Below are 144,179 nucleotides of genomic sequence, written 5' to 3'. Positions count from 1 at the left end.
TTTCTGCTCGTTTGTGTTCATCTCACCCTAAGGAATACTTTTTTATTCTGGAACGTTCACACGCAGTGACCAGAAACGGCTGAAAATACGGAGCCGTTTTCAGGCGAAAAGAGCGCCTGATTTTCAGACGTTTTTGTAGCAACTCGCGTTTTTTGCTGCATATTTTACGACAGTTTTTGGAGCTGTTTTTCAATAGTCAATGAAAAACGCCTCCAAAAACGTCCCAAGAAGTGGCATGCACTTCTTTTTCACGGGCGTCTTTTTACGCGCCGTATTTTGACAGCGATGCGTAAAATGACACCTCGTGGGAACAGAACACCGTAAAATCCATTGCAAGCAATGGGCAGATGTTTGTAGGCGTAATGGAGCCGTTTTTTCAGGCGTAATTCGAGGCGTAAAACGCCCGAATTACGTCTGAAAACAGTGCGTGTGAACATACCCTTATTGCTCAATGTTCCCTCTTGACACCGCAATCACAAAGGCTGGAAAAGAAGGCAACGTTTATTATTCGCTTTAACCTCTTGGACCCATTTTTCGGATTTTAATTTTTTCCTCCCCACCTTTCAAAAGCCATAACTTGAGGGTTGAAGGCTTGATTTTTTTTTACAGGAGTTGTTGTTTTTCATGCCATTATTTAATGTGCCACATAATACTGGGAAATGGGAAAAAAATATATTTGTGGGGTGAAATGGGAAAGAAAAGCGATTCCCTCTTTTTGTTTTTTGGGTTTACGATGTTCATCGTGCGCTAAAAACGACATGTTAACTTTATTCTACTGGTCGAAATGGTTACGGAGATATCAAATTTATATTACCACATTTATAAAAGATAAAACTTTTTTTATTTTTCTGTTAATTGAGTGGTGTGACGTGACTTTTTTTGCAGGGTAGGGTATGGTTTCTATTGGAACCATTTTGGGGTACATGCAACTTTTTGATCACTTTCTATTCAATTTATTTGGGAGCTAAGGTGACCCAAAAACAGCAATTTGGACATTTTAATTTCAATTTTTTTTTTTACGGCTTTCGCCAGCTGGTTAACCCCTTCAGGACACAGCCTGTTTTGGCCTTGTAGCCACAGGTGATTTTTTTTCAAATCTGACATATGTTAGTTGATGTAGTAATAGCTTTGGAATGCTTTTACCTTTCCAAGCGATTCTGATATTTTCTCGTGACATATTGTACTTTACGTCTGTGAAAAAATTTGGTCAATAAATGCAGTATTTATTTGTGAAAAACACCAAAATTTAGAGAAAATTTGCACAACATTGCATTTTTCTAAATTTGAATGTGTCTGCTTGTAAAACAGATAGTAATACCACACACAATAGTGACTAGTTACCATTCCCCATATGTCTACTTTATGTTTTCATAGTTTTTTGAACATCCTTTTATTTTTCTAGGACGTTACAAGGCTTTGAACTTTAGCAGCAATTTCTCACATTTTCAAGAAATTTCCAAAACCTATTTTTTCATGGACCAGTTCAGTTCTGAAGTGGCTTTGAGGACCTTTATATATTAGAAACTCCCCATAAATCACCCCATTTTAAAAACTTCACCCCTCAAAGTATTCAAAACCGCATTCAGAAAGTTTCTTAACCCTTTAGACGTTTCACAGGAATTAAAGCAATGTAGAGGTGTAATTTACAAATGTAATTGTTTTTGCAGAAATTCATTTGTAATAGAAAAATTTCTGTAACACAGAAGGTTTTACATGAGAAACGCAACTCAATATTTATTGCCCAGATTCTGCAGTTTTTAGAAATATCCCACATGTGGTCCTAGTGTGATAATGGTCCGAAACGCAGGCCTCAAACAAAGGAGCACCTAGAGGATATTGAAGCGTATTACGTATACATATATAATCAATTGTTGAACGATTAATAACGTTATGAACGAATCTAACAATCAATTATTTGATATGTAGAATTAATAACTTATATATATATATATATATATATATAATAACATGTGCGCATATCTATACCACATTATAAAGAGAGAAAAAATCAGGCAGCACTCTGTTAATGTAGTGAAAAAAGAGGGTACTTTTATTGTCCCATAGGCAACGTTTCAGCTCCTTCCCCTGGAGCCTGAGAAAGGCTCCAGGGGAAGGAGCTGAAACGTTGCCTATGGGACAATAAAAGTACCCTCTTTTTTCACTACATTAACGGAGTGCTGCCTGATTTTTGCTCTTTGTATATTTGGGATCTTGGTCTATCCCTTTGGGCTTGCACCCACGCTATACCGGTGCTGCTGGATCCATTTTGTCTATCTATACCACATTATAGATATATATGTCATTAATTAAATCACAACTAAATTATGACAACCCTAATAAATAATGAATTTATGAACAACCCTAACAATAAATCAATATATTTAGAATTTACAGACGTGTAAAATATATGAAGAGATTTATATAAGTATATGTGTGTAGACATATATATTACATGTACGTATATATCTATATGATGATATAGATATATAACATCCCTAATTATAAATTTTTAGTATTAACAAATTTCAAATATGTCTATATATAATATATAGTACGTACGTACGTACGTACGTACGTATATACATTTATTATAAGCCCTAATTGATTATTAATTACCCTAATCTGAGTACTATCTAAACTATCTACCTAACAGACTACCTAAGCTATAACTAGCTGCCTACACTGAACTATCTACCTAACAGACTACCTAAGCTATAACTAGCTGCCTACACTGAACTATCTACCTAACAGACTACCTAAGCTATAACTACCTGCCTACACTACACTATCTATGTGGAGGTGTTTTTGTGTGTTTCACAGTCGGTGTGTCTTTATATGAGACACACAGCAGCTGCTCGGCACAGCTTCTTCTCCCCCACGGTCTCAGAACGATCTGACAGGGAGGGAGGAGAAACCTTGTAACGAACAGGTGAAAGTTTGTTGCTGCAACAAACTTTGCTGTGAACACCATGATTAGTTTATCATGGTGATCACGTCATCGGGACCGACACCAATCCGGTCCTGATGTCTTCTCTCAGCACTACGGCTGCTAGTAGCAGCGTGTGCTGAGAGATTCAGAGCACAGGGAGAGCGCTGTGCACGCTGTTCTGACACCACGTACATTAACGGGCTGCAGGAGAAAGGCCCAGCACTGCAGCCCGTTAATCTACGTGGGCTGGTCGTGAAGGGGTTAAATAACGTTCTATTATAATAGTTCAGACTTTCACGGACGCGGCGATACCAGTTAGGTTCATTCTTATTATTTTTTTAACATTACTTTAGGAAAAAATGGGGAAACGTTTTTTAAATTTTTTTTTTTTTTGGTACATTAAGAAATACTATATTTTACTTTTTTAATATATATATATATATATATCTCCAAGAAGAAAATTCAGCAGCACTCCAATGATCAAGGTGAAAAAAAAGTGAAATTTATTGTGCCAACATGGCAATGCAACGTTTCCGTCCCACTTTGGGACCTTTCTCAAGCATAGTGATACATACATATTCAGTGGTTTATATAGTGTGTATCCAATCAGTATCGTCAATCTCATTAAAATAATGAGGTTGATATATACATCTCAAAACAACGTGATACAAACAATGAAAGAGTATCGAAGTGACATAAATCGATACATATAGTGAAAACAATAAGTTGATGTTAAAAGCAACATAAAACATACATTTTTCATGCAAGAAAAGACATAATTCCATAAAACACAATATTCACCAGCTGGGTGAAAATCGGAGACTGCACGACCACTCAGCCAATCAGAAAGCAGGTATTGTTGTTTGACGTATGACGCCTGTCATTCACAGCCCGTATCTGTCCGGCTCCAATGCGCATGCGTCGGATCAGTCCGGACCGGATATGACGTCTCGCTTTAGTAACTAGGATACCGATCGTTAGTAAACAGAGTCCTCTCAGCATTCAATTATACGTGGTTGATCAGTATATCCCGGAGATGACATGTTGCTCCGAGAGTTTAACATATCGATCGCCAAAAAACTATTGTATACAATATAGATAGGAAATATAAATCAAATAAGAAAATTGCTCATCCTGTCTTCACACAGCACCTAAAGGGTAAATATACCCAAATGTTATACCTGCATGGAAATAGGCAGTTTACCGCACATCATAATTAGAAGGTCAAAAGATTATTCATGATAATATATAAGTAAATAAACCAGTAGAGTCCACACGAGGAAGACGGGATCCCGATCACATTCTGTGTTCGGCGGTCTCCGTCATTCAGGTTCGTGGAAAGAAACGCACACAGCTGTCGTGTACGCGATCCCAGCCATATCGCCTATAACTCGTGTAGCGGACTCAAGGTATTTTGAAATAATAAAAATAAAAAAGAAGGGAGAGATGTGCCGTAAATACAACCCAGCCCAAATTTAAGATCCTTTTCAGTATGACCATGATCAGTGAAATGTTTTGCCACAGGTAAGTCACATTTCTTTTTTCTTATGGAGTACCGATGGTTATTCAACCTGGTTTTAAAATCGCATGTAGTTTCTCCTACATACAGTAAGTGGCAGGGGCACCAAAGTACGTAAATAACCCAGTCTGTATCACAGGTTACATGGTGTTTAATCTTAAATGTCTTATGTGTCACAGGATGATCAAAAGTATTCCCCCTCTGCATAAGATTGCAATTAATGCATCTATGGCATGGGAAATTCCCTGGTCTTAAAGACTTTAACAATGCTTGTTTCCCTTTCAGCTGTTGTTCACCAACTCTGGTTTTGACAAGATTATCACGTAGATTCTTAGATCTACGATAGGACATTAAAGGCGGGTTGTTTAGTTCACAGATATGGTTATAGCTATTTTTGATGATAGGCCAATGTCTATTCAAAATGCTGGAGACACTGCCACTTAACGAATTATATGTGGATATAAATGGTATCCGTTTACTTTTAATGTGTTTACACGGCTTAGTCAATGTTTCCCTCGGAATACTCTTAATCTTCATTTTGTGAGTATATAATAAATGTTTAGGGTATCCCCTTTGTGCAAAATTGGAAATCATGAGGTCTAAGGACGTGTCTAAATCATTCGGATCATCCACAATCCGTTTTGCTCTCATCATCTGACTAAATGGCAAAGACCGTATCATGTTCTTAGGATGACAACTCTCAAATTGTAAAAGGGTATTACGATCTGTGTCTTTCGTATATAACCCAGTGGTCAGGACATTATCCCTCAGCATTACATTGACATCCAAAAATTGTACCATCTCATTGGAATAGGTCATAGTAAACCGGATATTGTGATCAATCTGATTAAGGAACTGATGGAAAGATTCCAAGTTCGTTACAGTATCAGTCCAGATGAGGAAGACATCGTCTATGTATCTCCACCACCCCAGTACATGAGTGAAGTGGTGGGACACATAGACGCATGTCTCCTCCATCATGTCCATGAAAATATTGGCGTAGGTAGGGGCCATGTTAGACCCCATAGCCGTACCTTTTAATTGAATGTACAATTTCTCATCGAACATGAAGTAATTATTGGTCAAAATAAGTTCTAAGAGAGACATAATGAATTCCCTGCATGGGATATCATAATCAGAATCCATAAGTCTCCGTCTCACTGCCTCAATACCTCTATCATGTCCTATAGAGGTATAAAGGGAGACAACATCGAAAGACACCAACAGGGCTCCTGCTGGGGGTCTTGTCTGTTTTAATTTCTGCAGGAAATCTGTGGTGTCCCTAATATAGGACTTAGTACCTGTTGCAAATTGTCTCAACGAAAATTGAGATATTATTTAAAAGGGAACCCCTGCCTGATACAATCGGGCGGCCTGGCGGATTCACTAATCCCTTGTGAATCTTGGGAAGTAAATAAAGACAAGGAGTATTTGGATGATCTATAAGCAAAAAGGTATATAACGCAGAATCGATAATACCCTCATCAAATGCTGATGTCAAGAAATTTTTGATCTTCTTCTCAATATCACACCTGGGGTCAGTTTTTAACAGTTTGTAAATATCTGTGTCACTCAATTGTCTATGAGCTTCTGACATATATGTTACGGTATCCATAACCACGACCGCACCCCCTTTGTCAGCGGGTTTGATGGTGAGGTCGTGGTCATGGATCAGCTCATGCATAGCTGTCATTTCTGCAGTAGTGATGTTAGGGTGGTTAAGACAATCATTATTCTGTACACGTAATTTAGACAGATCTTTCTTGACTAACAACATATGTTTCAATAGAATTTGATATCACAGGCGGCTGAAAGCCACTTTTGTTAAATAAACCAAAGTCCTTAAGACAAATGGGTTTAGATTCAGTCTCCACTATATTGTCGTGGGGCTTAGAATCAAACCACACTTTCAGTTTAATTGATCTAATGAAATTATATAAATCAAGTTCCAATTGGAACCAATCTAAACGTTGACTCGGACAAAAAGAAAGGCCTCTGGCCAACAATTGCAACTGTGCATCAGACAATATATGGGAAGAAATATTTACCACGGTTTCACTACACTCCTTTTTTGGTTGTTGTACACAGTCCTCTGATTCAATTGACGCTGTTGTCTTTGTGAGCGGGTTCTTCCTTCCTCGGTTTCTTTTACGTCCTTCCCTCCTGGTGGATTTGGTCTTCTGTGCTCCATACTTGTTCCTCCTAAAAAATCACTGGCCTGATTTTCATATCGATATTGACCATTTTCCTTTTGTCGATGTTCCTGATATCGATTTTCTCTACCGAAATATTTCTTAAGATCACGTCCCCTTTGTTCCCTCCTCAATGGATCCATCATTCGATCGTTAGAACGGTCCCATGTAAATATTTGACCTGTTTTATAATCCAGTTGATCTCTATACCATTTGCGTTTTTTGACCTCCTCTGTTTCAGCTCGTGTTTTAGACAGAGTGACCTGTAGTTTTTCCATGTGCAATCCAAATTCCTCAATAGGCATAAGGGTTCGTAATGTATCACTCAGTTCTTGAACTTTATTTTTTAATTTGATCAGGTCTCGATGTAGGAAATCCATGTTTAGCAATATCGTGTCAAGGGTGTAATTATTTGACAGTTGCTCGTATTTAGATCTAAATTCTTCATGTTGTACATGCATAGTTGGTTTCATCTGTGGGCGCATCCCACGAGGGACATCTTATTCTTATAATACTGACCAAGTGTCAATAGATGTAAATCGACATTGATCAATTTCTTGGACTCAAACTCCAAATTCCGCTTAACATCTGGTAATGACGGTGTGCTCAAAAAGGAAACGTCACCTTCCGCTCCGTTCAGAATTCTGGCGATATCCTCCTCCGTAAAAACAACAGCAGTGTTGGCAGACGATATATCGTTGTTAACATCATTTCGTTCCATCGTGAAAACAATTTAGTATACTCTGATAGTAGGTGCCAGCTGATAGGATCCAATACACACCAGTAGAAAAAACGGCAGCACTCTATTTCAACGTACAAATTCCAATAATGAAGGGTGCCAGCTGATAGTCCCGATCCAAAGACCATACGCATATCCAAGAAGAAAATTCAGCAGCACTCCAATGATCAAGGTGAAAAAAAAGTGAAATTTATTGTGCCAACATGGCAATGCAACGTTTCCGTCCCACCTTGGGGACTTGAACCAGTGATCGTTTGATCGCTTGTATGATGTACTGCAATACTGATGTATGCCAGTATTTTGCTATACTGACAGTCCGCTTTATTGGAGTACAAAGAAGGCAGACCTGGAGGCCTTCATTAGGCCACCAGGCTACCATAAACAACCATTGGACCTCCGCGATCATGTCATGGGGGCTGGACGATTTCACGTCAGAGGGGCCACCCCCTTATTTTAACGGCTTAGATGCTACGGTCGCAATTGACCGTGGCATCTAAGTGGCTAAACAGGTGGAATCGAAGTGATCTTTGATTCCGATACAGCCGACACCCGCTCAGTATGGAGCGCGCTCCATACTTCCCCTTGGCGGCTGTCACGTGTAGTTATGTGACATGTCGCCAAGGGGTTAAAAGGGAGTTGTCAGATTATCAAACCTATTTGTTGAATACAGAAATCCTTTGTGATTAGGCCTTCTGGAATGATGCATTCGTTTTTCAACTAGTTGTTTTATTTCTTGTGTGTGTTTAGGGTACTTTTGCTGTGTTTTTCCCCGTGTCTTTGTTTTTTAATTGCGATATATATCACCAACTGCAGTTGTTTTAGAAGCCTTTCTTTGCCTTACATGCATTGCACACATTCTGACTTCTGTCACTTCAAAAATTCTACCATTTCATCAGTCCATGAAAACTTCAGATGTCCAGTTTCAGTTCTCTTTTTATTATTTTTGTCTTTTTCCTTTTCTCAGTGTTCTTGACAGCGACACATTCTTTCTGATCCATAGCGTTGAGTTGTCTTTTCAGAATGGAAGAAACACCTGTGAGTTTGTTGATATCTGAAGCACGAGTGGATCTTGAATGAAAGCATTAACCACTTAATGACAAGGCCTTCATGACCAGCTACATTTTTTCATTTTTACCTCCCTGCCTTTCAGCAGCCATAACTTTATTTTTCAGCGTAGTTTTACTACTTTGTAATTTTATATTTCTTGTTCGTTACATTGGGGGTTACAGTCCATGGTTTATGTTTTGTTGCCACTAGGAGGCTTGAAAATATACCCTGCCCACAGACACTTAGCTGAGTGTCTCAGGAGGCAGACACTTCGTTTGATAGCAGCAGAGTCTTTACAATTTTCTTTTCATTTAAATTTTATTATTTTTATCATGAAGAACTAGGGTCACAGGGTCTCCGTATGTTCCTATTCGGCGGGTGCACAATGTCATATGCAAATGCACTGTTGTACAACCTGCCTATGAAGACAAGTGGGACAAGAGCGCCATCTCCTCTGTCACCCACCAGCTTAAGGAGGACCTCTACCACCTCTCGCACCACTGTCCCCTTAGTAAAGGCGGTAACACTGACGGGGTGCTCCTACTGCTCAGTACATGTGGGAGAGAAAGGGTTGGGTGAGTGTTACTTAACCCCCCAATCTGGGTCGCCGCTTGTGCACTGTGGCCGCCTATTCCCTGGGTCTTTTCCTTAATCCTCTCTGCACTCCCAGACACTTTTGCAGACTGCACAAATTTTTACTGTATGGCCGGCGCCATTACCCCTGCAGTACTATTTTGCTCTCCGCTATTCAGGCAGAGGGGGGGCCTTCTCTATAGTATGCACCAATAGCGCTCCAGTGCACTTTTTTCATGGGGAATCCTCCTGATTGGTCAGTCTACTCCGCCAGTGGTCAATCACACGTTCCGTGGGCGGTGCTTCAGTGTTACCCTCTGCTCGCCTCCATTTGGATGGACTCTGCTGGAGACATAGGACCTCTTGAACAGAGCTGCTGCTTCTTGCCTCAGGAGGTCTTCTGACATCTTGGAACCGTGTAGGGTCAGCCCTTGCTTGGAAGTTAGTACACTTCTCTAGCAAAGCTAAGTGAAGCAGCCAATACCCCCTGAATAGGAGCACTCCTTGCTACACAGTTTTTTTGTTCTGTTTCTTCCTTTTCAGTGTGAAGTTAAGTAACCCTTTTTAGTGCCGTGTCTGACCCTAAAGGGGAACCGTCATGCCGGACAACCTTTGCCATTTATTATGCCTTCTCAAATTGCAATACTACATTTCTGTGCGGTCAGTCTGCTTCCTTATGTGATGCATGCTGCCCTTTAGCCAAATGCCTGCGACTTCTGCCATCCCCAGTGTTGCTCACACCTGGTATGATGGGTGTGGATCCGGAATGGGCTAACTCCCTTTTCTGGACGGTTGATAACGTAGAGAACATTACTCAGTCCATTCTGCCTCTTGTTCTGCCAGTCCTCTTATGGACGGGGTGAACATGTCTTCCCTTCGTGGCTGACCCCGGAAGTAGAGCAGAGCTTCATTTTCACCATCCTTTTCGGTTTCACCCCATTCTATGTCGGCAGGATATTTCTGGTCCTGAAGTTAAGTCTGGTGCCTCCTTTCCTCCCAGAGAGGTGTTTTGTCTGACTTTGAGTTATCTGATTCTGACTTCTATTCAGTTGGTAAGGGTTCTAGTGTTCTACATCTACCCACCTCAGTGGAGGTGCTAATTAAAGCTGTCCGTGACACGCTTCAGGTCACTGATTCTGCCCCTTCTACTGACTGCATTTCTTTCCTTCAGCCCCAACGTTCTCGGGCTGCTTTTCCAGCCCACTCGGAAAATGGAATGGAAGCACCCGGTCAAGAGGTTTTTCCACTCTGGCCATTTGGATGTTTTCTACCCCTTTTCAAGAGGGCAGTACTTTTGCCTGGGTGTGGACTCCGGTGGTAGATCCTCCAGTTTCTCGCCTTGCCAATGCCACTACCTTGCCGATGGCAGATTCCACTTCCTTCAAGGATCCCCTGGATCGCCGCATGGACTCTTTTGCTAAAACCACTTTTGAGGCCTCAGGCTATGCCCTTCACTAAATTTTTGCATCTGTCTGGGTTAGCAGAGCCATCACTGAATGAGCTCACAAACTCAGTCATGGCCTGTTTTCAGGCCGTCCTCAGGAGGAACTAGTTAACATCTTTCACCTTATCTCCAATGCGTCCAAGTCAAAATTCCCGCCTGATGGCGCAGCATTCTGCTTCCTTTGCCGTTATTGGTAGGACCACCTAGCTCAAGGCTTGGTCTGCTGATTCAGCCTCCAAGTGCTCCCTGACTGATCTGTCTTGTCAGGGTCTCGTCTCTTTGGGCCTATGTTTGAAGAGATTATCTCGGAAGCCACGGGTTGCAAAAGCACCCATCTTCCTCAGAATAGACCTAAGCGCACTACCCCAGCTAAAAAGACAGGTCCGTGTTTTCGTTCCTTTTGTGGTTTCTCCAACACGACTTCCTCCAGACCGCAGACTCACCAGGATCAGAAGGCCAAACCTTCCTTCAAGACCCGTCTTTCCAGCATACCTGTCCTCCACCTGTAAAGTTTCTAACCCGCAAGGCCACTTCTGCCTGAAGATGCACCCCCACTCGACTTGCCTCGGGTGGGGGGGGGGGGGGTGGGCATGCTTCTGCACTTCAAAGATGTCTGTGTCTCTCATATTTCGATGCTTGCGTTCAAGAGGTAATATCTTTAGTACACAAAATCAAATTTGCCAGCCTCCCGCCAGAGCATTTCTTGTAGTCAGCTGTTCCACAGTCCCCATCCAGGATGGCACTTTTTTTTTTTTTTTCCCGGGCAGTCGACTCTCTGCTTCTTCAGAAGGTCAATCCGGAACGGATGTAATCTCCAGACCCTAGAGTCAGTTGGAGTTCCAGCCAGAGAAGTTACAATAAGAGCAGGGTGGTCTCATATACCCCTAGGAGAAGATCTGGAAATACCATAGCAAGGTGTATTCTGGAGAATGTTTTGTGGGCTGTGGAATAATACGAATATGACCTATTTATTGGGAACTTCCAATGCCATCTATGAAATGAAGTGCGGAAGACCATAAGATGTGCAGAGGCCGGGTCAATACCACTTGTACGATCCACCGAGGCATAAGGCACCGCATTAAAGTCCCCAACACATAAAATTGGGCCCACAGGTAAGGCCGACCACTTCCCAGTCACCAACTCCGGTAGTGCTGGATCTAAGGCCCTATGCACACAACCGTAATTTTGATCCGCAATTACGGACTGTAATTGCGGATAAAAGTACGGACCCATTCATTTCTATTGCCCACAGACACCTTCCCGTATATTTATATATTTTTTTCTTCTGGATCCTTGCTGAATACTCGCGCACTGCTGCCACCTAGTGAATGTTTTCAAAACTGTACATTGGATTACAAATACTGTACTTGAATATACATTTATATCTGGACATGGCAAGGGTTTCCCCCTCTTGCCACCCTTCCATCCCAGGAAAATATTATTGTCTCTAGAATCTGGACTCCTAAGACTATTTTTGTGGCTGACTTTCTACGCATTTGTTGTTAAATGTATTCACACGTTTTTTTTTTTATCGATGCTGATCTTCTAGAATGTGAGGGAGCGTCTTCCTAAATCTCTGTCTGTCTGCCTCTTCCCATGCTACGGTAATGGACAAATTCCTACATGTCTTCTCAGCTTCTATCTCAGTGACTGACCCGCAAATCACAGGGGTCTTGTTCCATGTGCCCAGCCATGACCAAAGGAAAAACTTCTAAAGACAAGCAGGGACCTAAACCCTGCCTACACCTGCGTAATCCACGGCTTGCCCACCGACACCTGAACTTCTCCTTACTGGGGACATTGCTTGTCACCACCAGATATCCCTGTAACCTCCAGACATGGAACACCAACACGCCACTGTACTGGCGGAGGAAGTTTCTCGTTTACTAATGCCGCTGTTTGACAAACGGATGGATTTATTTCATTCATTAACTCTGCATTGGCACAAATTACGGAGAACGCACCAAAAAAATCACGGACCCGGAGAATCGGGTGATCATATCTGAGACTTCATTATCTGACCTTGATAACTCCGTAGCCCAACGTCCGAACACAAATTATTCTGAGGGACGAACTGGAAGACCTTGAAAACAGGGATAGGCGTAATAATCTTCGCTTCGTGGGAGTCCCGGGAAATGTAGCCGGTGACGACCTTCTATTATTCTTTACTAAAATTGGAAATAAAAGGAGACACGGCGCCACATAGTGCAAAGTAAAAGCAGGATAGGGCAGAGGAGCAATCTTGTTTACGAAAACGCTCACCTGGCCCAAGAACACAAAGGTAGTGGTAGTAATGAAACTGCTGCTGCCAAGTCCAAATCACAACAAATGGGGTTTGTTGTCCCGAAAATATTTGTAAAAAAATATAAAAATAGGACCATCGGCGCTGCACGATGAGACAGAAGATTAAACGACTTGGATGACCATCATGGCAATATTTAATGAAGGGCTACGCGTTTCGACACCGAACTGGTGTCTTCATCAGGCCAGTACAGACTGTGCAGAAATATCATACATTTATATACATACTGGGAAGCAAACAAGAACCGCCAAAAACACAGCAGGTCAAAGATCAAAGGTCAGATACATTACAAATTAAACACATGACAAAAGGGACAATAATGATAGCTAAAAATATGGTGTGATAACACCACATCAGACATAGGGTACATATGTTAATAAATGAACGCTAGAACATTAAAAACATTGGCCGAAAGGACCAATACGGCTCACCTTGCCGACTTTGTATGAGGCAAAACATTAGTGAAACATTACCTGAGTGGTCCCAATCATAACCACAACGGTAAATAGTTGATACTTATCTATATTGAGCATAGGTTATTGATAAAAAATGCACTAAACTCGCTGGATTTCAATGCCGCTGAAGTGGCGTCCCCGGTTGCCTAGCAACCCAGGCAGCACTAGAGCCGGAAGTCCGTACTGAGAAGCGATCTGAACCGCATACAAACTTGGAGGTAAATAACACGATCAGATGTAATAATTACACGATCGAATGTGTGGGGAATCCTTTACAACAAGTAAGGGAATTCACAATGGGTTGAAGTACAACATATTAAAATACAAAGACATACAAATACGCGTATTAAAATATTAAAACATATTATGCTTGGCAACTAGGGACGCGTATTTGTATGTCTTTGTATTTTAATATGTTGTACTTCAACCCATTGTGAATTGCGTATTGTGAATTGCATTGTGTATGCGGTTCAGATCGCTTCTCAGTACGGACTTCCGGCTCTAGTGCTGCCTGGGTTGCTAGGCAACCGGGGACGCCACTTCAGCGGCATTGAAATCCAGCGAGTTTAGTGCATTTTTTATCAATAACCTATGCTCAATATAGATAAGTATCAACTACTTACCGCTGTGGTTACGATTGGGACCACTTAGGTAAAGTTTCACTAATGTTTTGCCTCATACAAAGTCGGCAAGGTGAGCCGTATTGGTCCTTTCGGCCAATGTTTTTAATGTTCTAGCGTTCATTTATTAACATATGTACCCTATGTCTGATGTGGTGTTATCACACCATATTTTTAGCTATCATTATTGTCCCTTTTGTCATGTGTTTAATTTGTAATGTATCTGACCTTTGATCTTTGACCTGCTGTGTTTTTGGCGGTTCTTGTTTGCTTCCCAGTATGTATATAAATGTATGATATTTCTGCACAGTCTGTACTGGCCTGATGAAGACACCAGTTCGGTGTCGAAACGCGTAGCCCTTCATTAAATATTGCCATGATGGTCATCCAAGTCGTTTAATCTTCTGTCTCATCGTGCAGCGCCGATGGTCCTATTTTTATATTTTTTTACAAATATCTTCTATTATTCTTGGTATGGGATCTCACTTCTGTCTTACAATTGGATATTGCTCCAGATCCCCTCACCATTCAAAGGGCGCTTAGGATCGGACCTCCGTGGGGGGAGAGAGACACCAGATCTCGCCCAGTAATAGCAAAATATCAGGGCGATTAAGGAACGTATCTTAAGGGCTTAAAGAAAAAATATTAACTTTCAAGTTCGTAGACACAAGATGAATGTTTTTTTAAGACTTTACTTTAAAACAATAGACGTTTACACCTGTTTTGCCGTCATCTTCATGAGCACAACATCAGATTCCAACTCCTTTATCCGGCACGTCTTAAAGTGATCGAGAATAGAAGGACCGTCGTTTATGAAGATCCAGGAGATGCCCGCAGACCGTTTATGCGAGATAATCCTGACTAACTTGCTCTCAGATCTAATGGGAACGTTCTCTCTCTCTTTTTTTCTTAATATGTGCTTCCTCAATGAGTGCCTACATTGTTTCAGATGCTGACTATTGTCCGTCTATTAAGTCTATTAAGTCTATTGGGGATAAGCAGCGTTGAGATATTGAGGAATTATAGATATTTTTATCCTTGTTGTCACATTGAGTTGCTACAAAGTGATACTATTGGTCCGTTACACGCGAGTGGTTGATGGAATATCCTATGTGCGTGAAGAGGTCACTGAGTGATTTCTGGAAATCCTGGAAGTGTGATCGTTCTGACCACGTGATCGTGATCAGAGGTCCACATACCCGCGCGTGGATGAGCAATAGTCATTTTTTTTATTACAATGACGAAGGTCTGACATGCTAATGTGCTGCTTCCCCTCTCTTTTCTCTGTTCTATATCTCCGCTGCTTACCTTTAGGAGCATAATTATATATGGATTTTTTCCATTATGGACCTTGTGACTATTGTGTGCGGTGGATTCGGATCGGTTACTTGGCAACTCAGGACGCCGTCAGTTATGATGCTTACGCCGTGGGACGCATGGTGTCGTCACCACGTGTCTTGAGCGTCCTGTTGCCTGGCAGCTGGACACTTCCGCGTCTACCCTTCACGCATGGGCACTCCATACCGGTATATTTTTTATCACAACGCAGATTACAGCTGAGCACCGCCACGAAACCTGTTAGTTATGTATACTAATAAAAACCTGAAGTTCTGATTGGTGAGTGGCTCTACAACACTTTATTCTAACACAACTGAGGCATATTTGATTGTGTCGTAATCACCTGATTTTAAGAATTTTTGTATGTTTTATCGTTGTTCACGATATTTTGTATGAGCACTTGCACTTTATGTATCAAATTGACATCTTGATTGATACCTTACATTACTTGTTGATGATGATTTTTTGCACTAAGCACTCTATTTGTATACTAATGAGAGTAATTATGCAAATTGATCTCTGCCCTATATATGTTTGCAGTATTTTGATCTGTCACTATGCTTGATAAAGATCCTATTGCAGGATTGAAACGTCGCTTTGTGTTTGACTGAATAAACCACCTTTTCTTCATACTGGAGTGTTGCAAGTTTTCTCTTTTCATATATGATATTCCGTCGGACTGTGTGTGTGTGTGTGTGTGTGTGTGTGTGTGTGTATATATAAAAATCAAGCAGCACTTCAGAGAGCTATAGCAAAAGCGCGTAGGTGCTTTATTAATAGGTCAGTCAGGTGCGAACACACACACACACACACACACACACACACACACACACACACACACACACACACACGTACACGTACACGTACGTTCCGGCCAATAGGTCACTTGTGGCCTCCATCTGACAAAGCCCTGTGGACATGTTTAGCGTGTAAAATTGGCAGCTTTCCCTATGTACACGCTAAACGTAGGGCAGAAAAGTAATGTAGAAAAATAGAGGGTTGACCCAAAGATAGGTTTCTGACTGCTCTGTGGTCATGACCAGGAGATCAGTTGTCACAGTATACACGCTAGGGTATTTAGTTTTTGCCTATATAATCACTTTTTCATTGTGATTGGTTAACCGCCACCTTTCCGGCATCATTGCGTTCATGGTTTTGTTTTTACATCGATTACAGGTTGGTGCACGAGCGTTAGTATACACAGTGGTCTGTGTCGATAACTCGCTGACCTGCGTAACAACACAGGGCTGTTCTTTACTAATTATTCCGCCCCCTCTGTGTCTATTGGCCCTCTCTACTAGTTCTCCCGTATACCCTTTAGTTTATCCCGCTAACCTGCTTTATCTGAAGTGCGGTTAGAGAATCCTGTGAACGCACCTCACATATCTAATGTAATCCCCATCATCCCTAAATATATGCACCCCATCATAACTAGATATAAAATGGTGCTGCTATTAAAGTACAAGCATAGAATTAATGGAGCGGACATGGAGCAATAGGATGCCTCAAACCCGGGACTTCTGACGTATACCCGGGTTTGAGGCATCCTATTGGTCCACAGTCCCCTTTATAACCGCCCTGTTGAACTGTTTGATTACGCCACAATGCCCGCCCCATTTGCCTCTCATTCATAAAACTCTTCTGTGCTCTTGGGCTGCCTGGCCTGAAAAAATTAGTGTCCCTGGAAAACCCCTTTAAATCTTGCTAAAAGCCATGAGTGCCTTCATGTGGGAATAGGGACACATTACTACATAAATAGTCCAATTTGCAATTCTGCCGCATGGGAAAGTTGGTTGGTGAATCCCTGTGGGAGCTGAAATGTCCGCCATTATTGGTTATCTCACGGATTTCCCAGAAGCTTTCGTTTGCCTATGGCCGGCTTATATGTATATGTGATCATATTAAGAGACATCTGTATTTAAGAAGGAGCAAACACTGTTGTGCCTGCTATGAGCTCATCAAGTTTCCATGGGACCAGACCATTCAGATTTCGGTCAGTATTGGTGCTTCGTATCCGTTACTGATTCATGGGTTTTCATTAATAATTGTACATCTCTTTTTTTATTTTTTTGCTTTTTGGCCGGCTCTGACTTCCTCGAGCATTTTGGCATCATTTTACGGTCATTATTCTTCTTCTTCTCCTTCCTATTTCTTTTTATATTGATCTCTAATGTTTCCTGTTCTTCCTCTCTGCTCTCTCGGATTAGTTCACAGCCGTTGCAAGTTAAAAGCTTTCGACTCTCTGGCCTATTTTAAATCTCATTTATGTTATCTCCTCTTCTTATCTCGTGTCTGTGTAACCCTATCAAGACAAGCCGCCTTCTTTTTAATAACCCGGGGCAATCATTTAATCCTTCATGGCAGCTTAAAATTTAATTCCCTTTTTCTTTTTTACTTTTCAAATGCAGGTTACATTGGCCTTACCCTTACGTGGGGCGTTAACCGTATCATATCCATCTTCCATTATTGCCTCTTTTTGTTACTCCAGTAGATTGGGATGACTTGCGCACATTGCTTTTACCTTTTATAAATCGATAAAGTATTTAGTGCACAAACCAATCCAATCCGATTCCAGCTTTCATTTTACCCGTGCAGGTTTGAAGGTGAAAGTGATCTGGTTGCTGCTGTCAGCGCTGACTCTTTTTATCTGTTTTAGTCATTCATAAGGTTCAGTCGTAAATATTTATCAGGAGCTTTCCCGACGTACACAATAAACGTACTGAAAAATAATTACGTAAAGGAGGCATTAACAGTTTGTATACAGTTAGAAGCTTGACCGTAAAGGATATGTCTAATGTTAAAGAGGCTCTGTCCCCACATTATAAGTGCCCTATCTTGTACATGATGTGATCGGCGCTGTAATGTAGATTACAGCAGTGTTTTTTGATATAGAAAAACTATCATTTTTGACGGCGTTATGACCTATTTTAGCTTTATGCTAATGCGTTTCTCAATGGACAACTGGGCGTGTTTTACTATATGACCAAGTGGGCGTTGTACAGAGGAGTGTATGACGCTGACCAATCAGTGACCAATCAGCGTCATACACTTCTCTCCATTCATTTACACTGCACAAGCGATATAGTTCTATCGCTATGTGCAGCCACATACACAAACCCTAACATTACTGCAGTGTCCTGATAATGAATATACATTACCTCCAGCCAGGACGTGATGTGTATTCAGAATCCTGACACTTCTGTAGCGGCTCTGTGCATTACAGCATAGCAGGCGTAGTCTCGCTAGATTACGCTGTAAGCTGTCATTCACAGCGAGATCTCGCTGTGCTGTAAAGCACAGAGACGCTACAGAAGTGGTCAGGATTCTGAATACACATGACGTCCAGGCTGGTAGTGATGTATATTCATTATCAGGACACTGCAGTAATGTTAGTGTTTGTGTATGTGGCTGCACATAGCGATATAACTATATCGCTATCTGCAGAGTAAATGAATGGAGAAGTGTATGACGCTGATTAGTCAAAAAGTAAAACACGCCCAGTTGTCCATTGAGAAACTCATTAGCATAAAGCTAAAATAGGTCATAACTCCGTCGAAAATGATCGTTTTTCTAAATAAAAAATACTGCTGTAATCTACATTACAGCACCAATCACATTATGTACAAGATAGGCCACTTATAATGTGGTGACAGAGCCTCTTTAAAGGGAATGTGTCGCTAGAAATTTTTTTTTTCTTAGTTAAACCGTTATTATATACATGATTAGACATTGTTCTAATTTTTCCAATTTTTTCACAAGTCAGGAAATATTATAAATTAGATTCTAATTTATAGCATTTCCCTATTCTGGTCACTAGAGGGAGCAATTCCCAAAATTGCAGCATTGGCATGTGGTAAAGCAACCACATTGCTTTATGCTGCAAAATTTGAGAAGACACACTCGCTCTAGCGTCCTCAAACAATCCCCCCTTCTTTATCCTGGCTTGTGCCAGGAGAAAGGAGGGGATTGAATGTTCAAACCTCCTACACTGTGTGCCGCCATTTTTTGAGCGAATACACAGTGTAGTAGGCTTACATACAGTGTTAATCACACACGAACATACACAGCAATAACTTACCTGCTCCTGCCGCTGCCTCCGGTCCGTCTAGTCCTAGTGCTTGCTTCTAATCACATGTACGGAAGCCACGACCGGAAGTAGTCATCTTACTTTATGGCCGCGGCTTCCGGTCTACAAGAAAATGGCGCCAAATGTCGCTCGGCCGAAGACCTTACATTTGGACTGGGTGGGAGCGGCGCATGCGCCGTTCCCACACAGATGGCGTACACCATAGTGAATGGAACGGCTCCCGTTCGCATTCTCTATGGGAATGTATGTGCCGTATTCCATCTCTGTATGTGTCGTTAATCGACACATACAGAGATGAAAAAAAAATGGCAGCCCCCATAGTGAAGAAAAAGTTAGAAAAAAAAAAAGTAACACACAAATACAATTTCTTTTAATAAAACACTAAAAGCAAATTGATCTATAAAAAATTTTTTCGTGACACCTTTCCTTTAAACACCATTCTGCAATTTAATGTTCAGATATATAGGCCTAGTTTATCAAAACTTTTTATCAGACTTGTTGATTATAGCAACCAATTAGGCTACATTCACACGAGTGTATCAGATTCATGCATGTGAAATACGCGCGTATATCTGGTCTGTGTGTTGTGTTATTGCATCTGTGCTTTGCGAACGACATTTTTTTCACGCACTTGCATTTTTCGATGGTGTTGATGCGCAAAGCACACGGATGTGATGTGATTTTCACGCACCCATTGACTTCAATGGGCGCGTAGGTGCGTGAAAAACGCACCAATATAGAACATGCAGTGAGTTTCACGCAACGGATTCTCGCTGCGTGAAAACTCCATGTGTGAATGGCCCCTTTGAAATCCCAGCACACGGACGAGTTTTCCGCTCGTCTGAATGAGCTCTTAGAAAACAGCTTTCATTCCTTAAAGGGGTATTCTCATCACACAATGTGATGGTATATCGCTAGGATATGACATCACTTTGCAAACAGTGGGGGTCCGACTGCTGGCGCTGATTTACCATTGGCTATGCAGTTACTGCAGCACAGTCCCATTCACTCGAATGGAGCAGTGTTGCATTTCCATACACATCGGTTGGCCGGGTGCGCCGCTGTCCAAGGAATAACTGAGAAAGACAGCGCAGCACTAAATCAGCGCTGAAGGCCCGTTCAATCTCCGGATCTTTGGAGGTCCTGGCAGGCGGATGTTGTATTTCAACATTCCTGATTTTTTTTGTTCCCGCGGGAGATAAGCTGCTGCTAGTGCGGTCTGGCAGCAATTACGGACCCAATCGGGTCTATTGGCCGCGGACACTTTGCCGTATCGCTATGGATAGGTATCCGTGCCGTAGAACTGTACCACAAAAGATAGAACATGTCCTATATTTTGCTTTCTACGGGCCGTGCTCCCATAATTTGTATGGGAGCACGGGCCAAAAATCCAGTCAGCCGTGCCTGCAATTGCGGCCCATGATTAGGGGCACGGCCGTGTGTATGAATGAGGCCTTATTCCCCTTTCCTCATTAAAGGGGTTTTCCAATATTGTTTTTTTTTATTTTAAACACTGCAACGCTTCTCAATTTATCTATTAATACCCCCTGAATATCCTGTTCGTTGTCTTGCTCTTCCGGTCATACAGTTCCCGGCATGCACCACTTGTGCCCCAGCATGCAATGCGCCGGCAGCAGGGACTCATCACGCCTACTACACACAGCTATAAACAATCTCTGTTGCCATTTTACATCTCTCATTAGATCAGTGAGAGCTAGCGATAAACCTGCAGCATATCAGTGCTGTACTCAACAACACTTACATAATTAAAAAAACCAAAACGTAATATGACCCCAGAGACTGAGTCCCAGAGCAGAGCTCTAGTATAGGCTCTTCTCCGGGACTCTTTGGAATCCCCTGACATCACTGTCCATATATGGACAGTGTGTGGAATCCTCTGATATCTCTGTCTATATATGTAAAGTGTTGTCAGGGTCTTCCCCAGAGCTGGAGTCCTGGGCAGAGCGCTAGTATAGGCTCTGCTCCGGGACTCTGTGGAATCCCCTGACATCACTGTCCATATATGCCCAGTTCTAATAAAATCTATGAAACACCTGTGGGGGGGAGTTTTCACTGTACTGGTGCCTTAGGGGCTTTGCAAAAGCGACATGGTGCAGAGAAACCAATACTGCAAAGTCTGCACTCAAAAAGCCAAATGGTGCTCCTTCCCTTCTGAGCCCTACAAGTGCCAAAATGGCAGTTTTTGACCACATATGGGGTATTTTTGTACTCCAAAGAAATTGCATTACAAATGTTGGGGGGATTTTTCTCCATTATTCCTTGTTGAAATAAATTTTTATTTAGATAAAACGACATCTTTTTTAGGGAAAAAATATTCATTTTCACAGCCAAATTCAAATAAAATCTTTAAAACACCTATGGGGTCAGCATGCTCACTACACCCCTAGATTAATTCTTTGTGGGTGTAGTTTCCAAAATGGGGTCTCTTTTTTTTTTTTTTTTTTTTTTTGGGGGGGGGGTGTTTGATTTTATTTTGGCACCACAAGACCTCTTCAAACCTGACATGGTGCCTAAAATATAATCTATTAAAAAGAAGGCCCCAAAATCCTCTAGGTGCTGCTTTGCTTCTGAGGCCTGTGTTCCAGCCATTTCCATGCTAGGGCCACATGTGGGGTATTTCTAAAAACTGCAGAATCTGGGCAATAAATATTGATCTGTGTATCTTTGGTAAAACCTTCTGTGTTACAGAATTTTTTTTATTAAAATGGAATCTCTAGGGTAAAAAAAATTAATTTGTCAATTTCACCTCCACGTTGCTTTAATTCCTGTGAAACGCCTAAATGGTTAAGAAACTTTCTAAATGCTGTTTTGAATACTTTGAGGGGTGCAGTTTTTAAAATTGGGTAATTTATGGGGGGGGTTTCTAATATATAGGCCCCTCATAGCCACTTCAGAACTGAACTGGTCCCTAAAAAATTGGCTTTTGAAATTTTCTAGAAAATGTGAGAAATTTCTGCTAAACTTTTATAAGCATTGTTACAGCATAGAAAAATAAAAGGATGTTAAAAAAAAAAAAAACTATGCCAACATAACGTAGGCATGTGGGAAGTGTCAACTAGTAACCATTTTGTTTTCGTATAACTGTCTGTCTTACAAGCAGATGCATTTAAATTTAGAAAAACGCTAATTTTCTCTAAATCTTGTTTTGTTTTTACAAATAAACACTGAATGTATCAACCAAATTTTACCTCTGACATAAAGTACAATATGTCACGAGAAAACATTCTCAGAATTGCTCAGATAGGTAAAAGCAAACGAGGCTCTGTCAGGAAGGTGAAAAGTGGCTGCCGCTGCAAGGGGTTAATAACATTATTATTCTATAAAGCAGTATTCACCCCCTGACCACTGATTTGTTTGTGCTAATTGCAGGTCTTAAATGAAGAATGTGACCAAAACTGGTACAAAGCTGAGCTCAATGGCAAGGATGGATTTATTCCCAAAAACTACATAGAAATGAAACCACATCCGTGAGTATATTGTTTTTTTTGGCGATTGAAGAATACGTTTGTTGAACCCTTTTAGTTCTGCATTATAGATTTCCTTTAAATTTGTAAATTGTAAAATCACTCGACTTTAAATGCAAGTCCGTAAGGATAGGCGATCAGTTACAAAATCCCAGAATACTTCTTTAATATGGATCGTTTTCTGAGCTTTTTTTTTCCTGCCTCTTTACAGGTGGTTTTTTGGCAAAATCCCACGTGCCAAAGCAGAGGAGATGCTAGGGAAACAGAGACACGACGGGGCCTTTTTGATCCGAGAGAGTGAAAGTGCTCCAGGAGACTTCTCACTGTCAGTCAAGTGAGTAGTTTCTAATGGGAGTGTTACTGGAGGATCATAGTCTGCACCTTATTGTTCACTTAAGTTTCCAGGCTGCTTTGCTCTCAATAGGTTCACCGGTAAAGCTATCACTTCTGTTGCAGGTTTGGCAATGATGTACAACATTTCAAGGTCCTGCGAGACGGTGCAGGAAAATATTTCTTGTGGGTGGTAAAATTTAACTCCCTGAATGAGCTTGTGGACTACCATCGGTCCACATCCGTCTCTCGGAACCAGCAGATCTTCTTACGTGACATCGAGCAGGTGCCACAGGTACACGGGGGAGACAGAGCCACGAGTTTACCACAGGTATATAGAGGGGGGGAATCTAGAAAAGAGACTGTTCAGCAGATTTTTGAGGTGTATCTGTGTCTGTTCTGCCAAGGTATTTAAGGTGTCTAAAAAAATAAAGTTCTTAGTTGAACATTAGATCACTTTGTAATTTAGACCCATAACTTCTCTGTTAAATATCGTATCTGCGGTAGGTAAGCAGAACCAAATTGCTTCATTTTGTGAATAACGTTATTATGAAGATCTACATAAATTTAACATTTCTCTTTACAGCAACCAACTTATGTTCAGGCACTGTTTGACTTTGACCCCCAGGAAGATGGGGAACTTGGATTCCGACGAGGAGATTTTATCCAGGTGGTAGACAACTCAGACCCCAACTGGTGGAAAGGGACATGTCATGGGCAGACCGGCATGTTTCCACGCAACTATGTGACACCTGTCAACCGCAATCTGTAACAAGAGCCTTCAACCGGACCAGAAGCCAAGAAGGAGCACAGGCAGACTTACCTGGGAGGGAATGACTAGGATACCAATGGGATCATACAGATTGACTTTGGGGTGAATGGGCACACGGACGACCAAATAGAAGAGCATGGACAGACTACTGACAGATCATGTAGCACTAAATAATAGAACATTTATTAAAGGAACCAGTGCAAACTCAATAAAATCATAAGGTATTATCGTGACCGGATGGGAGGGTAAAAATAAAGCAGACTTAAAAGGGTAGGGATTTCTCATAAACTGACTGGGAGATACGGATGATATGACTTAGGGGATGAAAAACGAAGTCTAAAGATGCAGACGCAGGCTTAAAAAATAATGAGTGCGTCACTTAGGCTTTCTCAGTTGTCTGCCTGTGCTGTAAGCGGTTGCTTCTTGCAAGTGGAATGACCATTTGGCTCCGCGTGGAACTTTATTTTGGATGGGGTGTGGGTTGGGCAATTGGGATGTTGCAGGCTCACTGGGAGGGATTCAGAAAATATGGGTATTTGATTTAGAATGCCAAAACGTATAAATAAAACAGGAAACAAGACTTTTTTTTTTTTTTTTAATTAACAGATTCCCTTTACTGCTTCTGTTCCTTCCCTATTCCATTTCTTCCCACAATTTTCCTGTTTACCATGCATGTGTGTTTGCAACGCATTTGATACAACATGCACCTGTATAATAAAATGTACAAAATCCAATCCTTTTCTCTCTATGCACATCATGGGCTCCTGGTGTGTTTGTAAGGAACATAAAAAGCAAGTCCGCAGCCTTCAAGTCTTCAGTGAAGTTAGAGGGTAGTTTTACCGGAATGGCACCTATAATATTTTCACCTAACCTGCAGCAGACAATTGTTTTCTATTTTTCCCCAACCCAATTCATGTTTGTACTCTAGAAATTGCTTGCAGGGAAGGGATTATGTCATAAAAGTTTATGGATAGAGATCTGATAAAGCGAAGCTTGCACTACAATTATATAGCATATATACGTCTCATTTGATATTTCCTCCTTCGTTTATCAATCTTGTGATTTAGAGAACACAGGCCGTTATTTTGAGCCTGCAGTCAGTAAGAGGAAGGAAACCGGGAACTCCGTCCTGTGCAAGGCTACACATTCACAAGCCTGTCAAGAGTCCATATTGTTCACCCTTAGGGTATGTTCACACGCAGTGTTTTCAGACGCAATTCGGGCGTTTTACGCCTCGAATTACGCCTGAAAAAAAGCCTAATACACCTACAAACATCTGCCCATTGCTTTCAATGGGAATTACGATGTTCTGTTCCCACGAGCCTTTATTTTATGCGTCGCTGTCAAAATACGGCACGTAAAATGGCGGCTCGTCAAGAGAAGTGCAGGACACTTCTTGGGATGTTTTTGGAGGCGGTTTTCATTGACTCCATTGAAAAACAGCTCCAAAAACGGCCATAAAAAACGTGAGTAGTTAAAAAAAAAAAAAGTCTGACGTATTTTGCTACTGCGTGTGAACATACCCTTAGGGTATGTTCACATGCTTACTAATAAACGTCTGAAAATACGGAGCGATTTCAGAGAAAACAGCCTCTGATTTTTAGGCGTTTTTGAAGCTGAAAATGAAGCTTCTTTTAATTTGGAGCTTATTTTGTGGCTTCTTTTCAGGCGTTTTTTGAGGCGTTTTTCATAGTGTTCAATGGAAAATCAGCTCCAAAAAACGCCTCAAGAAGTGACATGCTACTTATTTTTACGGAGCTTCTTTCTACGCTCTGTTTTTTTAAAACAGAAGCGTAAAAATACGCCCCGTATGAACTAAATGCTGTTTTTCCCATTGATTTCTATGGGCAGATGTTTGTAGGCGTTCAGCTTCAGTTTTTTTTCAGGCGTTTTTCGAGGCGTAAATGTCCCAAAATACGCCTGAAAACACTGCGTGTGAACATCTACTAACAATAGAGGTAATGATACAAGAGAGGGGCTGTGGACAAACTGGGTGCCTGGGTTACAGAATATTACTAATATAAACCAACATTCAGTGACTACAATATGCAGGGTTGACTCTGTATAGTAAAATAAATCCTTCATTTCAAGTGCAATTGTTCTTTCTGTCCCTTACCTTTGACGCTTTGTCTCGGCCCATCAGAGTCTGCTTCCTTCAGGTCTAAGTGAATGGGGCTAGGAACGCACTGGGACCATATGATTGTGTATCTGGGATTTGCGTATATCCTGCATTCTTTGCAGATAAATAATGTGTGTATGTATGTGTGTGTGTATATATATATATATATATCTATATGTACATACATATACACACGTGTGTATATATAAAATCAAATGAGTGTTTAATTAAAGGGGTTATCCAGGCACGGACAACTGATAGGTCATCAGTATATGATCGGTGGGGGTCCTACACACGGACCTCATACGATCAGCTGCCTCTGGGCGCCGGATGTTACGCAGGGTATGCAGTATTCGGAGAGTGCAGCAGATGGCTCTGACCACTGCATAGCGGCTGTGCTGCAGAACAGCAACTCTGCCTCTATTCACTTGAATAGTAGGAGCAGAGCTAGCGCTATTCCGTGACCGGAGCCATCTGCTTCTCTCATAGACGTCCGGTGCCCGAAGCAGCTGATCGGTGTGGGGTCCGGGTGTCGGACCCCCACCGATCATATACTGATGACCTATCCTGCGGATAGGTCATCAGTTGTCCATGCCTGTACAACCCCATTAAGAACAGCTTCTGTATTTAATCCTCTAATGCATCATTTGGTAGATAGTTATTAACTGTGAATAATAATAAAAAATCATGTGTATTCTTCATCTGACTTTTAGTGACCTAATTTCATAACTAAGTTATATTTAAATAAATGCCCTCTCCATTTGGTTATATAAGTGAGTGGTTGACAGAATAACGTTTATTTTAATTATAGATTTCATGTTATTTCATATTTCATCTTTTATATTTGAAAATTATATAAGTATTTATGATTTTACTTAAAGGGGAGCTTCACAAAAGGAATGTTTTATACATGCCCCCATACTCTTCTGTGACTTGGGAGTTCCTGCTGCATTTAAAGAGAACCTTTCACTACTCCATACATGTGCAGATGAGTGCACCATATATATGAATGGGGTTAGGAACGTACTGGGACCATATGATTGTGTATTTGGGATAGGCGCTGCTGCACATACCCTGGTGCACTTTAAACTACCTGTCTAGCCGCCTCAGTTTTTGAGATATCGTGCCGTTACATTTGCCGCTTTGTAAATTGACCCCTGTACTATCAGTGGGGAGTTTCTTTTCATGGAAAGGGCAGGGGGGGGGCGTGATACTCTGCATCTTGTGAGAGAGATCACTATGATCGGCTACAGTGTCAGAGCAGCCTGTGCTGAGTAATCTCTCACGAGATCACACAATCTTGTCATCACTGTCTTGACAAGAGCTCGGGAGAGGAGAGCACGCACAGCTCCGCCGCTACGGAACAGAAGAGGATACAACCTATTTGTACATCCAGGGAAAATACCCTTCGCCTATAGTATTAGTCACGTTTCATAATAGAACATAAGGCAAAAGAAATTAGAGTATAACCAAGTAGAGACTTGGTGCATTGACCTATTGAATTATACATATAACCTATAGATGAGGTCAATTAACACGAAATATTTTTAGAAAAATACAAAATATACTTTGTTACATAAATTGAACGAACAGATTAAAACTGAATCATACAGTGCAACACCAAGGTGTCTGTCAGGGCAAGAAGCATATGGATATTGAAAAATATAGTATATGACTACAGGGTATATGTCAAGATACATGCAAAAATGTTATGGGCAAAATCCCCATGCATGTATTAGAAGAGACCAGGGTCAAATATGAAAATATTGTAAAAGATAACCGATTATCTGAATAGCGTGAAAGAACCCCCTGGTAAATATGCTGTAACATTAGAAGGGTAATCTGACATAACAAAGTGAGGATTTGGACAATGTGAACCTACCCATATTATTTCTCCTGTACCATGGAGACACCAAACCCGACACGCGTTTCGGCGGGATGCCTTCGTCCGGAGGTCGGGGAACAGAAGAGGAGAAGAATTTACACTCTTCATCTCTTGTGTTCCATGACGGCTGCAGCGTCGGAGCTGAAGGTGCTCACGCACGCTCTCCTACTAGAAAGTGGGAGAGCGTGTGTGCGCACCTTCTGTCAGACAGTGATGACAAAGCTGTAGTCTCGCCAGAGAAATCACACAGCACTAGTCGCTCTGACACTGTCCGTAGCTGATTGGACAGTGTCAGAGCACTAAGTATCATGTCCCCCTCCCCTTTCCATGAACAGAAACGCCCCACTGACAGTACAGGGGGTAATTTAGACATCGGGTGCCAAATATAACGGCCCCGATATCTCAAAAATGGAGGAGGCTAGACAAGTAGTTTAAAGTACGCTAGGGTCTGTACAGCAGCGCCTATAACATGGTGCACTCAGCTGCACATGTATGGGGTAGTGAAAGGTTCTCTTTAAAGGCTTTATTAGTGTTTATTGATATAGTGGTATCGTCTACTGTACTGTACAAAACGTTTATAAAAAGTAAATAAAGAAAATTCAACATACAAGTTAGTTCAAACTGATGAATACTAGATGCATACGGTGCGAGAACCCTGCCTATACAAGCATACAAATGGCCAGCCTCTTATAGAGGTTATATATGATTAGAAAAATAGGGCAGCCCTATTCTTGCTATGACTGGTATCTCATTTTAATCCCATTCACTTGAATGGGGCTGTTTCTGGAGGACAGCAGTCATGTTTTTCTAATCTTATGCATTGCCTTGCCGTTTTAAGATTTCTCTCATGAACGTATAGTGCAGATTAGAGAAGTTGTACAATCCTCTAAAGATAAAGCATAGTCATTGCATGGTATATTGTTATGCACCCCTTCTAAGATACTGTGCGGCTCAAATTCATATCATTTAAAAAACAAAACTGCATTCTGTCAGTGTTGCATAAAGTTTTACCATTCAACGATTATGCTTTATAAAAGGCCCCATGTACACCAGTGTGCCCGTACTTACAGGCCGTGATTGCAGGCACGGCCGGCCGCATGCAATTTTCGGCCCGTGCTCCCATACGAGGTATGGGAGCACGGACCGTGAAAAGCAAAAGATAGGACACGTCCTATCTTCTGCGGTACACTTATACGGCCAATTACGGACGATTTTTACGGTCGTGTGCATGGTGCCGAAGACTGTATAATGGACTATAAGGTGGAGAGGCCTAAATCTCTAGACTCCAGTCTTTTCCTTTAGGAGCTCCGGCTCGAGGCCGGGAATACTTCATTATTATATCAAATCATGGCCCAAAATATATTCGACTAAAATTTGTAATGGGTATGTCAACTGATACCCTCCCAGTGAATTTATCCAGATCCAAATCATAGTTTATATCGATATATCTGCTTGTATGCTCAAAAATACTCTCCTGACTTTCCTGTTGATCAAACAATTAAAATAATATCTTTCATAAACGGAGTAGGCATAATTTCAACCAATCATTTACAGTATAACAATAATTCCGATTCAGCCAATAGCATACAATGCAAATATTTCATATTGAGCCAATCAGACATACAATACATTTCAAATGTAATATTAGAATTTTTCATTAGATGCTTAAGTCAGACTTCACCTGCAATTGCAATACAATACTATCTCTATGAGCTGTTCTTTTTCATGCTACAAACCGTATCCATTTTAAACCTCTCCTGACATTTGACGTATGGCTACGTCATAGCCGGGTAGGGAAAGTATGGAGCGGGCTCACGGGCTGAACCCGCTCCATACAATGCTGGTGTCGGCTTTATGTTACAGCTGACACTTCACAGTAACGAGTGGGATCGTGCTCGAGCGCGATCACGCTTGTTTAACCCGCTAAATGCTGCGGTCAATAGCGACCGCGACATTTAAATAGTTAGAAACAGGGGCGACCCCCTCTAGCAGCTCATCGTGCCCCCCATAATGCAATCGCGGGGTGGCGATGGTTGCTATCGCAGCCTGGGGGTCTAATGAAAGCCCCCAGGTCTGCCATCTTTGTTCTCCTATTAAGCCTGTCCGAAAGATGATATGCTGCAATACATTAGTATTGCAGTATATAGTGCAAGCGATCCAACTGGTTTGCTGGTTGGAGTCCCCCAGTAAAAAATAGTCATATATAAAGTTTGTTTTTTTTTTACATAAAAAAAACATTAAAAATGTAAAAAAAAAACCTTTTCCCATTTTCCCCCTAGAGCATTGTAAAAAAAAAAAACATAATTGGTATCGCCGCATCCGTAAAAGTCTGAACTATTACAATATATCATTATTAAACCCGAAAAGTGTACGGCGTAAAAAAAAATGTAAATGCCAGAATCGCTACTTTTTGGTCACCTCATCTCCCACAAAAAAATAGAATAAAAAGTGATCAAAACGTCGCATGTACCCCAAAATGGTATCATTAACAACTACAGCTTATCCCGCAAAAAATAAGCCCTCATTCCACTTAATGTCGGCCGCATTTCCCAGACCGAACACAATGCAGGGAGCCGGGCTCCTAGCATCATAATTATGTACGATGCCAGGAGTCCCTGTCCCTTGCTGAAAACATGATTACAGTACGGGACAGTTTTCCCGCAGCGAGGCAGGGACTCCTAGCGTCGTACATAACTATGATGCTAGGAGCCCGGCTCCCTGCACGGTGTTCGGTCTGGGAAATGCGGCCGACGTGCGGTCCGACATATCAGGGGATTTTGTTTAACCCCTTCCCGACATTTGACGTATCGATACGCCAAAGTCAGGTAGGGGAAGTATGGAACGGGCTCACTGAGTGAAACCGCTCCATACAATGCGGGTGTCGGCTGTATGTTACAGCCAACACTTCAGAGTAACGAGCGGGATCCCGCTTGTTTAACTCGTTAAATGACGTGGTCAATAGCGACCGCGGTGTTTAAATCGTTAGAGAGGGGCGACCCCCTCTAACAGCTTATCGCGCCCCTTGCAATGCAATCACGGGGTGGCGATGGTTGCTATGGCTGCCTGGGGCCTAATGAAGGCCCCCAGGTGCGCCATCTTTGTGCTCCTATTAAGCGCTGCCTCTGGCAGGGCTTAATAGTTGCCTGTCAGAATCACTATATGCTGCAATACATATATTGCAAGCGATCTAATAAAAAAAAAAAGTAAAAATGTGTAAATTAAAGGTTTTTTTTAATGTAAAAAAAATAAAAAATATTAAAAGTAAAAATAAAAAAAACCTTTTCCTATTTTCCCCCCTAGAGCATAGTAAAAAAATAAATAAATAAACATAACTGGTATCGCCGCATCCATAAAAGTCTGAACTATTACAATATATCATTATTTAACCCGCACGGTGTACGCCGTAAAAAAAGTGATCAAAACGTCGCATGTACCCCAAAATGGTATTATTAAAAACTACAGCTTATCCCGCAAAAAATAAGCCCTCATTACACTTAATCGACGGAAAAATAAAAAAGTTATGGCTCTCGGAATTTGGCGATACAAAATAAATTTTCTTTTTTTACACTTTTTTTACTTGTAAAAGTAGTAAAATATAGAAAAACAAACTATATATATTTGGTATCGCCGAAATCGTATAGACCTGCAGAATAAAGTTAACATGTTTTAATTGCACAGTGAATTCCGTAAAAACAAAGCACAAAAAACAATGGAGGAATCGCTGTTTTTTTTCATTTTCTACTCCACATTTTTCTTAATACATTATATGGCACATTAAATGGTGCTACGAAAAACGACAACTCGTCCCGCAAAAATCATGCCCTCATAGGACTATATCGGCAGAAAAATAAAAAAGTTATGGCTTTTGGAATGTGGGGAGGAAAAAACGAAAATGGAAATCTGAAAAAAATGGTGGCAAGGGGATAAAGGCTATGTAAACCTTTTGGGAAATTTTTTTTAAATAAAATTGTCTATCAGTGTGTTTGGTGCAGCTGCGCAAGTACATTTTATTACAAATTATTTTTGTTATTTGAGATACAGTTGCTTTATATCCTGTATACAGAGCAGCTGTATCTAGTTCTGAGACCAGAATCCGTCAGGTCAGTGGGACTGACATGTTCAGTGACAGCGGTCGGATCACGCGGTTATTGATCATATCTTTGTTCATAATTCAGAGGTGATCGGTAAGGCCGGGTTCCCACGTAGCTAAACGCTGTGAAATTTCCACAACGGAATTCTGTGTGGAAATTCCGCAGCATTTACAGTAGCAGCAAAGAGGATGAGATTTTGTAAATCTCATGGCCACGCTGCGGTAAAAAAAGCGTAGCATAAACTTTAATAAATTGATCTGCGGTGCGGAATTTAAACCATGTCCTTCCTGCAGTCTGGCCTCCTGGGATGATGTTGCATCCCATGTGACCACTGCATCCAATCACAGGCTGCTGCGTCACACGGCTTGCAACGTCATCTAGGGAGGCCGGAGCGAACGTCAGAGGAGGGGGTAACTATGAGCGCTTTTTTGCGCAGAGGAATTTCCGTCCGAAAAACTGCACCACATTGTGGTGCAATTTTTCGCAAGGAATGTCCTGCGGGTTCCAGGTCGGACACGATGCGTGATTTTTAAGCAGCCTATATGACCCGTGGGAACCCGGCCTAATGAAAAGTCAGCCCAGTGCTCTAGGATCCCAAAGCCTTCTCCTCTACACCAAGACGTATGCCATTCATTTAACTCCCTGAGCTCCCGCTGTCTTTCCTGTGATGCGCATGGCACAGGCAGTATTCCTGAGAATACAACCTTGGAGGGCCTCCCCTTCACCTTGTAGCCTAGTTCTTTAAAATTATTCTTATGGCTCCTCCACCTACCATGTATTCTATCATTGGTACCCACATGGACCACAATAGCTGGATCATCACCAGCCCCTCCCAGCAATTTATCCACCCGTTCCACCATATGCCGAACCCTGGCACCAGGGAAACAGCAAACCATATAATTGAAGTGGTCTTGGCGACAAATTATTCTATCTTTCTTCCTGATTATAGAATCCCCAACAACTATCAATTGTCTTGCCTTACCTGCATTACCAACCTGCCGACTACTAGCTGGGCTGTTCTCCCGGCTGTTAGGGCTCATTCAGACGAACGTGACATTTTTGCGCACGCAAAAACCGCAGCGTTTTGCGTGCGCAAAAGGCACTTGACATCTCCGTGTGCCCTGTTCATATGGATGCGCGGCTGCGTGCTTTTCGTGCAGCCGCCATCATTATGACACTCCATTTGGATGTTTGTAGACAGAAAAACACGTGGTGCTTTTCTGTTTACAGTCATTCTTTTACTGTTATTGCGCGAATAACGCTTGTCCCATGGAAGTGCTTCCGTGGGGCATGCGTGATTTTCACGCACCCATTGACTTCAATGGGTGCGTGATGCTTGAAAAACGCCGACACATAGAACATGTCGCGAGTTTTACGCAGCGGACTTACGCTGCGCAAAACTCAATGACTGCACTGCCCCATAGCCTTCTCTAGGTCCGCGCGAGCCGCGTGAAAACCATGCGGCCGGCACGGACGCCAAACACGTTCGTCTGAATCCGCCCTAAGGGAGATCTGTATCCACTAGGGCTGCCATTTCTGAGACCGACACCCTCGCATCATCACCCAACTTGGCAATTTTGCTTGGAATAACAGAAACAGGATTGGCCTTTTCTTGGACCCCTTTCTACTGGCCCTAACTACATTAATCCAGCTACTTGCCTGGTCCTGCTGACCCATGTCTTCACCCTCTAGATCTCCCCCACTAACGGAGTGCTCAGTGAGCTTCATTCTCTGCTCAACATTGTCTATCACCCTCAGTGTTGAATTTTGCTGTTCTAAATCTCTAATGCGAGCTTCCAGATGAACAACATGCTTACATCTGCCACAGAGGTATTCACCCTGGAATTCCTGCTCTAGTCGTGCATACATATGTATATCTCCAAACGTACCGGATTCAGCGGGACAGTACTGGATTCTGGGCTGTGTCACACTGTCCCGGGCGGCCGAGGGTATGTCCCGCAGCCAACTGTACGCAGATACATTTGAACCCAATGCTGAAACGGAACCGTCCGCTCCCTGCTTCAGTAATAGTTCAGAGCAGAGGGAGCTCCTCCGCTCACCGAAGACTCTCCGGGCACAGCGCTACTTTAAGCGCTGTGCCTGGGGAAGGCCTTGACGTCACTGTCCATATATGGACAGTGACGTAAGGGGCTCCTCTTGGTGCGAAATCCCCCATGGCGAAGCTCTGGCAGGGATTCCGCTCTTAGAGGAAATCCCTGACGCCACTGTCCATATATGGAAAATGACGTCAGGGGCTCCTCCTGGAGCGGAATCCCTGGCCAGAGTGTCAGCAACGCGGGGATTCTGCTCCAGGAGTAGCCCCTGACGTCACTGTTCATATATGGACAGTGACGTCAGGCATGCCTGGAGATAGCAACCACCCATCCCCGTAGATCGCACCACTGTAGCAGAATCCCTGGTGGCCAGACCAGAAGGCACTTCCATTTTATATATGGGCACTATATCGCTTTATATGTGGGCACTCTGGTACTATGTGATCACTGTGGGCATTATCTACAGTGGGAACTGTGGCATTATCTACAGGGACATTACGGCACTAGGCACTATCTACATGGGCACTGTGGTGTTTTCAAGGGGTTGGGAAAAAAAAAACCTGACAAAAAACAGGTGACAAACGGCCATTAAAAACAGACAGACGGACTGGAAATGGATGAAAATTTGGAGACACACTGATGCAAAACGGCCATGAAAAACCGAAAGTTCAGTTTTTAATGACCATTTTTTTTCACTGTCGTGTGAATATAGCCTTAAACAGAAGTTTGTAAAAATGACTATATAACCGCGCCAAAAAACATTGATTTCAATGGGAGACGGAGTTATTTTTTCCCACGAGTGGGAAAATCGCTGGCGGGAAAAAAAAGCGACTTGACCTATCTTGAGGCTTTTTCCGCCTCAAAAAACCCATTGTAAGCAATGGGAGACGGAGAAAACTGCCGCGACCGGCCGCAGCGTTTTTTTGGAAAATAACGCTCGTGGTTTTTTCCTCTGTTGAAGAAGGAGGTCAAAAAAACGCCTCAAAAAACGTGTGGTGCAAAAAAACTAGAGCTGATTTTTCCAGGCAGAATTTTCTGCCTGCAAAAGACTCAAAAAGTGCAAAAGTGTGAACTAGAAAAACTGCAAAAGTGTGAACTAGGCTTAAAAGTAAAAATCCTTTTCCCATTTTTCCTCTATTGTAAAAAAAATGAACATAATTGGTATTGCTGTGTTCGTTAAAGTCTGAACTATTATAATACACCATTATTTAACTCGCACGGTGAACGCCGTAAAAAACAAAAAATTTAAGATGCCAAAATTGCTCTTTTTGGCCAACTTAGCTCTCAAATAAAATGTAATAAAAAAATGATATGTACCAAATAATAATACCAATAACTACAGATCGTACCGCAAAAAATAAGCCCTCACACCACTCTATTGACTGAAAAAATTAAAAGTTATGGCTTGGAAGGCGAGGAGTGAAAAACGAAAATGAAAAATAAAAAAATGGCTCAGTCCTTAAGGGTTTAATATAAGTTTTCCCTTTTAACACATTAAAAAAAAATACTGAAAATGTGAATAAGAAACCGGACGAATTAGAAATCATCGTCACGGTGAAGCGTTGTGCTCTCGTGACGTAGAGCGGAGTCTGTAACCTTCGCGGTGCAGAGCAGCAGTGTTATGACATAAAGGAACATCCCTTGTAGCTGCTCAACAGGCTATTGAAAACCACAGACTCCTCTAACAGTACAGCCGGTAGCCTGACTCCTCCCACCCATGTGACCGGTCACATGATTGTAAGGTCCTAATACAATGTACCCTACTCTTTATACTTGCCATGGTTAGGCAGGAGGGCGTGGCTTGCAGGCAGTGGAGGAAGTGAGCAGCTGGAGAAGGTGAGTGTGTAGAGCAGGCAGGGTGTGGGGAGGACGCGTGCTGGGATGTCCGTATCTAGTCCTGTAGTGCTGCCTGGATGCCAGTGTCCACAATAAACCTTCCCAGTGTTAATTGGGACAATGTAGTCCCCACTGTGAATTGTAAGTAGTAGCAGTGACTAAGGAGTCCTATATAAGCAGGAGGCTGCAGACTGAGTACATTTATACTGGACAGAACTGAATACTACACACTGAAATTAGAAACAGGGAGTCACACGTTTAATGTGGAGCACAAATCTTGGTGTGTGTGAATGAGGCTTTGTTCACACTTGTTTCACGCTTCTTCTTCCATACATAGTTGATAAGGTTGAAAAAGAGACCCCGGTTCATCAAGTCCAACCTATAATCCTACCCTGTTAGGCTTCGTTCACATCTGCATCACGGCCCCCGCTCTGACATTCCGTCTGAGCTTTCCTTCAGAACGGAGCCCTGACTGAAACCAACGGAAACCACAGATTTCCATTTGCATCACCATTGATTTCAATGGTGACGGATCCGGTTGAAATGGTTTCCGTTTGTCTCCGTTGTGCAAGGGTTCCGTGAATTTGACAGAACGAATAGCGCAGTCGAGTACGGTATTGCTTCAAGACAGAGCCCTGATGCAGATGTGAACGAAGCCTTAATCCATAGGAAGGCAAAACCCCCATAAGGTTGATGCCAATTGCCTAATTACGGTAATAATTACTTCCTGATTCCAAATATGGCAATCGGAATAAATCCCTGGATCAACGCCCCGTCCCCAGAATCTCGTACTCATAACCTGTAACATTATATTTTTCAAAAAGGCATCAAGGCCCTTCCTGAACTTGTTCGAAGAGTCAACATCCCTCGCCGTTAACACTGGAAAATTCTCCAGCCACTGATTAACCTTGTAAAGAAAAAGTATACAGTGTGTGTGTGTGTGTGTGTGTGTGTGTATATATATATGAGTCCACCGTCCAGCAGCACCAGTCAAGATTATGGATGGGTGCGCGCCCCAGGAGCTCGATCACAGCTCCAAATCTCCTATAGTCGTTCAAGAATAGGCTGCACTCCAAGTAACAGTGAAAAAATGGCCTTTTTATGAGCCGAAACGTTGCACAAGGGCTAATAAAAAGGCAATTTTTTTTTACTGTGACTTGGAGTGCAGCCTATTCTTGGACGACTATATATCCATATATATATGCACACGCAAACACGTATGTATATATACACACACATATATAAACACACACATGTATATATATATATATATATATATATATATATATATATATATACACACACACACTCACACTCACACACTCTTAACGAAATCATGGGCCAAAATATATTAGACTGAAATGTGTATTGGGTATGTCAACCGATACCCGCCCCCCAGTGATTTATCCAGTTTCCAAATCATAGGTGATAGAGATATATGTATCTGAGAGGAAAGATGACAAGAGACCATGCGTGTATACTCAAAATCCTTCTCTGGCATTTATTGCCAAACTCAATTACAATAATATCATTCAAAAGGGGTGTAGGCTTGAGGTTAACCAATCAGCGGCAATGTGACAATATTTCAAATTCAGCCAATTACAGACACACAATCCATTATTAGAATTCTTCACACATCAGGGTTTGCAGGAGCCTTCTCTATCTTGGAAAACATACAATAAATTGTTCTATTAGGATGGGGGAGACATACCCACATACAGTATATGTAAAAAATAAATAGGTCACTGTTTGAGAAGTGTATATATATGTGTGTGTATGTATATATATACATTGTATGTCGACGTTGTTTTCAAATTGAGTTCAGCAGGTTGCAGTTTGGCAGTTAGTATCCATGTGGTATTGCAGGTATTCGCTTTAATACCACACGGCCATTAACAATCAAAATTCTTTTAGCTGCACCCTACTTAAAAGCTGCGCCAATTTGCATGTCAGAGTGGTTATGGCCACACTACTTGGACCCTGACTGACACTGTTCAATCAGTACAAAGCATTTGTTTTATATTAGGCCCCCTGCACTCGGCCATAGCCGTAATCCTGGTCCATGATTGCAGTTATGGCCAGCCGCGGACAGTCGCCCGCATTTGCGGGCCGTGCTCCCATTGTAAAGTATGGGAGCACAATAGCAATGAATGGGTCCGTAACGAATACGGCCGTATGCATGGGGCCGTACTGTAAATAAAAATCTTTACAGCCATAGCTGTGCTGAACACAGACCAAGTTATAGTAGACCATTTACAATTATAATTTTTTAGACTACAGCAAATTTGTGTGCTTCTCACATCTATGCGCTGTCAACTGGATGTAAATATCCCAGTAGCAATGAAGGGGTCCCTGGCACTTGCTCCTGCCTAAATTAGGACACATTTTTCATTTGTTTTTCTTCTAGGTCTCCTTGAAGGATGGTGGGATATGACCCTGGTTTAGAGGGACACCTTCTTTCTGCTACCGAAGTGGCTACTGCAGGATCTCTATCTGGATTGGTCACAAGGGCGGCTATTAGCCCTCTAGATGTCATTAAAATTCGCTTCCAGGTTATTTCCTATATAAAAGAAAAATTACTGTCTCTCTCTCTTTACACTCATTCCTTAAAGGGGTTCTCCAGGTTATTAAAATTGATGGGCTATCCTTAGAATAGGCCATCAATATTAGATTGGTGGGGGTTCCAGCTGTTGGCACCCTCGCCAATCAGCTGTTTAAAGAGGCCGCGTTGCTCATTTGAGCACCGCAGCCTCTTCATTGTTTACATGGTTATTTTTTCTTTTTGTAATTGCACGCGTCGTTAAATTTGTAGCGGCCGTGCAAGGTATTGCACCACTGTCCCATTCTAACACCTGATCACCGGAGGTATCGACAGTCGGACCCACACGATCTAACATTTAATTACCCAATATAATATTGAATAGCCCGGATAACTCCTTTAACCAGTCACATTAAAAGTGGAAAAAAAATGTCCCGCTGGTGTTACTTTTTTTTTTTTAGATATTGAATTTGTGTCATGTTGGTGCATAATATTATTAAAACTTTTATTTTTTTATTCTCTTGTTAAAAAAAACATTGTTCTTTTTTTATCCACATTTTTTCTTTATTTAGTTTTAAATGTTTTAACTTTACCACCATGCAATCCCTTATTTACCACTAGTGAGAGTTCCCTGCAAACAGATCTATACAGCTACCATTGAACCAATATGATCGCTGTAAAAATCTGCGGGAACCGTTTTCCTGTTTCTGTTTATTTCAGTTTATTCTCCCTCCCACCAGCATGTCCAGGGAGAAGCCGCGGCTACTTAAAATCGCTCAAAGCAATGCTTAAGCTATGCTGCGACAAAAGTTATTTTTGTCCTGCCCGAGCACAGTTTGGGCAAATCTGTGAGGTGATTAAAGGAAAGTTCTACAATTATTGTGATTAACCAGTAAACACGCTGCATTTTATATGCTCTCCGTGTATCTTTAGTTACAGCAATAGAATAATAGATCTTGCCTACCACATTTAAAGGGGCTTTCCATAATTAGATAAACGGTCTGTTTTTGTTCCCAGGTACTGCTCCATTCTTGTTTATATACTGTATCTGGTATTGCAGCTCATCTGCGCTTTAGTCAATGGTGCTGAGCTGCAATACTATAAACAGCCTATGGACAAGAGAGGCGCTGTTTCTGCTAGAAAGCAGCTATGTTTTTAATCTCATCCAACCCTTTTCAATTTTGTCACTTATTAAGACCTGGTTTCTGGTATAAAGTAGGAATATCCAGTATGAATTATTATATAAAGCACGTCTGTGATCATGTGCGAGCCTTTAAACTTTTTCTCTATGGCTTGGACGCTTATCACTGGAGAAATATTACATGTTGTCCATTCGTATGACAAGCCTGGTCCACCAGAGCAAGAGCTGATGTCTCCTCTCTGACTAATAGAGGGGCATCCTAAATGAGGAAGCCCTTCTATGACCGCCCTAATAAAGACGATTTCCACCCAAAACATAAAACTCAGAAGTAAGGGTTACTGTGGCCATTTTTTGCATAGGTGACCTCCTTGATGAACCAGTTTTAATCTATGCTGGGAAAACATATCAAAGCTGACCCTACGGGTTTATTGTTAAAGGGAGTCCGTCACCAGAAATGTGCCTATTAAACCAGCCACACAGTAGCCTCAACTCAATCTAACGCTTTTTTAATATTTAAGATGAGTGGCTCCGTTGCAGCGATAATCACTTTATTCCCTCTATTCAAATGATCTTTATGGAGCAACGAGGGCGCCACCGTTGCTCCAAACAGCTCTACTTTCTATTCCCAGTCCGACCCTCCCTTTCTTCTTTGATTGACGGGCCAGGCAGTGTAAAAGCCGCCATCACACCTGGCCCCATATTCCGGTGAGGGCGCCCGCGCTTCTGCTTCCAAATCGGCGCATGCGCAGTACATTCCAGAGGTTTCACCGGTCTAATCGGCTCTACTGCGCATGCGCCGATTATGTCACACTATACCCAGGTGTAGAGAAAAAGGCGTTTAGTATATTCGACTTTTCTTCATTCTCCTCCACCATTATTCCCAGGTTATTTTTGAGAGGGCCAACACTTTCAGCTTTAGTTTTTAATTTTTTATTTATTTGCAAAATATTTTTGGGTTATCTCTACTTTCTTTAGCAACGAGTCTCTCTCTGTTTCAATCTTTCTTGCCTTTATTTGTTGTTTACACAGTTTTTTTTGTTTTTTTTTATAATTACTGTAACTTCTGATATATGACCATTTTTATGTTTTTGGTGTAAATTCTCTTTCAATAACCAACTTAATTTGCTTGTTACCTCTTCTTTATTTCATTAGCTTCAAATTGAAGATCTGAATGGACGTGGGAAACCGGCCAAGTACAGAGGAATCTTACATGCAGTAAGGTTGATTCTGAAAGAAGAAGGGTTGTCTGGATTCTGGAAGGGACACATTCCCGCTCAGTTTTTATCTGTGGCTTATGGGGCTGTACAGGTGAATGTTGTAGTCATTTGCTTACCCTATAAATGATATTGGATATTCTGTGTGTCTATTTATAGTTGGATTGAATAATTTACACTGGTCTTTTCTCTCTGCAGTTTGTGAGCTTTGAGGTTTTAACTAAAACAATTCACACGTCCACATCTCTTGATTCTCGTGGTGTAGCAGTTCACTTTTTGTGTGGCGGACTGGCTGCCTGCTCAGCGACACTGACCGTGCAGCCTCTGGACACCCTGAGGACACGTTTTGCTGCTCAGGGAGAGCCAAAGGTATGAATCTGATATAGATATCACACTGCAAACACCAATGTCACCTATACCGCTAAAAATAAATAAATATGCATTACTGCTAAATCTACTTACAATAGGGAAGTTTTTGGCGCAAATTTGGGTCAAAATGTGTGGGCCCACCGGCCACAATCTTGCACTCCTCCCATTCTGCCCTGGGTGATTTTAATTAGTTGAATGCTGGTTCCTACCTTCCCCAAGAATATGTAGGTTTAGTCCCAGTTCTTGGTGTATGTGCAGAGTAGGTCCCCACCTATAGGGTTCGCCTTGTCGTGGCAGATGAGCCCACACATTTTGACCAAAATGTGCGCCAAGAACCTCCCTATTGTAAGTAGGTTTAGCAGTAATGCATATTTATTTCTTTTTAGTGGCTTAGGTGACATTAGTGTTCACAGTGTGCTGTCGCCATTTTCTTGTGTGCTGTATAAATTTGCAGTCAGAGGCGTTCTTGCGCCTGTATAAGTGTTTTGTTGGAATGTGCTCTGTGTGTGTATATATATTTATATATTTATTTTCTCAGTTCTGCAATACAATCTTTGACCTTTTTTTAATGTTTTCGCTCAGTTTGTGCATTGTAGAAATAACATCCTAATACTACCTGTAAGTGAAAATATGCAGATGAATGCTTTATTATCCTAATTATTGCTGGTGTCTCTAGTAGTATGAGTATGCACTGTTCTGAATAATCTCTCTGGACCACTGGCTCATTTACACAATACGCACTGAAGTATCACTGCGCTTGATTGGCCAGCAAACTAGCAAGACCTAAACACCATAGAGAATGGGGGCGTGGCTTAGCGGCATATGTGAGAGGACGCAGGAACCGGAGCTCCCGCTGCCGATATCCTGGAAATTATCCTGAGACTCCACTATACTAACGAGGACATACCTGAGGTGATAGGGGAAAAGGCGGTGATCCTGCAGGCACGATTTTGGATCCGAAGGAGGCTGTTATGACCCGGTCCAGGAAGTCTAAGGCGGCAGAGGACGGTGAGCTGGAGCTGCAAGATGGCGTCGACATGTGCTCGTATGCAGAGAGCAGGGATGTGAGAGGAGCGGCGGCATCCAGGCTGGAGCGCTTTGCCAGGAAGACCCCTATGAAACCTGAGGCAGATGGAGGAAGGTTGGATAGAGGAAAGGAACAGGCTGGCCGTACAGGCTCGAGATATGAGCCGCTGCGAGCACAGATGGAGTCAGAGGAGGAGGAGGAAAATGGAGGAGACGCTCCAAGTGATTCAGGAGGAGGAATGGATGGAGGTACGCAGAACTTGGACAAGCAGGGCCCCACACTGGCAGATGTTTTTTCGGCGGTAAGCCTGAGTAATTCTACGCTGGCTAAGCTTACTTGTCAGGTGGGGGGAATCAAGGAGGATCTGTCTATTATCCGCCATGATTTACAGAAGGTGTCAGAGCGCACAACAGCGGTGGAGGGCCGAGTCAGCAACTTAGAAGATGGCATGCTGCCCATGAGACGAGATGTAAATGCGGTGGCGGAGGATGTAAAGTATCTCTTATCTAAAGCTGATGATTTGGAGAATCGTTTAAGACGAAACAATGTGAGGATGGTGGGAATTCCTGAAAAAGTGGAAGGGTCCAATCCGGATTCCTTTTTTGAAAAATGGCTTTTGGAGGTTTTTGGAAAAGAGTTACTGACCCCATTATTTGCAGTGGAAAGAGCGCATAGGGTACCCACGCGTCCTGGTCCACCTGGACGGCCACCGCGACCTGTTTTGGTAAAGCTGCTTCATTATAAAGATAGAGATATAATTCTTCGACAGGCCCGGGAGAGGCAAGATATTCGGGTGAACGGTGTGAAGGTGTCATTTTATCCGGATTTTTCTGCAGAAGTCCAGAAGCGGAGAATGCAATTTCTGGACATAAAAAGGCGGCTGAGGAACCATCGGGTTCAGTATTCTATGCTGTATCCTGCAAAGCTTCGGGTGGCGGCATTGGGATCCGTGCAATTCTTTGAAAATCCAAAAGATGCACTCAGATGGCTGGACAATCATGAAGGTCGCTTACGGCAGGATCGAGAGGAGGCGGCGGCGTGATCAACAGGCGGAGGATTAAAGAAGGGACTCTGCTTTGCAAGGAGGAAGATGAGTTACATGAGGGCATAAAGCCTTGTTGATATGCATTTATATGTTGCAATAAGGTTGGGCTACGGTCCATAGGTCATTGATAGTTGCAGGAGAAGAAAGTGCTGTCAGTTCAAGGGCAGAATGGGATGTTGGAGTTATTAAAATACTAATTGTTTATTGAGGAGGAGGTAGCGGGAGGTTCTTGGTTCTGAAGGGTAAAACTGTAGGGAAACAGAATGTGTCTCTACAAAGCGAGTGGGAAGCTGTGGGGTCATAGCGGTGAAGGTTTCTTCGCTAGCCCGGGCCCTCTTAGGAGGGTATGTTTATGGAAAGTTGGGGAGGGGAGAGGTTTTGGAGGGAAAGGGAGGTTGAAACACAGTACGCTCTGATGGTCACTGGAGGTAACAGGAATAACCACTGTCAAAAGCAAGAAATGTTCAGATGGGGGGTAGGGTAAATTTGTTGTCCTGGAATGTGAGAGGTATGGGGGAGATAACTAAAAGGCGAGCTATATTTGATTATATGAAAGGGCAGTCTGCTGGAGTGATGGGCTTACAGGAAACACATCTTACTGCTGATACGGTGCACCAGGTGCACAGGGTGTGGATACAACACAGCTTCCATTCCTTCCATTCTACATACTCAAGGGGGGTTAGCCTCCTAGTTCATAGAGATGTGCCGTTTAGCTGTTTAGACTCCTTTAAGGATAGGGAAGGTAGATATGTCGGGGTGCATTGTAAATTGTTTAATTGGGAATGTATAATTGTGGTGCTGTATGTACCTCCCCCGTACTCTGTGGTCCCAATAAGAGAGGTGTTGGAGAAACTGGCGGGATGGCCTATGATACCGACCATATTGATGGGAGATTTTAACAACATAATGGATAAGGGGTGGGATAAATTTCCAAACGGGGGGGGGGGAGAGATATTTGTCTAACGAGGTTTGGTAAATACATGACGGAAGTCGGGCTCACGGATATTTGGCGGGTAAAGTGGCCTTCTACTACGCAATACTCGTGTGTATCATCTACATATGGATCACTGTCCCGAATAGATCTAATGTTTAATAATGGAATGGGGATGGAATGTGTGGAGGGGGTGGAATATTTGCCGCGATCACTGTCTGATCACTCTCCAATGTTGTTAAAACTTCGAACAAGTTTACAGACGGGGGGGCTGAGAATGCATTGGAGGCTCAACCCATTTTGGATACGCTTGGTGGGAGAGGAGACCATAACTATGAGACTGAGAGAATATTTCGAATTTAATAAGGGTACGGTTCCTACAGATATTTTATGGGATGCTATGAAGGCGAATATAAGGGGGGTGTATATAAGGGAGATCACACACATAAAAACTAAGACAAGGCAAGTGGGACAACATCTGACAGACCGGGTGACAATAACAGAGGTGAGCCACGTTACCAATAACACGGCGGAAACCTTAGCCCAATGGAAGGCTGCTCAAAAATTGCTCAGGGAACATCAGATGGAGCAGGCAGCTAATAAAAGATTGTTTTTGCAACAAAAATATTACGAAGAGGGTGAAATGACAGGCAGATTGTTAGCAAATATTGCACGGCCGGCGCGGGAGAGTGCGTTCATCCATCAGCTACAGACAGCAAATGGGAATCTGGTTGGAGAAACAGGGGATATATTAGGTGTGTTGACATCATTTTATAAGGAACTATATCGCACTAAGGTGGACTATTCGGAGGATCTGCTGTCAGAATATCTGGCAGAAATGACATGGGTTACTTTGGGGGAGGAAGAGAGGGAGGGGTTGGAGGAGGTAATTACTTTAGAGGAAATACAAGAGGCGGTGAGCTCTATGGCAAATGAAAAGGCTCCAGGGATAGATGGTATACCCACTGAATTGTATAAAACATATGGAGAGACGGTTCTGCCAGAGTTGCTGGAGGTGTTCCAGGATAGTTTTGCCAGAGGGCGTTTACCGCAGACAATGTATGAAGCTGCTATAGTGGTAATTCCTAAAGATGGGAAAGATCGGACGCAACCTGACTCTTACAGACCGATATCTCTGTTGACAGCAGACATGAAAATTTTGGCTAAAGTACTAGCTAATAGGTTGTCGCGAGTAGTGACTAAAATCGTAGGGATGGATCAGTCGGGATTTATGCCAGCTCGTTCTACAGCAGTTAACTTACGTAGGCTTTTCTTAAATTTACAGACAGATGATCCGGATGAGCGGGGTAGAGCAGTGCTGTCGTTGGACGCCACTAAGGCATTTGATAGTGTGGAATGGGGGTACTTGTGGGCTGTATTGGAGCGGATAGGTTTTGGACGGAATTTTATAAAGTGGGTACAATTATTGTATAAGGAACCGGTGGCTCGGGTTAGGGCAAACGGAAGGATGTCAGACTCTTTTAGGTTAGAGAGGGGGACGCGGCAGGGATGCCCACTTTCTCCGTTGCTGTTTGCACTGGCAATTGAACCCCTAGCAAATGTGATAAGACAACATCCGGGGATAGAAGGGTTTCGTTGTGGAGAGCTGGAAGAGCGAATAGCACTATACGCGGACGATATACTGCTGTTCCTGGGGGAGATAGATCATTCATTGCCAGTGATAATGACGATATTGGAGAGGTTCGGCAGATTTTCAGGGTTAAAAATTAATTGGAGCAAGTCGGTGTTGCTACCACTCCAGCCAGTAGTTACACCATTGATAGTTGGAGGAATTGAAGTACCGTGTGTACGGAAGTTTAAATATCTGGGAATTACGGTATCAGCAAGGGTGCAGGAATTTGTGGAGTTGAACGTGATACCATTAGTGAATAAATTAACAGATAGGACTAAAGTATGGCTTGGGTTACCATTGTCAGCACTGGGACGAGCAAATCTCATCAAAATGATTCTGATGCCCCAGGTACTCTATATTATGCACAATGCCCCAGTGTGGTTACCTAAATACTGGTTCAGGAGAATACATAATTTGTTTAGGGACTTGGTGTGGAAAAGGGGGATCCCCAGGATTAAAATGGAAAAGCTACAATTACCAGCAGAACAGGGGGGGTTAGCTATTCCAAATGCGTGGATATATTATCTAGCAGCCCAAATACAGCACTTCAAAGGATGGAAGAATAGGGAGGAATGGAACTCTAGTGGGAAACTGGTGTACTATTTGGGAAAGAGAACGGATTTATTAGAGGCCATGGAATCGCATAAATTACGGAGGGAGGCGAGAAGGAAACCGACTCTGTTATTACTGCATAAAGTTTGGTGGGAAAGTAAAAAGATATTGGGGGTTACAGGATGTTCCAATTATATGCCTTTATGGGATAATCCGTATCTATGGGAATTTAATATTTTGGAAGGATTTCAGGATTGGGAACAAGCAGGAATCAGATATGTACACCAGGTATATGAGGGAGGGAATCTCAAGCTTTTTGCACAACTTCAGGAAGAGTTTGGACTCTCACATCGACGGTTCTACCAATATCTTCAGCTAAGGCATGCGACGCAGGCACAAGAGAGGCTGGTGGACTTGAGCTGCTCCACTATGGGAGGGATAGAAAGGGTGCTGGGGGCACAAGACACTAAAGGGATTATCTCGGTGCTATACAGTATGTTACTCGCCAAATTCCTAAGAGACCCACTGGTGGAGACTAGACGTAAATGGGAAGAGGATGTAGGGGCTATAGCGGATGAAGAATGGGAAGAAATACTCATATCGCCCAAAATAGTCTCTATTAGTGTAGCGCACAGGAGGTCACAACTCTTTCTATTGCATAGGGTATATAGGACACCTAAGGTGCTGTGGCAAATGCGAATTAGAACAACAAAGGAGTGTCCCAGGTGTATGTTTGATGGGGCGGACATAAAACATATGTTTTGGAGCTGTCCGATGCTAGATGTATATTGGAAAGCAGTTAAAGGAATGGTAGCTAGGGTATATGGTAGAGATTTTCCACTGGAACCTAAGATCTTTATATTGGGATGTATGGGGGAGGAAGGAGGAGATGGAGTGGAATTACTGGCTATTAAAAAGGTTCTGTATCACGCTAGGAAATTAATTGCAAAATATTGGCTGCAGGCGGATCCCCCGGAGGTGGCTGAGTTAGTTGGATATGTTAACCACACGGTATCACTGGAACACCGAATATATCTGAAAAGAGGGTCAATTCATAAGTATGATAAGCAATGGAGTAAATGGGTTAACAATTATAGTAATGTGACACATTAGATGAGATTTGAAGGTGGGCTGACGCATCTATTTGAACAAGATATGACGGGATCACTGGTTGGAATACAGAACGGATGGAAAGGGTGGAGGGGACTGGCGACTCAGGAGACAGAGGAGGTACTGTGAGGGGGGGGGGGAGTTCGGTTGATAGGGGTAGGGATGGGGATGTATGTGAAGATGCAATTAAAGATGATGAGAATACAGGGTGTAATGTAATTGCAGGAATTTGGTATCAAGAACAAGATGTTATACGGTTACTTTGTTTTTTCTTCTGTTGGTGGATTTCTCTGTAATTTACCAGAAATGCAAAAAATGTATAATACATGTTGTATTCTCAATAAAAACTTGTCTGATTTAAAAAAAAAAAACACCATAGAGAATCTATGGGGTATTGTCAAGAGGAAGATGAGACGCCAGACCCAACAATGCAGACGAGCTGAAGGCCGCTATCAAAGCAACCTGGGCTTCCATAACACAGGCTGATCGCCTCCATGCCACGCCGCATTGATAACACCTCAGCAGTGGCACAGGCTGATCACCTCCATGCCACGCCGCATTGATAACACCTCAGCAGTGCCACAGGCTGATCACCTCCATGCCACTCCGCATTGATAACACCTCAGCAGTGCCACAGGCTGATCGCCTCCATGCCACGCCGCATTGATAACACCTCAGCAGTGCCACAGGCTGATCGCCTCCATGCCAAGCCGCATTGATGCAGTAAATCAAAAGGAGCCCCGACCAAGTATTGAGGGCATATACCGTGCATACTTTTCAGTAGGCCAACATTTCGGTATTAAAAATAATTTTGGAAATTGGGCTTATATAATATTCTAATTTTCTGAGACACTAAATTTTGGGTTTTCATTAACGGTTAGCCTTAATTATCAACATTAAAAGAAAAAAATGCTGGAAATAGATCACTCTGTGTTTAATGAATCTATATCATGAGAGTTTCACTTTTTTAATTACTGAAATTAACTTTTTGATATTCTAATTCATTGAGAAGGACTAGTAATCATCTGTTTTAGGGCAAGATCTCCAGTGATGTCATCACTTGCATTGCCCTATAATGGACGCACTAGCCAATGTCACTGACAACCCTACAATGATATTATCAGTGGTGATGATATGAAATTGCTAGATTCATGCAAAATTGTTCTGGATGTGCTTCGTGAACAATGCTCCCAGCGTGTATGGCACCATCTGACTGCCAGTTCTTGGCGCAGTTAATGCACCGGGATGACATTTAACTTGTGTGCTATAGCCATATTATTATATCTACCAGTTACATTACATCATAAATATAACTAAAACCTAATTCTGTTTGTTACACAGGTGTATAGGACTTTGCGCCATGCTGTCGTCACCATGTACAGAACTGAAAGCGTGTTCGCATTCTATCGTGGCCTGTGCCCCACATTGCTGGCAGTATTCCCTTATGCTGGTCTTCAGTTCTCCTCCTACAACTTGTTGCAGAGAATCTGGAGTCGACTGTTGCCAAATAACCATGATAAAAGAGGTGAATAAAAGTGAACTGAATTTTATTTCCAGATTTATTATCTGGACATTAATATGTGTAAAAGGTTTAAATTATCTGTCAGATGACTAAATATTAGGACTTTACAGGTTGTAAGTGAAGCTCCACCTTTAGACCTGCTTTAATGTGTACCTCCAATGCCCTGCTCCTCCTGCACATAATAGTAAAGATTTCAGCAGCATTCAAGAGTCCTATTGATCTTGATTTGTTTTAGTCCCCCTAGTAGCAGTTGTGGACTGGTAACATTTTCACTTATGTGCAAGAGGAATAGTGCATCGGAGCTTCATAAAAGTAAACTGAGCTACTAGCCCTAATTAAAGTGGTTGTCTGGTTTAGAAAACCTAATTTCAACACCCTAAGGAGCACCTAGTTTGCGACCTCCATCAATTGTGGCTAGCGGCTACAAATAGCGTCTCTCTCGTTTGGGTTCCCAACGTGTCCATGCATTACACTGACGGCCCCTTGATGCATAAGTTCTCCTGCAGTGGCATTACAGGATAATTGAAGACTTGCTGCCGGGTTCCCTTATAGATTTCTAGTGATCGTAGCTCCTGGTCAGCCTGTGATCAGTTTAATTTTGGGTGACCCTTTTAACAAAAAAGGTAATTTCCAAAGCAGACAACCCCTTTAATAATACATAGTTACATCGGTTAGAAAAAAAGACACCGGTCTATCAAGTTCAACCTTTCCCAATCAATTACACGTGTCTTTCGTTGGTATATTATTTACTGATGAATGGCATTGAGGGTTATAACTAATCAACTAGCCTTTTTTTTCAATGCTGACATAGTATATGCTATTACTACCTTTTGGGGTAAGGCATTTCATAATTTGACTACACTTAAAGGAACAGTGTCATCACAAATTTTTTTTTAATATGTTAAAGATGTTAGTGCTTTATTAAAAACGTTTGGATTAATTTGTGTGTTTGTGTGTTACTTTTTCTTATTTTTACACTTTTTCTTCCCTATGGGGGCTGCCATTTTTTTTTCCATTTCTGTATGTGTCGATTAACGACACATACAGACATGGAATACGGCAGCCACAGTCCCATAGGGACTGCGAACGGGTCCCGTCCCATCCACTTCTGTGTACGCCGACTGTGTGGGAACTGCGCATGCGCCGCTCCCACACAGTCCAATTTGAAATGCGCGCCGTCCGGCGCCATTTTCCTGTGGACCGGAAGTCGCGGCCGGACAGTAAGATTACTACTTCCGGTCGCGGCTTCCGGACTTGTGCACTTGGACCAGCGGCAGCAGACGGAGCGGACGGGCCGGAGGGAGCCGCGGCGGCAGGAGCAGGTAAGAGATTTCTATGTATGTTCGTGTTTGTGTGTGTTTACTACTGTATGTAAACCTACTACACTGTGTGTTAGCTCAAAAAATGGCGACACACAGTGTAGGAGGTTAGACCGTTCAATCCCCTCGTTTATCCCGGCACTAGCCAGGATAAAGGAGGGGGGGATTCTCAGAGCTCACTAGAGCGAGTGCTTTTTTCCCAATTTTGCAGCAAAAAGCAATGTGGTTGCTTTACCACATGCAATGCTGCAATTTTGGGAATAGCTCCATCTAGTGACCAGCAATGGGAAATATTATAAATTAGAATCTAATTTATAATATTTCCTGACTCGTGAAAAAAATAAAAAAAATTTGAACAATGTTTAATCACCTACAGACTAAATGTTTCATGAAAGAAAAAAAAAAACATGTTTTGCTGGCAACACATTCCCTTTAACTGTAAAGAACCCTTTCTTATATAGATGTCTGAAACGCCTTTCTTAGACATGCAATGAATATCCCCTGGTTCTTTTGTAAAGTCTTTGGAAAGAATAAAGCGTGTGCCAGTTGTTTGTATTGATAAACACATATGCTAATATATGTTAATAAGATCACCTCTAAGGCGCCTTTTTTTTAAAGCAGACAAATCATAGACAAATGTATGTAGATATCGAGGATTGTATTGGGGTATTTTTATAAATAGCGTCACTCAATAAAATGTTAGTCAGGGGAGTATTTTCATAATATACTGCAGGGTTTTAATTTAAAGAAGTACTCCGCCCCCCGTTCTGAAATGTAATGTAGTGATGTGTATTGACTTACCTGGTGTTGTATTTCACAGGACAATGCTCTGTTCCGAGTCGCCGTGGGTTCATCTGATCTTTAGTCAGACTCCCTGTATCGTACATTACATTTGCAAATGGGGTGGTGGGAAAAAACCTGGAGTGCTTCTTCAAATTAAAAATCCCCCTTCCTGTAATAATAATTTTAAAAAAATGTGACAAACAATCTCGGCTCGATTGACCACTTTCTGTAGCATATACTCTTGTATATTGTGTTCTTATATTTTTACATTTTAGTAAAGATTCAGTTAATTTTACTAAGTAGTTAATAGTTAAAATGTAGTTGTTGGTGTCCTCACTTGCGCCCCTCATAGTTACTTATTCTTTTTATACGTTTGTCTGGTTTCAATGCATTTGATTTTAAAGAGGACCTGTCACCTCTCCTGACATGTATATTTTTGTAAATACTTGTATTCCCCATAAAATAACAATTCTGCAACATATTTCTTAGAACTCTGCTCTGTGACATTCCTCATTTTTATTCCTCTGAATAAATCAAGAACTGGGTGTTACCATTACCCTTGTCAAATGGGTGTGTCCCTACATAGTCTCAATTTGTCAGCACAGATTAGACAGTGTAAGACGGACCCCTTCCGGTAACACCCAGTTGTCAATTTATTCAAACATTTCTAGGAGGAACAACAGAGGATCAACAGAGGATCGACACAATGTACCGTTTTAAGAAAAGATAGTCCAGAATTGTTTTTTGATGGGGAATACAATTATTAAAATACGCACGTCAGGAGAGGTGACAGGTTTTCGTTAACAGTTGTTTTTTTTTCCCTTGAACAAGATAACCTGAGGAGCCTACTGTGCGGCAGTGGAGCTGGAGTGATTAGTAAAACTGTTACATATCCACTTGATCTCTTCAAGAAAAGACTTCAGGTCGGAGGGTTTGAGCATGCAAGAGCAGCGTTTGGAGAGGTAAGTAATTGATAATGTCCACAAGCTGTGGGTGTTTATATTACTCCAAATATTTAAAGGGCTGGGTTCACTTGTACATGGTTTTTGGGGTCACAGAAATGATTGGAATTTATAAAAATGCCATTTATACAGTGCAGTTAGAAACCAGACTCTTTCCTGGCATGCTGCTGGCACACTTGCTGCAGTTTTCCCTATTAGAAAGCACCCTTTTCCCTAGAACATTTCCTATGGCTGGTTCTTTAGCCAGTTCCGGACTTCCCATAGACTATAAACGTCCGGGCAGTCCGCACCCATCTCTGCAAGGATGTTTCAGAATGCCCTGCAGAGAAGGCCTGTTTGCCACTCTCCGGCGACATTTAGACAGCTGTATAGCAGAGCCTCACGCGGAGACCAATCAGCGTGGTCTATGGGCATGTGATCATTGTGACAGCCTGTCAGAATGATCACACCCTTTCCCCCATCGGCACTTAGGCTAAAGGAGCTGTAAAGAGCTCTGTGATGTAGCGGTTTAGAGATAGCTGTAACACATATCTTTTACCCAGAGACCACTCAGTGTGGTCTCACTGTGAGCCTGTCGCAGAGATCACCGAAAAATGTGTTAGTAAATAGCAAACTTTTCCATTCCACTGGTCTCGTGAGAGATCAGTCTTGTCCTTGTCTGCCGAGAGCTGAAGAGTGCGAGCGTTGCACGCGCACACGCTCTCCTCTGTCCAGCTCCTGCTGTGACACTGTCCGTAGCTGATTGGACAGTATCACCGCCATGTTACACGCCCCCTTGCAATTACACTCCCCATTGACCGTTCAGGGGATTATTTAAATGTATGGCGCCAAATATAACGGCACTGATATCTAAATAAAGTAGGAGGGTAGAATTTGTTTTTATGTGCCCCAGGGTTTGTGCAGCCCTGCCCATTACATGCTGCGCTCAGCTGCACATGTATGGGGAGGTGAAAGGTTCTCTTTAAATGCATGGCTTAAGTCTTGGTGTAGAGGAGAAGGCTTTGGGTTCTTAGAGCACTAGGCTGACTTTTCATTGGGGTACAAACTGTATTCTGCAAATGATTTGCACCTGAATGTATGGGGGTCGGCTGTGCTGGGGGAGAGAATTCTAACTGGGTAAAGGGTCTAACTCACACAGAGCCTCCAGTGCTCTTCAAATGAGGGCCTTATAGTCTATCCAGTCTGCAGCATACGCCGCTGAAACTCGAGCAATGTAGCGACATTACCAGCCCTATACAAGCAACATCACTTTAGAGAACAGTGGTCATGAATGCACAAATTTGTTTTGTACATATTTATAAATTTCTACCCATCGGCCCCCAACCCACTATCCTAAGCATTCTCTGGTCATTATATAATTATTTTAACTCAAAATCAGAATTTAGTCCTAATGGGAGTAGTGTTTTTAACTGATGAATACAGAAACATTCCCTTTGGCTCATTTTCTTAATAAAATCTTCCCCCCTCCAATGCTTCCCTAAAATTCGGGTCTCCCAATAAATGTCCAATCCTCCGTGGACAGAGGGACACTTACCAAAAGAAAATGAGAAGGGGAAAAAGAATAGGGGAAAGCATGATGGCCCCAAAAAAAACAAAAAGAAACGTGAATATTCTAAAAACAGGTGTTTTTAATTTGAGTTGTAAAACCTTAACGGATGCTCAATATATGGTCCTTAACCCCTTTACAACAAGGGACGGATATATCCATCTTGTGCAGGTGCTAGTTCCCGCAAAAGGACGGATATATCCGTCCTCTGATCGCGCGGTACTGCCAGTGTACCTACACGATCAGCGGCAGGAGCACGGCTGTTATACGCAGCCTGGCTCCTGCCGCAACTGTCGGAATCGAAGCGCGCTCCAATCTCGGCAGTTTAACCCATTAGATGCCGTTGTCAATAGCGACCGCGACATCTAATGTGTTTGACAGAGGGAGGGAGTTAGTTCCCTCTGTCACCCCATCGATGCCCCCGCAAAGAAATCGCGGCGCGCCGTCTGGGTTCCATGGCAGCCGGGGGCCTACCAAAGGCCCCCAGGTCTGCCTTCAGCAAATGCCTATTAGGCAATAATGCTTTGGTATACTAAGTATTCTATATGTAATCAGCAGATCGCATGGTGAAGTCCCCAGGTGGGATTAAAAAAAAAAGTAAAGCAGTTAAATAAAGTTTGTGAGAAAGCTTTTACAGTTTACAGTCAAAATAAAACAAAACTCCAAAAAGTGGTTTTATTTAGTAAGTGTCAAAACAAATAACACATGCACATATATGGTATCCCTGCGATCATAACGACTTGAGCAATAAAATGAACACATTAATTAAACCGCCGTTCAAAAAAAAATAAATGCAAAAATCAACAGCAAAATTCTCTTTTCTCCCATTCCCCCCATAAAGTTAATCTAGAAGTCCTATGTACCCCAAAGTAGTGCTAATGAAAACTACACATTGGCCCGCAAAAATCAAGCCCACATACGGCCACATTGCCGGAAAAATAAAAAAGTTACGGCTCTTGGAATGCGGTGATGCAAAAACAAGTAATTTTTTTCTAAAAGTGTTTTTATTGTGCAAATCGTGCCGACCCATAGAATAAAGGTAACATGTTATTTACGCTGCATAGTAAACGGCGTAAATTTTTAACGTGAAAATCAATGCTGGAATAGCTGCTTATTTTCAATTCTCTCCTTAAATAAAGTTAATAAAAGTTAATCGGTATATTATAAGAAAAATATTTTAAGAAAGATATTATCTAAAAATAGTGCAATTACAAAATACAACTCGTCCCGCAAAAAACAAACCCTTATACGGCTATGTCGACAGAATAAAAAAAAAGTTACGACTCTTGGAATGCGACCGTGAAAGAACTAAAAATAATCCTTGGTCATTAACGTGCAAAATAGCCTAGTCATTAAGGGGTTAATAAAGGTATTACATGAAATAAGATTGGTACAAAAACAGTAAAGTTACTACAAAGTCACTCAACTTTTTATGCAAATTTACTGTGAAATGTTTACAGCATAGCAGGCGTAGTCGCTGTGTTGTGCTGTAAATCACAGAGAAGTGGTCAGGATTCTGAATACACATCCCGTCCTGGCTGGAGGTAATGTATATTCACTGTCAGGACACTGCAGTAATGTTATAGTGTGTTTATGTGGCTGCACATAGCGATATAGCTATATCGCTAAGTGCTGTATAAATGAATGGAGAGAAGTGTATGACGCTGATTGGTCAGCGTCATACACTCTGTACAACGCCCAGTTGACCATATAGTAAAACACGCCCAGTTGTCCATTGAGAAGGTCATTAGCATAAAGCTAATATCGGTCATAACTCCGTCAAAAATGATCGTATTTCTAAATAAAAAAACACTGCTGTAATCTACATTACAGCGCCGATCACATCGTGTACAAGATAGGGAACTTAATGTGGTGACAGAGCCTCTTTAAAGTGGAACTGTCATCTATTGCACCTCATAATTGTACTTGGCTCAGATTATTATTCTACGTAATATATGCTTGTTATTTATTCTATCTAGTCAATTTCTATTTTGCGCCTGTTCTAATAGGTCAGGACATACCAAGGACTTGTGGATTGTGCTTGCCGTATCCAGAGAGAAGAAGGCTTTAAAGGCCTTTTCAAAGGACTGTCACCAAGTTTGGTGAAAGCTGCTGTTTCAACTGGACTCACCTTCTTCTGCTATGAGATGTTCTGCAGTATGCTTCTGAGTATGAAAAAAGCCGAAAGATAGTCAAAAAAGGCAAATGTAGGGGATATGAAGCAACAGAATGGTGGCTCTGACAGATGTCAATTGAAGTGTTATCTCCCGTTCCACCACACAGTAGCTCTGTTATAGTCCTCATGGTCAAGTTCTTGTTTTTTTTCATATTTAAAAAAAAAAAAAATTGTAACCCATGGAAAACCCAGATTCACCTCATCCGTTGAGAGGAGAAGCATGTACAAAGTAGTTTTTCGTTGTCTTTTTTGTTTTTTTAAATGTAGGTTGGTGTTGAATGGGTTACTAAGCTTAGTGACATAAGATGTATTATGCGCTGTTTTATTTTTGGTGAATGTAAGACGTTTATCAGGCCTTCATATTGTTGACCTTTAGTGAAAGGGGGGGGGGGGGGGGGGAATCATTGTTTCATACGTGTCTGTTATATATGCTATAGTATACTGTATAAAATAGTTTTATATTGATACATAGTCTTAAATATTGACATAATTTAACAAATTCAGGACACAGCCTATTTTGGCCTTGTGGACACAGCCGATTTTTTCCAGTCTGAAATTTTTTACTTTGTGTGGTAATAACTTTTTGATGCTTTTATCTATCCAAGCGATTCTGAGATTGTTTTTCTCGTGACATATTGTACTTTACAATAGCGGAAAAATTTGGTCGACAAATTCAGTATTTCTTTGTGAAAAATACAAAAAATTAGCTAAAATTAGCTTTTTTCTCAATTTAAATGTATCTGCTTGTAAAACAGATAACAAGTAACTATTTTGTGTGTTATTATTAACATTTCCCATATGTCTACTTTATGTTTGCATCGTTTTTTGAACATCCTTTTATTTTACTGGGACGTTACAAGGCTTACAACTTTAGCAGCAGTTTCTCAGATTTTCAAGAAAATGTCAAAAGGCTATTTTTTCAGGGACCAGTTTAGTTCCCATAAATCACCCCATTTTAAAAACTGTACCCCTCAAAAAGTATTCAAAATAGCATTCAGAAAGTGTCTTAACCCTTTAGGCATTTCACAGGAATTAAAGCACAGTAGAGGTGAAATTTAGAAATTCCATTTTTTTTTTTTTTATTGCTGAAATATCCCACATGTGGCCCTAGTGTGCTAATGGACTAAAACACAGTGGAAACCCCCCAAAAGTTACCACATTTTGGAAATTACATCCCTCAATTTATCTAGGGGTAAAGTTAGCATTTTGACCCTACAGTTTTTTTGCTGAATTTAGTTGAATTAGTCTGTGAAGATGAAAATCTTTTTTTTTTTTTAATGAAAAAACATTGAATTTTTTTCATTTTTACAAGGAGTAAAGGACAAAAAGCACACCCAACGTTTCTAAAGCAATTACTCCTGATTACGGCAATACACCATATGTGGTAATAAACTGGTTTTTGGACCCACTGCAGGGCTCAGAACAGGAGTGCCATTTGCAGAACAGATTTTGCTGGAATAGTTTTCTAGCGCCATGTCGCGTTTGCAGAGCTCCTGAGGTACCAGTACAGTGGAAATCCCTAAGAAGTGGACACATTTTGGAAACTGCACCCCTCAAAGAATTTATCTATGGGTGTGATCACGTTTATGATTTAACAGTTTTTATGCTGAATTTAGTGGAAATATGGCGTGAAAAATAAAATGTTACATTTTAAGTGAAGGAAAGCACCTCAACATTTATTGTGCTATTTCTTCTGAGTTCAGAAATACCCCCAAAGTGGCCTAAATATGTTGTCTGGACACACAGCAGCGTCTGGAAGTGAAGGAGCACCACAAGGATTTTGAGGCCTTATTTTTACTCTGATAATATTTGACCACAAGCATATGCCTAAAAAAAAATTGTGCAGATATCACACATTTGTTATAGGATTGGCTATTCATCTAGGGGTATAATGAGAATTTTTAGTTTTGTTTATAGGGTTTTTTTTTAGAGCGTCATTCAAGAGGAAAAGATCAGCACTCCTTGTGGAATTTGGAAAATAAATCTTCTTTATTTATTTAGAGCGTCCAATTTTAAAAATAGGTAAAAGACCAGAATGATAATGGGAGGGGGTGGGGAATTTAAAGTATAACATTTTTAATCCACGGAGATGTGGTAGATTCGGAAGCAGTCTTTCATACAGAGTCCAGATTTGGATGGACAAGTGTCGCACTGATATATGGTATCCTTTCGGCTACCCCTTTTTGCGCAGACACGGCGCCTTTTCTGTGCCCTGCTTTTTTTTTTGAGGGTGGCAGACACTTCGCCTGGAAGGCGCTGCCCAGAAACGATACGGCAAGCACTACTTGAAGCAGCAGTTTGCCCCACCTCGTCTTCAAGCAAATAAATTTTATAATTTTTTTTCTTGGTGCTCCAAATATGCACCTGGGTGACCAGCTTTATGAAAAACTAAAAATGAATTATATAGTGCCATCTGGACAAGGTACACTGACAATTTCTTGTACCAGATTTTACTCTCTCTCTCATGGCTGTATAGGGTTTTGAAACCTGATCATTCAGGTTAACCGCTTCGCCATTAATTTATTATATGCATGTAGGCTTTATCGTGGACGATGTGAATCCACGTGTGGGGACAGGGGTGTAGCTGGCATCATGCACAGTTGACAGGTGTGGAAGTGACCCCGGAACCATGGAGAGCAAACCAATAGAAGGAGAAGCAATAACAGAAACATCAAAAAGCTTATTCCCAAAGTCAAAGATTTTTTCCCAAAAGGGACAAAGCCTAGGACAATTCCACCAAATGTGCAACATAGTTCCAGGGGCACCACCACACCTCCAACAATCATCGCACACATTAAGTAATATCCTATGGAGAAAGGCAGGGCAACGGTACCATCTCGTGGGAATTTGATAGTTTTTTTTCTTGTGCAAAGCAGGAGGTCAGTAATTTGTGAGCTAAGAGGAATAATGTTTGCCGATCTTCCTCAGAATGTTGAATCCCCATCCCATGCCGTAGTGAACACCAACTGAGAAGAAGAGTAAGAAAGCTGGAGGATCCCATGCAGATAGGATAACATGTGAGAAGGAGCTGAAGACAACAACAAATAGAGCTCCAAGGGAGTCTTCTCCTGTAGCAAAGCAGTGTAGTCTCCCATGGAAGAAAGGTACGACCTTAGTTGAAAATAGGACCACCAGGTTGCACGCCCCCTCGTGCAGGACTCTGAAACAGTAGCAAGAGAGACTATCAACCAGTAGGTGCAGGGGTCTGAGCGAAATAAACACCATCCTGTTTACCCTAGCAAAGGAATGTATCCGCCGCTATGGCTGGTGGAATAGAAGGGTTGTCAAAGAAAGGAGTTAATGGACCCGGCCTATGAGAGAGGTCAGAAGTGCCAATAATACGCTCCCATACAGCAAGAAATTGACGTGTGACAAAAGGTAGAGAAGATATTGGTCTTTGTGAGCTATTCAGCCAAGGCGGAGAGGACAGTGCAAGAGAAGACCCACTCTTCTCAATGCGCACCCATTGCTGACCAGCATGTGAACGGAACCAGTCCACTATTCTCATCAAGAGTGCGGCTTGATGATATAATTTGAAATCCGGTAAGCTCGCAGCACCCTCCAGTTTAGGGTGACTGAGGAAAGAGAACCTAATCCGAGGTTTCAAAGAATCCCACACAAATTAGGTAATGTCACGGTGCAACGTCTTAAAGAAGGCAGTGGGCATTATGATCGGGACGGTTTGAAATATGTACAAGAATGTACATTTCAGTAAGATGTCCATTTTAATAGTGTTGATACGTCCAAACCACGACCACAACCATACACTTCCAAGTTTCGCAAAGTGCTCTACAAGACAGGAGTATAGTTCAGCTTAAATTATTCCGACCGGTGCGTGGGAATATGTACACCCAAGTATTTCAAAGAAATGGGTTGCCATTTGAACGGGAAGACCTGAGTGAGATTAGCAGCAAGAGAAGCATCAATGGATATATTCAAGGACTCTGATTTAGAGTAGTTGACTTTAAAATTACTTAGTTGGCCAAATCACTTTGGGCTTTTAAGTGAGACCCATGTTGAGGACTATCCCCCAATATATTTGCATTTCTGCACAATTCGTTGCTTGCCAATAATTGGGCTGGGCATAAAAGGAGTTGGGGTATTCAGAAATAAATTGGTGGGCATAAAATTTGCTTTGGTCCACATAAGCTGTATCAAATTGTCTATGAAGAACAATTTGAAAAAGCCGATTACAGGCAGCCCTTCCGTCTGCACGTGCGTTCCTGCCGCAGCAGTAATTTCTGAGATTTGGGGATGACAAATCACTGCTGTCATTACCAGGGTCAGGCAGAACCTGGGCACTAATTTTCCTGCGACCACAAAGAGGTCCTCAGTGTCACTAGAGGAGGACTCTGGTTCCTGACCGTTCGCTGAGTCTGTATCAGATGCGATCATGTCATACGCCTCTTCAGCAGTGTATTGTCTTGCTGCCATTTTATAAGTGTGTGTGTGTGTGTATATATATATGTATATATTACATATACACGTAGCTCACTGAACAGTAACAATCCGTTGTATAACAGTTTTTTTTTTTTTGTCCTTCACATCTGCTTCGGGGTTCCCTTCGTGGTTTCCGTCGGACCTGTCCGTCAGGGGACCCCATGAACCGAAACCAAACAAATAAACGGAAGCGTAGTCGACTGCGCTATTGATTCCATCAAAATTATGATGAAAAAAAACCAGAATGAAAAAAAACCCTCCCTTATACATTGTGAGGTGGTGGGGGTCACACACTGGCAACAGGGGAACTGAAAATAAGTGTTTATTCTGGGTTTTTTTTTTTACTCTGAGGTGCATACAACACGATACAGGCTCTGATCTCTCCAACTTCTCTTCACCAACAAAGAGATCAGAGCTGTCCGTTACTGTTCACCCACCCTGTGTGTAAACGCACTGCGATTGGTGGGTCTGAGCAGATCCACAAATCACAGCAATCTCCGGCAATGGACCGCTGCTATCACCCATTGTGTGACCCCACCACCTCACAATGTATAAGGGAGGTTTTTTTTTCATTCTGTTTTTTTTCATCATAATTTTGATGGAATCAATAGCGCAGTCAACTACGCTCCCGCGGACATCTTGGCTGTATGGGGCCCAGAAATTCCTGATGGCGGCCCTGCGTACACAGATGAAAACTGACTTATAAAATTATTCTTCCCGAAATGCATTCCTTCACATTGTTCCTTGGTTATATCATAGTCCAGATATAAGGCCGTAATAGGCAGATATTTAGGCATTTTAACTATACTAGAAAATGTTTGTTCTGTAATGACAAAGTAAAAAACAATTTCTCAGGGTTAACATTTTATAAATGTACTTCTGGCTTTTGAATTGGACCCTGAAAGATGACATTTTGACAGTGACTAAACTTCAGCCACACTTGTAAGAACAGTGTCAAATTTATCCACTTGGTGGCGCTATTTCAACTTGTCCTTACAGAAAGCGCTGCATTAAGAGGTCCCCCCGAAAGGTGTCGCTGTGGTGTATAGATTACTGCGGCCTGTTCTTACTTCAGTCCGGGCCTAGCCTGAGAGTTCGTCCTTATAAAGAAGTAACCGTCTCCAGCGCAGGCTTCATGGCGGTACGCGGCTAAAGGTGAGTGCCGGTGCATGTAGACAATGGCGAAAACCCGTATATAAATTGTTAATGCATTCCTATCCCCGAACATGTCGATGATTTATTAGTGACACGATGGGTATTGTGACGGGTGTGACGTGGTTTCCTGGATCGCTTCAGGTCTTGTCAATATGGCTGTACATTCTCTGCATAAGCAACTGCTTATTGTGGATTGACTGGAAATAACAGGCCTACAAGTACTGGGAAAGTAACCCAGCTGTAGTGTGGGGTGAACTGCCACCTCCTGGTTAGACCATAGTGAGGGCTATCATATTATCAAAAGAGGGGTTTATGGAGATAGATAGATATATCATTGATTTAATTTTTAACTAAAAATCAGTTTCGTTCATCTAAATTGGAACTTGCAGAAAGCCGTGCACCGACTGAAGAAACAGTTCACACAGTTTTTTGACGTGGAAACCGTCGAAAATACGCGCCAAAAATGCCTCCCATTGATTTCAATGGGAGGCGGTGGCGATTTATTTCCCGTGAGCGGAAAAAACTGCTCGCGGGAAAAAGAAGGGACATTCCCTATTTTCGGGCGTTTACGTCTCTGACCTCCCATTGACATCAATGGGAGGCAGAAAAAGCGTATTTCGTAGAGTTTTTTTTCCCGCGCATCTCAATGGCCACGGATGAAAATCGGCGTGCAGACCGAGCAAAATCTGCTCCAAAATTCCAAACGGAAGTTTGAGGCAGATTTTCTGCCTGCAAAAAATTCTGTGTGAACCCGGCCTTATTCGGAAATTTCAGCAACAAAATTTGCCACGTGGGATTCCACCTTTGGGTACGTTCCCAGGCAAGAGGATACGCGGCGAATTTTCTGCAACAGGGAATCTGCAGCGGCACCTAAAAAAAACCTGCAGATAAATCTGTCTCAGAAATCCGCACCAAATAGTGCGTTTTTGCTAAGCACATTACTGTGAAAACTTTTCCCACAGTGGTTTTACGTGCGGATTCAGTGCTAAACATTGATTATAGCAAAGTTCATGTTCACCTATGGATTTCCAGCGGTTTTTACTGCGTTTACTGAGCCGGGTTCTTGTCGTAGCGTAAACGCTGCAGAGTTTCTGCAACGGAATTCTGTGCGGAAATTCCGCAGCATTTACAGTAGCAGCAAAGTGGCAAATATTCCAAAAATCTCCTGCCCACTCTGCAGAAAAAACCGCAGAGTAAACATTAATAAATTGACCTGCAATGCGGAATTTAATTCCGCAGCATGTTAAAGAGGCTCTGTCACTACATTATAAGTGCCCTGTCTCCTATATAAGCAGATCGGTGTAATGTAGGTGACTAATGCTTTTTATTTAAAAAAACGATCTGTTTTCACCACTTTATTAGCGATTTTAGATTTATGCTGATGATTTGCTTAATGCCCAACTGGGCGTATTTTTACTTTAGACCAAGTGGGCGTTGTACAGGGGAGTGCATGACGCTGACCAATCAGAGTCATCCACTCCTCTCCATTCATTTACTCAGCGCATAGGGATCCTCCTAGATCCTTATGTGCTGTCTTATACGGACACATTAACAATACTGAAGTGTTTAGACAGTGAATAGACATTCCACGGAATGTCTATTCACAATCTCTGCACTTCGTTACTGTTTCTGTGGTAGTTACAGCAGAGGAAGCGAGATCTCGCTGTAAATGACAGGAGGTTACAACGAGATTACGCGTCCTCTTCTGTAACTACCATAGAAACAGTAATGAAGTGCAGAGATTGTGAATAGACATCCCGTGGATTGTCTATTCACTGTCTAAACACTTCAGTATTGTTAATGTGTCAGTATAAGACAGCACATAAGGATCTAGGAGGACCCGATGTTTTCCCCCAGTACTAAGGCTTCTAGTAGCATCCTATACTGGGAGATGCCGGGCTGCGGGGACTGTGTGCGCTCTGTTAGGAGCACACGTAGATTAACGGGTTGCGGACACAAGGACCAGCCCGTTAATCTACGTGGGGTGGTCGGGAAGGGGTTAAACTGAAGAGATCAATAAATGATTCTCTGAGTTCTATTTCTTCGGGGCCAAGTTTGCAAAGGTCGGGTTCGCACTTTGTTTTGATTAGTCTAAATAATTCCTATATTTATTACACATCGCTATAGTCTTGTGATTCTCACTCAATTACAGTTGTAATAGATGTAAAAAAACGATATAGATTTTCTTTAAAATGTGTTCTTGCCACCTCTGTTATGAGACTGACGAGTGACCTGTGATATTTGTAAATCCAGTATGCTTCCCTATTTTTTAGTTGGGAAAATCTATTGTTTGCAGTACTTGGTATCTGTTCCAGGGGTGTGACAGTTACCTCGAAATTTCCCCCTGTGCTGCTGATGTAAATGTTATAGTGACATGTCAGAAGTTTTGATTGTTGGGTGCACGAGCACTGAGACCCCCACCAATCGCTAAACTAAGTGGCAGAAGCCTTCAGGTTACCATTGTGCCGCTTCGTTTAGGATTGGCTTTCCTAGGGGCGGTGTGCGGACTGATACATTTTCTATTGAGCCCATACACAACTCTGAGGATAGCCAATCGTAAATAAAGTGTCACAGCGCTCACCCCAATGTTTATGCCGCTTCTTTTTAGCAATCCGTGGGGGTCGACGTGCTAGGATCCCCAATGATTAAAAAACTTCTGACACGTCACTGTGAGATATCACTTCTTTAAAGAATTTTACCCTTTCAACTGGTTTTGTGTTCCCCAGGGGTTTTCATTCTGCTGACCTATCCACAAGATAGGTTTTCAGTATATGATCTGTGGGGGTGCAACAATCGACACCCACACACATCAGCTGAACCAGCTGCCCCTATACCCCTGAAGATGCAGCTCTGCTGTTATAGGACCACAGCTTCAGCACCCTGGCGCCACTGCTATACAGTGGACATTGCTGGAAGAAGACACACGACACCGTTGTAAAAGTGGAAAAAACAACAACTTTTAATACAATAAAGTTAACAATTCAAAAACGCCAATATGGCTACAACAAAAGCACCAACATGGTGCAAACGTACTGTTAAAAGAAATCAAAAAATGTAATTGTCTAATAACTGCTGGAAAGAGGTGTCAGGGGTAGTTCTAACAAAACTCCCCTCTAAAACGTCCTGGTTACCCTGGATAGGGTAGTGCCCCGAGTGGCCTGGGACAGGTGGTGTGCCAGATGGGACAGATGGTAGAGTTGACGAGTAGGACGACGGTCCAGGTTGGCTCGGTCCATACTGTCCTGTAGAAGGACCAGGTTGGCTGTATGGTACGGCTGATTGAGCAGACGGAATCTGTCCTGGAATTGCCCATAAGCCCCATAATCGCTTCAATAGGTGCGGTCCCGACTAAAAAAGAGTGGGGACGATTCCATTCCCCAATAATGGTTGCGTGTCACAGTTGTTGTAGGTGGAAATCGTGCCTCATCCACCTATTGTTGATATGCATTGAGGAACCTCACTATGGGGGATGGATTATTTGGAGGGACGAAGGCCTCCAAAACAGATGTTATCGCCATTTGAGCACGATACCTGTTTGCTTCTGGGATCCGGTGCAAAAGGGGTCCCAAAGATCGTAGGAATGACTCTTCAACATCCTCTTACGAGGATCTTTCAAGGTACCCCAGTACCCTCTGGTTTATCCTGGCCCTGGTTACGTTCTCCTCTGGGGCAGAAGCTGTTGGACGTTTCCGTCTTTGCACTGGATGGATGGCAGAGGTTGTGATTGAGGGAGTCCCTGGCTCCTCGCTGTTGATGGTCGTAAGCTCCTTTGCATCAGGAAGGTTGATCTGGATGGCATCCAGATCGACCTCTTCCACATCCTGTTGCTGCTGTGGTGGATGGACCAACAAATTATCGGTTGACCTACGTTGTGAAAGACATGGAAAATTTATGATTAATCATTGTGAAAGTACATGCCATATTGCCCTTTGTGGCACTATAGTATGGACCACAGGGGACTTTGGTCCCACTATCATGCACTTACCACTCACAATTAACTGCCTGTTGCGTGATGTTAGCGACCAGAGTTGAATTTTGTTAAACCATATTAAAAATAATTTAAATTAAATTAAACTAAAAATAAAAAACAAATGTTCAAAATAAATTACTTACGGCCGCGTGTCCATAACTCTGTTAAGAAACTGTAATTGCTTGTGATAGGAGTAGGGCCTTTTCTTCAAAGGAGCATCCCCACTCCTGGCGTGCTCCCTGAGATATTTCTTATATTGGTCACGGCAACATGCCCATCGTGACTACACATCTTTTACTGTAAAAAAAATATATAAATGATTAAGCTAGTTTAAACATAAAGGGCCCTGTAACAAGAGGAAATCCTCAAAAGTGCTACCTGTGACCTTCTAACAAAGTCACTTTGAAGTACGGTAATGGCAGCCAGTTCTAGCAACATATGACGAAAACATGATTAAAGAGGCTCTGTCACCAGATTCTGCAACCCCTATCTGCTATTGCAGCAGATAGGCGCTGCAATGTAGATTACAGTAACGTTTTTATTTTAAAAAAACGAGCATTTTTGGCCAAGTTATGACCATTTTTGTAGTTATGCAAATGAGGCTTACAAAAGTCCAAGTGGGCGTGTATTATGTGCGTACATCGGGGCGTTTTTAATACTTTCACTAGCTGGGCGCTCTGATGAGAAGTAACATCCTCTTCTCTTCAGAACGCCCAGCTTGTGACAGTGCAGATCTGTGACGTCACTCACAGGTCCTGCATCGTGACGGCCACATCGGCACCAGAGGCTACAGTTGATTCTGCAGCAGCATCAGCGTTTGCAGGTAAGTCGATCTTACCTGCAAACGCTGATGCTGCTGCAGAATCAACTGTAGCCTCTGCTGCCGATGTGGCCGTCACGATGCAGGACCTGTGAGTGACGTCACAGATCTGCACTGTCACAAGCTGGGCGTTCTGAAGAGAAGAGGATGTTACTTCTCATCAGAGCGCCCAGCTAGTGAAAGTATTAAAAACGCCCCGATGTACGCACATAATACACGCCCACTTGGACTTTTGTAAGCCTCATTTGCATAACTACAAAAATGGTCATAACTTGGCCAAAAATGCTAGTTTTTTTAAAATAAAAACGTTACTGTAATCTACATTGCAGCGCCGATCTGCTGCAATAGCAGATAGGGGTTGCAAAATCTGGTGACAGAGCCTCTTTAAAGTTATGGCAATTATAGTATGACAATTGTGTGAAAAGGGCAAAGGTTGCCCTTCCATTGGGGGGTTCTGTTGGAGCTTTCAGTGGGGGGAACCCCTCAATGGAAAGGCAAACGGAAACCTTAGCTTCCCTTTGCATCACCATTGTTGTCAATGGTGACGTAAACGTTGCTAAAAGTTGTCGTTTATCAACGTTGTGACGGTTCCCTTGTTTTGATAGAATCAATAGCGCAGTCAACGAAGGGACAGAGTTACTTACTAACCAGATCACGCATCTTGCCTCCTTTTGCCCACTCGATAGGTAACACCTCCTGCCCAATTTCTTCCCAGACGGCATCGTTTTGGTGGCGGTCATGGTATTCTTCGCTAGCCGTGTCCAAGACAGCTAGCCGCTCCTGGACAAGCAAAATTAGGCGCTCTACGTCCATGTTTCTTGGCATTCTGATATGTCTGCTCCCGCTTTCAGTATTGATCTGCACGTATCAAGCTGTGTAGCTTTTTATATTACAATGTATAATTTAAAGGGCTAGGCTAATGGATATGTGCTGATGCTCGCACTCACACTGTTCCTGAAGATGGTGCCACACAGTGCCCACGTAGATAGTGCCACACAGTAACCACGTACAAAGTGCCACACGGTCCACATGTAGATATTGCCATGCACTGCTCCCTGTAGATAACGCCACAGACCTCCTGTATATGATGCCACACAGACCCACTGTAGTTGATGCCGCACACCCCCTGTATATGATGCCACACAGCCTCCCTGTAGATCATACCATACGGACCCCCTGTATATGCGACACAGACCCCCTGTAGTTGCTGCCACACGCCTCCCTGTATATGATGCCACATAGCCTCCTTGTAGATCATGCCACACTGACCCCCTGTATATGCGACACAGACCCCCTGTAGTTGATGCCACACACCTCCCTGTATATGATTGCCTACATACTCAATACAACAATGCCCTAAATACTCACAGATGCAACGCCGTCTCTCGTTTCTGCAGGTGTGGTCACACGTCTGCACGGGATCTGGCAAGGCGGCACGATGACGTCATCGAGGCGCCTTCGCAGAACCCATGAAGACGAGTGACCACACCTGAAGAGGACAGCGCTGCAACATTGAGTATGCCAATGATGGCCAGCAAGGGATCTAGTAGTTCCCTTGCCAATCACCATGTCACAGATCCGTTTTTAACGTTTGTTACATGTATTGACAGCCGTTAAAAACGTATCCATAGACTTCTATGGGGGCCGGCAGGCCGTAACAACTGCCAAAAATAGGACATTTGTGGGTAAATAAAATTCCTATTTTTGGATGTGCTGCCTTGTTCCTTGAAAATTGTTGTTTCCATTTGTGGAACCTTGGATCAGGTTCCTGTAAAGGCTTGCGCCCATCATATTACATCAAATATTCTCTCCGGTGCTGTGATCATCTTCCCTTCACACGGCCGTTTTTCACTGTCTTGTGAATAAGGCCTTAGGCTACATACACACGACAGTCACACAGCCGTTTTTAAAACAATGAGGTTCTATGGGTGTATTCACATGGCTTTTTTTTTTAACGGCCCTCACACTGCTATGTCTACAGAAAAACATAATTAATGGCGTTTGAAGAAACAAAAACAGTCAATGGAAAGTCTTCGTACAAGAGTACCTGTATGAGAGTCCAGACTGCCAAAGCGTCTGCCACATCTCGTGTCTCAAATGATCCGTGGCACAGGTGACGCTTGGCGTGGCAGATGACACTGGACATGGCAGATGGAACAAACACGACTCCAACACTAGACTTCAGCTTAGGAACAAACCCAATTACAGGCTACAAGATACGGGAAGCAGTATACGGGAACACTGGGAACAGGACACAAGTAAGGGGCCATTTGCTTAACTAACATGGGAAGACAACAACAACAACGCTCAGGCAAGGAGAGGAAGGGCAGAGTCCTTTATATAGTCCAGGATGTAAAGGGATTGGCTGGGAAACCTACACAGGTGTGTGTGTGTGTGTGTGTGTGTGTGTGTGTGTGTGTGTGTGTGTGTGTGTGTGTGTGTGTGTGTGTGTGTGTGTGTGTGTGTGTGTGTGTGTGTGTGTGTGTGTGTGTGTGTGTGTGTGTGTGTGTGTGTGTGCGCGCGTGTGTGCGCGCGCTGGCCCTCTAGGGCACCCTACGGGACACAGAGGAGAGCAGCAGCTGCATGTTCCAGCCTCTCTGGGGAGGGAGACGCCGGCATGAAGAAACTGTCCTGCGGTCGTGGCTACCGGTAAGTGGGACGTGCCGGCGGTCAGCTACCGCGGACACAACATTCAGTAAGAAGATCGGGTAGGTCCAGTCACAAAATTGCACATTTGATTGGCTTATGACAAAAAACAATATAGGGTTGCAAAAATAAAATAAATTGACGACTGGGTGTTACCAGTTGGGGGATGTCGCTCCACAGTCTGACAGTGTCCAATCAGTGCTGAGAGTGAGACTGCGTAGGGACACACCCCTTTGGCAAGGGAATGGTAACACCCAGTTGTCATTTTATTTATACATTTCCAGAAGGAATAACAGAAGCATGGCACAACAAAGAGTTGTAAGAAAAAATTCTCCCGAATTCTTATTCCATGGACAATACAAGTATTTACTAAACCGGAATGTCCGGAGAGCTGATAGATCCTCTTTAAGACAAATTTTAAAAAAAATGAACTAATTGAGAATTTACAAGTAAGAATGGTGACAAGATAGAACTTCCAAACCAGTTGTATGCTTTACAGGTATATATTGACTTATTTTCTGATTGTGCCATATAGTGCATGTTGTGGCTGTTGAGTTCTGTCGTTTTATATTTTAGGGTTTTTCTTATTGCCGTGTTTTTCCTTGCTCAGGACTATGGGGGAAGAGTACAAGATACAAATATTTGATGCTGAGACCCAAAATCTTCTCAAGACCGCTTTAAAAGGTTAGGGACACCTGGAGTCCATGATTTTACTGTGCAGTTTCTATATCCTGTAATATGTTTCCATGCCGGAGATGTACCTGTTCAACTTCATCATGGTGATCGTTTTTTTTTATCTTTTCGCAGAGCCATCCAGTGTAGATCTAGAGAAGGTGGCCAATGTGATCGTAGAACAGTCACTTAGAGATAACATGTTTAGCAAAGAGGCTGGGAAAATGTGCTACACGATTATTCAGGTAAGACATCTTTAGATATGGATAAATAAAAGAAACAAACACGGCGCCACATCGTGTGAGTAAGCCCAAAAAAACAGTCAGAGTATGACGAATGGATGCTTACCACAGCTGGATAGGTCAATCACTTGGAAACAGATGTAGATCGTGGTGAGTGCTGCTGCCGAAATCCCAAACGGTTACGCCAATGAGTTACCGTGCAATGTTATCAAATGGAGGTACAAAAAGGGGGATTTGAATACGGCGCTGCTACTCAAATAAAGATGCAGGAATTAATAATAGTATTTATTTGTAAGATGGCTACGCGTTTCAATGCCGCATCGGCATCTTCCTCAGGCCATACAAAAACTGTTAGATATGGGCTGTGAAAATGAGCACCGATCAACGAGATATCTCGTTTGCGCCTTTCGCTAGGAGCTATAATCAGTACTGTATGGGGACAAGCCAATGTTGCTACAGTCGTAAGTTTCCATCATGTTGGCAGCACCTCTCCCTGTTTACACAGGGGGATGCGCTGCCGACAACGATAATATTTAATGCTGCATAAACGATACGATCAGACGATGAACGAGCGATTGCTCGTTCATCCTCTGATCATTGCCCTGTGAAAATAAATAAATATAAAAATTACCCGTCTGAAACCAATCTCGCCTAAAAAGGAAAAATTCCCTCCTGACACCAAGTGGCAATCCAACTGGATTGGGAACGACCAGTGAACACAAAATACAAGCAGGACATAAAAATGGTACCCAGTCACAACGGTGAGAGACGGAAACCATTGGCTAGGTTTCAGTCACCATTGATATCAATGGTGAGGGAAACGGAAGCTTAGGCTTCCGTCTGCTATCCGCTGAGGGGGTAACCCGACAGAAACCTCCGACGGAACCCCTCAACGGAACACACACTGTGATGTGAACAGGCCCTAACTCCTAGAGACAAAACATTCATTTTTGGTATTGTGATTTAAAACTTTGTACCATTTTTATGTCCTGCTTGTTTATTGTGTTCACTGGTCATACCCAATGATTACAAACCATTTATGCAGGATTCCATTCTGCCCGCACATGCCGGTTTGATTCCCTAGTATTAGGGTGCCCGTACACGTCGCGGCGTTACACGCGCGTTACCACTGATTGCCGTGCTTTACCTGTACTTGCCATAGTTGTAAGTACTTTACACAGTGGAGATTTGCTGCAGATTTTGCTTGCATTTTTTAAGCCAAAACCAAAATTGGATCAAGGATGGCAGACCTATAAGATCTGCCTTCCTATATTTCTTCTGTTTATTTTTTAAGCCAAAACTAGCAACGGAACCTACTCTCAAAATCAAAATCAAAACTGCACTGTGTGAACAAGGCCTTACTCAGTACATGGCTCCAACACATTCGATGATGACTAAATTCTCTACCTGCAAGTTTTGAGCATGCACAGATATAATTCAAGAGGCTTTACTACCCCTGAGCACTCCGTGAGGCAATGCTGAACGATCATTCATCTCACTGACGTCTATACGGCCAACTTCATCCTTCCCTGTTCTTACAATATAGAATTGTCCTTCTATCTTGCAGGCAGAGAGTAAAGACTCAGGCCGCAGCGTCTTCCGATCGTCACTCTTGAACAGACTACAAAGTGAATATCGGAATCGGGAAGAGATGAGATCTCGCTCTGTTCAAGAATGGGTGTGCTATGTCAGCTTTATCTGCAATATTTTTGACTATTTGAGAGTAAGTATCACAACTCATGTTAATGTGATTCTTCTCTACAGTTTCTGCTTAATATGTTAATTCTTGACATGTAATTTGATTTTTCTCCTTCCTCAGGCTAAGATTCACTAAAACTGTATGCCCATTTCCCTTTAGGTCAATAACATGCCAATGATGGCCTTGGTTAATCCTGTATATGACTGCCTCTTTCAGCTGGCACAGCCTGAAAGTTTACAGAGAGAGGAGGAGGTATGGAGTGAAATAATTCATATAACGTTTTTCTCCACCCTTAGCACTTTTCCCAGTACATCCCTCATGACCGCACCACAGGAGGAGGTTGCCCTATTGACCTCTATAGGGACAGGAAGACAGGTTAAAAGGCCCCTCCAACCACCCACTTGCCAGTGTTCTTCCTGTCCCTACAGGGTCAGGAGCAGAGAGACATCGCTCCTGGATAAACTCGGGAAGGGTGTGAGATCGGGGAGTCCGTGCACTCTCCCTTCTATTCCCCCCTATGTGCCTAGGCTAATTACCTCTCTAACGAGAGGTCCCTTAGCTTCCCAACCAAAGCACCTACCTTAGGAATTCTAGGCGGGGTTCCGGTAGTGTGCAGAGTTCGGGACGCTGGGCTGCTTCCGGTCCACGGCCATCTTGGAAGGCGGGAAATTCAAAACGCCCGTATTTAAAGGGACCCGCACAGGTATGTAGTTAGCGTTAATACCTCTACCGTGGAATTATATATGCAGCGCCGTCTTCTTCAGGTGTGGGCTCTAGTCTTCACGGGTTCTGCAAAGGCGACGCGATGACGTCACCACACGTGAAGAAGACGGCGCTGCATCGGTGAGTGTGTAGGCATTCAGCCGATTGTTTATTAATAAATGTCAGGCTGTGTGGCATCATCTACATCGGGCGGTGAGGCGTCACCTATAGGGAGGCTGTGGCATCTACAGGGGGGCTGTAAATAGTGTCTTGGTGAACATGTGACCTTCCTTTGGGTGTTTTCAGGAGGTTGGAAAAAAAAAAAAGCACTTGACAAATAAAATTCTTTCGTTTTTTTTAACGTCTATGAAAAACGGATTTGAAACGGCCATTAAAGACTGACTGGAAACGGATGAAAATTTGGAGACACTGATGCAAAATGGCCCTGAAAACCTGACAGTTGATCAGTTTTTAATGGCCATTTTTCTTCACTGTCGTGTGAATGTAGCCTATAGGGGGCAGTCAGTCACCACCTTAACAAAAGCTAATGAATGTACCGCAGTGTAATCCAGTTTGACTGTTTGAGGCAGGACACCTACTCAAGTACACATTTACCAAGCCATGGTTTTGTCTGCAGGTGGATTGTTTGGTTCTACAGTTGCACAAGGTTGGGGAACAGCTGGAGAAGATGAATGCCAAAAGAATGGATGAGCTTTTTTCTCTGCTACGAGATAGCTTCCTGCTTCAAGCTGGACTGGGATCACTGGCCCAACTGCTACTGCTCGAAATGATAGAATATCGAGCCGCAGGCTGGAAAATGACAGATGCTGCACAAAAGTATTACTACAGCGAGGTGTCGGACTGATACTGGTGGACTGCAGCTTTTTTAGAGGGAAATGTCACTTTACGGTCAATGGAGTTAGGAACACATTGCAATAATTCAACCCTATGATTCATTAGATCTGTATATTGAAATGATCACTCGTTACATATTTGAAAAATTTGTATTTCATAAGGATTTTAAGCTTGATTTTACTGACTCCTCTGGCTGCCAGGGTTTTATGTGAGATTAATTATTTACTATAATAGCAGAATTTTCCTGTGAGGTGGAGCAGTTTGAATGGTTCTCCTTTTGTTTTGGTGTTACAAGACGTGAAATTATATTTTAATAGCCTTTCTATAGTTCAAGAAGAGCCCATTAGCATTCCAGCAACATTCAGACTCTCTCACTGCTCGGAAGGGGACTTCTAAATATAGCAGTATTGATATGGTCTTGGCCTGAACCAAATGTACCAATGGGATTCCTCCTAAATCCAGAACTTCCTGGTAATCCTGACTCACACTCTACCCCAGGATGGGCATCTATTACCCGGCCTTATCACTGGTTCTCAGGGTTATTTTTTTTCTTGTACTGTATTAGGGTATTATTGCTGTGTGAGCCAGTGGGTCTTAAAGGTGTTTTCCAGTCCCTAAAAATTGATGGCCTATCCTCAGGATAGGCCATCAATAGCTGATGGGTCGGGTCCAACTACCGGAGCCCCTGCCGATCAGCTGTTTAAAGTGAACATGAGAAGGCTGCAGTACTGTCAATCGCCACTACATATGTGTTGACTATTTACAGTGAGCAGGTCGAAATGAAGGGGAAGCGCTGCACCCCCTTCAAAACAGCTGATCGGCGGGGGTCCCGGGAGTCTGACCCCGAGTGATCTGCTATTGATGGCCTGTCCTTAGGATAGGCTATCAATTTTTAGGGACTGGAAAACTCTAATGACTAATGAGTGATCTTTCCAGAGTGTGTGATGTGTAAGTGAATAAAGGAGTCTGCTCAGCATTGTTATTTTTTTTTTAAAAAACCTGATATTTCTAAACCGATATGCACAATGAAATCTGAAAACTGCTTCATAGCAGATTCTGCCATTTTGACTTTTATAAACTTGCTTTTTCATAATCAGATTTTTTTGGTGAAAATTGTACATTTTTTGCATAACCTTTGTAATTCCAACAGTACATGCAACGGAGGATGCTTTTATGAATTTTAATTAAAATAGGTTTTTAATACAGATTGTGTTTTTTATTTATATCTGGTATAGATGTGCACTTATTGGGGAAGGTGTAGGGATTTTAGACCCCCTTCTCGCTCTATAAGCCAATGCTGCGTCAATTGAGGATCCTGGCACTGAAGGCAGTCATTAAAACAAGAGAACCCTGGTGTAGGTACATCCATGCAGGTAACCGCTGACCATATGAGCCCCCAGGATCAAGACTCTGTGTAATCAATTGCTGGCAGGTTGGGCCTTTAAGTAAAGAGTGTTGTCTAAGGGTGGGTTCACACACAGCCTAAAAATATTACATGCGGATTTCCCTCATTTCATTATGATGAATAAGATTGGCTATGAAAATCCATGGCACTTCCACAGCAGATGGGACGGCCTGTACATTTGAAAATCGGCAGCATGGCTAGACTCCGCTGCAGATTTTTTTTACACTGTAAGGGCACATTCAGACGTGGTGCAATTGCTGTTGAATTCTGCTGTGGACAGTCCGCAGTGGAATTCTGCAGCAGCTGTTTTTTTAATTTTTGCTTCTATACATTTAGGAAACTTAGTTCAGACGTTGCGGAAATTAGGCTGCGGTGCACACCTCCCCCTTGTGTATAGTGCCACGCAGCACCCCTTGTATATAGTGCCACCTTGCTCCCCCTTGTATATAGTGCCACCCTGCTCCCCATCCTTGTATATAGTGCCATCGTGCTCCCCCTTGTATTTAGTGCCACCCTGCTCCCGACTTGTATATAGTGCTACCATGCCCCCCCCCCCTTGTACATAGTGCCACCCTGCTCCCCCCTTGCATATAGTGCCAGCCTGCTCCCACCTTGTATATAGATATAGTGCCTTAAACCAGCTCCCACCATTTTTGCACTATGGTCGGAGCTATACATCTGTATACAGACAAACTAAGGTTTTGGCTGGATACTTTTTTTTTTCTAACTTTAGGGGGTTGTCTCCTAACAAACAGCACTTTTAGTATGATAGCTGTTGGGGGTCTGGCCCCAGACAAAGGGTAATTTTGCAGAAGGAAGTTGCTGTTAACTGCTCATTTCCTCTGCAGCGGATACTACCAGGAAATTGTAGTATCGCTTCAATTCATTAAAATGAATGGCTGTCCATGTAACACATATATTGAACGGGTCCCCCTCTGTGACCTCCATATACCCTATTAGCGCCCAGATGACCCAATCCCTTTAAGATGTCCAGACTAAAAAAAAATTAAAAAGGAGACACACTAAGTGACTGCCTCTAGAATAATGTCCCAAATGAACAATTCAAAATTTATTTATAATTACAACTTTTCCGGTTATGAAAACATATTTACACAACGCGCTTTGATGTTAGAAATAGTTCCTATTTATATACATCAAGCTCTTCTCTAGACTTGACTGACCGCTCGGTCCATCTCCGGTCAGGACTAATACACAAGTCTCGCATCTACCACCATCGGAAGTGCGCAAAGGCTCGATTTGCCTCTGCCATTTTATGGAGGTCATGCTTCTTTTTGATAATGTTCCCCTCACCATGAAAGGCATCTAGCAGTATATCTGCCAGCCTGTCATACATGAAGGTGCGGCGAGCTTTTTTTTCTCGACCTTCAGTGATAATCCATTTCATTGCCATAAATCGTCGTTTTTTGTCTGTGAGAGGGACAGGGACCTGCACAGAAAAAAAAAAAAGTATAATTTTTATTTTATTTTAATTTTTTTAGAAACCACCCGTTCCCCTCCCAAGTTCACGTCTGTAAATACCTGATAGGATTTCCCTCCCTTCAGGATACTTGTGAGGCCAATGATGGGTGTGCATCGTTCCACTGCCTGATGAAATATGGCATAGGGGTTGCACTCGATGTTCTCCCGCTCTTCTGGGCTGGCCTTGTAATATTTCTCTAACTGTATTCTCTTTATTTTCTCTAATGTCTAAAACACATGTAAGAAAAAAAAAAAATAAGCAAGAAAATACAACCGCAACATATTCCGTCAAGCATTCCATTTACTAGACATTTAGAAGCTTAGGCTTTTGTGGCAACAATTAAGGGGGTTCTTTGAAATTCATCAGATTCTTGGAAAACCTTCCACCCATATTGAAGTGACATTACTGAAGTTCACAAAAACTAAATAGTTAGTGACTGTTGTATTTAAAAATGGTTTTGGGGGTCACTAGAAGGGTATGAAGCTCTCTCCGGATCTTGCCCCATGATCGGATAGGCAGAGCATGCATACGATTATAGCCATAGGGAAAGGGGCTAAGCCACTGCCAGACCTCTGTTTTCCCTAATCACAAGCACACACGTCTGGCCAACTTTACCTTTCCAGAGTCTACATTGACATGCTAGGCTTTTTATATATAAATACAGGTAAACTGAAGGCCTACAATGAAAGTAGACAAAGCACAAAGAAAAAAAAAGTAGTATTAGTGTTCCTTTGTAGTGTGGAGTAGGACTAACCTTGTTTATGATATCTCGCGACAGAATCTTCTCACCGCCTTTCATCATCATGTTGGTGAATTTGCTGTTAACAACAGAGAGTAATGTAAAATATCATGTTGGTGAAAATACAGAAGAGGACAAATTGCAAGCCCATTACTGGGTGACCCATAAATCGTTTTCACGTATAGACTACTTTCTACCAGTCTCGAAGAAAGAAATTGAGGAGGGAATGTTTTGAAGCACGACACAAGGCCTTATTGACAGCCCAACGCACTTATGCAGCGGACACCTCCGTACACAATCAAAGTATTTATCAAACAGCCAAGCATTCTTTGGACACATTTGTTCATGATGAATCCCACTGGCAGGTAAAGAAAACAGACCATAGATTTTATAGATGGGGAAACAAGACTGGAAAACTACTAGCCACTCACCCATCCTATCCCTAAACCACCCAGTCACGGATAATGTTTCCACTGACCCCTCCGACATCGCACAAATCTTTTCAGATTATTACGAGGATCTTTACAGAGCAACCCTGACGTTCCTCCCAGATATTAATGCCTTCCTAGATACTGTCCGATTACCACTCTCTGAAGACCTTCTATTGAACGCGGAGATACACAAAGAGCAGGTGAGGCGAGCTATCTTGCTGCTCTCCAATGGCAAAACACCGGGGGCCGGGTGGCTTCTCTGCAGAATACTATAAAATCCTGCCCCCCCCCCCCCCCCCCAGATAATTCCCACTCTAATTTATTAGAGCCCAATGAGAGCAAACTCAGAAAGAGTCCTACACTTTAAATTAAAGCACCCCTCCCCTTAATTAGGTGCACAGGAGAATAGAAGAATAAAAAGGTTTTGAATTTTGTCAGTAGTTAGAACACAAGCTGCACACAAAAAAGAACCTTGCCATTTTCTATTTGCAAGTACTCAAATCTGTTCACAGAATAACACACAACTTCGGTTTTTAAACTCCACTTAGAACACCGGGCTTGCTGGACAAGTGGCTTGTTAGTGACTGTCAGGAAGACCAGGCACGGGAGATTGGATTTCTGTATAGGTGCCTTTTCCTATGAGTGGGTGCGATATGGGTAACAAATACGTGAAATCCCCCATTACACAAAAAAAGGCTACTCAAAAGATATTGGTAGTGATAGAAATACAATAGGTAAACTCGGAGAATGGTTTGTAGTTAATTTTACATCTGACTATCCGTTCAATGCCATATACAGAGTACTGTAAACGTACTACATAAAATGATAGGTTATTCTCTTTAGGGATCGACGTCACGAGTCCTGACTACCACTAACACTATAGCAATACAATGTAAATGCTGCAGAAAACATGTTCCAATTCCAGCATTTTTACTGCATTGCGCGGCTACTTGGTGTGGGTGAGCAGAAAATCCCGTAGTCGCAGCACATCACAGTGTGGACTGTACCTGCGAAGAGAATAGAGCGGTCATGCAAAAGGGTTACTCCTTCCCTATGCAAGTATGCAAGATCTGCATAGGGCATATCCTATGGAGACACAATTGTTTGCTTTAGGCCTCATTCACACGACAGGGTCCGAGTGTCGGCCGGGAAAATCGGCCGTTTTTGGCCGATTTTCCCGGCCGGTTTGCATCCGTTCCGATTCCGTTCCGGGCCGAGTTGCCGTTTTTACCGGCCGATTTGGACCCGATTTGCATCCGTTTTTTTCCCTGTCCGTTTTAAAATCGGATGAATTTCATTTAAATTTGTTGCCACACACAGCCCTTTGTAGATAATGCCACAGCCCCCCTGGTAGGTAATGCCACCCAGCCCCCTGTTGGTGATGCCACCCAGCCCCCTGTTGGTGATGCCACCCAGCCCCCTGTAGGTAATGCCACCCAGTCCCCTGCAGGTAATGCCACCCAGTCCCCTGCAGGTGATGCCACCAAGCCCCCTGTAGGCGATGCCACCAAGCCCCCTGTAGGCGATGCCACACAGCAACCTGTAGGCGATGCCACCCTGCCCCCTGTAGGTGATGCCACCCACCAGCCCCCTGTAGGTGATGCCACCCACCAGCCCCCTGTAGGTGATGCCACCCACCAGCCCCCTGTAGGTGATGCCACCCACCAGCCCCCTGTAGGTGATGCCACCCACCAGCCCCCTGTAGGTGATGCCACCAAGTCCCCTGTAGGTGATGCCACCCAGCCCCCTGTAGGTGATGCCACCAAGTCCCCTGTAGGTGATCCCACACAGTCCCCTGTAGGTTGCACCCATCCCCCCCCCCCCCCCCCTTCCAGGAGAAGTCACTGACTTCAATGTCCATATATGGACAGTGTAGTCACTCACTTCTCCTGTAGCGGAATCCCCGGCCATAGAGTCGGGGATTCTGCTGCAGAAGTACGTGACTTTGCTGTGTCCATATATGGACAGTGTAGTCATGCACTTCTCCTGTAGCGGCATCCCCGGCCATAGAGTCAGGGATTCCGCTGCAGAAGTGCGTGACTTTGCTGTGTCCATATAGGGACAGTGTAGTCACGCACTTCTCCTGTAGCGGAAACCCCAATCCCCGGCCGGGGATTGGGGATTCCGACTCCTACAGCGAGCAATAAAAGACCCTCCTCCTCACATGCACCCTGAACTGTGAGGAGGAGGAGAGAGAGAGTGCGCGAGCGACGGTAGACCCGGCCATCACTCGGGACACATTCCGGTGATGGCCGGGTATTACCCGGCCCCATAGACTTCTATGGGAGCCGGGCGGCCGGGCACCCGGCCGAAAATAGAGCATGTCCTATTTTTTGACGGCCGGTTTTCCCGGCAGTCAAAAAATCGGTCGTGTCAATAGCCCCATTAGGGGTCTATTATTCCTAATGCAGCCGGGTGCCAGCCGATTTATGAACGGCCGGCACCCGGCCGGGAAACCCTGTCGTGTGAATCCCGCCTTAGCCATGCATCCAGAAGCCACAATGGCGAAGACAAAGAAAATCTGTCCTTGAAATAATATGCAGAAATGAGTGATGGTAAAGCAGATACATCATTCATTCTAAGACACAAGTTCTGTTTGACTTATTGAGAAATACCTTATAGCTGGGTCAGTGAACACAGAGCTGGTCAGTCCGGGGGGACATGCTTTGATTGGCCGAACAACCTTAAGTTCCCATTCCTCTCGATCTTCTTTGCTTAGCTCCTCTATGGGAAGTATGTACTTCGCCTTATCGGTAACCGGTTCCAAGTACTGAGGGTTATATCTGCTCCATCGCACCTGGATTAAACTAAAAACAGAAACATATATCACATGTGGACAATGTAATAACCGGTTATTTCATGTACTGGGGATATGTAAACATTTTCTTCACACTTTCTATCACTGGCACCAGTAATTCAAGATACATACCCAAAGCCTGTAGATGCATCACTACTATGTCCTCAGGACAACACTTAGATTCCCTTTGACCTGCTGCATAAGGCAAGTCATACCTCCCAACCGTCCCAGATCCAGGGGGACAGTCACGGATTCCAGGCGGGTGGTGGTTTGTCTCGGTGGCAACTGCATCTGAGTCCTCAGGACATAGATACCGTTGAATCCAATGGCCGTCAGCTCCCTGAAACGCCTGAATTACGTCCGTAAATAGGGCGTGTGAACGTACCTAAGATGCAGGGATTTTTAGCAAGATTTATTCTTGCTAAAAACTGTGTCTTATAGTCCGAAAAATAGCGTATATATCCGTGTGTTCTTTGTTCCTAATTGACCTTGTGTATTTGGTACGATTGTAACGCCTGCCACATGCATCGCTCAGGATTTTATATTTTTGTACTTGTACCATTGTTGTGATAGGAGGTCTTAACACAATTACCTTTTTTAGGCCGGGTTCACACAGAGTTTTTTTGCAGGCGGAAATTCTGCCTCAAAATTCCGTTTTGACGTTTGAGGCAGATTTTCCTCTCCCTGCACGCCGATATTCACCCGCGGACGTTGAGAGCCGCGGGCATAAAACTCTGCGAAATACGCTTTCTCTGCCTCCCATTGATGTCAATGGGAGGTGAGAGATGTAAACCCTGAACATAGGTCATGTCCCTTCTTTCTAGCGCGAGACGGTTTTACCGCTCGCGGGAAAAAGACGCCTCCGCCTCCCATTGAAATCAAAGGGATGCATTTTCGGCCGATTTTTGCGGCGCGGTTTCCGCGTCAAAAAACTCGTCAAAGGGTAACTAAACGATCAACAGACTTCTGACATGTCATAGTGACATGTGAGAAGTTTTGATCGGTGGGGGTCTGAGCACGGAGACCCCCACCAAATGCTAAAACTGAGACGCTTCGTTTCGGTTCGGCTTTTTCCAGAAATCGATGTAGCGGTGTACGGACTCAATAGAACGTTTATGAGCCCGGAAACACGGCTACATCGTGGAAAAAGCCAAACAGAAACGAAGTGGCTCAGCGATCACACGAGCACTTCTGCCGCTTCATTTTAGCGATCGGTGGGGGTCTCAGTGCTCGGACCCCCCACCAATCAAAACTTCTGACATGTCATTAGTCTGTTGAACGTTTAGTTACCCTAAGAAAAAGAGTGACGCATTGCAGACCACTTCACTCAGTCTAGAGGAGAGACGTGACCGCTCAGCTGACGTAAAGGACACGTCCATGAGAGGAGAGGTGAAGGAAGTGCATGTACCATATACATAGCCTCGTGAACGCACGGGGTCTCCTCTTTTGCCCTTCACTCAGTGTCACCTGTCCAACAACCCAGCTAGCTCACCTCCCGAACATACAGTTATGACAACACTATGACAACACTTCCTGCTCTGCCGCTTCCTCACATTCACTGCATTGTTATGAATCGACAACACGCACCTCGGAAACCCGGCCTTTATCCGCTGCACGAACAGTTTACACCTGGGCGCCGCCATCTTGGATTGAACTCTCACGATATCCCGAACCTCTACAAGCGTCAGTGAAATCTCGCGAGACTGGAGGTGTACGGTTCCTAGAAGTCTCCGCTTGTATCATGGCGGACGGTGACGGGGAGACCCTGGAGTCCTGGCTGAGTGAGTGGCAGACCGCGATACCCGCCTGGTCACCAACTGTCACCTCGTAACTGACCCACATAGCTCAGAATATATGAGGGACAGTAGCTGTACTCCCCGCACCTGCGCCCTGGCGCCCCCCTTACGTTGTATGATGGAGACAGAAGTGTGTGGCCGGGCATGACACATAGGACCTGCAGTACAGGGGCTAGTGTTATATTTGCTGGACATGACTACCCCTCGTGTATGCAGCTGCGGCACATGTATCAATCTGCTGCACTACATACGATGGCAAACGTGGTGCTCCTGAATCCTGCCATGTTATTATTATTATATCAGTGTCGTATCCTGTAATTGTTGTGTTTGAAAATACAGAGCAAGATGAACCATAATATGTAATAATAGAAAACGCCATTCTCATGGCCGGTGGTTGTATGTCCAGTCACTGACATGTGGATTTTACCACAATGAATTCTATCCATTATTAATGGCCATCAGTTCTATGGCATCTGTAGTATGTGTGCCAGCTCCATCACTCCCGCCTCATGCCGGTGATCACCTTCTAGCCCACTGTCATGTGTTATGGCGTCGCACTGTGTGGAAATCACATGAACACTCCTGGAAAAACTGATGTAACACGTGCAGGGTCTGAGGGGGCGAAACATGGCAGCGGAATTTAAAGAACTCCAAAAAGAGCATCCTGGTGCCTGCTTTGCCCCCTCAGGACCTACACGAGGCCCTGCACAGGGTATCAGATGTGCCCAGGGAGTTCCTTTATCTATATTTACATAGTTCCGTAGTTCCGTAGTTTGTACGGTTGAAAAAAGACACGTGTCCATCAAGTTCAACCAAGGGATGGGAAAGGGGAAGTAAAAAATTTCTACACATAGGAGCGTATATTTTTTTGTTCTAGGAAATTATCTAAGCCTTTTTTAAAGCCATCTCCTGTCCCTGCTGTGACGGCTCCTGCGGTGACTATTCCATAGATTCACAGTTCTCACAGTAAAGAAGGCTTGTCACCTCTGCAGGTTGAACCTTTTTTCTCCAGACGGAGGGAGTGCCCCCTTGTTTTATGAGGGGGTTTTACATGGAACAGGGTTTAACCATATTTTTTGTATGTGCCATTCATATATTTATATAAGTTAATCATGTCCCCCTTAGTCGTCTTTTTTCAAGGCTAAATAGGTTTAGTTCCTTTACATTGACATAACATTGCATGCTGTTATTTAGTTTTTGATCTACAAGTACACCCAGATCCTTCTCAACAAGTGACTCCCCCAGTGCAGCTCCCCCTAGGACATATGATGCATAAAGATTGTTCGTACCCCGGTGAAGAAATTTACATTTATCTACATTAAACCTCATATGCCAAGTGGACGCCCAAACACTTAGGCCTCATGCACACGACCGTATTTTTGTCCTCCCGTAAATACTGGCGTAAATACGGGTCCTTGGTCACACGTATTCGACCAGTATTTACGGACCCGTGCCCGTAAATACCGGTCCGGTGTCACCCGTATTTACGGGCACGTTTTCTCTGCAAAATTACACTGCAGTAATAGGCAGCCCTTCTCTCTATCAGTGCAGGATAAAGAGAAGGGACAGCCCTTTCCGTAATAAAAGTAAAAGAAATTCATACTTACCCGGCCGTTGTCTTGGTGACGCGTCCCTCTCTTGGCATCCAGTCCGACCTCCCTGGATGACGCGCAGTCCATGTGACCGCTGCAGCCAGTGATTGGCTGCAGCGGTCACATGGGCTGTAACGTCATACCAGGAGGCCGGACTGGAGGAAGAAGAAGAGTTCTGGGTAAGTATGAACGTCTTTTTTTTTTTTTTTTTTTTTTTTTTACAGCTTTATCTATATTGTGATCGGCAGCCTCTGTCCCTGGTGCTGAAAGAGTTACTGCCGATCATTTAACTCTTTCAGCACCCTGGACAGTGACTATACACGGCCTGATTACGGCCTGAAATAGGACATGTTCTATATTTTTCAACGGCACGGGCACCTTCCCGTAAGCATATGGGGAGGTAACCGTGGCCAATAGAAGTCTATCGGGCCGTAATTACGGCCCGTGATTACAGGCGTTTTTACAGTCGTGTGCATGGGGCCTTAGTGTGTTCAAATCAGCTTGCAATTCACGAAATATCTTCCATAGACTGAACTATATTACATAGCTTGGTGTCATCTGCAAAAATAGAAATAGTGCTATTAATCCCATCCTCTATATCATTAATAAATAAGTTGAATAATAGTGGTCCCAGCACTGAACCCCGGGGTACACCACTTATAACCAGGGACCATTCAGAGTAGGAATCATTGACCACAACTCTCTGGATACGGTCCTTGAGCCAATTCTCAATCCAATTACAAACTATACTTTCTAAACCTACAGACCTTAATTTACCCATTAGACGTCTATGAGGGACAGTGTCAAATGCCTTTGCAACGTCCAAAAACACTACATCCACAGCGGCCCCTCTGTCTAGGCTTCTGCTCACCTCTTCATAAAAACAGATCAGGCATGTTGCATTTACAGAGCCCCTTAGGTGTCAGTACTGTGAAAACACCAGAGGTAACTCCATTTGGTAAACTACACTCCTTGAGGAAATAATTTAGGGGTATAGTGAGGATTTTGAACCCACGAGTTTTTGCAGAATTGGGACGTGAAAATAAATCCAATAAAATGTAGTTCTAGCTCAAAAGTTTTCATTTTTCACAAGGACTATATGAGGAAATCACCACAACATTTGTAAAGCGTTTTCTCCCGAGTACAGCAATACCCCATATGTGATCGCAAATTGCTGTTTGGACACACGGCAGGGCTGAGAAGGGAAGGAGCGCCATTTGGCTTTTTGAGCGCATATTTTGATGAATTGGTTTCTGGGTGCCGTGTCTCATTTGAGCTTCCTGTGGTACCAGTACAGTAGAAATTCCCCAGATGTGACCTCATTTTCAAGACTTTACCCCTCAAGGAATTATAAATAGGGGTGTAGTGAGCATTTTGACCCCACAGGTGTTTTATAGATTTTATTAGAACTGGATCATGAAAATTGAAATCTAAATTTTTTTTCTATTTCTAATAAGATGTAGTTTAGCTCAACATTTTTAATTTTTAAAAGTACTACAGGAGAAAATGCACCCTAAAATGTGTTACACAATTTTTCCTGACTGAGTAAGGCAATACTCCGTATGTGGTTGTAAACTGCTATTTGGAAACGCAGCAAGGCCCTAAAGGAGCGCAATTTGGTTTTTGGAGTGGAGATTTTATCAAATTTGATTTCTGACACCATGTTGCATTGAGCTAAGGTACCAGTACACTGGAAACCCCTGAAAAATTACCCCATTTTCGAAACTACATTCCTCAAGGAATTCATCTAGAGGTATTTTTAGTTTTTTTGACCCTGCAAATTAGTGCATAGTGGATGTTGCAGATTGAAAATTGACATTTTTCCACAGATATGCCATTTCAGTGCCGAATATGTTGTGCCAATGGAGACACGCACCCCATAAATTAGGCGGGTTCTCCAGAGTACAGTATTACTCAATATGTGGTCATAAACTGCTTTTTAGACACACTGCTTGTCTCAGAAGAACCACCATTTGGCTCTTGGAGCACAGATCTTGCTTGGTAGTTTTGTTTTGGGTTTTACTGGTATTTCAGCTTATTTTCAATGTGGGGGTATATGTAAACTGGGCGGAGTACAGGGTATATGTAATTTGTTCACAGTACATCAGGGTATATATAAGCTGGGCGGAGTACATCAGTGTATATGTAATATGTGCGGAGTACAGGGTATATGTAATTTGTTCATAGTACATCAGGGTATATATAAGCTGGGCGGAGTACATCAGTGTATATGTAATATGTGCGGAGTACAGGGTATATGTAATTTGTTCGGAGTACATCAGGGTATATATAAGCTGGACGGAGTTCTTCAGGGTATGTGTAATTTGTTCGGAGTACATCAGGGTATATGTAAGATGGGCGGAGTACATCAGGGAATAGTAGGATGATGTAGGGTGAATAAATAATCCATGGATTGGTGTGGTTGCTTTGAACCAATCCTTTATGCACAGGCCGGGTTTTTCGGGTATTATACAGAATATCTGCGCTCCAGTATTGCCACATCTTTGACTTCTTCACTAGCCCTATAAGCAGCACAAGGCCCTAAAGTTTCCTCTTCTCCGCTGCATTACGGGGTTCACCTGTGGGGTCCAGCAAATGATGATGTGGGGTTTTTAGTGTAGAACTACTGGACCTAAAAAATTTGTCTGGGCCGTCATTTAGCATCATTGAGAGTCATAACGTTTTATTTTTCTGTTGATGGAGTTGTGTGAGGGCTTGTTTTTTCTGGAACGAGCTGTAATTTTTATTGGTTCCATTTTGGGGTACATGCAAAAAAATTTTTATCCCAATTTATTCCATTTTTTGGGAGACGAGGAAACCAAAAAACAGCAATTCTAGCACTGGTTTTTTTTTTTCTTTTCTTTTTTTTACAGTGTTCACCGTGCAGTATAAACAACATGTTAACTTCATTCTGTGGGTCGATACGATTACAGCGACACCAAATTTATATCGCGTGTTTTGGTTTTAATACTTTCCCACAGTAAAAATACTCTTTTCTAAAAAATGTGTCGCCATAACTTTTTAATTTTTCAGTTAATATGGGAGGGCTTTTTTTTGCGTGACTAACTGTTGTTTATGTGGGTACCGTTTTTTGGGGTACTTACCACTTTTTATTACATTTATTTTTTTGAGACATGGTGACCATAATATGACATTCTGTCCTTGTTCTTTATTTTTTTACGTTGTTCACCGTGCGGTAAAATATCATGATATTTTTATTGTTCAGGCCGTTTTGAACGCAGTGATACCTATTATGTATATGTTTTTTTCCCCCACGTTTTTTTTCCAGTTATAAAGCACTTGATCAGGGAAACCTAAAACTTACATAAAACTTTTATTTATTTATTTATTCTTAAACTTTTCTTTTTATTACTTTTTTTTTTTTACACTTACTAGGCTGACAGCCTTGGCCAGTACCTAATAGGCTTCCGTATTTGTCCGACCTGGAAGCTGTTGCTAGTTTTCCTGGTTTCCATAGCAACCATCAGCACCCCCTGATCTCTCGTGGGGGGGGGGTACAGTGGAAGCCCCCTCCCTCTATCAACCACTTAAATGCGGCAGTCGCTATTGACTGCTGCATTGAAGGGGTTAAACGGCTTTGATCAGAGGTAACTACGATCGATGCCGTTGCATCAGAATGTCAGCTGTATATTGCAGCTGACACCCGCTGAAGATGAAGCGTGCACTGCTCCTGTGCCCGCTTCATCTTCAGGACGTTCCTGGTACATTGGATTGCACTAAGTTACCTGCAATCCTGACGTACCGGTATCTCCATTTGCAGGAAGGGATATCTGATCGGTGGGGGTCCGACTCTCAGCACCCATGCCGATCAGAAGTTTGAAGGGGCCGCACACTCAAGTGAATGCTGCATTCCCTTTATCCCTTATGCTTCATCATAATGTAAAACGTCAACACACTTGTAGCATGGTTCACAGTATTACAGCCTTCTGCCATTTAATTGAATAGGAGAACGGTGTAATACTGTGAACCGCCGCTACAAGTGTGTCAGTGTTTTACAGTATAAATAAGAGGGAAAAGGCTGTAATACTGAACTACCGCTATGAGTGTGTCAGCATTTTACAGTATGGAGGGGTGTAAGCAATGAATGGGAAGCCGTGTTCTCATGAGCGCAGCAGCCCTTTCAAACAGCTGATGGGCAAGTGTGCTGTGACTCGGACCCCCACCGATCAGATATTGATGGCCTATTCTGAGGATAGGCAATTCGTTTTATCTCTCCATTCAAAGTCTATGGGGCTGACAAAAATAGCCAAGCACTGTGCTCAGCTGTTTCCGCCAGCCCCATACACTTTGAATGGAGCAACACCATGCATTCCTGGCCTCAGTTTTATTCAAACTCCTGGTAGCCAACGTTTTGAGGTATCAGGGTCCCTCATTTGGCGATCGGTGGGGGTCCCAGCAGTCAGACCCCCACTGATCTAGTATTTATCATCTTTCCAGTTAATAGGTAAAAAATGCTGTAAGATGCAATACCCCTTTAACTTTGGCTTTTTTTTTTCAACTGGGTTCTAGAGACAAGTTTTAAGATACATTGAGGTCATTTTTAAACATTTTGTCATGTATTTGGATCAATTGTGAGGCCCAGGCATCATTATGCTCTTGTTGGTGAGGCCTCCATAGAAAACTATTGAGAAAACTTGATCTAAACCAGAGGTCGCCAAACTTAGGACCTTGTAAGCCACATTAAACTTGAAGTAATGGTCACGAGCCACGTTCAAAACATGGAGAAACATGTGGCTTAAGTGAAGAAAGTTGTACAATTGGTATTGCATGTTTTAAGTGGTACATCGAAATTGGTATGGTTCAGAGGTTAGGGCATGTCCTCAATATAGTCCATTTTTTAATCTTATTGTAGCCAATGCATATGGTGATCACTGAGGGATCCTATTGCGAGCCACACGACGAGAGGTCACGAGCCACATGTGGCTCCTGAGCCACTAATTGGGGACCACTGATCTATACAGACAAAACAGGAAGGAAGTGTGTTCCTTCAAAATGGCCACCAACAGGGAAAGTTTTAGAAATCAAAAATCGCTACATTTAAAAACAACAAACATGAATTCTTTACTACGGACTTCTAATTAAACTAAAATGAAATACTTGACATGATCTTTTTATAGATTTCCTGTTCATTATGCTAACAATGGTTGCATTATCCTAGCACATGGCCATCCAAGAGCTCATGTGACGGCTCCTTCCAGCCGTGTAAACTCGCACACCCATTTGTGGCTGTTGTGTAAATGATGGCATAGATTTATTTTTCTTTCCTTTTCCCTGCAGATAAAGCCACAAACCCTTGTAACAGACAGGAGGATTGGGAGTATATTATTAGTTTCTGTGACCAAATCAACAAGGAGCTTGAAGGGTAAGTCAAGGGGAAATATGTGTTCTTGGGGGGAGGGGGGGGGGCCATGTCTAAAATACATATATAATTTGTTCTTTGAGATTGATGTCCTGAAATGCTGTATGTGCTGGTGGCACTGCCCTAGGCTCCTATCCTGGTGGATATAACCTGAATTACCATCCAAGCATCAATATGGTTTTCTTGTTCGTTACATTGGGAGACACAGACCGTGGGTATACGCTGTTGCCACTAGGAGGCTTGACCGTATGAAATAAAAAAGTGCCTTCTACAGGATAAATATACCCTGCACCCAGACACTGAGCTATTCTGTCTTCACTTAGTGTCGTAGGAGGCAGACCCTTCCGGCAGCAGTCCCTACCAAGAATTTTTATTTTATTATGAAGAACTAGGGTCACAGGGTCTACCTGTGTTCCCTTTCGGTGGGAGCATAGTTTTATATATACAAGTGCACTGCTGTCCAATCTGCCTGTGAAGATAAGTGGGATAAGCACGTCTCCTCTGCAGCCCACCAGCTTGAGGAGCACCTCTCCCACCGGCAAACCCTTGGTAAATGCGGTAACGCTGAGTGGGTGCCCCTGCTTTTCAGTACGTCTGGGAGATGGAGAGTTTTACTTAAAGATGGCTCTGTCACTAGTTTAGTAATGCCCTATCTCCTAGCTAATCTAATAGGCGATGTCACACTGATAATGCTAGTGACAATTGTGTCCCAAAACGGTTATTATTTTAAAAGTTATGAGTTTTTTTTCTAAATATGTAAATGAGCCTTTATTAGTTAAGTGGGAGGAACCCCAGCGATTCTCCTGAGGTGGAGCCTCCTCACCTCTGACGCTGTCCAATCAACATGAAACCGCTTCACGCAGTATGAGGGAAGGAGAATCACTTTAAACAGCCATATCTCAGGCTGTGGATCACCTAGAACAGTTCTGGTGTCATATGAAAGAGGAAATCAGGATCGCAGTTCTAGCTGTGACACAACCAGAGATCTCACCAGTTGAATACACAGTCGGGAAGTTGATCACACTGTATTGATGGGCAGGGAAGGGGAAGAAGCTGTATGGTGATTGGACAGCGTCATAAAGAAAACATTACATCGGCCAGAGTGAAAAGAAAGTCACCTCCCATTTGGCAAGTCTAGCCAAATTAGCATATTTAGAAAAATGCTCGTAACTTTGCAAATAATAAACGTTTTTTAAAACAAATCACACTGTAGTTATCAGCATCATAGCGCCTATTAGATTAGTTAGGAGATGGGGAATTAAAAAACTGGTGACCGAGCCTCCTTAATCCCCCTTCCAAACCGGGCCACCGCTTGTGTACTGTTGCGGTCCAATGGACCATCCTATTCCCTGGGGCTTTCCCTAAGGCCCCATGCACACGACCGTAATATCGCCCATAATTACGGACCACAATTACGGGCCCATTGAGTTCTATTGGCTGCGGATGCCTTTCTGTATCGATACGGATGAGTGTCTGTACCATAGAACTGTGCCTGGAATTATGGAGCATGTCCGTTTTTTCGTGTTTTACGGGCTGTGCTCCCATACTGGGCCTTAGACACCATGCACACGACCGTATACTTCATCCGTACTTACGGTCCGATTAATTTATATTGGCCATGGACACCTTTCAGTATTTATACTGATGGGTGTCCGTGCTGAAAAAATGATAGAACCTGTCCTCCTCTTGTATATAATTGTGCATCCGTAAACTGTCCGTATTTATGGAAGCGTTGCTATGCAACATGTTGGTGACATCATTTGCAGCCTCCCTTTTTTTTACGGATCTGTATATATGGATCAAATACGGATGCAATACGGACCGTACAGACAGCATTTAAGGATAGATGAAAATCCGGTTGTGTGCATGGGGCCTTGGCTCTCTCTGCATTTCTTGACACTCTCAGGCCGACAGCGCTACTTTTTACTGTATGATGAGTGCTAGTTTGCGCTTCACTGCACTTCGGGCGGGGCCTTTTCTATAGCATGCTCCAATACCGCTGCAGCGTGCTTTTTTTCCCTATCTCGGGGGATCATGTGTGTCTCCTGATTGGCCCAGTCTACTCACATGACCACCAGCGGCCAATCGCAACGCTCCGATTTTGAGGCTTCAGCGTTCCCTTCTGCTCTCCTCCATTTGGATGGACGTGGCTGGGGATACAGGACTTCCAGCTGCTGCTTCTTGTCTCAGGAGTACTTCTGACATAATGGAAGCAGGTAGGATCAGCCTTTGCGTCTATTTGCCTACAGGTGCCCTAGTCTACAGGCACTGAGTTAGTTTCCTTAGGGTACATACTCTTTTTATTTCTGTGCTAGTTTTCAGTAAGTACACTTCTCTAGCAGCGCTAAGTGAAACGGCTATTGCTACCTACTACTTGCTACGCAGTTTGAGTGATTTTTCTATTCTCACTGCTTCCATGTGAAGTTAAGTAGCCCGCTCTACTGGCATGTCTGACCCTAAACGGGAGCCCTCACGCCAGACAAACTTTGCTATTTATTATGCCTGTTCCTCTATTTCTCAATTTCCGTATGGTCAGTCTACTTACTTATGTAATGCATGTCGGCCTTCTAGCCAAATGCCTGCGGCCTCTACATTTCTGTCACCCCCAGTGTTGCTCACCCCAGGTGTTATGGGTGTGGATCCGGAATTAACTAACTCCCTTTTTCGGACTGTTGATAACCTGGCCAACATTACTCAGTCCATTCTGGGTGGCATGCCTGCCCGCCCGCCCACCGGATTCTTGTTCTGCCAGTCCTTTTATGTACTCCCCGTCCATGTCTTCATCTGGTGGCCGACCCTGCAAGCGGACCAGAGCTTCTTGCTTGCCTTAGTTTTCACCGTCCCCTTCTGTTTCATCTCGCCCATGTGGGCAAGGTGTTTCTGGTCCTGATATCAGGTCTGGTGCCACCTCTCCTAGAGAGGCTTCGTTTGACGATTAATTATCTGATTCGGATTCAGTTAGTAAAGGTACTGCGTCTATTCTCACTTCAGTTAGAGCTGTCCGTTCTCAGGCTGCTTTTCCAGCCCAATCGGAACTAAAGTCTTTAAAGAGGCTCTGTCACCAGTTTATAAGTGCCCTATCTCCTACCTAATCTGATAGGCGCTGTAAGGTAGATAAGTGTTTTTTATTTTTAAAAACGTTATGAACAATTAAAAATTTATGCTAATTAGTTCTTAATAACCAACTGGGCGTTTTTTTAACTTTTTACCAAATGGGTGTTGTAAAGAGAAGTGTATGACACTGACCAATCAGCGTCATACACTTCTCTTTATTCATGCCTAGCTTGTTTCACTGCACAGCGTGATCTCGTGAGATCTTATAAACTGGTGACAGAGCCTCTTTAAAGAAAGGAAGCACCCGGACAAGTTTTCACACTCTCTAGCCATCTGGATGTTTTCAACCCCTTTACGGGGGTCAATTCTGCTTTGGTGCGGACTCCGGCGGTAGATCCTCCAGTTTCTCGCCTAGCTTAGGCCACTACCTTGCTGATGGCGGATTCCACTTCCTTCAAGGATCCACTGGATCGCCGCCTGGACTCCTTTGCTAAAGCCTTGGACTATGCCCAATTTTTGCATCTGTCTGTGTTAGCAGAGCTGTCAGTGAATGGGCTCACAAACTCCGTCATGGCTTGCTTTCAGGAGGAACTAGTTGATCTGTCTCGCCTTATCGCCAATGCGTCCAAGTATATCTGCGAAGTTGCCCTTGATGTTGCCCGCCTGGTGGCGCAGGCTTCTGCTTCCTCTGTCGCTGTTCGCAGGACCACCTGGCTCAAGGCTTGGTATGCTGATTCAGCTTCCAAGCTCTCCCTCGCTGCTCTACCTTTTTCAGGGTCTCCTCTCTTATCTTCCTCAGAAAAGACATAAGCACACTACCCCAGCTAAAAAGATGAGCCTGCGTTTTCGTTCTTTTCGTGGTTTCTCACACCCTCCATTCTGCAGACTCCACAGGATCAGAAGGCCAAATCTTTTTGGACATCCTCAACCTGCAAAGATTGGAACCGGCAAAGCTACTTCTGCCTGAAGATGTGCCCATCCTCCACTTGCCTCGGGTGGGGTTCAAGCTTCTGCACTTGAGACATCTGGCTCTCTCACATTTCAGACTCCTGGGTTCAAGAGGTAGTATCCTTAGGATACAAAAGCCTCCCTCCATTGCGTTTTCTTTCAGTCCACTGTTTCACCGACCCCATCCAGGGCGGCACACTTTTTTTTTTGGGCAATCGACGCTACTTCGGGGTGTCATCATTCCAGTACACTTGGACCAAAGGGGGTTTTATTCCAACCTTTTTGTCATCCCCAAAAAGGATGGTTCAGTTTGGCCCATCCCGGACCTCAACGCGCATGTTTGGGTCCTTCATTTTCGGATGGTATCTCTCTGATTTGTGATCGATTTCATGGAACGGAGAATTCCTTCTGTGGACATAAAGGACGCGTATCTACATGTCCCTATCTGTTCTACCCACCAGTACTTCCTCGCTTTGCGGTACTGTCTCGTCATTACTAATTTGTGGCCCTTCCTTTTGGTCTGGCCACTGCCCCAAGAGCGTTTACGAAGGTTCTCTCCTCCGTGAAGACACTCCTTTGCACCAGGGGTGTCGGTCAACCCGTACCTGGACGACATCCTAATCAAGTCTCCCTCCAGGGTTACACTGAGAGTCGGTTCGGTTGGATCATCAACTTGTCAGAGTCTTGCCTATATCCTGCACATCAGATCATCTTTTTGGTGGTTGCCTTTGACGCTCGGCGAAGGTTTTCCTTCCTCCGGAGCATCTCTCCATGCTTCGGGAAGGGATTCGTTCCTTATCGATGGCTATGCTGACCCAACTCTGCCTCTGCATGTGACTTCTCAGGACCATAGTGGCCTCAGTCGAGACCATACGGGGGGACCGATCCTTGCAATTGTTTGATCTGAAGTTCATCCTTCCCCTCTCGGTAATCTGCTCTTTACGGTGGAGGATCACTTCTCCGGCTGTTCCCCGGGGGCGCTACTTCCTCCTGCTAAACTAGCTGATGCTCTCCAAGGTTGCCAGCCTCGGGGGTGGGGTGCACCTTTCGGAACCTTACTACTCAGGGACACTGGTCTCCACAGGAGTCTTCCCTTCATCATTCTGGAATTGTATTTGTTGGTATGCTTTATTAGTTACTGTCTAGTGTGGGCACGTGCTTTTGCTAATCCTATTTTTTTGTGCCTCCTGCACTGGACTCAGTCCGGGTGCCCGGTGAGGGTCCAGACTGATGATACGATGGCAGTGGCTTATCTACATCTCCAGGGCGACAGTCACAGCAACACAGTGATGGTCGAGGCTTCCAGGATACTGGTCTGGGAGGAAGCTCGTATTCCGGCTCTCTCAGCAGTTCACATTCCTGGGGTTGACTATAGGATCGTGGGCTTTCTCAGTTGTGAAACGTTGGATCCCGAGGATTGGTCTCTTCATCAAGATGTCTTTGACCAAATTAGTCTCGGGTGGAGCCGTCCGACGTGGACTTGATGGCCTCCAGGTTCAATCAATTCTTCATCTCCTGAGCTCGGGATCCAGAGGCCTGCGCCATGGACGCTCTCATGGCGTCCTGGTCGGACTTCAGTCTCCTCTACATCTTCCCTCGTCTGCCTCTCCTGACGCGGCTCCATTTACAGCTCAAGGGATTCCTGCCATTCTGGTAGCCCTGGATTGACTGCACCACAGTTGGTACGTGGTACTTTTGTCCCAGTTAGCTGACGTTTTGTGGCTCTTATTTCTTCATCTGATCTTCTCCGGGACCTCTCATCCCTGGTTGCTACATTTAAATGGCTTTTGAAGCCGCCATTCCGAGGGCTCGTGGCTTTTCGGAGAGTGTTTTTTTCACAATTATTAGGGCTAGAAAGTCGTCTTTAGCCTGCGTTTACCATCATACAGGGAAGGCTTACCTTGGTTGCTGTGAGGATCGCAACGTTCCCCCTTCGTTTTTCATTGTCCATAATTCAATCTTTTTTACAGAGGGGTTTGCATCATGGTTTGGCTCTCAGCTGCCTGAATGGGCAGATGTCTGCCTTTTCCATCTTATTTGGTCCCCAATTAAAAATTAAAGCTGACGTTGAGTTTTTTTTTGCAATGGTTGGCTTATGCGGTCTCCCTTTATCGTCCCTGATCCCCTTGTGGGATCTGAATTTGGTCTTAGATACCTTACAATCGACTCCATTTGAACCATTGAGAGAAATTTCTCCTTGTTTTCTGTCCTGGGAGGTGATTTTTCTGGTTGCGGTTTTTCTGTACCCTCTATCCGGAGGGTCTAGGAGTTGGCGTTTATCTCTTGTCGTTCTCAGTTTCTGACTCTTCACCAAGACAAGTCGATGCTCCGCATGGGGCTGTCATTTTTGCCTAAAGTGGTTTCGGACTTCCACATGAATGAGGATATTATCTTGTCTTTTTGTCCTTCTCCAAGTCATCCAAGGGAGCGTTCCCTCCACAACCAGGATGTTGTCCGTGCTCTGCGGATTTTTCTATCACTGCTTCCTTTCGTCTGTCGGATTCCCTCTTCAACCTCCCAGAGAGTCACAGGAAGGGTTTGGCAGCCTCTAAGGCCACCATTGCTCGGTGGATTCAAATGATTGTTCACAAGGCTTATCGTGTCCGGGGAAAGGTTCCCCCTTTCCAGGTCATGGCTCACTCTACCAGAGCAATTGGGGCTTCCTGGCCTGTGCGCCATCAGGCCTCTGCCCTTCAATTGTGCAAGGCGGCCACGTGGTCTTCTTTGCTGACCGTGTCCTGGGTTCTGTTCCCGCTCCTGGGGATTGCTCTAGGATGTCCCTCTGTCTGTGTCCCTCAATGTAACGAACAAGTTGACAGGATTTTTTGAGTACTCATCGTTAAATCCTTTTCTTGTCCTGTTCATTGGGGACACAGCTCCCACCCAATTGTTTTCAAGTTTTTTTTTTTGCATTTACGGTTGTCCGTTTGAGGGATTCCCCTCTCGTATTTAACATACTTATCTTACCTTGTATCTGCTTTTTCATACTGCTTGCGGACAGAATGAATATCAGTGTCTGTGGGCAGGGTATATCCTGTAGGAGAAGTCACATTTTTTTAATTTTATATTGTCAAGCCTCCTAGTGGCAACAGCATATACAGTGCATTTGTAAAGTCTTCAGACCCTTTACATTATTTCACCTTTTGTTATGTTGATGCCATATGCTGAAATAAAAAAAATTCATGTTTTTCCCCGTTTTTCTGCACTTAATACCTCATAATGACAAATTGAAAACAGAATGTTCGTAATCTTTGCTAATTTATTGAAAAGGAAAACCTAAAAGCTTTCATTGACATAAGTATTCAGACCCTTTACTCCGTACTTAGTTGAAGCACCTTTGGCAGCAATAACAGCCTCCAGTCTTCTTGGTTTGCACACCTGGATTTGGGGATTTTCTGCCATTCTTCTCTGCAGATCCTCTCAAGCTCTGTACGGTTGGATGGGAGCCGTCAGACAGCCATTTCAGGTCTCTCTAGAGATGTTCGATTGGGTTCAAGTCAGAGTTCTGGCTGGGCCACTCAAGGACATTCACAGAGTTGTCCCTAAAACACTCCTTTGTTGTCTTGGCCATGTGCTTAGGGTCATTGTCTTGTTGAAAAGTGAACGTTCGGCCCAGTCTGAGGTCCAGAGCACTCTGGATCAGGTTTTCATAAGGAATGTCTACTTTGCTACATTCATCTTTTACCTCAACTCTGACCAGTCTCCCTGTCCCAGCTGCAGAAAAACACCCCCGCATGCTGCCACCACCATGCTTCACTGTAGGGATGGTATTGGGCAGTCAATGAGGAGTGCCTGGTTTCCTACAGACGTGACGCTTAGAATTGAAGCTAAAAGTTTAATTTTGGTTTCATCAGACCACAGAATTTTTTATTTTATTTTTTCTCACAGAGTCCTTTAGGTGCTTTTTTGCAAACTCCAGGCAGGCTTTCATGTGTCTTTTACTGAGGAGAGGCTTCTTTCTGGCCACTCTGCCATAAAGCCCAGATTGGTGGAGTGCTTCAGTGATTGTTGACCTTCTAGAAGTTTCTCCCATCTGCAGACAGGATCTTTGGAGCTCAGCCAGACTGACCATTGGGTTCTTGGTCGCCTCTTTTATCAAGGCCCTTCTCCCCTGATTACTTCGTTTGGTGGGGAAGCCAGCTCTAGGAAGAGTCCTGATTGTTCCAAACCTCTTCTATTTAAGAATTGTGGAGGCCACTGTACTCTAGGGAACTTTGAGTGCAGCAGAATTTTTTATTGTACCCTACTCAGGATATGTGCCTCTCCACAATCCGGTCTCTGAGCTATACAGACCGTTTTTTTCCTCCTCATGGCTTGGTTTTTGCTCTGATATGTATTGCCATCTGTGAGACCTTATATATAGACAGGGGTGTGTCTTTCCTAATCCTGTCCAATCATATTCATTTACTACAGGAGGACTCCAATCAAGGTGTAGAAACATTTCAAAGATGATCTAGAGAAATGATAAATGATCCAGATAAATTTAACGTTTCAAAGCAAAGGGTCTGAATACTTCTGTCCATGCAAATTTAGAGTTTTTAATGTTCCAAAATGTCTAAAATTCTGTTTTCAATTTGTCATTATGGGTATTGAATTATGGTGAAAAACTTGAATTGTGGCCTTGTGAGCACCAGGCCCCAACATAACAAAATGTAGTAAAAAGTGAAAGGGTTTTGAAGACTTTCCAAATGCACTGTACCCACGGACTGTGTCCTACAATGAACTAGACCAGAAAATAATTTTAAGGTGAGTACTCAAAATCCTTTTTTCCCCCTCACTGTTTTCCCCCTCACAAGCTTCCAGCTTCTATTATAAATTGTTCACGATAATTCACATGTTGAAACCTGCTATATTATATGTCTCTTCATATTTCTAATGTCTCTTCAGTCCACAGATAGCTGTCAGACTCCTAGCTCATAAAATCCAGTCCCCTCAAGAATGGGAAGCCCTGCAGGCCCTCACAGTGAGTGCATTGCCCACAATGGTTCTAGTATTCCTGACCTGTGTGTACCCTGTACGCGCAGATTTTTATTTTTTGTTTGGGTGTGTGTGTGTGTGTGTGTGTGTGTGTGTGTGTGTGTGTGTGTGTGTGTGTGTGTGTGTGTGTGTGTGTGTGCGTGCGTGCGTGCGTGCGTGCGTGCGTGCGTGCGTGCGTGCGTGCGTGCGTGCGTGCGTGCTTTTCTGAATGAATTGCCCCTAATTGCAGTTCTACTTTATGGCAAGTAATATAAGAATAGCATGCGGCAGGTCTTTTATCAGGGCATATGTATGAAAGGAGAGCTAGCTGTATAATGGAGCGCTAGGTATTTACAGCTGTACTTCTTTCTTTTACAGGTTTTGGAAGCCTGCATGAAGAACTGCGGAAGAAGGTTTCACAGTGAGGTTGGCAAATTTCGCTTTTTGAATGAGCTGATTAAGGTTGTGTCTCCAAAGGTAATTGTGAACCGAGCTAATCTGTTTTATGTACTGACAGCGGGAGGGTTAAGCAGCATGGCATACAAGCAATAGGTTACATTTGAGAGCAGCCAATCACTTGTCACTCTTTACATTTAGCATTAAAATATATTAAACAAAATCATGCTTGAATGTTACCATGGCACTCCAATGTATTGCTTTAACCCCTTGGAGACAGACATTTTTTGGATTTTCATTTTTTCCTCCACGCCTTCCAAAAACCAGAACTTTTATATTTGTTCGTTGACCTAGCTGTATGAGGGCTTTTGTTTTTTTGCGGAACGAGGTGTAGTTTTTCACTGCATTATCTAATGTGCCATATAATGTACTGGGAAACAGAAAAATTCTTTGTAGGGTTGAATGGGAAAAAAGCTGCGAGTCCACTTTTTTTTTTGTGGGGGGGGGGTTTGTATTTACGACTTACATCGTGCTGTAAAACCGATATGTAAACTTTTATTCTACGGGTAGATAAGATTACAGTCTTTTATGTTTTGCCACTTTCATATAAAAAAAACCTTTTTGTTAAAAAAGAAAATAGTTTTGGGTCGCCACTTTCTGAGAGCCATAACTTTTTTATTTTTCAAGCGATTTAGCGGTGTGATGGCTTATTTTTAGTGGGACGATCTGTCGTTTTTTACTGGTACCATTTTGGGGTACATGTGACTTTTTCATCACTTGTAATAGTTTGGACTTTTACAGACGCGGCGATACCAGTTATGTAAACTTTTTTTTTTTTTTTTTTAACATTACTTTAGGGAAAATATACGAAAATATATATATTTTTATTTTTTTTACATTAACAAAAACTGTGTTTTTACTTTTTTTTTTTTTTTTTTTAGCCGTCTCCCTAGGGGACTTGAACCAGCGATTGTTGGAATCGCTTGCATGATATACTGCAAAACTACTATATTGCAGTATATCTCTATGCTGACAGTCTCCTACAAAGCCCTGCCAGGGGCACAAAGATGGCACACCTAGGAGACTTCATTAGGCCCCCAAGCTACCATAACAACCATCGCCCCCCCTTTGTTGTATTGCGGGGGGGTGGGGTATGATGGCACTCTTATTTTAATGGCTTAAATTTTGCGGGCGCTATTTTCCGCGGCATTGAAGGAGTTTAACTGGCGGAATCAACTCGTGAGCGCGGCCTATACTTCCCTTTGGCGGCTGTCACGTACGTGTACGTAACCTGTCGCCAAGGGGTTAATGATTATTATTTCATGTATAGCCCATTGGCATGCAGTTCCTTTTGTCCTAGATTAGTGTGAGGCCCTTTCTCACGGCCCTCCCCCTTTGTTTGTTTCTTTGTTGCCCACTAATTGCCCATATTCTCTGCCCCTTTCCCATCTATAAGATTAGCATCTTTTCCTTAAGAAGTTCCTTTAATGTTGCAGTGCAGGGGTGCGGGGTGCGGTCAGGCAAAAAAAAAAAAAAGTGGGTTTGTTCCATAAATGCAGTGACTGAGGGACAAATACTGTTCAAAGAGAAAGGAAATGGAAGTTACAAGGGGACATAAGTGCAGGGGAATAATCAGATGGTGGTATTACATTTAAGAAAGAATAGAACAATATGGCAAAGAAAGTTGGAGGCAGTGACTATTAGGGTATGTGCGCGCACACTAATTACGTCCGTAATTGACGGACGTATTTCGGCCGCAAGTACCGGACCGAACACAGTGCAGGGAGCCGGGCTCCTAGCATCATACTTATGTACGATGCTAGGAGTCCCTGCCTCGCTGCAGGACAACTGTCCCGTTTAAAAACATGATTACAGTACGGGACAGTTGTCCTGCAGTGAGGCAGGGACTCCTAGCATCGTACATAAGTATGATGCTAGGAGCCCGGCTCCCTGCACTGTGTTCGGTCCGGTACTTGCGGCCGAAATACGTCCGTCAATTACGGACGTAATTAGTGTGTGTGCACATACCCTTACCCCACGAAGGGCCCGCCATGTTTTACTGAGAATCTGCAAGTTGCTTTCATCTCAACTACTTTCTGTGAATTACAAGGCTGTTTTTTTCAGTCATTGGTCTAGGAAAACAAAAGGTGGTGACAATACATGATTCACCAGAATGATAATTCGATTCTTTCGTGTATGTATTTTATCAGCTAAGGTCTGCTGCTGTTGGAGGTTCTATAAAGTATGCCTGGTTATTCGGGTTTTACATAAGGAAAACGAAAAGTTGCATTATTTAATCTAACAGGCACATTTTCTTCACAGTACCTGGGAGACAGGGTGTCCGAGAAGGTAAAGATCAAAGTTGTTGGTCTGTTATATAGCTGGACCGTAGCTCTTCCGGAAGAAAATAAAATAAAGGATGCTTACCAGATGCTAAAGAGACAAGGTACAGTTTTGCTCTTCTTTCACGCACAAATGAGGATGGTCAGTTCATTTATCTGTCAGCATATCATTAAAGTGGAAACAAAGCTGAACATGGGCTATTCCTAGTATAGAACGACCCTGGAAACCCTGCCAATCGTCATAACTAAGGGTTCTCTTACATGGGCCGTGTAAACGAGTGCCAATCAACGGCAGCTCGGTGATCGGTGCTCGTTTGCTCCTTACACAAGGAGCAATGCATGGGGACTAGCGAACGTTACTACTGTTGCTCCTCACCATACACATCTATCATGTCAGCAGCACTTCTCCCTGTTTACAAAGGGAGATTTGCTGCTGACGACGGTAATATTTCTTGCAGCATAAACGATACAATCAGCCGATGAACTATCATTTGCTTATTTTTCAGCTGATCGTTGCCCTGTTTACACAGGGCGATGATCGGGAACGAGCATTCTGTGAACTCTCGTTTGCCCGATAATTGGCCCGTGTAAAAGGGCCTTCAGGGGCACCTGCGCCTACATTGTTTACTCAGGTCCAGCAGCTAGTCCGTATGGGCGTTCAAGTAAATGGGATTGAGCTTGCAGTACTAGACACCGCCACTTGTATGGGCGAGCGACACTGCCTGTATAAACAATGAAGGGGTCGTGGCGCCCGCTGGAGTGCTGATTCTCCTTCATTCCACTGATCGGATTGGACTCTAACTGATCTAACATTGATGACCAAGGATCGTTTGTTTTTAAAAATTTATTTAAATAATTTTTTTTAATACAGAATAACATATACAGTGGAACACCTTTTATGATTCCTTTGTCAGCAACATGTCCAGTACATACCCAAATTGTAATTGCAATATCGAGTACAGCAGTGTAAATTACGAAAATGTGACTAGATGGAATATATGAACTATATAGATAAAAGGTTCTGTGCTCATACATTGTGAAGAAAGGTAAAGCATTCATAAATTAAAAAACGATTCGGTTTAATGCCAAAATTGAGTGCAAGGGAGAGAAGATAGGAAAACAAAGAAAATATGGAGTCATCAGTCTAAAGCAAGATCGCCTCTAGCTGCCCTCCAAGGGCACTTTCTCAAATCTAGAGTGTTTCCGGTCTTCCCAGCTTGCGAGCTCCTCCATCCTACATAAATGTTCAATTTTATCAACCCACATTCAAATAGAAGGTGGATTAGCTATTTTTCCGCAGTGATCATGAAAGTCGCTAAAGACTAGATCGGGCTTCCATAGGAGTACTAATGCGGCCAAGAGATCAATGGCTTTTTTGAAAATAGTAAAAATAAAGGAGGAGATAGTCAGCCAGAAAGGCGTTATTTTTGGGCAGCTCCACCAAATGTGTGATAGCCAGCCAGTCTGACCATTGCAACGCAAACAAAGATCGTTGGAGGTGAGGCCCATTTTGAATAAGAATTCTGGAGTTCTATACCACTGGGTAAGTATTTTGAATAAGTTAGGTCATAGTCATCTTGGATTACCTGAAGTACTGCTTCCCAGGCTAGTATAAAGCTTGGTTTCGCAGGGGCCTTGCGAAGAGTTTTGTTTGAGTATATCTTGGACAGAGATTTCATTGGGGGACGGGTAAGGACGTCTAGCCAGGATGACTCAGAAAGGGTGGGATGTTTATTTTTAAATACTTTACATGAACTTCAGAAGCCATGTATATGTAAAAAGTTAGAATAGTTCGGTGGAAGAAAGGGAGCTGGGTTTAATGTTTGTAGCTTGTCAAAGACCTCCGAAAGAGGGAACCTATCAGTTTCCAAAGTCCCTCCAGCGGGGTTTCGCACCCAAAATTATTGGTATCATATTTAAGGAGGAGTTAGAGGACAACTGTCTAGGTGGGTCAAAAATATTTATGAAAAGCCAGAATAGTTTTCTTTTTGAGAGTGGATTAATATCCCTTGTGGTTGATAGATGTGTGAAGAGTCCCCATAACATTGGGGATTGGGTAGTACCTAGAAGATGGCGTTTAACTTCTATGTGAGTTCTCAGTCTTCCTTCAGAGGGAAACCCACCTACTTAGATGTGTGGCTAGGTAGTAATCGGAACGTTCTGGTAATCCCATTCCTCCTTGGGAATTCTTAAGGGCCAACAATCTATGTGGTAATCTAGGGTGCTTTTATGACCAAAGAAAGCAAGTAAAGAGGCTTCTCAATTTAATGAAGAAGGATCGAGGGAGGAAATGGGTAAAGTCTGGAGTATGTCTAAGACCTTGAGTAATACATACGTTTTAAGGTAGTTTTTCTTACCCATCCAGGCTAAGAAAGGAAGGTTAATATTATCTAGTTGAGATTTGATCTGCTGCAGGAGCGGAGGTTAATTAAGAGCATATAATAGGGAGGGGTCTCCAGAAAGTGATATTCCTAGGTATTTTATAGCTTTATCTGGCCATCTAAAGGGGGAATTCCTTATGGGAAGTTCTATGTCTGAGAATGGAGCGGAGACATTGAGAACTTAAGATTTGCCAAAGTTAATATTGAAATTGCATACAAAGCTAAAACTCAAATATCTGTTGAATCTTGGGGAAGGCAGTTCCAGGATCACCGAACCGTACATATTGGATTATAGTGATCACAGTCAACACCCTGTGAGTGGGGATGATCAAGATTGACATAGGGGGAAATAAAGAGGTGGGAATCCTCAGTCTCGTACCAACAACCTACGCAGACCAGGGCAAGTGTATAATTGTGAAAATCTAGAAGTAAGCAAAGTGAATATGGATGACTTCTAGGAGAGAGTGAGATTACTAAAATTATGGTCAGGGTATAGGGCAGCTAAACCAGAATCCTATGCAGAATACAACTTAAATCTTATATAGTATAATAATAACAAAATAACGGCCCGGTCTCGAAGAGACAATAAATCAATTAGATGTTAGCTAGCAGTTGGCGCATTTCTGTTCTTAAAACCTGCAGGCAAAGGGTCAGTAACAACATTAAACAAACAAAGCAAGAAACATCTTATGAAAGCAGGCAGTGTCCATGTGGGATGTAGCTCATATTGGAGAAGCTTTGACTGACATTTTTTTAGGAATGAGACCTCTGACGTCTCTTCTCCCTTGGTATGGGTTTAACCACAAAGCATTTATCCGTGGCGAATTAATTGCCATCGGACAGAGATTAAAAAAACTACAACAGACCAAACTAAATTCTCTATTATCCCAGATCTCCTCCCTAGAGTAGTAAGGTAAAAATTCTCTGGCACATTCGACTCAGGAAGACCTCATTGAACTGAGGCGTCAATTAAAAGATCTTCTCAACGTACGATCAGCCAAATTGTACCAAACTAGTCAATTAAAATTTTACCTCTATAACCTTTCAAAATATACTAATACACCCAACCGTATAGAGGACTTAATCATGTCTTTGTGTTTGCCTTCCCTTTCCGATTATAATAAAAACTTTCTTAGCTCCGTTTACCTTGCAAGAATTGTCTCTAACTTTGAGTTCGGTACCAAACAGCAAAAGCCCAGGACCAGATGGTCTTCCTATTTCTTACATTAAAAATTTAGGGAGAAGAATTTTTTGAAACTTTTTAAAGGTCTGCAAAGATCTACTTCAAGGATCTCAATTACTACCCCAAGCCCTTGAGGCTCACATTACTCTCATTCCTAAAGAAGGGAAAGACAATGCTGACTGTGGAAGCCACCGGTCTATCTCCTTATTAAATGCCATGTTGGTTTTCTTAGGGGTCAATTTCCCAGACTTCTTGCAAGACTTGTTAGCTTTACTCCCACCCACCACTTCCCAGGGAGTAGGAGGTTGTAATGTGGGAAGAGAGAGACCAGATCTTGGACTCCTGCCCTGTCTGTAGGTAGTAGTTCAGAGCGCACAAGACCAAGGTGGGTGCACGAATAGGGTCCCAACCAAATCGTATAATAAAGAAGTATTCGGCACACAGGTTAGAAGTTTCTTGAAAAATCTTGAATTTTATTTAATCAAAAATTGATGCCAGGGGCTTAGTGCGTGCGACGTTTAGGTCGGAACTTAGACCTTCATCAGGCATGTGTCCTGGTTACTGGTGTATCCAGTCGTTGGCGCTTAGTTTTTCAATGGCGGCTGACCGCTGCATGTGGCGCCTGCCCAGTCTGGTATGGATCAATCCGGTTGCTTTGAGGCTTCTTGAAGATCTCCAATCGACAGATGAGAAGTCTCTTTCAGGAGGTTTGAAATGTAATCCAGAAAGTGAAGAGCCACCTGTATGGAATACGCTGTCATCGAAGGGCATCAGTTAGCGGTTTAAGGGTTCTCCTTTAGAAAGTGTAATGGTGTAGAGATCCTGGAAGATGGAATTGAGATGAACATTTTCTTGACAGTGGATGTCATGGATTAAGGTTCTATCGATTCGGACAGACCTTTGATGCGTAAGTTGTTTTGCCTTCCCCTGTTGTCCTTAGCCTCCAAAAGATCCATTACTGAGTTAGGATTAGGATTAGTTTGACAGGCTTGGAAGGACTTGGTAGAGGCTGAGGTGTAAGCTATGACTTGTGTTTGTGCAGATTCAAGATTTTCTACTCTGGTACCAATTTGTTTGACATCCTGTTTAATATCTTGCAAGTCCTGTATCACGGGATCAAGGGCTTTGTTCAGAGCTCTGGTGATAAAGTATCTAGTAATAGGTAGATCCAGGTTAGTTTGTTTACCTTCATCTTTGCTGCCAGAGTCGTGTATGGCACCAAGAGGTGGTTTGGTAGGGGCCATTGAAGCAGTATGAATGTTTTCAGAATAATCCTTTGGAGCCTGAAGAGAAATATTTCCTTAAGTAGTTATCAAGGTTACGGTGTCTTGTTGTCCCAGTGGAATCTCTGTTTTTGCTTGGAACAATTTTGACCATTATAAAATTTCCTATTCCCTGAAAGGATCAGGAAGCTGCCCAAGAGGGGTAGAAATTCTAGTATGGTTAGGCCATTGTTGACCAAGTTGTAGAGTGCTGTCTATTGACTCCTATAGAATGCAGGTAGCAATCCGAAAAAATTAGGGCTATGTCCTTCAAACAGTTTGATTCAATCCAGAAAAATTAGGGCTCTGCCGTTAATACAGATCAGTCAATTGAATCCAGAAAAATTATAGCTCTGCCCTTGTTATAGTGCGGTCAATTAAACTTCTCAGGGAGTGTTGTAGTTGGTGCAGACAACCCTGGGGAAGTTACAAAAAATTACAGCAATGCCCCTGTCCGCTATGGAAACAGCTGATGGAGGACCGAGTAAGAAATCCAAATAGCATGATCCCTGGGGCAGCAAGGTCAACCAGTACCCAGTTTGGGATGGCGGAGGTAAGGAAGAATGGGTAGGGGAGTAATATCAGCTCACTAGATGATGTGTGCCCCTATCCACTGAGGGAGGAGGGGGAAAATGGTCAGTAACATTAGACAGATATTGAGCGGTCAAAATGGCGGGAGCCGCGACCCCTTAAGATTGGTCCCCCAGGAGCTACTCAGCAGCTGCTTCAGTCCGTTCACGGGCCGTTTTGCTCAGAGCCTGGGATCAGGTAAATTGGTTGCACAAACTGGGAGGACTTCCCATTTGGGACCTCTAAGCAGAGCAGAGGAGATGGTGGTCGGCAATTGAGACCTCGGCTTAGGCCGCGTGTTAGGCCCGATATCCGGCTTGACTCTTAAGAAGGCAGCCGCGGGGCTCTCAATCCAGGTATTAGTCCCTCTGATTTCCGAGTGTGTGTGGGGGGGGGGGGGGGGGAGTCGAGCCGGTGGAGTAGCCAGTAAGTGCAGTCACTTAGAATGTGGTGGTAGGTAACCTGACTCCCCTTCTATGGAATTGTGGCTTAAAAGCAAGGCCGGTACTTCAGCCGCTCTGTAGGCCACAACCCACCCAGTGTTAAAATGAAGCTGGAGGCCGCACCAAACCGGTCCTGCACATGTCTTTCCTCCAGAAACAAGTCTGCTCCCATCCAGGCTTGGGCCACGCCCCCCTACAATTCCCTCTTGTTTGAAGAGTACCCCTATGAGAGGCTGATCCCTGCTGCTGGGACTGCCAATATTCAAATATAATCAGTAGTGCTACTGAAGGAGATATAAAGAATTACATGATGCACATTAAAATGATGAGAGAGAGAGAGAGAGAGGCGAATTGTTGGAGGTCAAAATCGAGTTCTAGGTTCGCTTATTTATTGCAGTGCTGCAAATAGATTGACAGATAGATAAGCAGTGTTGCCTCGTAAGTCTGCTGAAATTCTTAATGTGCTTTTGGGCAACATAAACCTGACAGTCCAGTGAATGATAATAAATTATTTGTAATGTCTATTTAAATGAGCGCTCCAACGAAGCCTCTCTGATTCTGTAAATCTCTTACCCAGGAATTGTGCTTGCTGACCCTGTGATCCCAGTGGATCGAACCTTGATCCCTTCACCTCCAGTTCGACCTAAAAATCCAATTTTTGATGATGAAGAAAGTTCTAAGGTAGGAATAAGGTTTTATGGCAGGCACCATCTTTCGTGTTTATTTGACATATTCTCTTTACATGTTTTTACGTTACTTTTCAGTTGTTAGCCAAACTGTTGAAAAGTAAGAATCCAGATGATCTCCAGGAGGCAAACAAGCTTATTAAATTCATGGTGAAAGAGGTGAGCGTGTTCTTATATGAAAGATTGAGATTTATGAATACCTGTGGAAATTGTATGTAAAATGTAAAGACATTGGCGTCATAATTGCTAGAATATGTCATTATTGCTCAATTGGTGAGGGTCCGAACGATATTTTCCCATCTGATTTCTAGAACAAACAGGCAGCAGTGCAAGGAAAGCACCTTGCCTTTGCCCTTTTGGCTTTTGTGAGATCTGCTCATCTGTTTTAAAGGCCGCATGACCTTTTGACTATAATGGGTTGGTCACGCGTTCTCCGATAGAAGCTTTGCTGGAAAGAAACAAATGGGCAAGGCACTTTATTTATGCCACTGCCACTTCTTAGCAATCAGCAGGTGTCACAGTGGTTGGAACCTCCACTTCTCAGATCATGATGGCATATCCTAGCAATATGCTATCAATGACTATTGGTGTAAACCACTATTAAATGTGTACCCCGGTTCCCTAGACAAACCAAATTTATCACAGTAGTGTACTTAGATATATTATAATATTAGATCAGGAAATTCATTAAACATATTGAGAAAATAATTAGTTAAAGGGGTATTCTGGTTACATCAAGTTACCCCCTAACTGTAGGGTAAGAGGTAACTTGCTCATCGGTGGGTGTCCGACAGCTCACACCCCAACCGTTTACGAGAACGGGGACCCCGAAGTTGCCCGAACACCAAGTTTGACCCGAGCGGCATGTCGCTCATGCGCACTGCCGCTCCATTCGTTGTCTATGGGATCGCCGGAGATAGCCGAGTGCAGTGTTCAGCTTTTTCCGGCTCTGCCATAGAGAATGAATGGAGCGGCAGTGCGCATGAGCGACCTGCCACGCTCTTCAAACTTGGGGTTCGGGCAACTTTGGGCTCCCCAATCTCGTAAACGAGGGTGGTCAGAGCTGTCTGACATCCACCGATCAGCAAGTTGTTTTTGTAGGTACGCCTACGGTTATTGTTCGTTGAACCAAGTACCCCTTATTCCCTCGTGGTTATTTCCCGATCCACTCCTTCACTGGCTAGAGCCGCCAATCACTGACCCGGTAAGCCCCTTCTTGCTCCTGTGTTCTTTTGGAGTGAAGGTTTTTTTTTTCATTTCATATACTAGTTCCTCTTAATTAATTAGAATATCATCAAAAAGTTAATTTATTTCAGTAATTCAATTCAAAAAAAGAAACTCATATATTATATATAGATTCATTACACACAGAGTAATCAATTTCCAGCATTTTTTTCTTTTAATGTTGATGATTATGGCGAACAGTTAAAGGGGTTTTCCATTCCTTTTTTTTTTTTTTTAAATCAATGCAATGTTCCTCTATTAATATATTAGTGCACTCTGACTATCTTTTTCTTGATAATAAATGGTTTTAGTAACATTACTCCCTATTGTTTACCTTGAGAGGTTTGTTTTGCTCAGTAAGTTCATTCCTCTTCTCTTCCTGTGTTTCTCCTCCCTGCATGCACTGCTCTAGTCCCAGCATGCAATGTGCATGCAGCAGTGCACTTGCTCCGCCTACTACACCCAGCTCTACTAACATCTGCAATCTCAGTCTTCATTTTGGTGCTCTCATTCTATTACTGATAGCACAAGCTGAAATCACTGGATATCTGCGTTTTTAACCTCTTAACGCCGAAGGGCGGATATATCAGTCCTCTGCAGCTGCTAGTTCGCGCAGGAGGAGGGATATATCCGTCCTGTGATTGCGCGGGTACTGCCAGTGTACCCACACGATCAGCGGCAGGAGCACGGCTGTTATACACAGCCTGGCTCCTGCTGCAACTGCGGGAATCGAAGCGCGCTCCGATTCCGGCAGTTTAACCCATTAAATGCCGCTGTCAATAGTGACAGCGGCATCTAATGTGTTTGACAGAGGGAGGGAGCTCCCTCTGTTTTATACTGACAGGCAATAATGCTTTGGTATACGAAGTATACCAAAGCATTATATATGCGATCGGCACATCGCATAGTGAAGTCCCCTGGTGGGACTAAAAAAAAAATGTCAATCCGTTAAATAAAGTTGGTGAAAAAACAAAAAAAAAATTACAGTGAAATACTTTTTTAAAGTAAGTGTCAAAACAAATCACACATACACATATATGGTATCCCCGCGATCGTAACCACTTGAACAATAAAATTAACACATTAATTAAACCGCTGGATGAACGGCGTCCAAAAAAACAACGGCAAAATTCGCTCTTTTCTCCCATTCCCACCATAAAAAATTAAATAAAAATTAATCTAAGTCCTATGTACCCCAAAATAGTACTAATGAAAACTACACATTGTCCCGCAAAAATCAAGCCCACGTACGGCCACATAGACGGAAAAATAAAACCGTTACGGCTCTTGGAATGCGGTGATGCAAAAACAAGTAATTTTTTTCTAAAAGGGTTTTTATTGTGCAAAACATAAAACCTTTACATATTTGGTATCCCCGTAATCGTGCCGAGCCATAGAATAAAGTTAACATGTTATTTACGCTGCATAGTAAACGGTGTAAATTTATAACGTGAAAATCAATACTGGAATAGCTGCTTATTTTCAATTCTCTCCTAAAATAAAGTTAATAAAAGTTAATATATTATATGCATCTAAAAATGGTACAATTACAAAATACAACTCGTCCCGCAAAAAACAAGCCCTTATACGGCTATGTCGATGGAATAAAAAAAAAGTTACGACTCTTGGAATGCGACCGTGAAAAAAACAAAAATAATCCTTGGTCATTAACGTGCAAAATGGCCCGGTCATTAAGGGGTTAAACGGTTTGAAGAGGTCTTGTGGTACCAAAACAGTGGAAACCCCCAAAAGGTGCCCCCATTTTGGAAACTAGACCCCTTGAGGAATTCATTGTAGTTTTCTTGGGGTGCACGCGGCTTTTTGATCAGTTTTTATTCTATTTTTAGGTGGCGTGGTGACTAAAAAAACAGCAATTCTACTATTGTTTTTTTATTCTATTTTTGTTACAGCGTCACCGTGCGCTATAAATTACATATTCACTTTATTCTATGGGGCGATACGATTAGGGCTCATTTACACGAGCGTGTTATACATCCGTGCAACGCGCGTCGCAGGGACCTATGTTAGTCTATGGGGCCGTGCAGCCAGGTGCGTGATTTTCACGCAGCGTATGTCCGCTGCGTGAAGCGCACGACGTCCTATATTTGTGCGCTGTTCGCACATCACGCACCCATTGAAGTCAATGGGTGCGTGAAAACCACGCATGTGGCACGGAAGCAATTCCGTGGGACGCGCGTGATTCGCGCAACAGCACTGTAAAGGATGAATGAAAACAGAAAAGCACCACGTTCTTTTCTGTTTACAAACATCCAAACGGAGTGTCATAATGATGGCGGCTGCGCGAAAACCAGGCAGCCGCGCATCATAAAGGGCTGACACACGGAGCTGTTAATTGCCTTTTGCGCACGCAAAACGCCGCGCTTTTTGCTTGCACAAAATGCACACGCTCGTGTAAACTCGGCCTTACGGTGACACCAGATGTTTATAGTTCTTTTATGTCTTATGGCGTTTGCACAATAAAATACGTTTTGTAAAAAATCATTCACTTTTTGTGTTCCCTTATTCTAAGAGCAAGAACTTTATTATTTTTCCATCAATAAAGCCGTGCGAGGACTTATTTTTTGCGTAACGAACTGTAGTTTCGATCAGGACCATTTTTCGGTACATGCGACTTTTTGATCTATTTTTAATAAATTTTTTGGGAGGTGAAGTGACCAAACAATTGTGATTTTGGTACGGTTTATTATTATTTTCTTTTACGCCGTTCACCGCGCGGGATAAATAACGAAATAATTTTGTAGTTCAGGCCGTTACGGACGCGGCGATACCAATTATGTATAGTTTATTTATTTATATATTTTTATTAATAAAAAAGGACTGATAAGGGAAAAAAAAGGGGATTTTTTTTAACTTTTATTTTCTTATTTTTACATATCTTTTTTTTTTACTTTATTACTTTGTCCCATTAGGGGACTTGAGGGCAGGAGGCTCTGATCGCTATTCTAATACAATGCACTACATGCGTAGTGCAGTGTATTAGAACTGTCAGCTATTCACTGACAGCAAGCATAGTGGGTCCTGACTTTGTCAGGACCCATTAGGCTTCCGTCGATGGCATAGCCGGACGCCATTGTTTGGTGTCCGGTTGCCATAGTAACCATCGCCGGCCGCTATCGTGTAGCAGGCCGGCGATGGTAACTTAACCCCTAAAAAGCCGCGATCTCTATTGAACGCGGCTTTTAAGGGGTTAGACAGCGGGGACACAGCGATCGGTCCCCGCTGTAGGAGCTGCGGCAGCTGCTGTGCGAGACAGCAGCTGTCACAGCTCCTGCACCTGTCGGGAAGACGGCCGAAACGGCCGTTATTCCCGCAACTTCGTATTCCGTCGGTAATTTATAAGGGGTTATAATTTAACAGAGCATGCGCGGTGGAGTGTGTTAACCACGCATGCTCTGAGATAAAGAAGCACGTGGTACGGTTACGTCATTTGTGACGTAACCGTACAGTGTGAAAGCCGGAAACCGGAAGCAAGGCAGAAGACTAAATGGACGGGTCTGCACAGGAAGTGCAGATTTTGCTTCACTAAGGGGGCGGTGACGGAGGAGGATATACGACGCTACAGCCATCTGATGAAACGTAAGTACATTGTAAAGTTATATCATTTTCATTGTTTTATTTAAATAAATGTAATTTTTTAGTTCCGGAATACCCCTTTAACGAAAACCAAAAATTTTGTGTCTCAGAAAAACTGAGCACAGCCTTATGTGATTCCCATATTATGTTATCAGAGACATCTGGAGTGTCATTAATAGCAAAAAATTCCGTCAGCGAGTACCTTACCCTCTGGATAAGATCAGGGTGTTGTAGTAAAGTATCATTTAATACCCTTGTGAACATTCTTTTGGGTAGGCAGTTAAATTTTATTGAAATGGAAACAGGAGCATGTTCAGAGACATATCACTCCTATCTCTGAATCTAGCACTGCCGGTAACATACGCTCAGAGACAAATAAATAGTCCACTCTGTGATATGATTGATGCCTACCAGAGTAATAAGTATAGTCTTTTATGTCTGCATTTAGGCATCTCCAAACATCTCTGAGGTGTAAAGAGGTCAGGGACAGTCTCCGTTTCCTTAGTAGTTTACAAGGGGGAGGGTGGACATTCCTAGAAGAATTCAAGATGGGGTCTAATAAGGTGTTCTTCATACCACACAGTAAACGGCGTAAATTTAGGACGCAAAAAAGTGTGGTGAAATTGCTGTTTTGTTTCTATTCCCCCCCCCAAAAAAGTTAATAAAAGTTAATCAATAAATCATATGTACCCTAAAATGGTGCTATTAAAAAAATACAACATGTACCGCAAAAAACAAGACCTTATATGTTGACGCAAAAATAAAAAAATTAATGCTCTTTGAATGAGATGATGGAAAAACATAAAAAATAGCTGTCACGTTTTGTGCGTGGACCCACTGGGCCGTACCGCCTTGACGGTATGGCAGCTGGCCAACAGGACGCAGGTCACCATCTATAGTTCGTATAGTGTACCTGTGGCAGCTCGGACAGTAGCAATAACAGGCTCGGCTGGGACTAGGCAGCAGGCAGATGTCAGGCGTGGTGTAGCAGGACAGGCGTGGAATACAGCACAGCACGACTACAGCTCAACATGGTACTTGACCAGATAGCACGGGATACAGGTACAGGAACGGGGAACACTGGGGACTGTAAAACACTAGGAGACCATTTGCTAGACAAACTTCGGGTACGACAACAACGCTCAGGCAAGGGAGGAAGGGGCTTAGCCCTTATAGTCCAGGGTACTCATGGGCTAATTTTAACATTAACTTCAGGTGTGCGCACTGTCCCTTTAAGAGCAGGCACGAGCATCCTACTGAACCCGGCCGAGGTAAGCGGAAGTGAGCGCTGGCGTCTCCTGAGGAGGAGACTGGGGCCAGCGCTCGCAGGCCCATGGCTGTGGCAGTCCGGAGGTGAGTGAGCCTGACGGCCCGCGGCCATGGACATGACGATAGCTTCGTCATTAAGACCTAAAATAGGCTGGTCACTAAGGGGTTAAAAGTAGGAAATTCTTTATTTGTACAAAAACATATTAAAATAAGCAAATCGCATCAAGGGTAATCCTATATCACAGTATGAACATCACACGCCCGGCCGGGAGATAAGTATATATCATATAATCGGTACATATACTGATAATAAACAGTCTTATAAGACAAATGCAGCCTTATTATAAACAATCGCATATAATTGTATACATATGTAAATATGTATACTCCTTCATCAGAGGTGCGCTCCAGTCCAGTTTATTTGCAGCCATACATGCCGCCTTATATGTAATCGCTCACTGTTCATCCAGGTATACAAGGTTAGAGGTCAATCACATCCGCGCTGATTCCTATGGTAAGCGACCGGGATATGTCCAAATTATGGATTTAGCAAAAGTCAAATTGACATCCGTCCATGTATTGTCCGTCCAAATGCAGAGTGAATCTGAATGGTATCTGGTCTCGAATCCGCAAATAGTAGGCAGAAACAGCAGTGAGATAAAAAATATAAATAATTTCTGACTAGAGCTGTGTATGAAACGGTGTGGGTTCAAACATGACGATACACAGATTGCGGACGTGTAAGCTACGCGCACTGACGCATTTCGTCACTACGTGATTTCCTCAGAGCATTGCATGGCAAAACCAGGAAGGGGCGAGTATTTAATATACAACCAGCCAATGAGTAGCTTAGTACGAAAATCAATGTAGTTAACCCTTACAAGGATATATTGTGAATACAGGTTAACACATGTATAATAAAAACAAACAAGAATGATCCCTGCCTCATTGGATTTTGCATATGCAGAAAAAAGCAATACAGCAAGGAAAAAGGGAAAAATAGAAAGAAAAGAAAATGGATAAAAGGGGGGAGAATATGAGGCCTGTAGACAGGTTAGGCCCCCGGCTTCCATTGAAACTCATTGGCACCCCGCGATTGTATCACAGGGACACCGATAGCCTAGTGTCAAGTCACTTAGATGCCGCAGTCAATATTGAACGAGGCACCAAAGTGGTTAACTAGCTGACTACTCCGATCCTGGCCATTGCAGTGGGATTTTAGCTGCATATTAAAGCCGAAACGTGCTGTTGATGGAGCAGACACTACCTGCGAGACGCACCTAACTAATACGGCATTTGCCGTGAAGGGGTTAAGATGGCTATAACACAAACCCTACTTTCAATGGTAGGTCAGAAAAGCATTGAAGTGTTGAAACATTCATTATTCTTTATCCTTTGCATACTTGTCAGATCACTAGTTAGTAAAACATGGGAACCGGATTTGGTATTTAGTATTACTTATTTCACAACTGTACTTTTGCGTTGTGCTTGGGTTTACTCTTAACTTCATACATACCTGTAATCCTCCAGGATGAGGTGAGAATGCAGAAGGCGAGTAAAAGATTTCACACTCTGGAAGAAGTAAATAACAATGTGAAGCTGCTGCAGGAAATGTTGACGCATTACAGCAAAGAAGACTCATCAGAGGGGGACAAGGAGCTCATGAAGGTAAAATATTGGACATTAAAGGGGTTTTCCAGTCCCAAAAAATTGATGGCCTATCCTCAGGATAGGCCATCAATACGTGATTGGTCGGTATGTGACTCCACGCACCCCCGCCGATCAGCTGTTTTGAAGGCGCCACAGCGCTTGTACGAGCAGACCATTATTGCTGTATTGCCGGCGCCATTTTACACTTCACTGCACAGACTGGGGAGGAGGGCGGGATCTTCACTATAGAATACACCAATAGCGTTTCAGTACGCTTTCTTCACTTTCCCTTTAATGGGGAATCCCTCTCTCTCAAGATTGGCGAAGTCTCCTCAGCGTTCCCATCTGCTCTCCTCCATTCGGTGGATGCTGCTGAGGACACAGGACCTCTGACATTTTGAAAGCGGGTAGTATCAGCCCTTTCTTCTTCTTCTACTCTCCTACAGGTGCCCTAGCCTACAGGCACTGAGTTAATTCCATTAGGGAAAGTGCTAGTTTCAGATAGCACACTTCTATAGCAGCACTAGGTGAAGCGGCCATTACTCCTTGAATATGAGTACCCCTTGCTGAGCAGTTTGAGTGATTTTTTTTCTGTTTCCTCCCTCTCACTGCTTCAGTGTGAAGTTAAGTAACCCTCTCTACTGCTATGTCTGACCCTAAAGGGAATCTTCACACCAGACAACCTTTGCCATTTATTATTCTTGCTCTACTACATTTTCTTGTGGTCAGTCTACATCCTTATGTGATGAATGCCGGCCTCCTAGCTAAATGCCTGTGAACTCTACACTGCTGCCATCCCCAGTGTTGCTCACCCCTGTTATGATAGGTATGGATCCGGAATGGGCTAATTCCCTTTTCCGGACAGTTGATAACCTGCCAAACATTACTCGCTTAATTCAATGTGGCATGTCTGCTCGCCCGCCGGACTCTTGTTCTGCCCGTCCTCTTATGGACTCTGTGTCATATCCTCGGACCAGAGCTTCTCACTTGCCTTCGTTTTCACCGTCCTATTCTGTCCATGTGGGCAGGGTATTTCTGGCCTAAAGTCAGGTCTGGCGCCTCCTCTCGTCCAAGAGAGGCTCTCTCTGACAGTGAATTATCTGATTCCGATTCAGTTGGTAAGGGTTCTACCTCTCTTCCCTCCTCAGTGGAGGTGCTAATTAGAGCTTTTCGTGACAAACTGTCACGGCTATGGGGTATGTGGACCCACTAGGCCGCTCCGCCGTAGCGGAGTAGCAGCTGGCTAAACAATAGTCAATGATAGTCTTTAGGTCAGGAGTACCTGGATAGAAGATTTGCCGGACACTTGGCACATATGATACTTGGCACAGATGGTGAACTCGACTCCGACACTAGACTTCGCACTGGAACAAACACAATTACTGGATATGGGATACAGGATATGGGAACACTGGATACAGGATACAACTAAGGGACCATTTGCAAATGAACATGGGAAGATGCAACAATGCTCAAGCAAGCAGGAAGAGGGCAGAGTCTTTTTTTAGAATCTAGGGTGCGTTGGAATTGGGTAGGGAGTGCTTTACAGGTTCGCGTGCCGGCCCTTTAAGGCCGGAAACGTGCACGCGCACCTGTAAAATGCTCCCCACCCAATCCCGCTGGCACAACAGTACCACCCCCCCCCCCCCCCCCTAGAAGACAGCCAGACCTTGACTCCGGGGGAAAACTGAGGAGGAACTATCGGCTTATTTTTTCATGTGATCAACTGCCTGAAGAATTGTGGATTTGGTTTGCTGCCGAATTTGAAGAAAAGTCCTGAAGGAAGAATTGGGTGCAGGTACTTGAGACATAGCTGGCACACGAAGAGGAACTCGTGGCTGTTGACTGCATACAATGAAGAATGGAGAAGCAGTAAACTTACTTGTATGGTTATTGTAAGAGAATCCCACCCAAGGCAGAAGCTGTACCCAATTGTCATGTTGAACAGAAACAAAATGACGAAGATAATTTTCCAGTAATTGATCCTCTCCACTTGACCATTACACTGTGGGTAATAAGCAGAAGAAAAGTCCAGCTTCACATCTAACAGACTACATAGGGCTCCTCAGAATTTTGACGTGAACCGTATACACCGGTCAGACACAAAATGGAGGGGTAGCCCGTGCAGATGAAAAATGTGCTGGAGGATTAGATTTGCCAGACTAGGAGCTGAGGGAAAACCAGTTAAAGGGTCGAAATGTGCCAATTTGGAGAAATGTTCTACCACAACAGAGAAAGTAATACATCCAGCAGAAGGAGGAAGGTCTATAACAAAATCCATGGCGATGTGCTGCCAGGGGGCATCAGGCACTGGCAGAGGTTGGAGGAGACCAGCAGGTTTGGAATGAGTAGATTTATTTAACTGGTTCCCGACCGCTGGCTGTGTTTTTACGACCAGCTGTCAGGGTCCTTAAAACCCGCGCAATATACTTTTTACTTCACAAGTTTTAACTTGCTGGCTGAACGATAGGGCAACTGAATGTCGGGTCTCCGGCTGTCAGTGACTGCTGGGGACCCTGAGGAGAAGATAGAAGCAGCTTTCGCTGATTCTGTCTTCTCCGATCTCTTTTACACAGCGCTCAATGAACGCTGTGTATAGGAATAGAGGCAGCGGCCGCGCCGCTGTCTCTATTGGTCCCGGTGATCATGTGACTGGTCACATGATCGCCAGGATGCCGTTAGTGACAGACTGCTGCTGGGTCTTACTAGACCCAGCACAGCCCTATTGGTGACAATCGTCACTATGAGAGGGCTGATTTCCCCTTTAAGGCTAGGTTCAGACACACTATTTACGGACGTAATTCGGCCGTTTTTGCCTACAGGGTAGGGATTTTGGATTATTACGGACACCGAAGTGCCCAGCCAGTTTGGAATTATGTCCCCAGCGGAGAATTCTTTTCCTGTTAACAGGACGAACAAAAATTCTTCCAGGAGGAATTTCCTTAATCTGTAGAGGGTTTACAGCAATAATCCTGGAAGGGTCAATTTATGTGTTGAGGACTTTCTTCAGAGTCGTCTGTCTAGAATGACCGGGACAGGGCATCAGCCTTAATGTTTTTGTCCGCAGGGCGGAAGTGAAAAAGGAATCGGAATCTGGCGAAGAACAGCGACTATCTGGCTTGACGAGGATTTAGTCGCTGTGCAGACTGCAAATATGTAATATTTTTGTGATCTGTGAAGATCTGTGTGTCTCCAGTAATTCTCAGTCTCCAATGGAGTAGTTGCGCTCAGCAGGGGAGAAGAGTTTTGAGAAGAATCCACATGATACTGCTTTACCCTTGGAATTCCTTTGAAACAAGAGTGCTCCAGCACCGATGGAAGAGGCATCAACTTTCAAGGAATACTGTCGAGACACATCATGTTGATGAAGAACAGAGGCAGAAGTGAAGGTGCTCTTGAGGTTGGAGAATGCCCACTCTGCTTCAGGGGTCTAGTCCACAGCGTTCACTCCTTTCTTGGTAAGAGCGGAGATGGGAGCAGTAAGAGATGAGAAATTTGGTGACGAACCGTCGTTAAAAATTAGTGAATCCAAGAAATTTCTGTATAGCTCTGAGACCTTGAGTACGTGGCTACTCCAAGACGGACTTAACCTTTTCCGGATCCATTTGAAGACCACGATCAGAAATAATATAACCCAGGAAGGGCAAGGATTTTTTTTTCAAATACGCACTTCTCAAGTTTCGCGTATAAGCTATTCCCCCTTAACCGCAACAAGACAAGGCGTACATGTTTCCGTTATGTGGTCAGATCAGGTGAGTAGATCAAGATGTCATCCAGATACACCACCACACAGACATACGGAAGATATAGTTTACAAATTCTTGGAACACTGCTGGAGCATTACACAGTCCAAAGGGCATTACGAGGTACTCTTAGTGACCGTCTCGGGTGTTAAATACTGTTTTCCATTCCTCACCCTTGCGGAAATGGATCAGGTTATAGACCCCACATAGATCCAGCTATATGAAAACCTTGGTTCCACGAAACCTGTGAAAGAGCTCCGAGATGAGCGGCATGGGGCACTTATTTTGGACCGTGATTTGATTTAACCCACCGTAGTCAATGCATGGTCGAAATGATCCATCATTTTTCTTCACAAAGAAGACTCCAACTCCGGCTGGCAAAGTCGAGTTCCTGACGAACCCCCTCTCTAGGTTCTCCTTGACATACTCTGGCATAGCCTGGGTTTTCAGCAAGGAGAGAGGATAATCCCATGCGCGAGGGCGAGAGGCTTCACAAAGCAGCTTGATAGGTCAGTCATGTGGACGATGAAGAGGAAGGACCTCTGCCTCCTTTTGCTGAGAGCATCTGCTTAACTAGCATATTGTGGAGGCAGTCCAGAGAGCGACTGAGGCAGAGGAGAAATAACCGGTCAAACCTGAGGCAGACAGCAGTGAAGACATCGGGGTCCCCATTGATGGACCTCTCCGGAATTTCCAATCAAGGAATGGAGTGTGCTGGCGAAGCCATGGCAATCCCAGCAGGAGGGGGCTTATAGCTTTGGATAGGACAAAGAAAGTTATAAATTCAAAATCTGTTGTCTCAGAGGTTTGGTGATAGACAGGATAGGTGTCGGGCAGAAGTTGTCCATCAACAGAAGCAACCGCCAGAAGTTTCTCCAGAGGAACAGTGGCCAAGTGGAGATAGTCTACTAAGTCCTGCTGGATAAAGTTTGCAGCTGCTCCAGAATCCAAGTAAACAGGTACAGAGTGCGATCCTTCACCAGTGACGATGGATATAGGAATAGAAAGTCTAGGAGACAATTTAGTAGTCGAAGTAGCTTCGTCTACTATTGTCTCTCCAATCAAGCCTAGGTGCTGGGAACACTGGATACAGGATACAACTAATGGACCATTTGCAAACCAACATGGGAAGACACAACAACGCTCAGGCAAGGAGGAAGAGGGCAGAGTCCTTTTTATAATCCAGGGTACATTGGGATTGGGTAGGGCGCTTTTTACAGATGCGAGCGCTGGTCCTTTAAGGCCGGGACCGAGCGCGCGCACCGTAGGGGAGCAGTGCAGCTGCGTGTGCTGGCGTCTCCGGGGAGGGAGCTGCCAGCAAACCCCAAGTGTCCTGTGGTCGCGGCTGCCGGTGAGTATAATGCGCCGGCAGTCAGCGACCGTGGGCACGACACACACTTCAGGTCACTTCAGGTCACTGATTCTGCACCTTCCCTTTCCACTGACTCAATTTCTTTCCTTCAGACCTAATGTTCTCAGGCTGTTTTTCCAACCCACTCGGAACTAGAGGGTATGGTCTTTAAGGAATGGAAGCACTCTGAACAAGAAGTTTTCTCACTCTAGCTGTCTGGATGTTTTATACCGCTTTCAAGAGGGCAATTGTTCCGCATGGGTGGGGATCCTCCGTTATGTTGCTTAGCCAAGGCCACTACCTGGCCGGTCGCGGATTCCACTCCCATCAAGGATCCACGTAGACTCCTTTTCCCAAACTACCTTTGAGGACTCGGGCTATGCCCTTTGCCCCATTTTGCATCTGGATTAGTAGAGCTGTCCCTGAATGGGCTCACAAACTCCATCAGGATCTGCTATCCGGTCCTTCTCCGGAGGAATTAGTTGATCTATCTCACCTAATTTCCAAGGCGTCCAAATATATCTGCGATGCTGCCCTTGACGATGCCTGCCTGGTGGTCTCATCTTTTTGGGCCTAGGTAGGACGAGATAGTCTCAGGAAAGCCAAGGCAAAAGCACCCATCTGCCTCAGAATAGACATAAATGTACTACCCCAGGCAAAAAGGCACCTGTTTTTGTTTGTTTCGTTGTCTCTTTAACACCACTTCCTCCAGGCCGCAGACTCACCAGGAGCAGAAGGCCAAGCCTTCCTTCGTGACCCGGCCCTCCTGGAGTCCCCGACCTCTACCTACAAAAGTTGGTACTGGCAAGGCCACTTCCGCCTGAAGGTGTGCCCCCACTCGATTTTGCCTTGGGTGGGGGGCAGGCTTCTTCACCTCTAGGACATCTGGCTCTCCAACATTTTGGACGCTTTGCTTCAGGAGGTAGTATCTTCAGGATACAAAAACAAATTTGCCAGCCTCCCTGCAGAGCGACTTTCATTCCGCGCTCTACTTCTACGGGGTGGGCTTTTTCGTCGTTCCGGTACCCATGAACCAAAGGTTCCGGAGGTTCTATTCGAACCTTTTTGTCATTTTCAAAAAGGACAGCTTGGCACATTCTGGTTCTCAAGCGTCTTTTGGATGGAATCTCTCTGATCTGTTATCAATGCCATGGAACGGGGAATTTCTTTCTTCTGTGGGCATTAAAGATGCATATTACACGTCCCTATCTGCCCTACCCATCAGCGCTTCCTACGCTTTGCGGTATGGTCTCATCATTACCAATTGACACTCGCTCTGCAAAGGTTTCCCTTCCTCAAGAACATTTTCTCACTCTTCAGGACTGGATTCGTTCCCTACAGACGGCTGAGCTGACCTCACTCTGCCTCTGCATGGACCATGGTGGCATCAACAGAGACTTCCATTTGCGCAGTTCTACACGCCCCCTCTACAGTGGTCGATCCTCCCCTGGTGGGACTTGCCAGCTCTGGTTCTGAAGTTCATCCTTTCCCTCTCAGTCTGTCACTTTGATTACTCACCGTAAAATCCTTTTCTTGTCCAGTTCATTCGGGAACACCGCTCCCACCCAATTGTTTTCTAGTTCTTTTTTTGCATATACGGTTGCCAGTTTGAGGGATTCCCTCTTGTGTTTGACATACTTAATCTTACCTTGTTTCTGCTTTTCCTACTTCTTGCGGACAGACTGAATAGCTCAATGTCTGTGGGCAGGGTATATCCTGTAGGAGGAGTCACTTTTTTTTATTTCATAGTGTCAAGCCTCATGGTTGCAACAGCATGGTTGCACAGACCGTGGCTGTGTCCCCCATTGATCTGGACAAGAAAACGATTTTATGGTGAGTACTCAAAAAATTCTGTTTTCCTGGCTGTCCTATGTAAAGTGCGTCTGTCATAATACGGTTCTGTTTATTTTATGACTTCTATAAGATATAACGTTAAAGGGTGCACCCGATTTCACTATACCCCACAATCCGCTGATCCGAGGGGTGAAAGATTACCTGCTTGCTAAGCACATGCAGGCATGTGAGCCCTCTTGGCACTTCCTACTGACCAAGGGGGATCACATGCACGCTCCTTTTGGCTGCTCAGACTCTTTCCGATTTAACAACATAATCGAATTGTTTCTTAATGCTACTGTCTTTTGTCTTGTAGGAGTTGTTTGAGAGATGTGAAAGCAAGAGACTCTTCTTGTTCAAAATGGCCAGCGAGACTGAGGATAATGACAGCAGCCTTGGTAGGAAATTATAATCTGTGTATTGCTTTTGTTTCGTGTGTGTTGTTTTAAAGAGGACCTGTCAGCTCTCCTGACATGTATGTTTCAGTAATTACATTTAGTCCCCATAAAATAACAATTCTGGAGCACCTTTTCTTAGAACTCTGCATTGCGTCGTTCCTCTGTTATTCCCCCTGGAAATGTATGAACAAATTAAAAACTAGGTGTTACCTTTTCTCCATGGGGTGTGTCCCTACACACATTGTCAACACTAATAAGACCGTGTCACAGTCTGAAGGGACACACCCTAATAACAAGGGCGATTGAAAACTAGAAGTTTCTATTTATTCGCACATTTCCATGAGAATGGCACATGCAATGTTCTACAAAAGCTGTAGAATTGTTATTTGCTGAGGAATACAAGTATTTACTAAAATGAACATGTGAGCAGAGCTGACAGGTCTTTTTTTAATCAGTAGATGTTATATATGTTATTTATTTGACATAAAATCATAATGGACCTCATGCATGAAAACTAGTGCAGACAAAAAGTGTCCGTTTTTAATTGCAGCCAGTCACTACTCTGCGCTCCTTTACCTGCGTGGGAATATAACTGGTCACTATGTGCATCACTGACACTTTTTACTGTTCTCTACCTAAGGCCCATAGTGTTTTAGAAAATAAATTTCCTTTTTTCAGTTTTTTTTTGTTTTTTTTTATACAGGGGACATTCTCCAAGCTAGTGACAATGTGTCTCGTGCCATCAATACATACATAAAGGTTGTAGAAGGTCAAGACATCAATTGTGAATTGGACCTTCTAGAGACAACAAAAAATAATGGTCAGTGCCATCTTCGCATAAGCTTGCATCCCTTTTCTTTGATATTAAACATTACTGTTAAACATAACATGACAGCCGCATGATGTCACGTCAAAGGAGGGAGCCTTACCTGGCTGCCACGATCACGTGACATTTCAAGGATGCCATGCCATCACGTAAAGAAGGTAAACAGAAAAGATTGTGGGAACGCCGAAGAATTGCTAAGGTAAGTAAACAAAATTGTAGTATATTTTCAAGTCTTAGTCGTGCTAAAACTCTTTTAACCCCTTGGAGACAGACAATTTTGGTCTTGTGGACACAGCCCATTTTTGCAAATCTGACATGTCACTTTATGTGGTAATAACTTTGGAATGTTTTACTTATCCAAGAGATTTGGAGATTGTTTTCTCATGACATATTCTACTTTATGTTAGTGGAAAAATGTGGTAAATAAATTCGGCGTGCGTTTGTGAAAAACACAGCAGCATTTTCTCAAATTTTCAAAAAGTTTTCCAAAACCTATTTTTTTATGGACCAGTTCAGCTCTGAAGTGGCTTTGAGGGGCCCATAAATTAGAAACCCCCATAAACACCACCTTTTAAAATTTGTACACCCCAAAGTGTTCAAAACAACATTAAGAAAGTTTCATAACCCACACAGGATTTAAAGCAAAATGGAGGTAAAATGTTAAAAATTTAATTGTAACACATCTTAATATTTATTGATTAGATTTTGTAGTTTTTAGAAATATCACACACTTGGCCCTAGTGTGCTACTGGACTAAAACACAGGCCTTAGGAGAAATTTCTTTACAAATATTTTTTTCTCCACTTGGTGCTCTTTCTTCTGAGTGTGGCAAGATGTAACCATCTTGATTTGAATTTTAACGCATTAAATACACAGTGGCAAGATCCCTTATCTTGACTTTTCAATGGCATTTCAATGGCTTTTGTTGTGAGATATCACGCTGAAGCAAGTTATAGGAGTCCAGATAAAGATGGCTACATACGTACATGGTCGTAAACTGCTGGTTGGACACTATCAGAGGGGATGGAGCATAATTTGGCTTTTGGAGCTCAAATTTTGCTGGAATGGTTTTTAGGTGCAATGTTGCATTTGCAAAGTTTTTAGTTTTTTTTAATGAATGAACAGAAGAAAAATGTTAATAAACTCAATATTTGGTGTGACCACCCTTTGCCTTCAAAACAGCATAAATTCTTGTAGGTACACTTGCACAGTTTTTGAAGAAACTTGGCAGGGAGGTTGTTCCAAACATCTTGAAGAACTAACCACAGATCTTCTGTGGATGTAGGCTTCCTCAAATCATTCTGTCTCTTCATGTAATCCCAGTGTCATACACTTGTCTCCATTCATTTACACTTCAAATCGCGATATAGCTATATCGCTATGTGCAGTCACATAATCACACTATAACGCTACTCATGTGTCATGACAACGAATATACATTACCTCCAGCCAGGACGTGATGTGTATTCAGAATCCTGTCACTTCTGTAGCGTCTGTGTGAGTTACAGCATAGCAGGCGTAGTCTTGCGAGATTACACTGTAAAATGTCATTCACAGCGCGATCTCACTGTGCTGTGCTGTAAATCACAGAGACTCTACAGAAGTTGTCTGTAGAATGAATACACATCATCACGTCCTGGCTGGAGGTAATGTATATTCATTGTCATGACACATGAGTAGCGTTATAGTGTGTTTATGTGACTGCACATAGCGATATAGCAATATCGCGATCTGCAGTGTAAATGAATGGAGAGAAGTGTATGAGGCTGATTGGTCACTGATTGGTCAGCGTCATACACTCCTCTGTACAACGCCCACTTGGTCATATAGTAAAACACGCCCAGTTGTCCATTGAGAAACTCATTAGCATAAAGCTAATATAGGTCATAACGCCGTCAAAAATGATAGTTTTTCTAAATAAAAAACACTGCTGTAATCTACATTACAGCGCCGATCACATTATGTACAAGATAGGAAACTTATAATGTGGTGACAGAGCCTCTTTAACTAAAGGCATTCTACGACTTACATGTTCTCCATTTTGTCTGTTTCAATTTTCATTTAACGCCTGCAATAAAGTAGGCATGCATTTGTGCTACTAATGTGCACCTTTTTAACCTTTGTCCCAAAAGTGCTGAAAAGCTGGGATGTTCTGCTCAGGGGAGGAGTTTGTCCAGGGGGAGCAGAACCCGAACCGTAGCTGTATTGAAAACCATGCCCAGGAAGGTGATCTGCCTGGATGGTGTGAGGGAGGACTGCTGATAATTTATCACCCAGCCGAAGCGAGCAAGGGTGTCCAGCGTAATTTGGAGGCTAGCCACGTTTTTGCAACGTGAAGGAGGCTTCTCCAAAATGTTTTCCAAGTAGGGTGATGATCGAAATCCCCCTGGACAGAAGTGTTATGACCGAGGTGAGTACTTAAAGAGGCGCTGGCACCAGTTTATAAGTGCCCTATCTCCTACCTAATCTTATAGGTGCTGTAATGTAGATAACAACCGTTTAAAAAAGTTTATTTTTGACCGAGTTATGACGATATTTCATTTTCTGCTAATTTGTTGTAAATGCCCAACTGGGCGTTGTTTTTTTTTTTTACTTTGGTAAGCGTCATACACTTCTCTATACAACGCTCACTTGGTCAAAAGTAAAAAAACGCCCAGTTGGGCATTTAGAAAAAATTTGCATAAAATTAAAAATCATCGTATCTCGGTCAAAAATAAACGTTTTAAAAAACAAAACAAAAAAAACGTATCTACATTACAGTGCCTATCAGATTAGGTAGGAGATAGGGCACTGGTGACAGAGCCTCTTTAAGTAAAAACACAAGAGGCAGTCGCTAGTTTTAAGGGAAAATGCCACAAATTGTTAATGGTGGGACTGGACTGCAAACCTGAGAAAGCGCTGGTGGGTCTGACATATCCGTATGAGAAGATAAGTGTTCTTATTATACACCGAGGAAAGGAACTTGCCATCCTTCATGGAATTGATCACTGATCTCCGTGACTCCTTCTAAAAGTGTCGGTCACACCTGGACAAACAGATTGAGGCGCTTCAGGTACCTGGATAAGGTGGACAGAACAGTCCCCTATCAGGGCCACAAAAAGGTTGGAGTAAAATCCCTGGAACCTCTGCGGCTGAGGAACAGGAATGATTATGCGCTGGGAGAGAAGGGAGTTCATGGCACGAATAAAGGTGGAAATCCCTGGAAGCGATGCCTTAGGGGAACAAAAAGAAAGAAATGGCTTGGAGGCATGGAAACATATTCAATTTGTTAGGTGCCCATCGAGACTACCTCCCAGACCCATGTGTCTGAGACAGGTCTGGTCCATAAATCCTGCAAAAGGAGGAGCCTGCCCCCCCACCCAAGCAGGCCTGAATGGGGGGCTGACCTTTAGACAGAGGTGGTTCTCTCAAAAACCTGCTAGTAAGGCTAGATTCACACGAGTGTATGAAATCTCGGACGTGAAAAACTGCAGTTTTTCACGTCCGAGGTGCATCTGTGCTGCACGCCTGTGGGATGCATTATGACGCATCGTCCCACAGACTAGAGTCTATTGAGGGACGCGTGAAGCGCAAAAAAAATATAGGACGTCCTATTTTTTAATAGACCCTTCATACGGTCCGTTGAAACAACGGTCATGTGAACAGCCCCATTGAATTACATAGGTTCGTGTGACGGCTGTTGTTTTAACGGCCGTCACACGGACGTAATCAACGTTCGTGTAAATAAGGCCTAAGGTTGAGGACATCAACGCCAGGAGGAAAATGTCATGAAGCCAGGTTTTCTCTGCGTGTCTTGTTGAGTCAGCTTTCTCGTTGATCGGTGGCTGGTGAATTGACAAAAGGATTAAAAACAAGGCCGAGACTTCTTGTTGTGACCCGAATGCCAGGATCGATTCTTAGGTAAGTGCAAGCTCTTGTCGCTAGTAGCCTCATAAATGATCTTGTCCAAATGTGGACCGAAGATACGGGAGCCAGCGAAAGGGAGTCCAGTGATCGAGTGCTTGGAGGCCATATCGGCTGCCCAAGTTTTGAGCCAAAGATCGTGTCGGATCGAAAAGAAAAGTGGCATAGCGCACGCTATGAGTTTGACCGAATCTAGAGAAGTCACTGAAATATTTACCCAAATAGGAAAGCTGGTGAGCAAGGTCCACAAATTTGTCCCGGAGGGCCCAAGGCGACGGGCCCATTCTGACAGCTTTACTAACCCAGTCTGAAGCAAAGAAAGGCCTGAGTGTCAAACCTCTGACTTTGAACGATGACTTGGCAAAGGATTGCAATTGTTGGTCCAAGGGGTCATGGAAAGAAGTAGCACCCGCCGTGGGGAGAGTAGTGTCCTTGGTCAGCTGTAAGACTGGGATGTTCAAGCAGAACCCGAGCCGTAGCTGTATTGAAAACCATGCCCAGGAAGGTGATCTGTCTGGATGGTGTGAGGGAGGACTGCTGGTAATTTATCACTCAGCCAAAGCAAGCAAGGGTGTCCAGCGTAATTTGGAGACTACCCATGTTTTTGAAACGTGAAGGAGGCTTCTCCAGAATGTCCTTCAAGTAGGATGATGATCGAAATCCCCCTGGATAGAAGTGTTATGAATGAGGTGAGTACTTAAAGAGGCTCTGTCACCAGATTATAAGTGCCCTATCTCCTACCTAATCTGATAGGCGCTGTAATGTAGATAACAGGGTGTTTTTTTCACAACAGTATGTCAAAATTCAGCAATATACTGCAAGATGCATAGGGGTTACCGAGTGTTGGACACCATCCCATTATCGGAACATCGCAGGCTATGGTCACATGTCATATTTTCAGGAGTTTGGCATGTACAATGTTTGTATTACGCAACAAAATACACTTGAAATACGCCTGCAAACCGCTTCCCATTGATTTCAATGGGATATACACTGTGTAGTTAATGTGAGGTGTATTTTTACGCTGCTGAATTAAAAACCGCTGTGTAAAAAGATGCTTAAAAAAAATGAGTGACTTGACTTTCCATTCAAGTCTTTCCCATTGCCGCTTTAAATAACGCTCTGAAAATACACTTGCAAAATTTAAAAACATTCCAAAAATATCCAACTAAACGCCTGGATTTCAGAGTTTGATTTCTCTTGAAATCGAACTCTTAGTTTTTAGCTTGTAAAATATGCCATGTAAACTTGGTCTTTTCTGGGGGTTTTTTTTTATCCAAGAACTGCACTGGTTACATTTTTGTCATCCTGTATTCACATGTGACTCTAGCTTTTTGTTTTGTTTGTTTTTTCAACCAGAGGAGTCAAGCATCAGCCTACCTGCTCTAATTGATCTGGCAGGATTTGAGCCTACAAGCCCACCTGAGGACCCAAAGCCACTTTCTGATGTAGCCGAGCAATCACCAGCGCTGATCCCCATCCTTCCTCCTCCTCCACTTTTACCCACACATTCCAGAGCTCACTCTTCTCTAGATTATGCTTTTGCTCACATGAACAGTGCAACAAACTCCCTGTGTTTGCTTGATGAAGAGCTGCTGCATCTAGGTAATATGTTTACTGTTGAAATGTGAGGCATTGTGTTAGTTTACAAGTTGTGACCCCAGCTTCGTATGGTAGTGATGTTACTACTGATATTATAGGACAATTAATCATCTTATTATTTTAACTATTGTAGGACATAATATTTTGCTTCCCTACTTTATGGGCCTTTGTGAAGAAAAAAAAAGAATAATTTTTTATCAGGTTCTATTCCTTATGTTTTTGATCACCTTTTAAAAGGTATTGATGATCCACCATCAAATGCAGCAAAAGATTTGACTTCAAGCTCCAAGTCGAACTTATTTCAGGTATGGACCTGTATCAATGTGCCATTATTTCTATTTGCTTCTCGTAAATCTTTACTCTAGCGATTATAATGAGGACTTGGTTAAAGGGGTTATCCAGGGGACTCGAAAAAAAATAATAATCCACAAAACCACCTGCAAGCACCGTCAAGCATGGCTACTAGTAGTTTGAGTGGCCAAATACATAATTTTGCGTTACTTATAGCACCCTGATGTAACGCCAAAGCCACTTGTTATCTTCTGGTAATGAGTTGGGACTTGCAGTTTCAGCGTGCGCTGTAAAACTACAAGTACCGGCGTCCCCTTCTTTCCCCTGTGCGCCTCTATCCCTGCCCACATTGTGCTTGTGCATGACTGTTCTCAATCTGCGAACGGGCACACTTTTTATTAAATAACTTACTAATATACTACTTATTAGGGTTATTGAATGATTACCATATAATTTTATGGTATTGGATAACCCCTTTAACATGAGCTCTCACTGTTTCTTTTAGGCGGACAGCGAAGAAATAGATTTTTTCACAGGACCATCACTTGATCCACTTGTCTCAACAGCCACCCCATTATTGGGACAACCAGTTATACCCATGACTATGAATTCCTACTCCTCACCCACTACCTATACTTCTGTATTTAATACTGCTCCTACTGTGTCTACAACAGTACCCTCAACTGTCCCACCTACAGGAGGCATCAAACTTCATGAGCTTGAGGTGCTTGGGCAGCAACTTTTGGAGGAAGCAAAAGGGTGAGTTTAGCAAGACGGGTTGAGAAAGTGTATCGTTGTTGTTATCATCTATATTATTTGCACGCTTGGCAGTGTGTTCCTTCCAAGATATCTAATCTTATTTATGGTTTTAATTTTTAGAGCATCAACTAAGCCTGCATCTTCTGATACTGTTTCAAGCACAATACCGACCTTGATAGCAATGCAGCCTCCAAATACTGTTGGATCCAAGGTTTCGGCGCCGTCATTTAGCTCTTTGCCTTTTGCCCCTAGTAGCCCACTTTTCCTACCACATCAGCAGGAAAGTCCCCAGAATGGCTCCTTTATATCCCTTACAAATGTGATTGTACCTTTGGAATCCATTAGACCTAGTAAGTTGTCTATTTATTTAATAACTGGTATATTAAAGGGATTTTCCCATCATTTAATGTTATGGCATATCACTAACATATGCCATACTCAAGAAAAGTGGGGGTCCCATTCAGTTCACTTTGTCTAGCGGAGCTCCTAGCATCCTGCTGTGCAGGGGATGGAAATCGAGCTCCATTCAAGTTAATGTAGCTGTGTTAGAGTTAACTGCACAGTGGGTGGCCAGGGCGCCTCTTGAAATAATTTAGTGCTGCTGCCCCTTCCTTCTGAGGGTTGTTGGGGGTCCCAGCACTCAGATCACCATCCATTAACAAGCGATGGCATATGCTATTCCCACCTTAGACATTTATGGCATGTCTATGGGATATGCTATAAATGTCTGAGTTTTGGTCCTAGCCCTGGAATCCTCCTGAACCAAGGTCACCCAACCCCTGTCCCAGCAGGTGAGTTTTCCAACACAATCAAGAGGAGGATGAATGGAGAGCTGTCCGTGCATGTCCAAGATGGGAATTACGGAAACAGCTGAGCCCACTTGCTCTGCTTTTTCCGTAACTACCATAGAACAGAATGGAGAGAACTGCGTGCCCACCTCTCTATTTATTCTGCTGCTGGATCGGGCGGCTGCCTAACCAGGCGGCACGGGTTTAGGTGACTCCTGTTCTGGAGGTAAGTGCAGGTCCGAAAACGGAACCAGATCTATCAGAAGTTTAAATGTCTAAGGTGGGAATAACCCTTTAAAGCTAAAGTTCACTCTGGTCCATCTTTTCCTGCAAAGATTATTTCTCGTTAACGTATTCACCGGCTCACACAGGACCATGGGTATAGGCTACTGTCACTAGGAGGTTGACACTAGGTAAAAAAAATCAAATGTGTGGCTCCGCCCAGTGGGCTATACACTCTGCTGAGCACTCAGCTCCTCCGTTTTAACCTGGTGTCCGTAGGAGCAAGAAATTTGTCCTGCACTGCAGACAATTCTGCTAGATTTTTTATTTTATTTTTATTTATTTTTCAGGTGCAGGGTGCGAGCCTCTCGTGTGTCGCAGCTTCAGTCAGACCCTCTTGTGCAGCATATATTGGGTTAGCTTGGCTAGTATTGAACTAGCTAGTCAACACCAAACGCAATTGATTCAGGGGACTCTCAGTTGGATACTTCCCTGCTAGCTGCACAACTTTTGCAGATGTCTAAATATATCTATGACGTCTCTGTCCAAACTGTGGTAGCTGTCCGCAGGGCCATTTGGACTAGGAACTGGGATACTGATAGTGCCTCTAGGAAGAAGGTTTTTACCTTTTCATTTGCCCAAGATCTCCTTTATGGACCTGACCTATTCCAACTCATTTCTGAGGCTACAGGAGGAAGGAGCACTTTACTTCTACAACCTTGTCAAAGACGGCACCCAGTTCCCTCACTCAAAAGACAAAGATGGTTTTGTTCATTTCGGTACTCGGCCCCACGTCTGAGGAAGAAGGCACGTGACTTCTGTCCCCTCTGAGAGCAGAGACCTTCCTTCCGGAACTTATGGCAGCCCCGCAACAGACCCGCTCCTGAACAGCGGGCTTCCACAGCCTGAAAATTTGCCGGAGGGGGGGGGGGCTGCTCTCCTTCCAGGAGACATGGCTTGAAAAGGTCAAAAACGCCTGGGTGCGGGAGGTTGTGTAGACAGGCTACAAAATAGTTTTCTTCTCATCCTCCTGAGCATTTTTTCTTGTCAACGCCGCTCTGTGCCCCTCCAGGGCCCAAGCTTTTTCTCAAGCCATTCAAAGCCTGCTCCATCCAGGAGTAATTGTCCCAGTACCAACTCCAGAACTGTTCAAAGGGTTTTATTCAAACGTTTTCACAGTACAAAAGAAGGACTCATCTCTTCCACCCATTTTGGATCTTCGACCAACAATTGCGGAGACATGGAGTCTCTGCAATCGTTGGTCGCTTCCTTGAAGGTCGACGAGTTCCTGTCCTCAATAGACATCAAGGATGCTCATGTCCATGTTCCCATTGCTCAAGTACATCAACATTTCCTGTGCTTTGCAGTAGGTTCCGAGCATTTCCAGTTTGTGGCACTCGTCTTTAGCCGGGCCATGGCTCCAAGGGTCTTCACCAAGGTCATGGTGGTGCCCATGGCTCTCCTCAGATTCAGTGGGATAGCGGTTATCTCATACTTGGACGATCTTCTGGTGAAGGAACTTTTCAAACAGGACAATTTGGACAGCCTCAACATTACACTGGATTGTCTTTGCAGATTCGGATGGCTGATCAACCGCACCAAGTCATCCATCACTCCTTCTTGGAGAATGGGTATCTAGGATTGGTCCTGGATACACAGGCAGCCAGGACATTCTTACCCATGGACAAAATCTCCACTCTCAGACAGGGCGTGACAGTACTCCGCAGGAACGCTCCTTTCTACATCTGCTTCCGCATGAAAGCCTTGGGGACGATAGTCCCAACCTTTTCAGGCAGTCCCATTTGCTTAATTTCACTCCCGATCTCTACAGCTGACAATTCTATCTCATTGGGACAATTTTCCAGACTCCTTGCATCTGATGATCCGTCTGCACCCTTCAGTCAAGAAGTAGCTGTTCTGATGGATATCTTTACCCAACATCTCTTCAGGGAAAACCCTTCACAACTCTCCACTGGCAACTCATCAGAATGGATGCAAGTTTGTCCGGCTGTTGGGCTTTTTTTTTTCGGCTGCCTCACAGTTCAGGACACCTGGTCACGCCCAGAAGCTCCGTTCCAGATCAACATCAATCATCAGGGAAGTACATGAAGCAGGACTGTATGGAAGGAAATCGCCCAAATCCTTTGCTGGGTGGAACAAAATGTCCCAGCCATCTCAGCAGTGCACATCCCAGGAGCAGACAACTGGGAGGTGGATTACCTGAGCTGGGAACGCCTGGATCCCGGAGAATGGTCTCTTCATCCAGAGATTTTTTTACCACATTTGCATTTGATGGGGTTTCCCGGATGTGGATCTCTTCGCCTCTCAGCTCAATCACAAGTTCCTGGACTACGTCAACAGGGCCATAGGAGCCGACGCTCTGGTTCTCCCCTGGTCGTCCTTCAACCTCCTTTTATCTTTTTCCTCCCCTCCCACTCCTGCCTCAAGTGGTGAAAAGGGTCAAGGGTGCAGGAATCCCAGCCATTCTGGTGGCCTCAGACTGGCCTTGCAGTGCTTGGTACACGGATCTCATGTTCTTGTTAGCAGACGCCCCGTGGTCGCTTCCTCTGTGGCACGACCTCCTTTCCCAAGGTCCAATGTTCCTCTCTGCTTTACCTTAGCTGCGTTTGACGGCTTGGCTGTTAAAACAGCGGTTTTGAAGTTCAAAGGTTTCTCTGATCCGGTCATTCAGACCATGATTAAGGCCCGGAAGACTCAATCCCAAAGGATTTACCATCACACTTGTTTGGCTTATTTTAGGTAGTGTGCATCCCATCAGTTCAACCCCCTCCGTTTTTCCATCCCACGAATTCTGGTTGTTTTGGATCAGGGACTCAGATTGGCTACTCTAAATGGGCAGGTTTCAGCCCTATCTATCCTTTTCCAACGCATTTTGGCTTTCGGCACTCAAATTAAGAATTTTTTGCAGGGAGTCACACATTGTGCTCCTCCTTATCTGTCGCCTCTGGAACCTTGGGATCTCAATCTCTGGTCCTTGACGCTCTCCGGGCTGCACCCTTCGAACCTTTCTGGGAAGTTTCTCTCAGGTTCTTATCCTGGAAGGTAGTTTTCCTTGTGGCGATCACCTCTAGCCATAGAGTTTCTCACCTGGCAGCCTTGTCCTGCAAACCAACGTTTACGGTTTTTCATGGGGACGAGCTGGTGCTACGTGAGAAGCCTTCTTTCCTAAGGTGGTTTCCTCCTTCAATCTTAATGAGGACATTGTCCTAAACCTTCTCATCCACGTGTTACATTATTTGGATGTCGTTACAGCCCTTGGGGTCTACATTGCGGCTACGAAGTCCTTCCAGAATTCAGACTCCCTATTTGTTGTTGCAGAGGGCCCTCGTAAGGGTGGCCTTTGAAGCCTTCAAAGGCCACCATTGCTAGCTTTTGGGTCACTGCTCATTTTTCCAGGGCAGTTAGGGCCTCCTGGGCGGTGCGGCATCAAGATTCTGCCCCTTAGGTCTGTAAAGGCACCACCTGGTCTTCGTTACATACTTTTTCAATGTTTTACCAGATCCATTCCTTGGCCTCTGCCGATGCCTGTTTGGGTCGGATGGTGTTGCAAGCAGCCATGGTTTAGGCTGCTCGCATGGCTAGGATTCTTTTTTTTCCACCATAAGGGACTGCTTTGGCAAATTCCATGGTCCTGTGTCCCTCAGTGAATACTTTAACGAGAAAACAGGATGTTTGTACTTACCAATAAAATAATTTTCTCATTGAATTCACTGGGGACACAGGTCCCGTCCTATTTCTTTATTGTTACATTTTTTTGCTTCTTGAGGTTGCTTTTCTCATTGGAAACATATTGTGTTAAATCTTCTCTGCTGTCCTACTGCTCTTGGTACAAACAGAGGAGCTGAGTGCTCAGCAGAGGGTATAGCTCACTGGGTGGAGCCACACATTTTTTTTTTTCATTTACCTAGTGTCAGCCTTCTAGTGACAGCAGTTTATACCCATTGTCTGGTGTTCCACAGTGAATTCAACGAGAAAGTGATTTTACTGGTAAGTACAAAAATCCTGTTTTCTGTGCTCTGCTATAATTAGTCACTACATATCTAGTGTCCATTTAAAGGGGGTTCAGTGCGCATTGAGTCACCTCTAGCTCAGCATGGCATAAATGCGTTTACAATTTGAACATAGCAATGGTTATTCAGTTAGTATGCAACGTGTAGGGTTATACGGCGCCTGCTACACTAGAATTTTGTCTCATTGATTCTTTTTGTATGCACTAAACATTTGGCTGTTGGTAATCTATAAAGATATGTGACTGACAAATGACCTCATTGATAACAAAAAAAATAAATAAACAAAAAAAAAAATACTATTGCATTCCAGGTTCCCTCCTGCCTCTCACTGCTTATGATAAGAATGGATTACGTATATTGCTGCACTTTGCTAAGGATTGCCCACCTGATCGTCCTGATGTCCTGGTCGTGATCATCTCTATGCTCAACACAGCTCCACTGCCAATCCAAAAAATTATTTTTCAAGCAGCAGTTCCGAAGGTGAGCAAACAAAGCTATAGTGCATATTTCTATCCACATAGTAGAATAGAGGAAAAGGTCAGAAAGCTCTAAAACAATGTACCTACACCATTCAGTACTTGTCATTCAGTACTTGTGTGCCTACATTTTTCTGCTTTATCTTTACATTGTTGTGGGACCATAGGCGCCAGCATGTGTAGTACCAAATCCACCATGTATGATTTTTTTCTGACCTACAAGTTGTGAGCATAAACAATTTGTTTCAGGACAGACGTTTATAGCATCTGGAGTATGCCATTAATTTCCGATCGGCAGGGGTTAGAGCCATCGGACCCCTGCCACTCAAACATTGATGGCATGTCTTAGCAATATGTCTTGAGACAAACCATTTAAGGAGAATCTGTCACCATGTTTATGCTGCCCTATCTGAGGGCAGCATAAAGTGGTGCTGGAGACCCTGATTCCAGTAGTGTATAATTACTTTTTAATGTTCAGTCTTTTTCTTATATCCCTGTTTACCTCCTGCATCGCGAGTCGAACAAGGAGTCCTTTCAAGGATGTGCTCGCGATCAGGAGTCCTCGATATTCATGAGCTGCGGCTTGCCCTGCCCACCCTCCGCTGATTGGCAGCTTTCTCCCTATGCACAGTATAGAGACAACGTTGTCAATCAGCAGCCGATGGATGCGGCTAGCCGCAGGTCATGAATACGAGCTGCTGGGGTAAAAGATATTTTTAGAAAAACTACTGAACGCTGAAATGTGAGTAATACAGTGTTGGAATCAGAGTCTTTGGCACTATTTTATGCGGATAGGTCAGCATAAACCTGGCGAGATTCCCTTTAAAATATAAGGGTGAAACAAGATTGCAACACTTAAATAAATGATAAAAGGGATTTTTTGGTACAAAAAAGGTGCAAAAGCGACACTATACCCCTCCTGCAGTCACCAAGCTAAAACAGTATATACTCAAGCAGTAGGAGAAGCAGATACAGGAAAAATAACAGCATTCTAGAGAAAAAACAAAAAATACTGAAGTGAGTGGCAAACAAACCATGAAACGTGACCAGGCTAAACAGGAAGCAGTGATCACTTGGGGTTTTGGATGGGAGCAGTGTCCCCCAACAAATTCTACGAGAAAATAATTTTATGGTCAGTATCCCAAAAAAAAAAAGAAAAAATCCCTTTCACCATTCATTTAACAGTGTTGTAATCTTGTTTTTACCTTATATTTTAAAGGGTTTGTCTCAGGACAAATTGCTTGGAAATGCCAGGGTTCAATAGCTATAACTCATTGTTCAATGGCTGCTTCTCATTGTTCCAGCCCAGCTTCTTTCCCTGCACAATCACACTGTAACACTGGGCTGGAACAATGAGACGTGTATGACGCCCAGTTGTCTATTACGAAAGTAATTAGCATAAATCTAAAATTGTTTATAACTTGGTCAAAATGATCGTTTTTTTAAATAAAAACCACTGTTGTTATCTACATTACAGCGCCAATCAGATTATGTAGGAGATAGGGCACTTATAATCTGGTGACAGCCTCTTTAAGGATAGTGAATTGGTCGTGTCTAAATTCTTCCGGATAACTTTTAACAATGGGGCCCCTTGAATGTATCTACAAATAGATGAGTACCTCTGGATCCATGTACATATATTTTGTGCAATCTGATTAATTTGACCCTAAGGGTATGTTCACACAGCAGCGTCCGTTACGGCTGAAATTACGGGGCTGTTTTCAGGAGAAAACAGCTCCGTAATTTCAGCTGTCATGGCATGTTGAGGCGCTTTTTCGCTGCGTCAATTACGGACGTAAATGGAGCTGGTTTTCCATGGAGTCAATGGAAAACTGCTACATTTACGTCTGAAGAAGTGACAGGCACATCTTTGACGCGGGCGTCTATTTATGCCCCGCCTTTTGACAGCGTTGTGTAAAAAAAATGACCGTCGGAACAGAACATCGTAAGACCCATTCAAATGAATGGGCAGATGTTTGCCGACGCCATCGAGCCGCATTTTCGGACGTAAATCAAGGCTGAAAACGCCCGAATTACATCCGTAAATAAGCCGTGTGAACATACCCTAACATTTATTGTGTAACGCTGCATAACACACTTTTTCGTAACATGTGTTCTGTTTAAACATACTGGTTTGCATTTATATGTAGGTAATTCCTTGTTGCCCTGGATATATTACATTCTCGCTGCGGTCTATTCACCTGGTCATTTGACCTTGGGCGGTTTTTAAACTAATATATTATTCTATAATTAATCTTTACTTTTATTTGTCTGGATTAATTGGTATTGGGATTTGACTAAGGAAATGGTATCTACACCGCCTTTTTGAGAAATAAAATTTATATCCAATTTTTGGATATTTAACTTAGGGTAAATAAAAAAAATTATAAAAAAAAAAAGATTTTTTTCTCAGAGTGTTGGTTTAGTCTGGGAATACTATTTTATTTTATTTTTTCCCAAAGCTTGGGGTACAATTAAAGTAATGAAGACTAATTCTTAAAATGATTTGGATTGTCTCTTTTTGAAATTAGACAATGAAACTGAAGTTGAAGCCTGCATCTGGGACAGACTTAGCAGCATTTAATCCTATCCTGCCACCAGCATCAATCACACAAATCATGTTACTGGCGAACCCTCTGAAGGTAAATTGTCACCAGTTGTCCTGTCTGTCCTTCAGACCAGGATCACACCCACACAAGGGGAATGTATTACATTTTCTATTGCCGGTTTTCTGGCACAGAAAAAGTTGCAAATGCACAAAGAATTTTGGCTTATGTGCCGTTTACACCATCTTTTTCAAGATCTGTATAACACAACCAGCGTATGAAATCTCCCCACAGTTTGATGCAGTTTTTGCCTTAGTTTTTAGAGTAGACTTTTTACAGCGCTGCATCAGAATAAATAAACAGAGCAGAGAGCCGTTAAATCTCTCTGCTCTCCGCTACCACCGGTAGCTGAGGGCTGGGATCGGCCCTGCTCTAAGGGGCGAGATCGATATCCGTATCGATCTCACTCGTTTAGCTCCTCAGATGCGGTGCTCAACAGCGAGCGCGGCATCTGAATGGTTTTGGAGAGAGGGGGCTCCCTCTTTCACCCCACCGGCATGATGCGATAAGATCGTAGGGTGCCAGTGTCTTCTAAGGCAGCCGGTGGCCTACTAAAGGCCCCCAGGTCTGCCTCTAGTTAATGCCTGATAGGCCATGCCAGGGGCAGTAATACATTGGGATACAGAAGTATTGCAGTGTATTATAAAAGTGATCGGATGATTGCATAGTGAAGTCCCCTAGTGGGACTAGTAAAAAAAAAAAAAAAAAAAGTTTAACCCCCTTAGTGACCACTAATACGCCTTTTTACGTCGGTCACTAATGGGCTTTAGGCTAGGCTGACGCCTTTTCACGTCAGCCTAGTCTAAGTGCTGCACGGGTCTCCCGTGCAGGCAGGAGCCGGGGCTCTGCTGTCTGATGACAGCTGAGCTCCTGCTCCAACGCCCGCGATCGAAGTTTACTTCGATCGCAGCCGTTTAACCCGTTAAATGCCGCCGTCAATAGCGACCGCGGCATTTAACTTTGTTTACAGAGGGAGTGCGCTCCCTCTGTCACCCATCGGCGGCCCGCGAATGCAATCGCGGGTCTCCGATGGGGTGTCTTGGCAGCCGGGGGCCTGATAAAAGCCCCCAGGTCTGACCTGGACATATGCCTGTTAGGACGCGCCGGAGGCACGTCCTAACAGATTGCCTGTCAGATTTACACGGACAGGCAATAATGCTCTGGTATACGAAGTATACCAAAGCATTATAGCAGCGATCGGAAGATCGCACAGTAAAGTCCCCTAGTGGGACTAATAAAATCAGTCATCAAAGTGAAATAAAGATTATTAATAAAAAGTACAGTAAAAAAATAAATCAATTTTTTCCCATAAAAAGTGGTTTTATTTAGTAAAAGTGTAAAAAAAAAAAAAGTACACATATGTGGTATCGCCGCGACCGTAATGACTCCATTAATAAAGTTAATATGTAATTTAAAGTGAACACCGTAAAAAAAAAACGCAAAAAACCATGGCGAAGTTGCAATTTTTTTCCATTGCCCCCCAAAAAAGTCATAATAAAAATGAATCAATAAGTCCCATGCACCCCAAAACAGTACCATTCAAAACTACGTCTTGTCCCGCAGAAAACAAGCCCAAAAAATCACTACATTGATGGAAAAATAAAAAAATTACGGCTCTTGGAAAGCGACGATGCAAAAACAAATAATTTTAGTTCAAAAGTGTTTTTATTGTGCAAAAGTCGTAAAACATAAAAAAACCTCTACATATGTGGTATCGCCGTAATCGTACCGACCCATAGAATAAAGGTAACATGTTATTTATGTCGCATAGTGAACGGCGTCAATTTAAAAACGCATAGAACAATGGCGGAATTTCAGGTTTTTGTTATAATCCCCCCCAAAAAGGTTAATAAAAGTTAATATAAAAATTATATGTACCCAAAAATGGTGCTATTAAAAAGCACAACTAATCCCGCAAAAAACAAGTCCTCATACAGCTATGTAGACGAAAAAATAAAAACGTTATAGCTCTTTGAATGCGACTATAGAAAAACGAATAAAATAGCTTGGTCATTAGGGCCTAAAATGGGCTTGTCACTAAGGGGTTAATAAAGTTAATAATAAATAAATTAGTTGAAAAAAAAAAATAAAAACCCACTTTTTCCCCTTTACAAAATGCTTTATTATTAAATAAAAAATAGTAAAAAAGTTACACATATTTGGTATCGCCGCGTCCGTAACGACCCCAACTATAAAGTTATTACATTATCTAACCCACTTGTCGAAGGCCGTAAAAAATAAAATAAAAAACAATGCAAGACCTGCTTTTTTCTGTGAATCCTGCCTTAAAAAAAATGTGATACAAAGTGAACAAAAAGTCGCATCTACTCCAAAATGGTACCAATAAAAACTACAAGTCGTTCCGCAAAAAAAAAAAAAAAACCTCATACAGCTGCATCGGTTTTGTTTTTTTAAATGTTGTAGCTATTTTTTATTTTTAAAAACTTTTCCATAATGGATGCACACCCTTCCTGTATTGTCTGTATGCACTTTATTGCAGCTGAAATTAGGGGGGGTCAATTTTCTGAAAAACGTTAGATTATTATAGTCTCTAGGAAGATTCCAGTACAGCTCCCCCCCCCAAAGTGATCTGCATACAGCAGCTTTTATGTATAGATTTGGACAGGATGAGCAGAGTGGGCGAGATTGTACTGCTAGAGGCCTAGATAATGCAAGGCCCCCAGCAGTACAATCTCGCCCACTATCTAATAATTGTGCTTCTAATGAGATGACTTTGCTCATCCTGTCCAAAACTATACATAAAAGCTATGTGCAGCGATGAGAACTGGAATATGAAAATATTTGATTTATGTGAATATTAAAAAAAAATAAAACCTTTTAAAAATGAAAACAATGTACGAAATATAAAAACTGGTGCAAAAGGAAAAGTGGAGTAGTTGCCCATGGCAACCGATTATATTCCACCTCCCTTTTCAGAGGCCTTTGGCAAAATGAAAGAAGAAACCTGCTTGGTTGTCATGGGCAACTACTCAATATCAACCAGGCCATTTAAGCAGTTAGGAGAGGGGGGTCATGGCAGGTCTGCGATCTTGGTGCTCCTATTAAGCCTTGCCAGAGACGGGGTTTAATAGGAGCCGGTAAAAATCACAATACAGTGCAATACATAAGTATTGCAGTGTATTGTATCGCAGTCAGAGTTCCCGAGGGGAACTAAAAAAAAAAATTAAACCTTTTTTTATAATGTGCAAACAAATATAATTGTTTAAATATTCGCCCGTGCCCCCTTTTTGGCGTAAAAAAAAACCTGATGTAAATAAAAATAAAGTTATGGCTTTTGAAACACGGGGACGAATAAATTAAATGGCTGCGGCAACAATGGGTTAAAGTGAATGGGGCTGTGCTGCAGTACAAGTATATACTTCACTGTGCCTAGATAAACCAAGCCTATGCATTGTTTATCCCTGCACAGCATTCTGACTAGTCTGACCCCCAATGATCATGAAGTGACGGCGTGTCCTTAGAATAGGCCATCAGTTGAAACCCTGGATATATTTAAACTACATGGGGGACGTGGCGAGAACATCAACTTGTATTTCTTTTTTCCTTCAGGATAAAGTGCGGCTCAGGTATAAACTGTCCTTTGCACTTGGAGACACCTGCAGCACTGAGGTGGGGGAAGTGGACCAATTCCCTGACCCTGACCAATGGGGAGAGCTATGACCTGGAATTTCTAATTCTGACTTTGATACTGAATGTGAGGTGACATTGCTCCAAAATTCAAGTTGTTTACAGGACCGTAAGCACTAACCGTAGAATAACTAGCCTTGGAGGCAGCAAGTAACAGGGACCATCTCAGCACTTTATTCACATTATCCCAAATGGATACTTTCATCAACCATTAGGGCCGTTGGTCTACTACTGTATTTATGATCACACTTCTGTTTATGATACCCGGCAAACCTGTGTTCTATATAAATGCTCACTGCTAGAGAAATTGAGGACCAGATTTTCATATGGGCCAGTTTTTTTTGTATACAGTATTATGCCTATTTATTTATTATAGAAACAAGCCTGTATTGTTAAATGTCAAGAATCAAGAATACAGACCCCTCCCGATATTTTAACAGTCAGCTCACAGTACATCTGCACCGTATACAACCATAGAAGGGTCCAGCAAGTGGGAATCTACTTACCAGAGACCAAAGATTGTCTTTAGCTTAAAAGGGTTTTTCTTTTTTTTTTCTCTTTGGAAGGTCTGAACCAATGTCTTACACATGATAAAGGATTCGAGTTTGCTGTAAACAATAGAATATGGGAGACTGGATTTTCTAGTATGTTAATTTTATTTATGTGCATCAAGTAGCCAGAAAAAAACACAAAACAAAAATTCAGGCAGCACGCCGAAGACTAAGTGAAAAAGTGGGTTACTTTATTTACCCAAAGTGCAACGTTATAGCGCCTATAGCCTTGCTCCTGCAATAAGAGCTGAAAAGTTGCATTTTGGGTAAATAAAGTACCCCACTTTTTTACTTATTCTACGGAATGCTAATAGGTTTTTTTTTATCATTTAACAAAATACAAAGTGAATGAACAGAAGAAAAATCCAAATCAGAGATGAGATGCCATCAGCGCAGCGTCTACCAGGAAATTTTCGAGCACTTCATGCTTCCCTCTGCTGACAAGCTTTATGGAGAGGCTGATTTCATTTTCCAGCAGGACTTGGCACCTGCCCACACTGCCAAAACTACCAATACCTGGTGTAATAACCACAGTATCGCTGCGCTTGATTGGCCAGAAAACTCGCCTGACCTGGTATTGTCAAGAGGAAGATGAGACACCAGACCCAACAATGCAGACGAGCTGAAGGCCACTATCAAAGCAACCTGGGCTTCCATAACACCTCAGCAGTGCCACAGGCTGATCGCCTCCATGCCACGCCGCATTGATAACACCTCAGCAGTGCCACAGGCTGATCACCTCCATGCCACACCGCATTGATAACACCTCAGCAGTGCCACAGGCTGATCACCTCCATAACACCTCAGCAGAGCCCCGACCAAGTATTGAGTGCATATACTGGACATACTTTTCAGTAGGTCAACATTTCGGTATTAAAAATCATTTTTGAAATTGGGCTTATATAATAATCAAATTTTCTGAGACACTAAATTTTGGGTTTTCATGAACTGTTACCATAATCATCAACATTAAAAGAAAAAATGCTGGAAATAGATCACTCTGTGTGTAATGAATATATATAATATAGGAGTTGCACTTTTTGAACTGAATTACTGAAATAAATTAACTTTTTTATGATATTCTAATTCATTGAGAAGGACTAGTGTGTGTATGTATGTGTGTATGTATATATATATATATATATATATATATATATATATACATACACACACCTATCTATCTCCTCTCTCCCTGTCCAATCTCATCTCTCCCTGTCCAATCTCTCCCTGTCCAATCTCTTGTCTACCTATATATCTCATCTCTATATCTATTAAATATATAAAAAAGAAGGAAGCAGCACAGCTCCAGCGCGGGGTGCAACTCGTCCTAGGCTCAGGCTAAGAGCCATCAGATAGACCGCAAACAAAAGAATTAATGTAGCACTCCAAAGTAGTGGATGAAAAAAGGGGTGTGTTTAATCACCCCACAGGCAGGCAACGTTTTGATCTGGCTTACTGGGATCTTTCTCAAGCAGTGACTGACACTCAAGTATGGGTTTAAATGCTCTAGTGTTACAAGTGAATTTGTATAACAGCAAATATACATATATTGTGAAAAAAAGATCAATTCCATAATTTCAAAAATAACCTATCAATCAGATGACACGCGGTGTACATATAGCGTTTGTATGATAAGAAATATATACTAATCTTCAAAGATGGGAAATGTGTACATTGGTGGGTAAAACTGTGCTAATATATAGTGGTGGTGTGGTGAATACACATGGGAAATATGAATAATATGAACAGAGAGCGTAAGAGGAGGAAGATGCTACTCACCGCTGGACGACACTTCAAAATCAGATTTATGTATAGGTTCAGACAGCACCAGATACGTGAAAGGGTGGGGTTTTGCACGGATAGGGGCCCAACCCCAATATAAATATAAAAGTGTATCCGACACACCAATTTTGAAACAAAGGTATTTTTATTTTGTTTTTGTTTTTAATGCCAGTGGCAGAGTGCGACGTTTCGGTCTAAGTGACCTTCATCAGGCAATGAGCCGCGCTGGAAAACTGCATAGACGAGCGCTAGTGGTGCTGATAGCGGCTGGCTGCTGTATCATGGCGTGTTTCAAAATTGGTGTGCCGGATACTCTTTTATATGTAATCTACATTACAGCGCCGATGACATCATGTACAAGATAGGGCACTTATAATGTGGTGACAGAGTTTATCTATCTCATATCCTATCTGTCCTATCTATCTCATCTCCCTCTCCCCAGGAAGTCCCTCTCCCCAGGAAGTCACTCTCCCTCTCACTCTCCGTCTCCCCAGGAAGTCACTCCCTCTCCCCAGGAAGTCACTCTCCCCCTCCCCAGGAAGTCAGTCTCCCCCTCCCCAGGAAGTCACTCTTCCTCTCACAAGGAAGTCACCCGCCCTCTCCCCAGGAAGTCACTCTCCCTCTCCCCAGGAAGTCACTCTCCCTCTCCCCAGGAAGTCACCCTCCCTCTCCCCAGGAAGTCACTCTCCCTCTCCCCAGGAAGTCACTCTCCCTCTCCGCAGGAAGTCCCTCTCCCCAGGAAGTCACTCTCCCCAGGAAGTCCCTCTCCCCAGGAAGTCACTCTCCCTCCCTCTCCCCAGGAAGTCACTCTCCCTCCCTCTCCCCAAGAAGTCACTCTCCCTCTCCCCAGGAAGTCACTCTCCCTCCCTCTCCCCAGGAAGTCACTCTCCCTCTCCCCAGGAAG

General features: G+C 43.2%; 5 protein-coding genes across 10 annotated transcripts in view; 4 read left to right on the top strand and 1 right to left on the bottom strand.

Annotated features, from left to right (window-relative positions):
• GRB2 (growth factor receptor bound protein 2) overlaps positions 1 to 26,650 on the top strand; it is a 59,719-nt gene extending 33,069 nt beyond the window's left edge. The window contains exons 3-6 of one of the 2 annotated variants that reach the window (XM_075846486.1): positions 22,636 to 22,733; positions 22,942 to 23,064; positions 23,187 to 23,355; positions 23,647 to 26,650. In XM_075846486.1, the coding sequence (XP_075702601.1) occupies positions 22,636 to 22,733; positions 22,942 to 23,064; positions 23,187 to 23,355; positions 23,647 to 23,832 (576 nt within the window). In that variant the 3' untranslated portion in view covers positions 23,833 to 26,650. Of the gene's footprint in view, positions 1 to 22,635; positions 22,734 to 22,941; positions 23,065 to 23,186; positions 23,392 to 23,646 lie in introns of both variants that reach the window. The other variant, XM_075846485.1, reaches the window with a different exon arrangement.
• A 9,079-nt stretch (positions 26,651 to 35,729) lies between these two features.
• Positions 35,730 to 56,067, top strand: SLC25A19 (solute carrier family 25 member 19). Its single transcript, XM_075845308.1, has 7 exons — positions 35,730 to 35,817; positions 38,225 to 38,369; positions 40,650 to 40,805; positions 40,910 to 41,080; positions 48,720 to 48,903; positions 51,834 to 51,964; positions 55,520 to 56,067. Exons 2-7 carry the CDS (start codon positions 38,238 to 38,240, stop codon positions 55,700 to 55,702), a joined length of 957 nt encoding a protein of 318 aa, XP_075701423.1. The 5' UTR covers positions 35,730 to 35,817; positions 38,225 to 38,237; the 3' UTR covers positions 55,703 to 56,067.
• A 5,085-nt stretch (positions 56,068 to 61,152) lies between these two features.
• Positions 61,153 to 72,988, top strand: MIF4GD (MIF4G domain containing). Of its 3 annotated transcripts, XM_075846869.1 has the most exons (7): positions 61,153 to 61,281; positions 69,002 to 69,216; positions 69,328 to 69,401; positions 69,525 to 69,634; positions 71,199 to 71,354; positions 71,490 to 71,582; positions 72,670 to 72,988. In XM_075846869.1, exons 2-7 carry the CDS (start codon positions 69,206 to 69,208, stop codon positions 72,895 to 72,897), a joined length of 672 nt encoding a protein of 223 aa, XP_075702984.1. In that variant the 5' UTR covers positions 61,153 to 61,281; positions 69,002 to 69,205; the 3' UTR covers positions 72,898 to 72,988. The 3 variants fall into 3 exon arrangements, with proteins under 3 accessions (XP_075702984.1, XP_075702985.1, XP_075702986.1); XM_075846870.1 differs by lacking the exon at positions 69,002 to 69,216 and having other exon boundaries at positions 61,154 to 61,281; XM_075846871.1 differs by lacking the exon at positions 69,002 to 69,216 and having other exon boundaries at positions 61,154 to 61,281; positions 69,294 to 69,401.
• A 2,346-nt stretch (positions 72,989 to 75,334) lies between these two features.
• On the bottom strand, positions 75,335 to 81,557 carry MRPS7 (mitochondrial ribosomal protein S7). 2 transcript variants are annotated; one of them, XM_075846200.1, is made up of 5 exons: positions 81,327 to 81,557; positions 79,558 to 79,749; positions 76,527 to 76,590; positions 75,832 to 75,999; positions 75,335 to 75,739 (listed from the first exon to the last, which is right to left on the bottom strand). In XM_075846200.1, the coding sequence occupies exons 1-5, from the start codon at positions 81,380 to 81,382 to the stop codon at positions 75,518 to 75,520; spliced, it is 702 nt and encodes a 233-aa protein (XP_075702315.1). In that variant the 5' UTR covers positions 81,383 to 81,557; the 3' UTR covers positions 75,335 to 75,517. The 2 variants fall into 2 exon arrangements, with proteins under 2 accessions (XP_075702315.1, XP_075702316.1); XM_075846201.1 differs by lacking the exon at positions 81,327 to 81,557 and adding an exon at positions 81,232 to 81,295.
• On the top strand, positions 81,414 to 142,484 carry GGA3 (golgi associated, gamma adaptin ear containing, ARF binding protein 3). 2 transcript variants are annotated; one of them, XM_075846198.1, is made up of 17 exons: positions 81,414 to 81,520; positions 88,426 to 88,510; positions 97,397 to 97,472; positions 97,844 to 97,942; positions 100,184 to 100,307; positions 106,620 to 106,723; positions 106,807 to 106,887; positions 114,346 to 114,483; positions 121,709 to 121,790; positions 122,494 to 122,610; positions 127,879 to 128,124; positions 128,359 to 128,426; positions 128,918 to 129,171; positions 129,292 to 129,521; positions 134,523 to 134,692; positions 137,220 to 137,330; positions 140,865 to 142,484. In XM_075846198.1, the coding sequence occupies exons 1-17, from the start codon at positions 81,481 to 81,483 to the stop codon at positions 140,973 to 140,975; spliced, it is 2,136 nt and encodes a 711-aa protein (XP_075702313.1). In that variant the 5' UTR covers positions 81,414 to 81,480; the 3' UTR covers positions 140,976 to 142,484. The 2 variants fall into 2 exon arrangements, with proteins under 2 accessions (XP_075702313.1, XP_075702314.1); XM_075846199.1 differs by lacking the exons at positions 137,220 to 137,330; positions 140,865 to 142,484 and adding an exon at positions 136,166 to 137,171.
• The last annotated feature ends 1,695 nt before the right edge of the window (positions 142,485 to 144,179 follow it).

This window comes from Rhinoderma darwinii, chromosome 13 (assembly GCF_050947455.1).
Source record: "Rhinoderma darwinii isolate aRhiDar2 chromosome 13, aRhiDar2.hap1, whole genome shotgun sequence".
In the NCBI taxonomy this organism is placed as follows: domain Eukaryota; kingdom Metazoa; phylum Chordata; class Amphibia; order Anura; family Rhinodermatidae; genus Rhinoderma; species Rhinoderma darwinii.
Note: the sequence above shows the minus strand (reverse complement) of the source record. Positions and strands in the feature narration are given on the sequence as shown.

Bases quoted from the DNA above. Each gene is read 5' to 3' on its own strand.
- MRPS7 (XM_075846200.1), bottom strand. From the start codon at position 81,382: ATGGCGGCGCCCAGGTGTAAACTGTTCGTGCAGCGGATAAAGGCCGGG. The intron at 76,000-76,526 runs GTTAGTCCTACT...CATGTGTTTTAG, and splicing joins CGCGAGATATCATAAACAAG to ACATTAGAGAAAATAAAGAG. The intron at 75,740-75,831 runs GTATTTACAGAC...TTTTCTGTGCAG, and splicing joins AGGGAGGGAAATCCTATCAG to GTCCCTGTCCCTCTCACAGA.
- GGA3 (XM_075846198.1), top strand. From the start codon at position 81,481: ATGGCGGACGGTGACGGGGAGACCCTGGAGTCCTGGCTGA. The intron at 129,172-129,291 runs GTGAGTTTAGCA...TTTAATTTTTAG, and splicing joins CTTTTGGAGGAAGCAAAAGG to AGCATCAACTAAGCCTGCAT. The intron at 134,693-137,219 runs GTGAGCAAACAA...TTTTGAAATTAG, and splicing joins TTCAAGCAGCAGTTCCGAAG to ACAATGAAACTGAAGTTGAA.
- MIF4GD (XM_075846869.1), top strand. The intron at 69,402-69,524 runs GTTAGGGACACC...ATCTTTTCGCAG, and splicing joins TCTCAAGACCGCTTTAAAAG to AGCCATCCAGTGTAGATCTA. The intron at 71,583-72,669 runs GTATGGAGTGAA...TTTTGTCTGCAG, and splicing joins GTTTACAGAGAGAGGAGGAG to GTGGATTGTTTGGTTCTACA.
- SLC25A19 (XM_075845308.1), top strand. From the start codon at position 38,238: ATGGTGGGATATGACCCTGGTTTAGAGGGACACCTTCTTTCTGCTACC. The intron at 40,806-40,909 runs GTGAATGTTGTA...TTCTCTCTGCAG, and splicing joins TGGCTTATGGGGCTGTACAG to TTTGTGAGCTTTGAGGTTTT. The intron at 41,081-48,719 runs GTATGAATCTGA...TTTGTTACACAG, and splicing joins CTGCTCAGGGAGAGCCAAAG to GTGTATAGGACTTTGCGCCA.